This window comes from Balaenoptera acutorostrata, chromosome 3 (assembly GCF_949987535.1).
Source record: "Balaenoptera acutorostrata chromosome 3, mBalAcu1.1, whole genome shotgun sequence".
Taxonomy (NCBI): domain Eukaryota; kingdom Metazoa; phylum Chordata; class Mammalia; order Artiodactyla; family Balaenopteridae; genus Balaenoptera; species Balaenoptera acutorostrata.
The window spans coordinates 5,973,498-6,117,676 of NC_080066.1; the positions used below are offsets into that span (position 1 = coordinate 5,973,498).

Here is a 144,179-nt window from a genome sequence, read left to right on the forward strand (position 1 = left end):
AGTGTGAAATATACGTGTAGTTATGCCCAAGGTAAAGACACATGTTTATAAAAGCACCCCCCTCGAAGAAAAGTTAAAGGTGTGAGAAGTGAGAAGGACTGTGTCCCAGGAGCAGGAGCAGGGCCTGTGTCAGCATCCAGAGAGAGGCAGAATGGAGAGCGGGGAGCCCAGGGCTGGGCTGTGCCTCACAGCCCGACGCCTCAGTGGTGATTCTCCCAGGAAAGACCTGACGAGCTGCTGACATTTCTCTTAGAAGAATCAATGAATCTTTGTTTCCTTCTGCCTCCTCATTTGACCTTATTTTGTTCTGAAACAGAGAAGGAGGAAAGAAAGAACTGAACTGGTGGGATGGGATAAGGGGTAGGCAGAAGGCGGAGAGGAGGAGATGTCCGTCCGTGCTGTGGAGCCCACAGACCAGACCGCAGGCCCCTGATCGGCGCCGGGATGTTACTGTTTGCTTGCTGTGTAGTCTTATTTGTTTCTGCTTCTCATTTCAATTCTCGCCCTGGTGTAATAAGTCGCCGTCTTCCCAGCCATCATCCCCGTATTGACAAGCAAATGTCACCCACATTTGATTGACATCCGTTGCTCCTGAATGCAAAAGTATGATTTACGAATCAATTCTATTTGTTTATTTAAAGCCGTTCTTGTGTGTCTTATATATTTGTTGGTGGGATAACTTGCCTAATAGCTACTCCGGGGGCTTTCCATTAATGTTATAAATCCAGGCTGTTCCTTCTCCTGTTCGCCACGGCAAATGGGAGCCCTTCTTTCTAATATTTTGCTTATGTCCCCCCTCCCCCAAGACACATGCAGGAGATGTGCTCTGAAACTTACAGGACTCTTTCTATATCTTAGGAAAAGATCTTGCTCAGTACTTTTGTGAAAGCTGCTTGCTTTATCTGAAGACTTTTGAGGGCATCTTGACAAGTGCTTATTTCTCGTGCATGTAGTACCTTTAAGTAAATGCAGCTTAGGTCAATGGCTGAATCTCCTGAAAGGTTGCTAGAACTGTAAGCCTGTAAATAAGAGTTCGTACGTACACACTCACCATTTGCAGCGTTAGTAAAAAGAACCACCCCTCCCCCCTCTTATGCGGTGGGCATGTTCATTTAAAATCATAGAGAAACGTTCTTTGTCTCTTCAACACACCTTACTGTTCTCTGGGAAACATCTTATTTCATTTTGGAAGGCTGGTGAGGAAAACCATAAGGTTAAAAAAAAAATCACATCTACCATCTGGAAAATTCTAGAGGGCTCTCCTTATGTTAAAAGTGGCATTTTGAAAAAACACCTGAAACGCTGATTGTGGGTGAGCCATTAGAGAAATACTGTCGACCCAGCCACCCTCCTTTCAACCTTCAACTGCACCCTCCAACTGGGGCTGCAGGCAGTGGGGAAACAGGGGACTTAGGTGTGACTCTGGAGTGCTGAAGGCTACAGCACGTCTGTCTCACTCCCCACCCCCATCTGTCCAGCGAGAGCGCCGCCATCGGCTGGGCTCAGCAAGGGAGTATTCAGAATCTCACTGTTCATCCATGTGCAGAGAGGGGGGGAAGAAAAGAGAGGCCGAGGGGGGGAAAAATCCCACATTGTCAGAGTCATGCCAAACTCCCTTTGAGTGGGATGAGCAGAGCAGATGCCGCAGTGAGATGCCAAAGCGGCTCCCCTTCCTCTGCGCCTTGGGTGCCTATAAATTGCTCCGGCGCGCGTTTGTCAGCCTCCTCTTCTCCTGGCAGGTGGTACCCAGGCAGAATTCTGCGTTCAGCCTCTCTCGCGCTCTGCTCCCGGCGGTGAGGCGCTCGCCGCTGCTCGCCAGCCCCTGCGCTCCAGCCCGGGGCCTCCCCGAGCCGCCGGTGCCCAGCGCCGCCTTTCCACGCCCCCGGGGGGCGCCTGGCCTGAGCTCGCGCGCCCGGCGCGGGGTTTTGGGGATGCGCGTCTATTAGAGTTCTGGTGGTTGCCAAGGAGGAGAAAAAGAAGAAGAAGAAGAAACAAAAACAAAAACAAAAAACAAGGCAGGAGGAGGGCGATCCCAGCGAGCGAAAGAAGAGGAGGCAGAAAAAGGCAACTTCAGACGGAAAGTTGGTGCGAACTGGCGCAGTCGGCGAAACCGGCAAAGTCGATCGCGGGCGGCGGCGGCGGCGGCGGCGGCGGCGGCAGAAAAGTGTGAGCGGCCCCGGCGAGCGCGAGAGGCGGCGGCGGCTCCCTGCCCTCCCGGGGGCCGCGCCGGCGCCGGCGGCAGCCACAGGTGCGAAGGGGCTCGCGGGCGGCGAGGGGGCGCCCCGAGCACCCCGCCCCCTGCTCGGGGACTTGCGCTCAAGTCGCCGGGCGTCCGAGCTCCCTCCCCAGCCGCAGCCTCCGCTGGGGGCAGCGAGAGCGGGCGAGGAGCGGCCGGCGCGCGCCCGCCCAGGGGACTTGGGGTTCGCAGGGGGTTGTTTTCGGCTCTGACGAGGTCCCCGCCCAACCTTCAAAATTTTGTCCAAAAGCAGACAAGAGGATCGCCCCGCGCTGAGCCGGCTGGTGGGCAGCAGGAGGCGCCTGATCGCCGCCGGGGCGCTGGGGGTGGTGATGGTACTTCTGCTGGTCATCCTCATCCCGGTGCTGGTGAGCTCGGCCGGCACGTCGGCGCACTACGAGATGCTGGGCACCTGCCGCATGGTCTGCGACCCGTACGGGGGCACCAAGGCGCCCAGCACGGCCGCCACGCCCGACCGCGGCCTCATGCAGTCCCTGCCCACCTTCATCCAGGGCCCCAAAGGCGAGGCAGGCCGGCCCGGGAAGGCGGGCCCGCGGGGGCCCCCCGGTGAGCCCGGGCCGCCGGGCCCCGCGGGCCCCCCGGGCGAGAAGGGCGAGCCCGGCCGCCAAGGCCTGCCGGGCCCTCCCGGGGCGCCCGGCCTGAACGCGGCCGGGGCCATCAGCGCCGCCACCTACAGCACGGTGCCCAAGATCGCCTTCTACGCCGGCCTCAAGCGGCAGCACGAAGGCTACGAGGTGCTCAAGTTCGACGACGTGGTCACCAACCTCGGTAACCACTACGATCCCACCACGGGCAAGTTCACCTGCTCCATCCCGGGCATCTACTTCTTCACCTACCACGTCCTGATGCGCGGAGGGGATGGTACCAGCATGTGGGCCGATCTCTGCAAAAACAACCAGGTGAGCGCGGGCGGGCGGCGGGGAGGGCGGGGAGGGAGCGCGGGAAGGTGCCGGCGAGCGGGAGGGGACCCCGGGCATGGGCGTGGGAGCCCGCGGAGGAAGGGCGCGGCAGCCGCGCTCCCGGGAGCCGAGAGCCAGGGGCAACGCCGTTCCACTCCGGGAAGGCTGGGGTCGCACGCCAAAGAGCGCCCGGCGGCCTGGAGAGGGTGGTTCCCGAGCCCAGGACCTGCACTTGGTGCGCGCGACCCTCGAGGGGTGGAAGCCGGGATTCGGTCCCCGGGACAGTTTGTGCACCGCGGGGAGTCCCGGAGCAGCGAGCGACCCCCCGGCTGCGGGGTCCTCAGCCGTGCGGGGTCACTGTCAGGTCCTGGCGGGGACGGGAGGGCTGGGGGAGCCAGGAGTGGGCATGCCACGGTGACAAACCCGGGGGAGAAAGACCGGGGCCCAAGGGAGAAGGGAGGGGCGCGAAGGAGTGAGTCCGAGCCGGGCGCGTCCAAGGCCGAGGCAGAACCACGGGGCCGGCGGTCGCAAGGTCCCTGCGGCGTCCCAGACCCGGGGAACTCACAGATAGTCAGATTCGAGATGCCAAAACTCTGCTTTAGATTTCAGCTGAAGAAGGGGGAGAGGTAATGAGTGCTGCTAACAAAAGGAAAAGTTGAGACTCTGGGTTTGTGTCATAAAGCACGCTCGCAGACACAGAACCCAAACTCCACTGGCTGGAGGAGGAGGGCGCACAGGCAGGTGGTCGGGAGGCCGGGCGGAGGAGCCCAGCCCCGGGGCTCTGGGCCTCACTGCCAGCGAGCCCCAGGGCGCCTGCGTGAGGGTCTTTCCAACCGAGCCTTTTGCTCACAGGCGGCAGTGGCCTTGGCCTTGACTGTGGAATAGCCTCAGATCAGCCCTCGGCCAGAGGACCTGCTCTCCTGAGCCGAGACGATCGGCGCTGCCACAAGGGCCACTGGTCTGCAGTGTTATGCTTGGGGCCACTTCCCCGTTTGCTTGAGAAATTCGCGGTCATTGCAAAACCAAAGCGTGTCCCATCTCTTCATCGGGGGAGGAGAATAATTTTTGTAATTACCTCAAAGTGTAATCAGACCCTCTGCAAGCGCTGAATCAGCAGCCGCTGGGGGAGACCTTGCAGCCTGCAGTCTGGGTTGAATGCTTGGGCTTCAACTTTGCTTATTGGGTGGTCCAGGGAGTGGCCCCCCTACCCTGCCGTGGCCAGTTGTGATTTTACAAGGGCTCTCCGGCTTCAGGTCACTTCTCCCTTGAATTCAGACCTTTCTAGCTATAACCCAGGTTTCTATTAAGCAACATTAAAGCAGAATTTATTCCAAAGTCCTAATTCACAGTGTCAGAATTCTTCCAAAGTGAAAGACAAATACCCTAAACGTATAAGACGAGGACAAAATATCCTGTCCCTCCCCCTTCCTACCACCCCTCACTTCTAAAGGAATTCAGAAGTAAATAGCTTAAGGGACCCTAAGGTCGCATAGAACAAAAAGAGGAAAAATGGCCACCAGGAGGCACTGACAGGGTTGTTTATTATTAGTTATTATGCACGAAACTAATATTAAGATAAATAAAAATTATTCACAGAGCAGTGGGATAGTTATAGGTAAATGGCTAAAAAGGCCATGACACATTGTACCAAAATAGAGCTATTGTGTCACCCTAACAAAATGACTTGTGAACAACCTCTCAGCAGGCAGTGATGAGACACCCATTTATTTACAAATTGGCTGTCTTCTGACTCAAAGGTTAGGTCTGGCAAATACTATCAGGCTGGAGAGATTGTTTTTAGAGGGATTAATTCAAATAGAATAAGATCCAAGTTTTATCAATGTATCAAAACACACTTCTTTAAGTATCTGGAAATTGCAACTGCATGAAAAGCTAGGGAACAGTACATTTAAATTAGTTTAAATGTTGATGCTGAGGCCCAGGTAAAGATTCCAAGAAAACCATTCCATATATGTGTTCTACGTGCATTTTGTTTTTTAAATTATTTCATTGTTTGGAGTGTAGCATGCTTCTTTGTACCATCCTAGCATGCACATTCTATGAGGATGGGGTGGGGGGAGGAGGAAAAAAAAAAAAAGGCACAACAGCTGACCTTAAAATGTATAATGCTTTTCATTGGCATTATTAAGCTGCTACTTCTACAAAAGGGGAGCAACAAGTTATTCAGAAAAACAAATATAGTAGCAAACAATATATTTTCGAGTTCAGCACGGACTGTTTTGCAAAATGGTTTTTACAATATTACTGTTAAGGAATTCTATATCTAGAATAGAACTGTTTTGTAAAGTCTGGTCTGCAGGCGTTGCAAATGAGAAATCTTTAAAAATCCTTTTTTAATTAACGTTAAAGAAAGAGTTCATCCTGGATTTTCAGTTTTGCTCTTGTCTGATCACTTCTTAGATGGCAGGCCGTTCCCCCCTCTGAGCCGACCTAATTTGTTTTCATAAAACAGAAACTCAGAGATCCATGTCAGCGTAATGTTCTATGGATTAAGTGGATTTGAGAAGCACAAAGAAATTAAACTAAAAATGCAGTTCGCTCTAGGATAGAGGAATGCCTCTGGACCATAACCATATGAGAACCATTTTATGTATGCTTTGTGTTTGAATGCAGGATCACAGATGGAAACATCAAAGGCCAGTAAATTAACCTGACACGCCACTTAACCTTTTGTTTATGATTCCACAGAAGTACAATGAAAATGAAATTATGAGAGCATCAGTAGCGATTAATTAAATTAGCAAATGTTACCATAAATATTGTCTCTAATGATAAAGCCTCCCTAATAAGATAATGCTAATAAGGCAGCATGACCTATGACATCCTCACAAACACAGCACTAAAAGGACCACGCTTCTCATCTTCCCCATAAAACCATCAACCTAAATTTAATCTTACCATGTCTAAAAAGCCCATGACGGTGCATGTTAAAGGCAAAAGTTGGACTCAAATAACTTTCCGTAGAGACTGGAAATATTTTTTTAAATGTTTGTATACATTTAGCAGGAAACCTGAATAAAAAATATTGCTATTTGAATCCAATCACTGTAACACCACGCTAATAAGCCACTCCAATAAAAACTAAAACTGGCTGAAGGTTAGAACCATACAATAATTAAAGACTAGTTTTTACTCTAAGAATCCATTAGTTGTGGCACCCGTGAACATGAGGTATATTGGAAACCAGACAGTCTGTGGGCTGTCATTCATTGAGTAGCAAGATTAATAAAATGCCAAATGAATTATCTTTTTAGGGGCTGTGAGACGTGCACTAAAGATCAGCAGAATCTAAATAGTTAACTTATAAGATGGAAAGATATTAGAGTACATTTAGGTAGAAATGGGTATATCGGGCTAAGGAAAGGATGCATCATATCGTCAGAGAAAATGCTGAAATCGGTGTACATTTAGCAACCTGAAAATAGCCTCCAGGGTGGATGCATTACTTTCCTCAATAGTCTGATGGCTTAAAGGAAGAATTGTTGGAAGTTACTGGGCTGGATACTACAGCTTGAAATTTCAAGTCCCATTATACCTTTAGAGTATGATCAGGTGAGCAGACATACGAAAATCACGCAAAGTACACTGGAGTATGGCAGGTATTTAATTGGGAGAGTCTTATGGTTAAAATCTTAGAGAGTCCCTTTCATTAAAAAGCAATCACACTGGCTTTATCCAACAAAGGAAGTGAAAACCATAATAAGGGTAACCTTCCAGTCTGTGGGATCATAATAATGCATTTGCAGGTTTTTGTGGTAACACCTACTGAATAAAAATGGTAACAATTTTGTGGGCTTGTGGTTATATCCCATGGAATAAAAATTGCATTATATATATATATATATAAATCAAGTGATTTTAATGAATCCCAGTTCCCAAATGCCCTCATGTAGAAAACAATGTTAAAGCATAATACCCATAGAACTTAATACTAAATACCTAAAGCACTAAATAAAAATGTGTGCTTGGTTATTAATCATAGGTGAGAAGTATATCATAGATTGATAATTAATATATTACTAACATAGCTAATTAGTATTTTATATTTTAATTTTTCTCACCCATTAAAAATCCACACATTAAAAAAAAATCAGGTCCTAAGAGTACTATTCTCCTTGTAGATTTTTTTTCCCTGGGAACTAATGACTAGATGAAATTAATGAATCAAAGCATCCAACTCCTATAAACTAGTGATTAATTCCTAGGAAATATTATGACATTAAATTGTATTATTACTTAATGGTCAAAACAGATCACCTCACTAAATTGGTGTATACATTTAAGTCAGTGCTTGTGAGCATAATTATATTTTGCTTTCATTTTATTAGTGTCAGCACAATGTTAAGCAATTCTGAATCTTTTAAGCCCTTTTCTCCTTTTGCTATATGATATCCAGAAATAAATTTTTAAAATACTACTCAAATTACTTTACAAGTTCAGCAGTGTCAAAGAGTCTTCTCCTTTTTTAACATTTCAGCATTAATGTGAGAACATACCACATGAAAATTTAATTTGAAAACCAATCATTTAAATTTTGAAAGAAAGGCATGGAAATTCTTGACTTATGTCTCATTTCTCTCATTTTGCCAAGTGATAAAATCCCACATATTGCACCCCAAGTCATGCATTATTACATAGTGCAGGTTTACAAAACCACTAAATCACTTGCTGCGTTATTCGGAGAAATATCATTACAGTGGAACAGAAACAAGCCACAAAGTAGATGTTTTACTGAAATAAATCAAGTACAAGTCTGCCTATTGAAAAATTTTTTTCCAAGTCAGAATCAAAATACAGCTAAACGGATATGAAGCCTAATTGGAGTTGAGGATGTGACAGAATGTCCATATTACTTGATATGATGGGCAACTGGACTGTTTGCAAATGTCTGTCAGCTCACTAATGAGATCACAGGCTCAACCTGATAGGATTAGAAGCAAATCTCCATCCTCAAAGCAAACCACACATTTAGAATCACCTCAATATAAAAGGGTATTCAATGAGATCATTCAAAAAAATTTAGAAATTTTAGAGACTTCAAATTTATAGAAATGTAGTTCCTTCTATAACTTTTAGATGTGTTGAAATTAAATAGCTTATTTACGTACACACATCACAATTAAGTGATAAAAAGACACAAATAGAAAAAAGAACTCTGAAGACTTTTAAACCAACGATGTTTCAATGAGTTAAGCTTCGGGTACAGGGGCTTTTCCTTGAATTAGATTTTGAAAGCCCAAAATCAAAAGGTTTTTTTTTTTTTTTCTTTTCTTCCTGTATAGTGGAGTTACAGGAGTGGGATTTCTCTGAGCCTGTACGTACCGTGGATCTCAATTTTCTAATAATCATGGGGACCAACAGAAGTTTGGATTGAACTTCTGTACTCAAACAGCTGGTTAGGACATTGCTGCTTGGCTTAAATTAAAATGCAAAAAATGACCATTTCAAGAAGTGATTGGGCACAGAGTTACAAGGAATTAGAAAAAGGCATGATTTAGGAAGAGAATAGAGTGGTATGCATTGTTTACAACATATAGTAAAAAGAAAAACAAAGACTTAGAATCACCTTCATGAAAGCACTATATTCTCCTTTCCAATAACATAGTTGAAACTGTTACAAAGATATCCTCATAAAGCCCCAAGGCCAAGGTGGACTTGGTTGTGCTAAATTCAGTGCCATGGCAAGCCAGTCAGCTTATGATGCTGTGTGAATGGCAAAAAAAAAAAAAAAGAAAAAAAGAAAAGAAAGCCTGAGAATTCTCTCTTACAAATTCTAATTCTTGTCTGTTTCACGCAGGTGCGTGCTAGCGCGATCGCCCAAGACGCTGATCAGAATTACGACTATGCGAGCAATAGTGTGGTTCTTCATTTGGAACCAGGAGACGAAGTCTACATCAAATTAGATGGTGGGAAAGCCCACGGAGGAAACAACAACAAATACAGCACATTTTCTGGATTTATTATCTATGCTGACTGATCATGCAAAAACTAAGCTTATTACTCTGAGTTTGGACACTGGATTCGTATGGCTAACGTCAGTGAATCGAGGACCCCAGGGGATGCCAGATGCGGGGCACCTCAGCTGTGTGTATGTGGGGGAATTCAAATGCTACCTGACTCACATCTGTATACTCAGAAACATTATGTAAAAAAAAAAATATTAAAAGCAAGATAAGCAGATGTTGATCCACTACCGCCAAAGCAAATACTCCTTAATTGTTGGTGTCTGTGTGAATGAAGTCCTATATAGATCACAAATTTTTATAGAAAAATCTAAGACACTGAATTATTTCTTCAATATATATGATCCTTTGGTGTACTGTGATCTCGCTGCTTTTATCCATACGTCAGCTTTGGTTCTTGTGAGTTTACCTGCTTATTAGGCTACTCGGGGTCCATTCATAGTGTGGGGAAGAATGATTTTTACCCTGCAGGAGGAGGTCTCATTGACATAATCCTGCTTGTCCCCAAAGAAATTGTTTGCCTTGTACTCCTGTTAACTTTAGAGCTAGACCTGGGAATGATTCAACTTTAAGCCTTAACCTGGAATTTTCTGGATTTGAGGGAATTCCCAAGCCTATGATCATGTTTCACATTCTTTTTCTTAGGAATCTTCTTTCCTCTCTTTTCGGGTGATAAGTCTTTAAAAGTAGAGATTGAATTTGTATCATAGGATTACTCTCTAAGTGTGTAAATGTGTAATTACGTGTGGTATTTAGAGAATCCCCCTGTGTCCGGTTTGTCAATTGAATGCATTTAGGTTTACTTGGAAAGTCAGAGAAATTTATTCTTTGGTGTTAAATCAGACTGAGGCTTTTGCCTTCTTTGGAACAAAAGATTATTCATAAGCCAATGCATATAGGTTTAATTTGCACTGGTGCATGCGTCACCAAGGGGACACTAAGTAAGGCCTTCAAATAGTTACTACAAGTCATGGCCTGAGGTTATTTCAAAAGGAACGATTTCACATATAACCAATACGACAAGAAAGTGTATATATTTTATACAAATACCTGCTACATATATATATGTATGTGTACATATATATATGTTAGATGAAATATATATATGGCTTCAGACCGTAGGCACAATGGCTGTATAGCCCCCAAAATTTAAAGAAATGTACGTGTAGGCACACACACAAACGTGCATAAGTTATTTGACTTATTTTGGATTGAAATATATTTTGGAAGACAGAAATATATGGAGTAGCAAAATAGTTTAGACGACTTCTAAGAGTTATCCAGAAAGTTAAATTTTATTAGGTTAAAATGCCCCAGAAATCATGTGTCTGTAAATTAGGTCTGTGGCTTCTTTGTTACCATATGCCAATCAATACTTTCACTGCATTCTGTGGCCAACTGTTACTGTTAGGACTGCAGAGACGAAGTAGCTGTCCTTTGCAGTGTTTATGAATTATATGCATTTGAATGAGCGATTTTTTTCTTTTTTCTCAGGTGGACTGAAGCTGACAGTAAAGTAGATTTTGAGAGTAGTGCAAATCCTTCCTCTCTGGTTAAAGTACACTGCCAAAAGCCATCTCTTTAGTCTAAGAAAAAGATTTAAAATGCATGTTGATACATCCTAACTATCAGACAACTTCCACTATTACAATGAAAAATCTGTTCCACTCTCAGGTGCCTTTGAAGACTCTTTGAGAAGTAGATTTCAAAAACAGATTGAAAAATCTGCCTGTTTTACTGGCGAAGGACATTTGCATTTTTTCATTTAAAGGAATTAGTTTGTTCTGTTTGGCTCATTCCTCTTGGATACTTTCTGTTCTAATACACAGAAAGCTTGATCATCATTGATCCACAGAAATATCTTTTATTTAGCCAACCTCAACTTTCCAAAAGAGTTATGCCTGGTGTTCCCATCTGAATGTGCTGTTTGCTTGGTTTAAATGCCTTGGTCTGAGTAACTCTCATGATTTATATGATTAAAAACATGTAAGCCCATTGATCAAGAACAATGACTAATTCTATTTGGCCTTTCTAATATGTAAGATAACTCATAAAGGAATTGCAGTGGATTTTATTTCCATTTAACCATATGTATTAATCAAAGAGGAATTAGCCGTTAAGGGTTTGGAGATTTTTTCTTTTTAGGTAACAAGTCATAGTAAAGGATTCAACCAAAAGATTAGTTTATAAACAGCAGAACACATCAACTAAGAGTTTTTAAAAGGCTTTATTTACACAAAACATCAGGGCTGGGTATCTTTTAAAGGGTTGGCTCTAGAATCAGACTGTCATTTCTAATAGATCTGACATTTTCTTCGGATAAGTAAGCATTATTTTCTCTGTTCAGGCCCAAGGAAAGACAAATAAAAGATAAAGGAAATAAAGGGAATATTTATAAGGCAAACACTTCTCTTTTTTTTTTTTTTGCATTCTATATTATTAATTAATTAAATTGTGGCCTTTGTTATTATAAATGTAATGATTCATTAAACTATATTATGTAATATATTTTGACTTTTATGACTGAATTTTTATACTTGACTACTATGTTATGTGTTCATGTCCCCTTCTACCAATTTTTCAAAACACAACAAAATTTATAGGAAAGCTGGATACCAGAAAGCCACAGGCAACAAAACTGATTTATTATCAGTATATATATAGATAGGTGAACAGCATATAATTAACCTTCCACAATATTTTTACCATTGTGAATTGGTAATTATATTACAGTATCCTTTGAAAAAAAAGTCTCAAAATTTAACTTCCCTTGCCGCAGAAGCTATTTTGAAGTGTCATATTATTCATTAAGCATTAATTAAAGAACAGCAGGATAATTAGTAGAATTATCATTATTACAAGAAACATTAGATTGCTCCAGAAAGGGGTAATTTAACTAGAAACACTTTAAATTTTTTCATGGAGTGCTGGTGATAGATTAAGAAAACAAAACAAAATGAAGCAAAACTCCACTAAGGGGACATAGACTGTAAATCATTGTTTGGATATGGGTACTTTTGTCTTTATTTTGTTAAGGAAAAACAATAGGGCTTAATTAGGCTCAGTAACTCCCTAAAGGTACAGATGTAATAGCCAGTTTCTGGGAAGGCAAAAGTCTTCTAATTCTCATAAAAAGAAATGCTCTGTCATTAGTCCAATGTAGCTCTGATTAATATCGCACAGTGGGTTTGAAATCACTGTCTGTTCCCTGCAAGCTTTATACTCAAGGTATGAATTCAGAACAACCATCCTATTTGAAAGTTAGCCATTGCTTGGGGTTCTCTATCAGTATCTTATCAAGTGCAGCCTCAGTTATACCTCTAGACAACATTTTAGGAACAATGTTGGTAAGTATATGAGAATAGCCGTGACCTCCGTATTTCGTCAGCCGATGCTTCGTATGTATGTCATGGGCCATCAGAATTCGATCTTCATAGCCCTCATCCACCAGAAGACGTACCCTGTGAAAAAATGTTAACTCATTATATGGTATCGGTCTCACGTTTACAATTTTCAGGGTGCTTTAAACTTTTTCCTCATAAACCTATTGTGTTATCATAAAGATACCGTCTTCCCTTGCGGCACGTGTCCTGGGAGACCCTTAATAAATATTGTGTGGTGATGATAAAGCTATTACCGCGTCCTAGTAGGAACATGATCCTTATTCCCTGCTCACAGAAATCCGTAGCTGGTGATATTTATGACGATGCCTGGCAGTCCTGCATTAAAGACAGCTTCTAATAGGATGTGTCAGTTTGAATAAATGGCCACTTAAGCATTTTATTAAATAACTTTATTCTGGAATTGTACCCAGCTCTCCATTCTAAAATGCCTCGCTTAGTCGACCCATTTTTCAGATTTCATTCTCTCTGTCTCTCCTTTTTCTCCTGGCAAATAAAATCAATGACTGTTCGTGATTAAAATAGGGAAACAAAAGGAATCTTTGTACAAGTAAAACATTCTGAGAGTAAAATCAGTTGGTTTGAAAATGAAGGGCATATGATGAGCTTGATAGTTATTTTTTAAAATTGATTTTATTGAAGTCTAGTTGGTTTACAATGTTGTGTTAATTTCTGCTGTACAGCAAAGTGACCCCATTATACATATATATATTCTTTTTCATATTCTTTTCCATTATGGTTTATCACAGGGTATTGAATATAGTACAGTAGGACCTTGTTGTTTATCCATCCTATACATAATAGTTTGCATCTGCTCACCCCAAACTCCCAATCCTTCCCTCCCCCACCCTGCACCCCCTTGGCAACCACAAGTCTGTCCTCTATGTCTGTGAGTCTGTTTCCGTTTCGTAGATAGGTTCATTTGTGTCATATTTTAGACGCTAGTCATTTTTAAAAGGTCAGTTACGGTCCCTCTGCACTAGTCCTTTTGAAGCCGGTGGGAATTCTGACTTAGTAGTAGTCTGGGAGCATTGGATTAAATTGGCCAATAAAAATTTACTCTTTCTTCCTTCCATTTCATTAAGATTGCTCTAAATAATGAGCTGTTCCTTTAAATTTATAGTCAGTTGACTACAGAATGGCTTCCCGCCTATTGTCTCAACATCTCATCCTCTTGGCTTTGTTAAGTGCTGTCATCTGTAATGCGAGCCGGTCACCTCCTGACAGCCAGCATCTGCACAGGTCTGGACCCTGGGCAGTGTCTGCCGTGACTTCCATGGGTCTCTGATGGCAGGAGGTGCAGCTTGGAGACCGTGGCCGTCCTCTGGCATTTTCTGTCTTGTCCTGTCGATCCCTAGATTTCCAAATGGATCTAGATGGATGGGCAGCGCCTTCCGCCAAGGGCTAATTATCTGAAAGGTATCTTTTTGGTTTCAATAGCATTTCTCGGCATTCTAGTGCATGAGTCATACTTAATAACTACTAGGGCAAGCAAACTGTGGGCCACCACATCAGAAAACTCGAGCACAAAGCCTTGCCCTCTGAGAACATACATTTTGAAAGAAATTATGCTTAAAGATTAGATCTGGTGTTTGCAGGCCAAAGGAATGCCAGAAAAGAGCCATCCTGGGTGTTCTGTCTAGAAATCTGCATTCACCTCACACGTACCTCACGTGTGTCTTAAGAGTACTTAGAATGCTAGCTCTGCCACCATCATTATTTGCTTCTTTCTTTCTTTCTTTCTTTCTTTCTTTCTTTCTTTATTTTTTTGGTGTTTTTGTTTTTATTTATTTATTTATTTATTTATTTATTTATTTATTTATTTTTGGCTGTGTTAGGTCTTCGTTTCTGTGTGAGGGCTTTCTCTAGTTGCGGCAAGCGGGGGCCACTCTTCATCGCGGTGCGCGGGCCTCTCACTATCGCGGCCTCTCTTGTTGCGGAGCACAGGCTCCAGACGCGCAGGCTCAGTAGTTGTGGCTCACGGGCCCAGTTGCTCCGCGGCATGTGGGATCTTCCCAGACCAGGGCTCGAACCCGTGTCCCCTGCATGGGCAGGCAGATTCTCAATCACTGCGCCACCAGGGAAGCCCCTTTCTTTATTTTTATTGAAGTATAGTTGATGTACAATAGTATATGTTACAGATGTACAGTATAGTGATTCACAAGTTTTAAAGGTTATACTCCATTTATAGTTATTATAAAATATTGCCTATATTCCCTATGTCGTACAATATATCCTTGTAGCTTATTTCATACATAATAGTTTATACCTCTTAATCCCCTACCTCTGAATTCCCTATATCCCTACCTACCCTTATATAGGGGTAGGACATTATCTGCCTCTTTAAAATTTGTATAATGTCCAAAAGTCCTGATCTGAAGTTACATTTGGAACGAACTCTCTTTAAGGGAATTATTTAAGGCAGTTATATGATCATTTATGAAAAAAGAGAAAGATTTGACAGATGCATGCACAGTGCTGAAACTTAGTGTGACAAACCTTGATCCGCAACTGAAAAGGAGTATCACCTTACAGGAAATTTTAGGGTACACTTTCCCCTGTATATTTTCTGAGCCTTTCTCAACATTTTTGTCTCTTTTCCTTGTCTGAGAAAAAGAGACATCTTATTACTGCAGAGGCACATTTGTGTAAACAAATTCCTGTAAGAGGCCTGTGTCATATCCTGAAGCACAAGGTCACTGAATGGTGCAGTAGTGAGGAAAGATACTCATTTCAAAATGGGAACCCTTAGAGCTCATTAAGTCAAGAATCTGGAGACTAGTTATCTCATGAGAAAGAATGTTCCGGCTCTAGAAACATAATTATATCCTGACTATCAAGAAAACTGCCTGGTCACTCCTAAAATAAGAGATCGTCTCACATGCTGCGCCATTGTGTGGAAGAACAGTATTTAGAGAGAGACCGCCAGAAGGAAGGAACCACTACAGATGAGAAGACAAAAAATCACAGTAATTATAGAAATACAAATGAGTTAGTGTTTTGCAAACAAATATTAGAGAGAGACTACAAAGTGTGAAAAGGCAGAGATATAATAAGATTGAGAAATGGAGCAGAAGATTGAAAACAGGTGTTAGACACAGAATTTCTGGTGCTGAAAACCAGAGGTAGGCAGAAACGTGCTTCTCTGTTCTTGCACTTCAAAGCTTTACTGAGGCTCACTCAGAGAAGGACTGCTGATGAATGACGAAAATCAGGTGCCCAGGAGGTAGGGACAAGGGGATACACACACAACCCAAAATTCATTTAGTAATTACCATGAGCTGTACTTGAGTCCAGGGACTTAATGCATGGCTTTAATTTACAGAGATTAAGGATGCATACATACACAGATACATAGATATACACACATGCACACATATATATATACTTTTTGATGTATTTCCATACATCTAGAATGTTTACATTTAGCTCAATGAAAGCTCATATCTCCATAGACCTCCCTCTGCAGATTCCCTCTTTTATTCCAGGTCTAGGAGTGTCATGGAAAGCACAGGGGTGGAGAAGATACGGCTCACTGCCATATACGGGCTTAGAGAAACAAAGTAGGTCCTGGGAGCAAACTTCCTATTTCCAAGATGAATTGTAAAATGTATGTTGAGGGCATTCATCAGGAAATCATGGTTTTGAGGTCATGAAAGATGAAAAAGGTCTATACAGCACCCCATTTTAAATTCCAGAGAATATTCACGTCTGAGTATGGTCCAAGCTAGTAGGGCTCTTAGGAAACCTGTTTGCCTGTATTGAATGGTACTCCTGGGCAAGGAAATTAAAATCATAAAACAAAACAAACAAACCAACCAATAAATCTGTTTATCAAAGAACTGGTTTGAGTAGTAGGAAAAAAAAAAAAATGCCCTAGCGATTCTGGTCAGAACAGTCAAAGCAGTTTGCTCATGTAGAGCTGAGCGTCTCCATATTTATATACAAAACTACTGTAACATCAATCAACTCTCTCTGATGATATTAAACTTGAAGCCTATTTTACTGTTAATAAGCTCATCAAGGAGGTGTGCCAGGACACAGGGACAGTAGAAGGCGAACATGTAAAGATCGACTTCCCGGGGGAAAGACCCTAAGGCTGTCTCAACTGTGGCCACTGGCTCAAGACCTCCCCCTCAAACCCAATGTACATGTGTTCAACTCCTGCTACTTGAGCCTCACAGTTTCTGGACATCACTTCTCCGTTCCAGTTTGGCTTACTCCCATTCCAACCAGTTTTCTACAGTCAGGACCCTGTTCTGCTCCTTGTCATCATGGAGAACCAGTTCCACTCAACCTTCCTTTTCCCACTCTGACCAAGAGTTCCATCCTTCTACTTTTTCACTCACCTTCTTCCACTATCTGTATTCACCCACTTGCTTCAAGCATCCAGGGATTTGCCCCTGCTATGTTATTCCTGGACATCTCTCCATCTCTCTCTACACTTTCTTCCCTCCAGCTTGGACCTCGTGACCCTCATCTCAACCCCTCTGTGGTCCCCCCAATATCAACCACGTTTTTCAGACAGAATCCCAACCCTCAAGCTCTCTGTCTCCATCTTCTACTTCTACTCACAAAACTTCTTTGGTCCTACTACCAAAACAAAACATTTTTTAGGAAACTACTCACCAAATCATGCACATTGGTGCCGATAGACAGTCATGCAGTCATGATGTCTGGCCTCCACTGGGTCTTCCACACAACAGTGTCTCTCTCATTCATTCACCATCCACTCCCAGCCTTCATCCTCCTCTACAAGGTCCTGCCCTGAATCCATTCCTTCCTTCTCAGGAGATGACCATGTCTCCTTCACAGGCGCCCTAGAGATCATACGGGACCATCTGTCCTCAGTTTCCTGTTCCTCTCACCAAAACACTGTTCCGCACTCACTCCATTACCTGCCTCACCTGCACTCATTTCCATGGAGAAAGTATACTTCCTTTCAACCAACTTCCTATTTGCTGCCCAGATTCCATCTCTTTGTCTCCTTAGGAGCCTTCCTCTGTATCTCTTACCTGTCCAGATTTTTTTTAGGTTAACATTGACTGACCACTTCCATAGTCTACCCCAGATACTCAGCTAAAAACTGCATATTTATTTCATATAAATTCTATAATAACCCTGTAGATCAGGCATCACTTCCCTGGATTCATTCTCTCTGTCTCCTAACAAAACCTTCCTTTGGTCTTGTCTGCACTTCTAGCTCCAGCCCTCCAGCCCTGCTTCCCTTTACTATCAAGCTTCTTGAAAGAGTAGCCTCTGTCCTCTTCGTCACCTTCTACTTGTTCCTCAAGCCTTTTCTGCCAAGACTGCACTTATTGACTGAAATAAAAACTTCCTGGGCTTCCCTGGTGGCGCAGTGGTTAAGAATCCATCTGCCAATGCAGGGGACACGGGTTCAAGCCCTGGTCTGGGAAGATCCCACATGCCACCAAGCAACTAAGCCCGTGTGCCACAACTACTGAGCCTGTGCTCTAGAGCCCGCGAGCCACAACTACTGAGCCTGCGTGCCTAGAGCCTGAGCTCCGCAACAAGAGAAACCACTGCAATGAGAAGCCCACACACCGCAATTAAGAGTAGCCCCCGCTCGCCGCAACTAGAGAAAGCCCGTGTGCAGCAACAAAGACCCAACGCAGCCAAAAATAAAATTTAAAAAAAACACAAAAACTTCCTGATTGTGAAATCCAATGGATACTTTTCAGTCTTTATCTCACTTGATATCTGCCACCTATTGCAAGTGTTCAAGCCCTTCTGCTTTAAGTATTCTTCTCCAACAACTTTCATAACAATGCATTTCCCTGATATTCTTAACGCTTTGAAAATTTCTCAACCTGTCTCTGAGGGTCTGTTCCTGAGTTCATCCCTTAAATGTTGGTGGTCACCAGGGCTCTGTACTCATTCTCTTCTCTGAGTGATCTCATTCATTCCCGTGCTTCCAACTGTCACATGCAAGCCAACAATGTCTAGATTTATGTCCAAGTCTCTGTCCTGAGCATCCTGAGCCCTTATCCCAGGGCCCCACCAGATAGAAACACTATATTCCCAAGATAAAGTCATCCTGTCAATCCCAAATCTATTTCTCCTCCCAGATTCCCTAACTTGGTGCATTCAGTCTTCATATCACCATGTAACCAAGACAAACCAGGTAGCATCCAGCCTTGACTCCCGAAGTTTTCCACTTGGTTGCTGAGAATGACTTGTACAGTTATTTGCTTTCACCCCCAAAATATTGGACAATTTTGAGAGGTTGGATTTTACATAATGTTTGACCTTTAGACATTATACTTATAGCCTGTAGGTTGCAGTCACCTCTTTAGTGAATATTTTTAGTAAAGCATTTCAAAAATTCATTATAGGAGGTTAGGACCTCAGGTGTGGTCAACCTGAGAAAGAAACAGCTTACTTCGTTAAGAATAAAAAGAGGGAAATGTCTTTTGTTCTTTTATTGTCAGAGCAGAGATTGAGTATTGTCTGTATTTCTTATCAGCTGCCCATCTGCACTGAACTTCTAAGGCTTTGCGAAGCTTTTGCCTACTTAGGCTGATTCATTTTCTCCTCAAAATAATATATAGAGATTTGCCTTCCTGAAACAGCATCGATATATTTTTCTCTGCAAGCCCCTGGTTCCGCCTGCTTACTGTTTTCTGAATCTTTGCTAATACCCACCCAGATAAGAAAATCCAAAAGAGATGGTAAAAGGAAATACCATGAGAGATTTCATCATGTTTACCTTTTAATTCTTTTATTATCATTGGGCATGTCAATATCTGGGTTGAATTGATAATGAAAAAGTTCACTTCCAAAGAGATCATATTCCAAGTAACAGCCAAGTTGAGCAAACTCCAGTAGTTCCCTCTTGTCAAGGAGAGTCCTAGAGACAATAAGACAGACATATTGTTACTCTTAAGAGCATATTTTCCAGGTACTTCCCTGGTGGCCCAGGGGTTAAGACTCCAAGCTTCCAAATGCAGGGACGCAGATTTGATCCCTGGTCGGGGAACTAAGATCCCACATGCCACGTGGTGTGGCCAAAAACAAACAAAAAAACAAGAGCATATTTTTCACATATACAGATTCAAAGTTTTAAGCACACTATGTCCTGGAATGTAGTTGAAATCAAGTAAAATAACTTTTGAGTTGGCTTTTATGATGTGACTATAAAATAGTTCAATTTGTTACCAGAAATTAGGGAAAATTCCCATCCAAAAGGGAGTTTTCCCATCTCAAGGACTTGGGAACTATAGACATTTTAATTATGCTGCCATCTCCAAACCAATTTTGTAATTCTTTTTCAGAATTATCTTCAGGATATGCTCTGTATTCCTTTGAAAATCCTTAGTGGGACTGCTGTGAACTGTGGAAACTATCAGAGGAAATTTGGCATCAGGACTGGAGAATTAGGTGAGTAATACTGATCTGGATAAAACAGGAAGCCAAGGTAAGGTAAGAGGGTGATTTTCTTGTGAAGATCATAAAGTTGTTCTAAAATTAATTCCAAAGCATATGTGAATATCATTGCAATTTTTTTAAAAAAAAAGGAGGGGCAATACTCCTACAGATATTTATGTTCTGGTGTGTTTATTTTTTAAACAGAATTTATTATTTTATGATAATTTTATGGCTATCTTCTCACTAGAGATCATAGTAAAAATATCACTCTTTGTAAGACTATGTAAATGAATGGGAAAAGGAGAAAAGTATAGGATGAGTGCAGGCTCCAGACAGAAGAGTCGAGTCTGGAACAAGAGTAGATTATCTCAAGAAGTTGAGACTCTAACAAGTAAAAAGGATGTCTAAAATTAACCCCCAAAATGCCATCATAGAGATTCAAGCACAGAGAGAAATAGGAAAGAAAGAAGGAAAAAAGTCCTACCAGGAGGCAATATGGAGAAAATGTGAAGGAAAAAATATACCTCATTAAACATTGTGTGAAGGGAGTTAAGGACCTAGAGGAAGGAAGTGATTGTTTGGGATCCAAAATGGGCTTGGAGAAAAGTTGCAACGTCAGATAATCCTTGTCTTATTAGGGTTTTATCCATTCTGATATCCTATTACTTTGGCAATGCCAGGATGCAAGGATTAAAGCACTATTGTATGTCTATAAATCTGCTTCTGAGAGGTCAGAAGTATTTTCAAAGCCTCTCTTCCAAACCCTAGGAGGACCAATTAAGCCTCTGTGTCCGAGTGTGAGAGGATTCTGCTGTCCTGGGCTGCTGCCGGGAAGTTGGCTCTTGACTTTCACTCTGAGCCATCATATCGTAGCTGGCTCCTTTTTATTCTCTTCACCAATTTAGCGTAACTTAGAGTTCACGATGTTGTTTTAGGCAGGGAGGCTAAAAAAATCTTTCCTTTATGCTATAAAATGCACATTAGCTCTGTGCTACCTTCTATTAATACCACTCCTTTTCTATCTTCTTACCATGGAGACCATTTTTGCTTCCAAAATTACTAGGCTAAAAGAATATGTGTTTTACTATAGTAAACATATTCTGTTTTCCCCAAAGAACCATGCTTAAAAATGAAATATACACAATTAAAATAACATAAGGGGGAAGAGATAAGTTTAGTATTTTTTTCCTTTTCTAAAATTTTTTATTATTTTTGTCTGTGTTGGGTCTTCGTTGCTGCGCACGGGCTTTCTCTAGTTGTGGCGAGCGGGGGCTACTCTTCATTGAGGTGCACGGGCTTCTCATTGCGGTGGCTTCTCTTGTTGCGGAGCACGGGCTCTAGGGCGCGCAGGCTTCAGTAGTTGCAGCATGTGGGCTCAGTAGTTGTGGCTCATGGGCTCTAGAGCGCAGGCTCAGTAGTTGTGGTGCACGGGCTTAGTTGCTCCACGGCATGCGGGATCTTCCCAGACCAGGGATCGAACCTCTGTCCCCTGCATTGGCAGGTGATTCTTAACCACTGCACTACTAGGGAAGTCCCACCGCTACATATTTTATCCTCAAAGGACATTTTCCAGAATTACATTGACTTTGTGTGCACATCGTGTTTTTTAATTTTTATTTTGAAATGTAGTTCCCTCCCCGCAGTACCCTCAAAAACTGCACTTGAAAAATGGAAGTTATCCAAAAAAGTAAGAAAGGATTACTTTGTGGAGATCTTCAATCAGTAGCTCAAAGCATAACGACATATAATAGACAGGATTTGACCATTACAGTTATTCTGGATATTTCTAATGATATGGTCAGAGGAGGAGAAGGAACTATATTAATTGTGACCATTGCTTACTTTCTTACTAGGAGCCTGATGTTGCTCTAAGCCTCTTAAAAATACTAAGCATATGGCATATGTTAAGGGTCTTCTATAATGAGGTCCTCTCTCCTGAAGTTCAGACTTGCACGCCTAATTGTCTGCTTGCCATCTCTACTTGGATGTCTAATAGGCAACGCAAGCTTAACATGCCTTGAACTAAACCTCTCATGTCCTGCCCCAAACCATCTGCTCCAACTAAGTTGATGGCAACTCCATCCATCCAGTGCTCAGGCCAAAAATCTTGGCGCTTTCTCCTCTTTCTTCCTCTGAATCACTCTACATCTAGCCCATCAAGATAGACTTCTGGTTTGACTTTCAAAATAGGACCAGAATCCAAATATGTCACCACCTCCCCTGCTACCCTCCTGGTCCAAAACACCATCTTCTCTTGCAGGATCCCTGCAATAGATTCCCAAGTACTCTCCCTACTTCTCTACCTTTGCTCTGTTACAGTCTATTCCAATACAGCAACCAAAATCTATCTACACACCTAAGTCAGATCAGGTCTCTCCTCTGCTCACAACATGCCAATAGCTCCCCATTTCCCTCCGAGAAAAAGCCAGGGCCTTACAGTGGCCCACGAGGCCCTGAGTGATCTTCCTGGATGTGGTCTTCCAGAAACCTCATCTCAGAGAGGGATGGGGAACGTAGGCATCCAGATCTCCAGATGTCAATTATATATAAATCCTGCCTGTACTGGAAATGTTATCTGAAGAAGGGCACCGTAGGCAGAGATCACTTTCTAGAGGAAGACGAACGTGTTCAGTAGGATTCATCTACACATGTTAGTTTCAAATGTAATCCCTGGGAATTCTTACCCTGTAGAAGAGCACGTAGAAAGGAGTGTGTCTTTGAGGGAAATGGTCCCTCTGTAAAACACTCTTAAAAATTTCACAGTCATATGTAGGCGGGAAGATTTCAGGAAAGAAGCAATTAAGCTGATATTTTGACCATCAGGAGAATGCAGTTTAAAAAGGAGGCAGACAAATTTGCTGTCATTAAAAAGCCAGGATTAAAAAAAAAAAAAGCCAGGATAAATATACATATATACACACACGCACATACATATATATATGTATGTACATACATAAATATTATTATTATTAGTGACATTTGATGATGTGACACACCCTAGATAACTGAACATTAGTGTGAAGGCAACAAAGAAATGAGTGCACTTAAATTCTCCCTATTGAAGGAGGAAACATAGTGTAAAATCCATGGGAAAAAGTAGCTCAATGATCAGACATACTTTTCAGAAGACAGCCCCGAAAATAAAATGAGTTTGGTATTAGATATTAATGAGGCGGTAGGATGGAGAAGTAGGTGAAGCAAGAAAATAAAACACTTAATAATCCTCAGGCAATAAAGACAGCCCTATCTCATTTAATCCTTACAAAAACTACATGAGAAAAGTACGATCATCCCCATTTTATAGATGAGGAAACTAAGTCTCAGAAAAGCTTGTAAGTCTCAACTTCCCAAATGAGGAGGTGGTGAGTAAATGCAAATTGCGTTCATCTTCAGAAGCCATGTTCTTAGACCCTGCTGCCCCTTTTGTGATGACAGCATTCACCCGCCTCAGCTGCTCCATTCCTTACGTCAGCTCTTACCTATGGAGAAATACACCGCATCACAAAAGCATCTCACCTTGCACCGTGAATGTCTAACAAGGTGACTTAACTACATTAAACTGACATTCAGCTGGATGACTTCCAGGGACTGTCAAGGTGCTGCTGAAGTTGCATTTATGCATGTGACTTTTTTTCACTTGGAGAAAGGATTGACCCCAGATGTCAAAATGGTACCAGGGGAAAATGTACTCTGCTTGACGTCTGTCAGAAGAGGATTAAACGGAAGTCCTGCCCCTCAGTGATCTCACAGCACTTCTCATAAGAGCGAAGGTGTCAACCGCAGCCAGTTTTCCTCATTCCATATTCTATATCCATGAATAATTATATTCTTTCTTATTCCAGTCTTCCCCAGCCTTTAAGGTATATATCTTTCACCTCTTGCCCTAAATAGTCCGTGAGGTGACTGTGAGATGCAGAAGAGCTACTGCATTTCACACTGGAGAAAGTCCCTTCTTCCAGGTGAATGAAGTTGATTGCAAGGTCATTTGTAAAATATCCTGAGATTTCCCAAGAGGAAGATGAGATGTTTGAATCAAGTATTTGTTCTTGTTATTCATATTATATCATTTCTTCTGTTGCATGTTTGACACTTTTGCTCTTCCACCAGTAAACAGATTCTCTCTATGTAAGGAACAGGCTTATATTTATGACAAATATATTGCTATTAACTAAGAAAATGGTTCTCTGATGCCATTTGGCTCTCTTCATTTTCAGAATATGGTTATCACGTACATACATGTTTTAAGGCCAGTACTAAAACGCAAGACAGTTGATTCTGTTTTTCAAACCTCTTTATATTCTAGATCTGATCCAAGAGCTGAGGGGTGTAGTTTAATGTCAAAATGCAGTCTGAGTGGGAACAAGGAAGTCTGTGTGAAGAGATAATTTAGACAAGGATCTGTGCGCTCTCTGGGAAGCAAGAACTAAGAAGCAGAGGAAAGGATATAACACGTGGTGTAATCAAGAGGATGACATTACCTAACATTTGTCTTGGGTTTTTACAGTTTCAAAATACTCGCAAACACATGATTTCATCTCATACATTCAAGCACACCTTCATGAATTAATTCAGCAAACATTTACTGTCTTGTGCTATCACCTACCCCGTGCTAGCCTTTGTGCTGGGAATACTCCTATGAATAAGAAATTTAAGCTGCTGTCTCAAAGAACTGAAAGTCTAGGGAAGGAGATAGATATTTAAATTAATAATTACAATTAAATGTGTTGAAAGCTTTTTATAGTACAAATACATACAAAGTATTATGAAAGAATAATGAAAGAGGCGACTCCTTTGAGTTGAGTCTTGAAGAAAACTATTCAGATGTAGGTTGGTGGGGTTTAAGTGTCCGGTGAGGGATGGATAATCCAGAAGAACACCTATTGAGAGGTAAAAGAGCTTGTCCTTTCTAGAAGATAAGGCTGTAATTTATCAGAGCTAAAGTGCCTGAGGGGAGACGCATCTATCCATCCATCCATCCACCCACCCACCCATCCATCTAATAAGAAATTGTTGATCATCTACTTACTATGAAGTATGAGCTGGGGAAAAAAAGACAAATTATACAGGGTCTCATCCTTCAAGAAGATCAGTGTCTATTAGGGAAAAGAGACATGGAAACAAATAATGGCTTTTCAGACCTTACCAAGTCTAAGAAAGTACTACTAGGAACTGGGTTGACACAAAGAAGGAGATATCAGACACTGCTTGGCTCACCCAGGAAAAGCTTCATAGAGAAGAAAATCTCTGATGAGTGGTATATTGAAGAAAGACTCTGCCTAGTAGATCAGAGAATAGGGTATTTCCACCAGACGGACTAGGTTGTGTGAGAAGCATGTAAGAACACTCAGCACAGGTTACTCAAAGTCACGGGCAGTGTGGCTTTAGCCCAGATTCTGCCTATGCACTAGAGAGGGTGGGAGATGAGATGGAGAGATGGGTGGGGACCAGATGACCAAGATGTTTGGATTTTGTGCTGAAGGTGACACAGAACCACTGAAGGATAATAAGTCAGGGTGGGGGAATGTAATCAGATTTGTGTTTGCAAAGACCCAAATGATGGCAATTTGGAGGCTAGATTAGGGAGCAAAGCTAAGGGCGTGGTTCCTGTTTGGAGACAGTTACAGTAGTTCAGGTGACAATGAGGACCTGAATTAAGTGAACAACAGAGGAATGGACCAGAGGGGCTGTATTTGGAGGTCTCAGTGTGGTAGACAGGTTTTAACATGGGGGTGCAGAGGGGAGGGGACTTTAGACTAACATCTGGGCGAATAATACTGTCATTGACCAGAATAGGGCAAGAAGGAAGAGTAAGCGATGGGACACGGTCCCCATAGTGACAGAAGTGTAGAAGGAGAATCAAGGGCCCGCCACGGGCAGTTCATTAGATGTTGGCATCATTAAATGCTACCACGAGCATGGAAAGGGCAGGTTCTGAAACTCATAATGAACTGGTGAAATACTGATGCTGCATATTAACATGATTGCAGAAATGAGGAAACTAAAGCCTGGGTCTTTTCAGTGATCAAGAACCCAGGAATTCCAGGAACTCCCAGGCTAGTGCACTTCCCATTATACTGTGCAGTGACTTTGTTGGAATTCATCAGCTACTCCAGTCTGTGAATTCCAGGGCCTGAAGGGTAAGCACTGTGAGTGTTGCTGTATTTTGAGACTGGACTAGTTCAGGGCCTGACACATACAGAAGCACAGAATTATCTTCAGTGCCAAAACTTATGAACTTGACCAAGTAATTAAAAAAATTTTTTTTAACTTAAAAATATGATAATAAGGAGATGCTTACATATAACTGATTTATTTAAAACAATGTTTAATTTCAATGACTGATTATTATAAAAATTGTTTACCACAAAAGAACTCCAAAAAAATCCTGTCTCCCTCTTCACTGCATTTCTTAATTTAAAACCAGTGAGTATTTGTACAGATAGTGTCATGTGGGATTCTTTATAATTTTATGAGAGTTCTTCAGCAACTACTTAAAAGAATTTTTAAACGCACCTAGAATTGTTGCTGTAACAACCTAAAATAATTTTTTAAATATTTCTAATACAATGTTTAAAAGAAGTTAATATATAAATTACTATAACCTAATAAATCCAATGTTAATATAATTTTAAGACACTATTCACGTATATTTCTATACTATTAACTGGCAGTTGCAACTTACAAAATCTGAAAAATTCTTAATCGATGAATTTCAATTAATTTATTTTTTAACGTCAAAAATAGAAACTGAATAGAATGAAGTAAGTTTTTAATATACGGCCTAAACATCGTCTGTGGCTAGAAAGTATAATTTATTACTTCAATTAAATATTTACCAGGAACTCTGGTTTCACACAAACTCAAAACCATCAATTCAGATGGTGCATTCACATTAATATACTAGTTTATTCCCATATGTGTAGGTATTTTAAAGATTCTTTTGTCTTTTTTAGAGGATTTTTTTGTGATAAAGCATTACTTTTATGGTACAGTCTTTTCAACTGTAGAGAGTAACTGGGAATGAAAAGCAATAGAAAAATAATTCAGATTGCAATGTATTTATTTTACATATTCTCATTATCTATATCTGAACAGGCATCTTCCTCCCACGTGATTCAGCTCTCTTCTTGGGTCTTTATCGTACAGAGATGTTTAATGACGTCATAGGAGGGAATGACGTCACCTTTTCAATATTATGACATAAGTGTAGGCTTGAGGAAAAGGAACAGATGGCTGCAAGAGAAAAAAACCCTTGTTTAAATTACACCAAAACCAGAAGTTGGCTCTGAATTGCGAAATGTAATTAAAACCTCATTTTAAAATGGATTTCACAGTTTATCCACCCTAGGAAGAGCTTTTTACCATATGAACTTTCCAGCTACCACAGAGCACAAAAGAGGTTGCGTTTTTCATGCAAGCGATACACAGTTCAAGGAATGATGGTATTGAGGAGAGTGAAGATAAATCTCATAGACATGGCAATCCTATTTGTTATAATGTCACATTTCATGGGAATGTTGTCAGAGTCATGAAAAATGTCTTTAGAAGAAAAAAATTACTTGTGGAAGCTTTTGGTGGGTATAATGTATCAGAGAGAATCCAGGACCAGTGCCTTCGTTTGCTCTTGACATTGGGCTGATTCGCCCAAGTGTCTTTGTTAAAGAGTGCGATTTAGGATACTCAACACATACCAATTACCAGCATAACTTAATTGCATTTTATTCGGCACTTTTAGGTATATTAAGTAGTTTTGCTCCATTTCAGTTTGTCCAATATTTGCCTGGATTTTCTATTTCTTTTTAAATAAGTTTTGCAATGAAAGGCAAACCATGATAAACAATAATCGGGGAAATTTGCCTAACACATTAAGGGTTAAAAAATAATTTTTCTTAATGCCTTTGGACAGATGAGCAAAAGACTGGAGGCTTAAATGACTTGCTGACGGTCACTTAGCAAGTAAGTGCTGGTGTCAGAAATAGAATCAGACACTGTGACCCCAGCACTCCCTCTTTCTCCATTGTCCCAGGCAGACATAGAATAGGCACTGCATTCATGAAAGAATAGCTGTGGCCAATGTCACCACACGACATCACACTGAAATGTGTTCAAGGTTTGTGTTTCTATGTCACTGAGTGCTCTCTACAAACCGATGTAGACTTTTAAAAAAATTTTTTTTATTGGAGTGTAATTGATTTACAATGCTGTGTTAGTTTCTGCAGCACAGCAAAGTGAATCAGTTATACATATACATATATCCACTCTTTTTTAGATTCTTTTCCCATATAGGTCATTATACAGCATTGAGTAGAGTTCCCTGTGCTATACAGTAGGTCCTTATTAGTTATCTATTTTATATATAGTAGTGTGTATATGTCAATCCCAATCTCCCAATTTATCCCTCTCCCCATTCCCCCATAACCACAAGTTTGTTTTTCACATTTGTGACTCTATTTCTGTTTTGTAAATAAGTTCATTTGTACCATTTTTTTAGATTCCACATATAAGTGATATCATATGGTATTTGTCTTTCTCTGTCTGACTTACTTCACTCAGTATGACAGTCTCTAGGTCCATCCATGTTGCTACAAATGGCATTATGTCATTCTTTTTATGGCTGAGTAATATTCCATTGTATATATGTACCACATCTTCTTTATCCATTCTTCTGTCGATGGGCATTTAGGTTGCTTCCATGTCCTGGCTATTGTGAATAGTGCTGCATTGAACATTGGGGTGCATGTATCTTTTCGAATTATGATTTCCTCTGGATATATGCCCAAAAGTGGGATTGCTGGATCATATGGTAGCTCTATTTTTAGTTTTTTAAGGAACCTCCATACTGTTCTGCATAACGGTTGTATCAATTTCCATTCCCACCAACAGTGCAAGAGGGTTCCAATTTCTCCACACCCTCTCCAGCATTTATTGTTTGTAGCTTTTTTGATGATGACCATTCTGACCATTGTGAGGTGATACCTCATTGTACTTTTGATTTGCATTTCTCTAATAATTAGTGATGTTGAGCATCTTTTCATGTGCCTCTTGGCCATCTGTATGTCTTCTTTGAAGAAATGTCTGTTTAGATCTTTTGCCCATTTTTTGATTGGGTTTTTTTGATATTTGATTGGTTTGTTTTATGATATTGATCATGAGCTGTTTGTATATTTTGTAAATTAATCCCTTGTCTGTCGATTCATTTGCAAATATTTTCTCCCATTCTGTGGGTTGCAGTGTAGATTTTTATGTAAAATTTAGCTACAGTCATACCTAATTCTACACCAGTAGCCATGATTGTATGTTTAAAAACATCTAGTTTTTCTTATATTTTCCTGTCTCATGCCATACGGGTAACAGAAGAAATGTCAGTGGATATTAGGAAATGAGAAAAGGGCAGTGTTATTAGTAAACATTTTCTCTTAAAAATTCTCATGTGCTTATCAGGCCCCTACTTTGTTGCCTGAATTAACGTCTTTAATTTCTCACTCCATAGTTGGATCTGAGCTGATATGACTAAGTAAGTTGTCTTTACTGTATATAACATGTACAAAGTACATACTCTACAAGGCATACTCATTCCTCTCACCACATACTGTGCATTTTGCACGTAATGCATGCATACACACAATCCTAACAATAAACTGTTAAGAAATACAGCATTGTATGCAGAGGATTCTAAGTGTTATAAACCATTTCATGTGCAAAACATTCCAATTGTTCTTTTTTTTTTTTTTAAAGTACTTCCATGCTATTTAAATATATAAAAATATTTTGGTCAGTTTTAAGTTTGCCAAACTTTTGCTTGGAATTGTTTTTGGTGGGTTTCACATTAATTCACTAGTATTCATAGGAATTAAAACTGTACAGTTCAAAGGATACCAGATGATTATTTTTTGATGCCTTTACAAAGACACCCTTAAGGTTAAGTCACCATAATTATAATGAAGTAATCATGTTGAAGGCAGAAAATGGGTCTTGTTCCCTGCTACATCCTAGTGTCAGGTATATGGTAATTAGGCACTTAACAAATATTTGTTGAATGAATGAATAAATGAAGTGATTTTCCACTCACTTTATCTAATTAAGAGCATGAAAAAAAATGTATCTAAATTGTATCCTTTAAGGAGGTGGGCGAATTTGGCCTGAATAATCAGGGGTAAAGAGCCCATCCACTGCAATCTGCCTTCTCCTCTTTCAGAAACCCTTGGGTCAAATTCCTCTACCTTCCACAGGGAGAAATTTTCAGAGAGAGAGATGTGCTATGTTCCTGCACTTAATTATCATTGTGCCTCTAATCAAACTCTAGGCCCTGAATTTCCATTAAAGCCCTTTGGTCTGTTAAATCGATAAGTAGAAGAAAGATTGAGGCATAGCACCTGTCTTTGGCCCTCCCAGTGACTCCGAGTTTGATCAGTAAATAGTACCCAAATACCTTCCAGCCATGTTGCTCTACCCAACTTTCCTTGGTGATGACAGAATTTTGCTGTCATAAAAATACCTACAGCTACTCTATAGTACATTGCAGAGAAAATTCCTTGGAGGCGGATGGCAAAAAGACTCTCCATGGGTTATCTTCTTCAATCCCGTATACCCTGTATCAAACCAGGGGCAGAGGCAGTGCTGTGGTTATCTGCCACCTGGAAATGTGGCTAGGGTTTTAACAGGTAGTCAAGTTTTAATACGTGATTAAAAGGCATAAAGCCTTTGTGGATTAAAAGCCCAAACAGGAACACATAAGTGCTGGTGTTCTTTTTCGACAAATGTTGACTTTGGGCGGCTATAACTGTCAAGGGCAGCCCCCTACAATGTTCCCTAGGGTTACATCCACCGCGGTCCACAGGCACTTCCACAGGCCTGTATTTCTTAAAGAGAACAGATGGTTAGGGGAGGGGCCCAGACACAGAAGCAGATTTATCTTGTCAGGCTGTTCTCTCCAGGCAAATGACCTGAAGCAGGTCACAAGTGGTCACATGACAACAGTGTAGTGCAGAGGTGTCCTAAGGTGCTGGCCATTCGTTAACTCTTCCCTCTCAGGGTCTCAACTGCTTCTTTTGGATAGGCATAGAGCAGTTTCGTTGTTGTTGTTTTATGTGTGTGTGCATGTATTTTAAGGTAAAATGCCTTATTATGAATGCTAGTGGAGATTTGTATATCTTTAAAAATATTTAATTGTTGGTACTTCCCTGGTGGCGCAGTGGATAAGACTCCGCGCTCCCAAGGCAGGGGGCCTGGGTTCAATCCCTGGTCAGGAAACCAGACCCCACGTGCACGCTGCAACTGAGAGTTCACATGCCACAACTAAGGAGCCCGCGTGCCGCAACTAAGGAGCCCTGGAGGCGCAACTAAGGAGCCCACCTGCCACAACTAAGACCCGGTGCAATCAAATAAATAAATTTTTTAAAAAAGATTAGAAAAACTTTTAAAAAATTTAATTGCATCAATGGCTTGTGGACACCTGGAGATATTTTATTTTGTATTCTCAAATGATAGAAATCCTACCTTTAGGGGGATGAATGAACAGTTTTACAGGTAGTCAAGGCTGAGCGGCAGTCCAGCTAGAAAGCCCAGTGTCCTAAAAAGAGCTGCAGGACAGAGCCAGCATTTACCTTGCTACCCACAGTCACAGCAGCCTGTGGGTTCAGAACCTTCTCTTTCAAGCCTAAAAATTCCTGTTGCTGTTTTCCTGGAGGCCTTGTTTTCAGGATGCTCTTCTTTTTGTGCGTTGTATGTGCATTCTGTTGCATGAAATACATGTTCTTTTGTGATTTGTCCCCATTATAGAAGCTGAAGTCCTTGCCCTTTCAGCACAGGTCAGATTGTGTGTGCAGCCCAGCAGACCTCAGAGAGTCTGTGAAAGGCTGACCTAGTCAAACGCCAGCCTAGCAACTGTCTTGCTGTGAACACTCACACTAAAAAGCTAAAGTTGCCTGCCTCTGCCTCCCTGAATTTTTTTTTTCTGTTACTTTATTTGGTTTGTTTTTCCAAATGCACTCCTTTTTCGAAGGCCATTTTCCCTAGTTGCCTGTCCTCTGAAATGTTCATACTTCTAGGTATAGTATCTCAGGCCTGGAACCCTGAATAATCCATAATATAGGGACAGAATGGGTGGCTGTTCTAGAATTGGTCTCAGGATTTTCTAGGATGCTCTGAGTTTGTCTGATGTCAGGTCAAGCTCTCCATTCCATCCTGGGCCATTTTAAAAGGAGGCATTGAAATGGCAGCCAATGAATCTCAGATACTGTAGCTTTACTGTTTAAAAGAAAATACATATACTTATGTGTATATACATTTTATGTACCTATACATGTTGTTTGATTTTATGAGGAAGGAGTAAACATATATATGTATATATATACATACACACACACACACACACACACACACACACACACGTAGAGTTTGATTTTATGAACAAGGAAGTCCTACTGTTGTAGAAGTTAATGCTTATTTCACAATTTTCAATGAAAGGTTATGTTCTATTAATGCCAGGCCTCATTTTCTCACTTACCTACATGTCTAAATGTAAACAAATAGTTAGAAAGATTCTTCTTTAAGAATTAGCATGAGCCAGTTCAAGCAGTAGGGCAGGCTAAACGTTCACAGGATACCTTGCCAACATAGTACATGTAAAATAATGAATAAAATGAAAGGGGGGCTTCCCTGGTGGCACAGTGGTTAAGAATCCGCCTGCCAATGCAGGGGACATGGGTTCAAGCCCTGGTCTGGGAGGATCCCACATGCCGCGGAGCAACTGGGTCCGTGAGCCACAACTACTGAGCCTGCGCGTCTGGAGCCTGTGCTCCGCAACAAGAGAGGCCGCGATAGTGACAGGCCTGTGCACCGCGATGAAGAGTGGACTCCGCTCGCCACAACTAGAGAAAGCCCTCGCACAGAAACGAAGAAACAACACAGCCATAAATAAATAAATAAATAAATAAATAAATAAAATATTTTAAAAAACCCAATTGTTAAAAAAAAGAAAAAAAAAATGAAAGGGGACAAAATATCATATTTTTAAATGCCTGGCTAAGCTGGTAGGAAAGTAAAGGACTTGTTCAGGGGGCAGAAACAAAAGAGAGAGCAGAGAAAATAAGGAGTAAGGGGTGACCTAGAGCTGCCGTTTGCCTGTTTATTTTTTTATTGAGGTATAATTGATGTACAATATTATGTAAGTTTCTGGTATACAACATAGTGATTCACAATTTTTAAAGCTTATATTCCATTTGTAGTTATTATAAAATATTGACTATATTCCCTGTGTTGTACAATATATCCTTGTGGCTTATTTATTTTATACATAGTAGTTTGTACCTCTTAAGCCCCTTCTGCTATCTTGCCCCTCCCCCCCCCCCTCCTCACTGGTAACCACTAGTTTGTTCTCTATATCTGTGAGTCTGTTTCCTCTTTTGTTATATTCACTAGTTTGTTGTATTTTTTAGGTTCCACATATAAGTGATATCATACAGTATTTGTCTTTCTCTGTCTATTTCATTAGCATAATACCCTCCAGATCTATCCATGTTGTTGCAAATGGCAAAATTTCATTCTTTTTTACGGTTGAGTAGTATTCCATTGTTTATAGACACCACATCTTCTTTATCCATTTATCTGTTGATGGGCACTTAGGTTGCTTCCGTATCTTGGCAATTGTAAATGCTGCTGCTGTGGACATTGCAGTGCATGTATCTTTTTGAATCAGTGTTTTTGGCTTTTTTGGATATATATCTAGGAGTGAAATTGCTGGGTCATATACTAGTTCTATTTTTAGTTTTTTGAGAAACCTCCATACTGTTTTCCACATGACTGAACCAACTTACACTCCCACCAACAGTGCACAAGGGTTCCCTTTTCTCCACATCCTCACCAACATTTGTTATTTGTGTTCTTTTTGATGGTGGCCATTCTGACAGGTGTGGGGTGATATCTCATTGTGGTTTTAATTTGCATTTTCCTGATGATTAACGATACTGAGCATCTTTTCATGACCATCTGTATGTCTTCTTTGGAAAAATGTCTATTCAGGTCTTCTGCCCATTTTGTAATTGCAGGTCTTCTGCCCATTTTGTAATTGGGTTGTTTGTTTTTTTGATGCCTGGGGGGTTTTAAAGGATGAAGTGAGAAAGAACTGGGGCTGAATAGAAATAAATCAGAGACATAGCCTCTGCCAGCACATGAAGGGAGTACTCCTCTCACTCAAAAACAACACCCATGTGGCTGGACTCAGTGCAAATCTGGCCCACAGAAGGAGTCTTTGGAGATTATATGTCTTCCTCAGTCTTGTCTTCTGGTGGAGGGGAGGCAGTTGGGAAAAAAGTCTTCCATGAGAATCTATAACCACAAACCTGCACTTACTGAGTTTAGGGGCCAGAATTCATAGCACCTGTGTGGTTCTAAAACCCTCAAATGCTTAAACAGTCACAAAAAGATAAATACGGTATGATTCCACTTGTATGAGGTACCTGTAGTCACATTCGTAGAGACAGACAATCGAATGGCGGTTGCCGTGGGCCAGGGGTGGGGGGTTGGGAAGTTGATATTCCGTGGCTATAGAGTTTCAGTTGTGCAAATGAAGAGAGTTCTAGATATCAGTTGCCCAACAATGTGAATATACTGAACACAACCAAACTTGACACTTCAAAGTGGTTAAGATGGTAAATTTTATGTTATGTGTATTTTACCATAGTAAAAATTGTCTTTTAATTTTTAAAAATTTAAAGTAGTCTCAGGTTGGTAATGCCCCCTGACTGCCTATAAGAAACAAACATAGCAAAACAAAAGGCCAGGAAAAAACCCTCCAACCCAGGATTTGTAATAATTTCCAAGGAATCTAAGATCACAGTAATATTTTACAAGGAAATAATGAATGAGGGCCAGAAGAACCAACAAACTATACGCTCAGAATGAAAAGACAGTGGGAATTAGATTTATTAAGTACAAGGTTAACATTGTATGCTTAATTTTTTTTTTAAAGATGAAGCTGAAAGCATGTTGAAGGAAAAAGAAATTATCAAAATTAACCAAGGAGATTTGAAAAGTAACCAAATAGAACTTACAGAAGAAAAAATAAAAACTATAGTTCTTAATATTATAAACCAAATTGATAGACTAAGCAGCAGATTGATTCCACTGGAGAGAGAAGGAGTAAATAGGAAGATGGAACTGAAGAAATTACAGCTCAAAGATGCAAATGGATGGAAGTATGAAGTGCAGGTAGTAAGATCCTACCTATATCAACTTATAGTTTACAATGTGAATAATCTGGAAATATGGATGAAGCAATATTTGAAGAGACAATGGCTGAGGTTTTCCAGAAACAATGAAAAATACCCTTCTACTGAGGAATTCCAAGCATACAAAATAAAAAAGAAATTCACACTGAGACAGATCATAGGGAAAATACAGAATACCAGAGACAAAGATGCTAAAAGTCATCAGAAAAAAAAAGACAGGTTACTTCAAAGGAAGCACAATTACTTTGAGTTGATATAACAGCAATAATACATGTCAGATAAAAATGGAAAGGGCTTGGAAAGAATAACTTTTAAATAGAATTATCTATTCTAAGTCACTATTATAAATTATCTATTATATTAAATGATCTCTTATGAATGAAGGAATAAATGCAGACACATGAAATCTAAGCATTTATTACCAAAACAGACCCTCAGTAAAGGAACTTCAAATGATGTACCTCAGGAAATAAGTGATAATTTAAGGATAAAGATCTGAGATGTGAGAGAAAATGATAAGCAAAGCAAAAAAGCAAAAAAGTTAATCTAAATCTACATTAACCATGTTTTTTAATAATAAAATAATGTCTAATCACTGGGATTAAAAAAAATCAGGTAGGGAATTCCCTGGCAGTCCAGTGGTTAGGACTCCACGCTTTCACTGCCAAGGGCCTGGGTTCAGTCCCCGGTCGGGGAACTAGGATCCCACAAGCCGTGCGGTGTGGCCAAAAACAAAAAAAATCAGGTAGACCCCACATCCTGGAAAATATAGCCTATGACTTAGATGGTGAGTAATTGAGGTTTCTAAAGTTCTTGTATTACTAGGAAGGAAGGAAGGTAAAAATGTTTACTGTATTTTAAAATGTTTAAATTTGATGTGTTAAATATACATGTTAAATTTTCTACTATAACTACTAATAGGATATAAATTGTACACATACCTTCCAAAGAAGTAAAGAGGAAAAATAGAATATGGAGGTGGAAAAAAAACCAATAAAAAGAAATCAAGAAATTTTAACAATAACTATGACAAAAAAAATGAAATAAGCATATCAGTAAACATAGTCAATGTAAATAAACTGAATTTAGCATATAAAAAAAGAGAATGGGTAAAACTCCAAACCCAGCCATATGCTTTTTATACAAGACACATGTAAATTATAAAGACAAACACAAAAAGATTGGTACAGTCACATTAACATCAGATAAAACAGCTTTTAAAACACTAGTACTGGGCTTCCCTGCTGGCGCAGTGCTTAAGAATGCTCCTGCCAATGCAGGGGACACAGGTTCGAGCCCTGGTCCGGGAAGATCCCACATGCCATGGAGCAACTGAGCCCGTGCACCACAACTACTGAGCCTGTGCTCTAGAGCCCGCAAGCCACAACTACTGAGCCTGCGTGCCACAACTACTGAAGCCCGTGTGCCTAGAGCCCATGCTCCACAACAAGAGAAGCCACCACAATGAGAAGCCCGCGCACCTCAACGAAGAGTTGCCCCCGCTCACCTCAACTAGAGAAAGCTCACATGCAGCAATGAAGACCCAACGCAGCCAAAAATAAATAGAATAAATAAATTTATTAAAAAAATAAAAATAAAAAAAATAAAACACTAGTACTTACATTGCGAGATAAAGCAGCTCCATATATGTTGATATAAGTTTCAGTTCATCAGGAAGATATAATAATTTGTATGCATGTGATAACATAGCTTCAAAATATATGAAGCGAAAACTGAAATATGTACAATCAGAAACTAAAAATCCACCATGAGAGATTTTAATATACTTCTCATAGTAACCAATAGATCAAGCAGTCAAAAAATCAGTAGAAATGTAGAATATTTGAACACCATGATTAACAACTGTAGTCTAAGGGGTATATAGAGAGGATTTATATAATAACAGCAGAATGCAATGTTTTCAAGAACTTAATAAATGTTTTTTAATTTTTAAAATATATATTATCTATACTCTTTTGTATGCCTGATATACTTCACACTGTTTAAAAAGAATCAAAAATCATCCTTACTGATTAAATGTGCTACATATATTCCATATCATACAAAAGTATATTATCAAATACATTATTTTACATTCAAATGAAGCTACCCAAGATTTCATAGCAAATGGTAGAGGCAAGATTTAAAAGCACATGTCTCTGGGTCCAAAGATTCTGTTCTTCACACTGCGATGCACTACCTCTGTGACCAGTATCCAGAAACATCCCTCTGTTTTATCAGTACAACCAGAAGATTCCTGAAGATAGCCAAGTATTGATCTCAATAGCAACCCAGCTGCCAGGACAACTGCCTTTACCTTGACGTCCCTCAGGTTCCCCGTTAACACTGGCTTCTCTGTTCTGCCACAATTATAATATGTTTTATTTTTTCTCTGCACAGGATTTTACAGTATTTTTATTAAGATGAAGCATTTTACCAATACGTTCTGTAGGAGCATTAGTTTATTAAATAGCAGACTGTCAGGTCTGATGGTCAGGATTTATCAGTCTGCTAATATGGCTGTCTTCCACTTTGCAAGATAGAAGTTGTAACGTATTATTAGTCTCATCGGTACTGTGTTAATTCTTTCATCAATTCAATGTAAAGGCCGATGTCTAGCCTTGGCAGAATTGTTAGGCTTCTTCATACAAATAACTGCAGCCAACGTCTGTTTACATAGTCAGTTATTTTGCTGAGCCCTACAGGTCTAATACAATATGAGGGGGTTGAGTGGTGGACCTCAGAAAGACATGTCCATGTTTCAGCCCTCTGAATCTCTGAAAGTGACCCTATTTGGAAAAAGGGTCTTTGCAGACATAATCACATTAAGGATCTTGAGATGAGATCATTCTGGATGATCTGGGTGGGCACTAAATCTAATGGCAAGTGTCCTCATAAGAAGCAAAAGAGGAGACACAGACAGGCAGGAGGAGGCCATGTGAAGACAGCAGAAATTGAAGTTAGGCTACAAGCCAAGGAAAGCCTGGAACAAGCAGCCACTGGAAGAGGCAAGGAACGCTCCTCCTGTAGATCCTTGGAGGAAGCGCAGCCCTGCCAACACCTTGATTTCAGACTTCTGGCCTCCAGAGCTGTCAGAGAATACATTTCTATTGTTTGAGGCCTCCCAGTTTCTTATAATTTGTTGCAGAAGCCATAGGAAACTAAGACATAATACCGCCAAACAAATAATATACGTATTACTATTATTTTTTTAGCCGTGCATTTTCCAAAATTAAGATGATTCAAACCACCAGTCACAACAACACACCTCAACATTTCTATGTGTGTGTTTATTCTCAGGGTGAAAGCCATTCAATTCCCCTTCCCTTTATATTTGCAGATAAATTTATCACTCTTAACTTCTGGCAAATACTGAGCATGTGGAATTGGCACCAACTGTGACCTCATACCCTGAGACAAAGTGGTGACACCAACTGTGAAGCATTATGAAGGATTAAGTAAATTAAAAGAAATGCCTTATGCAAAATACCTAGGATACTGACACAGGGTAGGGACACAAAAATGGCATTGGTGATTTTTATTAACGTCTGTGGTAAAACTTTATATATACTATCTTCCAAGTAGTTAGTAGTTTTTTTCTAGTGCTTTACTGATCTGATGATTTTACTTATTTGATCATTCATGAATCTTGTGATGGTTCGCACTAATTGGTAGATGGTCTGCTTACCTATCAAGGTGTGACATAACTGTTTTGGAGATGTCTGCTCCAGCTTCTTGCAGCACTCGGATAATCTGAAATGGTGCACTTCGATTCCTTCCAGGGTGAATAATAACAGGACAGCCAAGCTTAGTCTGAGCATGAGCTGTTGCCTGTAGAACCTTTCTTTCACTCTCAGTCAGAGGCCAGGAGCAACCAATTTCCCCAATAACGCCACACTTGATACTGGTTCCATCAGCTCCATGGAGAATTTCATTAACAAGGACATCAGTAAGCTAAGGAAGAGAATGAAAATTGATAGACTGGATTTTATCAACATAGAGTCACCACAGTATGTGAATGAATTTCGTCATTCAGTCACTCATTCTTTTAAAAATGTATCCAACGTTCATTCAGTTAGTATTGGTCAATGAGAAAGGCATTTTACTGACCAAACCTCAAATTCAACAAGTTACTGTAAAAGAATTTGAAAAAGAATCGATAAATGTATATGTATTACTGAATCACTTTGCTGTACACCTGAAACTAACACAATATTGTTAATCAACTCTACTCCAATATAAAATACAAATTTTTTTAAAAATCAAAAAAACAAGTTAGTCTAAATCAAAGAGTCCATAGTAACTTGCTGTGATTATTTACCAAGAAATTCATGGCTTCAGGAGGCTGCAGGGGGGAAAGTGACTTAATGAGAGTACATTCATTGTACATTCGTTCATTGAGATAAAAATCTGTATTTTAACCTAAGGGGCATCCAGAATGTAAAAAGACTGCCTCTGAATCTGTGTCAACTGTAGCAAGTAATTCTTTAATTTTCTCTTATTCATTCTGTCCTTTATCCTATACAGCAAAGCAGATTCACAGCACACAATACTAAGATGGTATTTGGGGGCTCATATTTATATTGAGTGGTTAGAAGAATGTATAATCCCTGATATCAGGATAGTCTTCAAATAATATAAATGTATAAGAAGGGAAAGACCTGACTGGAAAAAAAAATGCGGATAAAATTTTGAAATATTAAGTATTTTAAAGATTAACTGACTCTTTGCAAAGACTGCAGCTGACATTCTATGCCTATGAAACAGGCAATGGAAGATACATATAAATATATACATATATGTGTAAACACACATCTAAATGTATATTATATGTATGTATAGAAGAAGAGCACACACACATACAAAAAAGCTTTGTGGCTTATCCTTTCTTTCTGTCCCTGAAAGATTTACTTTTCCTCCTGCCCGTTCTTGCTTAAGATCATATTATGACAAAAACAGGAAAATGGATTTTCTTCTACCCCTCCTGGTTTGTAAAAGGAGAAGGAAACATACTCGCAACTGTGCCAAGTCTCTGCCTGCCAGGTTTCACCCGACAGCGAATTTTTATTGCTGGTTATCATAAAATCCAGAAAGGAAACTGAGGTTGCATAACTGAAGCTTCTAATGGAAAACTGAGGTTTACACACAGACTGAGCCACCGCTACCGCGCACCATGATACACATGAATCTAAGTATTAACCCGTTGGGTTTTCCGGTGACCAGTGCATTAAGATCTCCTTCCTGGATGCTTTTTCTTTATGAAATGAAATGTTCCTAATTTAGGTCCCATTGACAGATGCCTTTGCTAGCTAGCAAATTTCTACAGCATGCCTCTGAGCCAGTGACATTTCCAAATTTAGATGACACGTAGGGATAATCCACGTTGTGAAGTTCTGATGATTCTGATTTTACACGCAAATATTGTCCAAGAAATTAGGGCTTTTTACCTGCTCCACTGACATGGCTCTGGTCTCTGAAGAGTGAGTTGCATCCACATAAAACCCAGCTCCGGATATGATGTGGACACCAGTCTCCTCTGCAAGCCGCTTCAAGGTCTGCACATCTCGGCTGATCCCCGTGGTTGTATTTTCCACCAAAGCTCCTCCACCTTTGGCTTTAAAATCCAACAACTCTTCCTTGACGGCTTCCGTCTCCTGATTCAACTGCAGATTCTCTCTATGGGAATAAGGGTTTTTCTGGATCCAAAATAAATTTTTCATTGTAATAGGTTCATTGGAGATCACTTCATGGCACGGAGGCGGTGGGTAGTACGAGCAGTCAAAAGTCATTGTCAGATGCTCGTGGGTCAGGGTGCGGCCCAGTTTGCTTGGCTCCACAAGGCCCAGAACAGTTTGGACTTTCCCACTTAAGGAAGACATTTCTGATGGGACCAGGAGATGCTCTAAAAAAGAGTGTTTTCTGGAAAAAAGAAAAGTGGAATCAGAAAATTTAACACACACATAAATTCTGTCCATAGGGGATGTGAGGCTGTGAACGTATACCAGTATAAGAGAGAGAATCAATGAGACTAGAGATACGACCTCACTTATCATCCTGCCAAAGTCAGAGTCTGCTGCTTGTAAATTGCTTAAGTTCACTGCAGCTCTAAGTGACATGCATGGCGTTAAATGTCCCCCAGCCACTTCCACTGGGACTCCTCTGCCTGATTTAATCCCAAACTCATCTACTGGAAGTATTTCTTGATATTCAGTTCACATCTTTCTTTTGCTTAATTTTACCTCATTAGTCATAGCTATGCTGCCTTGGATAATTCAAAAATAATCTCCATTAAAAAAAAAAACTCTTCATAATCAATAACTTGTCTCAAAAGCAGCCATGTATCAGAACTGTTTCATCTGCCATTTTTCAGTTAAATTAAATATACTGAAGCTAGTAATCATTCCATGACTCATTGACTATCCATGTGAACAAATTTCTGTTGAAGGTCCACCATGTAGAAATTGGATATATAAAGAGAAATACGACAAAATCTCTGACTATGACGATTTCACAGATTATTCCCCAAAAAACAGCTGGAGGGAGTACATCTACGTTTAATAATGAAAAAACAAAAACAAACAAACCTCTCCATTCTAGATGTTTTATTTCGCCTAGGGCACACCTCAGAAATACACTTCAAAAATACTGAAAAGCAAAAATTCTTAGGCGTAATGAGCGACTGTGAGTTACTGAAACTGAAGTCTGTTGTCTCTCAAAAGAGCAAATACCTCTCTGTTTATCCTCTGTTTACTTTCATTTGTGACACAAGTTAAGTGTGCACCAAGTTTCTATCAGCGACAGCAAGGACCCGATTCCAAGGCTTTTCATTTCCTAAATGAAGGAATTTCGCTTGGAAAGAAAAAAGACAATCCTGTAAGTGGTGAAGGTACATAGTCAAGGGCAAAACCACGGCCAGAGACAGTGTCCCATTGAATCACCAACCGGACACACCCAGATGGACGGTGGAAAACAATCTGCTGGGAACTGAGTAAAACAGTGTCTTTCAAAGCTTTCACATTGTTCCTTTTTTTTTTTTTTTTCCTCCTCTCCCCTCTTTTTAATTGTGGTAAGATATATATAGCATGCAATTTGCCATTTTAACAATTTTTAAATGCACAATTCAGTGGCATTAATTACATTCACAAGGTTATGCAACCATCACCAGTATCTGTTTCCAAAACTTTTTTCATCACTCCAGACAGAAACTCTGTAAACATTAAGCAATGATTCTCCATTCTTTCTTTCCCCAAGGCTCTGGTGACTACCAATTTACTTTCTGTCCCTATGAATCTACCTCTTTTAGATATTTCATTAAATATGTGTTCTTTCACATTGTTCCTTTAAAAGACATTCTGAAACCATCTTCCCCCTTTGATGGGGGGGTACATCCCTTTGATGGTCTTCTGTGACTTTCTGAGAATCAGTTTTCCCATCTGTAAATTAGGACAACAATGCACATTTCATAGGCTGCCATAAGAATTAAATTACATAGCACAGGTAAAAAGACCTGTAAAAGTGCCTGGCACCCAGCACACACCTTCAAGAAAATAGTAGCTTTGGTATGCTCGTTCTGGAAACTATTATATATGTCCTGGGTTATTTCTTTCTAGAGGAAGTGGTTGATTAGAGAAGCAATGGGTATAGGACAAGTTCGTAATAATGGGTGTAGCGCATACATCAGACAAGGTGAAAATAAATCAAGGGTGGAGAAAGAGGAATACTGAGTTACGGGGCCACTTTACATCAAGCCACTACAATGATCTGGAATGCAGGTGTTTGATATATACTAGCGTGCAATGCATAAATGATTGACTTAGACTGTTGGACAGAGAACTTTAGGACTTGTGGCTAGCATGGCCATTCATTGTTGTTTGAGGGTGCTTGTCTGCAAGCCAGGCTTCCAAAAGCTAAGTATTTCACGTGGCGGCCATAGCGGAAGAAGATCGTTATCTATTTAGAGAATCACTCTGTAGCTGCCAGTCACTTACAGAGGGCAATATCTTCCATTGATGACGTCTAGGAACTCACTGTTCGATGCCTTATTCCTTGTTACTGTAGCTAGTTCCTTCAGTTGATGAAATCAAAGTACCATTAATAAGAGACTCAATATCCCATACGGGTTCATTTGTTCTTTCCCTCCTTATGGTTGATGGTCTCACCGATGTGTTCCTGGAGAATCACCAGGGGCCAGAAACTTGGATAAACTGACAAAACACTATCACTTTGACTAGAAAAGCACCACACTGCATAGTTAATTGATATAGATTTGAAAGAGCAATGTTGGTAAGTTTCAAGCTCACAAGCTGCGAGTCTTCCTGAAAAAAACATCACCTAGGAAATGTCATCATCTCCTCTGGGAAATTCCTCTAACACTCTCAGGCGGAACTAGTTGTTGCTTCCTGTGATCACATACAATGTAACCCACACTTAAAAGATAAAAGAAGAACAAACTATAGCCAACACCACTCTATGCTAGAATGTATCTTTTAGTGGATTAAAATATGCAGGTAGATTTCCTAGTTCCTCTGCAGTGAGGGAGCCCTTTTGGGTCTATATTCACCCTGGAACTTGTTCTCTTCTCAGTCGGCAGGCAAGGGGCTATTAATGGCCCTCCTCCATAGCGAGAGTACACAGAATACAGAGGACAGTAAGTGGGCAGTAAAAGCTGCAGTGCACAACTGTGCAAACAGGAGTGACCCCCCCCCCCCAGCCCATGCAAAAAGGAGGCTTCAGGCATTTTACAGAGCATCCGTGGCAAGCTTCCACACTGCATACACCTGCACAGAAGGTAGTGGGAAAAGGGTTAGGCAGAGCTATAAACACATTGGCCACAAACTTTGTTGTACTTCAGGTATGAAATCTGAGCAGTCAGAGAGACTGAGGACAATCTACAATTACTATGACAGCCTGATCAGAGGAAACAACTCTTCCAATTCCAATGGGTATAGAATTAAAAAAAAAAAAAATAGGACATAGAAATTTAAAGAAAAAAAAAAAAGAAGAGGAACAGAATCAGAGAACAGCAGTACTGTACCACTGAGCTGGAAAGCAGAGACAATATGTAGGATTGGTCTTCTTTGAAAACATATGCATAAATGAACTTTTATAAAATGTATAGCAAATTGGCTAAATTACTGGAGTTGGGTGGTGAGTAGGTAGTTTGGGAGCAATTTTAGTTTCATTTCACTGAAATTGTGCTACAGCTGTTTCACCCTCGCCATTACTCTTAAGATCTTTTCTGTCTACCTAGGGTGAAGAGCCATTTCAATTATATTTCATATTTCAGAGAGTAGGACTTCTGGACCTCTGAATATTTTACATATGAATGTATGGAATTTCTTTAACAGCAATATACTGCCCAATTTCATAGACATAAGCCCTCTTCCTGCCCCTACATCTGCTGCACCAGGTCCTAGACCAGATTGGAGATACACGATTTATAATTTTAGAAGCAATGGTGAAATTGGCAAGTTGATGTTTGATGAATTGATTTTCAGTTCACTTGTTCAACAACTGTGTAAGTTCTAAGCTCTGTAATAAATCCCTCGGTCCATTTCACTTATAGTTGTTTCCTTTCCCTAATCAAACCCTAACGGATTAAAAAATGGGAAAGCATTTCAGAATTTTATGCAGGAGAAGATATGATCTGAATAACCTGGCAACTGTGTGGAGAATGGACAGGAGCGGGGCCAGTGTGCCTACAGAGACCAGCGGGGTGTTGCTGGAATCTGGACAAAATCCAGTGGTGGCTTAGTCTGAGCTTGATGCCAGTGGAGATGGTGAGACAGCAGAAGCAGAAAGAAGTACAACAGATGGAAGTTTCTCACTGGCCTTGCTGGTGCTATAAAAGTAGTATCCCCCAAATAAATGGGCTCCTTAGAAAAAAGTGCCATCTCATGGAAATGTGTGGGCACTTCTATTTTTTTATGGGTTACATCACACGGAACAGCAGTACTCCATAAACGCTGCACTTAAAGCTGACATTTGATTTGTGACTAAAATATTTTAAACACCGCATAATACTTTTGAAAGCTTGTTTGAATACTTCCGTCATGTGCAGGTTCAAGCCTTTGACATGCCTTCTCTCCAACAGCATCAGTCCGGTGGCTAAAAAACAGTGACACAAGGAATTTCTCCTCACACACGTCCCCACATGTCCACTTGCCCAAATATTTATGGCTAAGTGGTCCTACTGCGTGGAGATTTATAACTTTTCATATTAAACACTGTCCAAAGATCAATAGCCATGTCTGAGTAAGGAGAAAGAAATCCGACCACCTCAGTACACAGAACAATAAGGGGACCCAGCAAGCTCTTCAAACTGTGACATAAATAAAACAAAACTACTCAGAGATACAAATGAGCAACTTGTATCTGGAATTCAGAGCAAAATGGTGGGTTTCATCCCCAAGTTTTTTGGTTTTTGTTTTTTGTTTTCTATTTGACTAAGGAAGTAAGAGAGACAAACTCGGGATATTTCCAAATCTCAAACAACAAATATGAAGATGGTGGCAGAGATGTACACAGGAAGTGACATTCTTAGAAAAATGCGGTCACAGGCAGGTGTGCTTGGGAAAGATGCCCCCCTCCTCTGGCTCAGCTCTGCTCTTCCCCATCCTGTGCTCCTTGATGAGAACGGTTCATCTAAACCGCTAGGTCAAGTCATTCAAGTGATTATTAAACTCAGAAATTATGTCGGGCTCTTGACTGAAGGGACGGAGCTTGTGGCTTCGTTGACTCTTTAATTCAGTCAAACGTGTGCTAACTAGTCAACCCTTCAAGTCACACACACTGTAACTTTGGTAAATCGTACTGCTGGCTTCTTGAATCCGTTACCTGTTTAGTCAACAAACGGTAAATATTTTCTCATCAATAAAAGAAAGGGAGAGAGGAAGGATGTGGGTATAGGGGAGAAAGAGAGGGAAAAAACAACATTTCTTTCTATGGAGGTCAGAATACAATATTGCTTACTACTTATCGTAGTAACATAAGTAATAGTTGTGCAATGTTGGCAAAATGCTGCTGTCTGCAGAACTGAATGGACCTTCGTGTTTTTCTTCGTTTGAAAAGCTAAGATCTTAGCTCATCTTAGCCCTTCTTATTCTCAGAAGAAGGTTCCATACTCAGTGCTTTGAGAATGTTTGAAGAAACTTTTTGATTTTGCTAACATACAGTCCTGGAAGAGAAACATACACCAAGTTACTGGATGCAATAATTAAAACTTCTTTTTCTTCGTAAAGAACTCTCTGAGGTGAAGTTAGTTCTCAGCTTATTATAGAGGGCGTTTTTTTTCTTTCTTTCTTTCTTTCTTTCTTTCTTTCTTTTTTTTTTTTTTTTTCTTCCATGGATTCCTAGCAATAGGTTGTCTCCTGGAAACAACAATATTTTGAGCAAATTGCACAGCTGGTCCTTAACTGTATTTAGTCATTAAGAATCTTCAATTTTGTGCTAATTTTAATTCTTGGCAAATCAAATTAATGTCCTATCCACAAAATATCTATATTCCTCACACAGTTTCATTTGGGAGGCTATTCTTGAGGTGGCTTGGTTTAGTTGGAAGAATGGTCCGGTCAGAGTCAAAGCTCTTGGCTCTTCCTCTAAACAGCTGTGTGACTTTGGGCAAATAACTTAACACTCTGAGGCTGTTTTCCCATCTGTGCAATGAAGGGGTTGACCAGATGACTTCTGGATGACATCCATGCTTCTGTGATAGCCTTTAACTTGAAATGGATATTATTGACTTTCTAGAAATCATTATCAATGAAGGTTGTACTTTAAGAACAGTTTTTAAAATGTGTATTTTATACAGATATGCATATATACATACACATACATATAATAAGAGAGACAGAATGAATTTCATTCATTAAATATCAATTTCATTATTAACTATGAATAAAGGCTGTACTTTAAGAATGGTTTTTAAAATGTGTATTTTAGGGTGTTCCCTGGTGGTCCAGAGGTTAGGACTTGGCACTTTCACTGCTGTGGGCCCAGGTTCAGTCCCTGGTCAGGGAAGTAAGATCCTGCAAACCACGCAGCCAAAAAAAAAAAAAAAAAAGTACATTTTATATACATGTGAATACTTACATACATGGAGAGAGAGACAGAGAGAGAGAGAATGAATGAATGAATGAATGGATGGATGAATTTTAGCTACTTCTAAGCTTAAAAGAGCACTCTCCAAGAGGCTAGGAGGGACGGATGGTTTGAAAGAACCCTGAACTTGAAGTTCTGGCTCCAATGTTTCCTACCTGTGTAATTGTGGAAAATTTTAAAGCTTACAGTGAGTTGAGTTGATTTCCTCACTTGAAAACTGCAGTAGATCTGCCTGATCTACTGCTTTAGATTTGAAACGAAAAGCAAATAAGATGGTACCTAAAAGCATTACCTAAATTATAAAGCCCCAGACAAACGTCCTGAATTATTATTATTTGCCAAACTTTGAATTCTTTTCCAAGTATTTGCTGAGTATCCTTAGGCAAATGAACCTAAACTTGTTCTCTAAAAAAAAAAACTAACAATAAGGGGTTGGAGTTGATGAATCAAACTGAGGCTCTAATTTGCTTAGAAAGGAATTCCTTCACTTGAGGCCCATGATTTTTAGAAGCAGATTGACTGTTTCAATTGACATCACAACTCATTGGGCTTTTGGAAATGACCCACTGAAGTGATTACAGCTACAGGAGGTCCTCATTATCTACGGAGAACTGGTACTGGAAATGCCTTTTTAAATGAAGGGACTTCAAACAGTGCATTAGCTGGTCTTCATAGCTGGCTTTCGGTGAACTGTGCTTTCCAATATTCCTGTCCTGGGGCAGCCTCTTTCCAGACTGAGCTAGCCTGTGACTGGCTTTAACCAATAGAATGTGGCAGTAGTGATGCTTATGTCAGTTGGGGACCCAAGTTTTTGGAAGTAGCTTCTGCTTTTGTGCTTTGGGGAACCTTGAGCTGCAATGTAAGAAGTCTGGCTACCGTCTCGTGTGGAGAAGGAGAGACCCTAAGACGACATAGATAGTGGGAGAGGCTCCCGAGTCACCCCACTGAGCTCAGCCTTGTGGCCATGCCTGGGAAGGTACCAGACAAGTAAGTCATCTTGAACATTTGAACCCAGCCAAGATCCCACATGACTGCAGGCCCAGCTACAGCTAACCTGGCAGAGTCTGGCCAACCCACAGGATTATGATTATGGGAGATAATAAAATGGCTGTTATCTGAAACCTGTGGTTTGGGGGGATGGTTTGTTGCACAGCAATGGGTAATCAAAATGTACAGAGACCAAAGCTGAATAATAAGTCATATATTTTTTTTTTTTTTTTTTTTTTTTATTGATTGATTGATTGATCGCTATGTTGGGTCTTCGTTTCTGTGCTAGGGCTTTCTCCAGTTGTGGCAAGTGGGGGCCACTCTTCATCACGGTGCGCGGGCCTCTCACCATCGCGGCCCCTCTTGTTGCGGAGCGCAGGCTCCAGACACGCAGGCTCAGTAATTGTGGCTCACGGGCCCAGCCGCTCCGCGGCATGTGGGATCTTCCCAGACCAGGGCTCGAACCCGTGTCCCCTGCATTAGCAGGCAGACTCTCAACCACTGCGCCACCAGGGAAGCCCCTATTTTTTTTTTTTTAATAAGGGCAAGGACGTTCAGTTCTGCAGACTCTTTTTTTTTTTTTTTTTTTTTTTAACTTTTGGGTTTATTTTATTTATTTATTTATTTATTTATGGCTGTGTTGGGTCTTCGTTTCTGTGCGAGGGCTTTCTCTAGTTGTGGCAAGTGGGGGCCACTCTTCATCGCGGTGCGCGGACCTCTCACCATCGCGGCCTCTCTTGTTGCGGAGCACAGGCTCCAGACGCGCAGGCTCAGTAGTTGTGGCTCACGGGCCCAGTTGCTCTGCGGCATGTGGGATCTTCCCAGACCAGGGCTCGAACCCGTGTCCCCTGCATTGGCAGGCAGATTCTCAACCACTGCGCCACCAGGGAAGCCCAGTCATATTTAAAGGACTTGATTAAAATTTCAAATTAGAAAAATAAAATATTATAAAATAAGTCAGAATTATCAGTATGCCGTAATTGTTGGAACAAAAAATAAATTGAAGGTTGGATTTTTAAAAATTAATTGAATGTATAATTTTTTGGATGAAATTAGGTGATATGACATCCTTTACTTGACTTTTGCACCCCAGTGATGAAAAAGGTTATTTTTGCCAAAATATTTCTGAAGACTTTATCATTTTTTTTTTACCAAGGTCCTCTATTAACCACTTTTATGCTGCGTATTCTCTTTTGAAGCACTAATCCTGATACTATCCATGTTAATTTCTCCTCTTGGGTTGTTAAAAGTCTAATTCTGTCACATCCTTATTTTGGGTTTGTATGTATTATAGCATTTCTCCAATATCACTTTTCTCAATCATAACAAACTGCATCTTTTTTTTTTTTAATTTTCAATTTTACTTTGCAGTCTATTTGCATCATATCCCTTGATATTGATGACTATTTACAGCAGTCAGCAGAGTTGAAGAAAAAGATACTCAGGAAAACAGGAAACAGGAATGCTTAAATGGGAACTAGTTTTTGAATGGTCAGTTCATTAGTGCATAGATTTGGTTTATCTAAACCTCTTAATGGTGGGGACAGGCACTCATAGTGAGTATATCATAGAGTGAAATTTAAAAGTATATCCCAGCAAATGTCACATTGTACTGAATTGATCTATTAAGGGATTTGTCTCCATTTGACTAGGTGCTCTGTGTGTATGTGTGTGTGTGTGTGTGTGTGTGTGTTTGTATGTTTGTGTGTGTGTGTGTGTATAAGAGGGGAAAGGGGGAAATCTCCCTTTTATCCCCTATACTTACATAGTATCTAGCATTTGGTTTGCACCTGTGAAACTGGACTGAACTAAATAGAGTCATTTGTTTATGCCCTAATGAGTGAAAGAGCAAAAAGTTTTATCCTAAAATGAATAAAGGAAAATTTACTATAACTCTATCATTCCAATAAGATTAAAATCCCCCCCTCTTTTTGTTGAAGTTTGCAAGTGGAAAGGGCGTATAATATGTACAACTATACTCCAAATCCCAATGGATTATCCCACACATAATTACTTTTTCCTTTATATACAAACAAATGTGACAGCCTGGTTTAAATTATGCCTTCTTAGTGAGAAATGAAGACAGAAGTGGCTACGTCCATAAAATTCTCAAGCCTACAAACTAAACCGCAAGCACGATGTATTTTTTAAAAATAATTGCCAGTGGATACAACATAATGGAAAACTGTCCAAATTTCAAATAGCTGTCCAAATATCAAATAAAATACTTCTTTGGAATTGCTGCTGCCAGATAAGCTCCAAAACATGGTGGCAGAGAGGGGAGCTTGATTTCAATTTTGTGTGAACAGTGCTTAATAATAAAAGTACTTAAAACGTATACCACATTTAAGGAACCTAACTTACACTTGAAACACAACTAACCATTTGGAATTTGTCATAGATAGAAATCTAGCTTCACATTAAAAAAAAAAAAAAGCTTTCCATTCTAAATGGCAAGTGAGTCCTAAAAGTTAGCAGAAGTGGGCACATTTTTGGGGATCCAGTAGAAAGTATGAGTTGGGAGATGGTTAAAACACAGATGGCTCCTTCACTGTCTGGCTTGTGAGAGATGAGTGATAGCATAGTGAACTTGGTGACATATGGCTCTCCTATACGTAACCCTAGCAAAGTGCCAACTTGCCCAACTTTTCTGAAAAGCAGTTTAGCAATATGTAGCTAGAGTTTTTAAATGTTACAGTGCTGCTGGGGATCTGTCTTCAGGAAATATTTAGATACCTGTAAAAAATATTTATGCCCAAAGTTTTCTTTTTGGCATTATTTAGAATACTGACCAAAATATCCAATAATATAGGAATGTTTCCCTCTATGATGGAACATTATGCAAACATTCAAGTTATAGTTTCAAAAAATATTTAGGGATAGAAGAAAATGCTCATAACATGTGAAAGAAAATACAAAACTGTAAATTTATGGTGAATGTATATGGCTACGTATGAGTAGAACTTAAAATGTATTGTGTATCTTGGGCAATAGACAGTAAAGATAGATAATTTTTTTCTTCATTACAATTTAATGTTATGTTCCAGTTTTTTAATGTATATCTCTTTCATTTATATCATTAAAAGGGAGTAAAATGAGAAAAGGTCCATCTTACCAGTGTAAACCTATCCTATTGTATGCCTATACTGTTGTCACCTGTAAAATAATAGAGTATAGATTTTGGTTTTTTTATTTATTTATTTTTATTGAAGTATAGTTGATTTACAATGTTGTATTAGTTCCTGGTGTACAGCAAAGTGATTCAGTTATACATATATATGTATATTCTTTTTCATATTTTTTCCATTATGGTTTATTACAGGATATTGAATATAGTTCCCAGTGCTATATAGTAGGACCTTGTTGTTTATCCATTCTATATATAATAGTTTGCATTTGCTGATCCTAAACTCCCAATCCAACCCTCCCCCTTCCCCCCTCCCTCTTGGCAACCACAAGTCTCTATGTCTGTGAGTCTGTTTGTTTTGTAGGTAAGTTCATTTGTTCATTTGTGTCATATTTTAGATTCCACGTATAAGTGATATCATATGGTATTTGTCTTTCTCTGACTTACTTCACTTAGTATGATAATCTCTAGGTCCATCCATGTTGCTGCAAATGGCATTATTTCATAGAATATAGATTTTGAATCCTCAGCTAAGACACACAAAGATTTATTAACTCAAGAGCTATTTCAGATTCTTCTTTATTATCACAGAATTGCTAATTGCCAGTCAAGCCTGAGATTTGATATTGTTCATGTGCAAATACTTCTGATCAAATTACATGCCGTTGCAATGGCTATGGTTCGCTTTGATTACATTCAAGCTCTTTGACCGAGCCCTTCATGGATTGCACTTGACTCTCGTTGAAGTCCTGGAGCCCAATGAGAATTTTGGAAAAGCTTCAGCAGCCTGAATAAATGTTATCACAGTCAAGCCACTCAAGGACCACAATCCCACTATGGAATACACTCCTTTGTGTGGTTAGGGATGCAGATGGGGGGGTAGTCAATGAGTCATTTCATAGGATATGTCAGAAATTATGAAGAATGGGTCATCATTTATTTATAAGTGAAAAAGAGGGATCAAACGATATAAATTTTAAGTAAAGATAAACCATATAAGGGCAAAACCATAAAATAATCTTTTTTCAAGGAAGGTTGACAGCCTTTGACAGGTTAGCAGAAAAACAAAAAGATGAAATAAACATAGTTATCTATCCACTGGGTCCCCCTCCAACTTGTTCTCCATAGACTAGGGATCCTGATAAAACATAGATTTGATCATTTCTGTCCCTCCTTCAAAATCCCCTAGAAGTTTCCCATTGCCCTTGGGATACAGTCCAAAATACTTGGCATAAGCTATAAAGCATGGCATGATCTGGTTCCTTCTCCAATCATTTCACTCCACTCTACCCTTTCTCCCTGACCCCTCTCCTCCCTGGCCTTTCAGTTACTCAAAAATGCCAGCCTCTTCAACTCAAGATCTTCCTACAGACTCTAAAGTTTGTGTTGTTTTCTCCCCCACTGATTTTGTGGCTAAATTCTCAACTCAGTGTCATTTCCTTAGAAGCTTTCTCTATTTTCAAGCTTGTGTGGTCCTGAGGGCATCTGACTTGGTCCTAAGTACATTCTCCTTGCCTGCGCCTGCCCCCTTGTCACAATGCACTTCAGGTACCTTCTCCCATAGCCCCATTCGCCTCTCTGCAGAAACCTCCACAAACTAACCCTTTCACATCCAGCTTCTCCATCCTTTTAAAAAAAGCCAGTTATCATAGATTCCATAAATATTTCTTGAGCATCCCTTAAGTGTAAGATCCTGTGCTTGGCAGGTAGAGCCTATGGGAGATACTCAACATGCTTGCACCTGTCTCAAGGTCTCTGAATGTGTTTCTGCCTCTTTTTTTCTGAGCTAACAAATCCCACCTACTCCCACTCCGCCTCCTCAACCCTTTTCCTATCCTGGCTGATTTGTACTAGGCCTTCAGGATGGGGCTTTGGCATCATTTCTTTCTTTCTTTCTTTCTTTTTAAAGGACCTTGAAATGCTGAAAATGACAACCCTTTTTTTTAAAGTATTTTTTTAATTTTTTAATTTATTTTTGGCTGCCTCGGGTCTTATTTGCGGCACCTTTGTTGAGGCATGCGGGATCTTTCGTTGTGGCGCACGGGCTTCTTTCTAATTGTGGCATGCAGGTGTTCTCTAGTCGTGGCACACAGGCTCCAGGGCACGTGGGCTCTGTAGTTTGCGGCACACGGGCTCTACTTGAGGCGCACGAGCTCAGTAGTTGTGGCGCACGGGCTTAGTTGCCCCGCAGCGTGTGGGACCTTAGTTCCCTGACCAGGGGTTGAACCCGCGTCCCCTGCATTGGAAGGAGGATTCTTTTTTTTTTTTTTTTAATTTTTATTTATTTTTGGCTGTGTTGGGTCTTCGTTTCTGTGCGAGGGCTTTCTCTAGTTGTGGCAAGTGGGGGCCACTCTTCATCACGGTGCGCGGGCCTCTCACTATCGCGGCCTCTCTTGTTGCAGAGCACAGGCTCCAGACGCGCAGGCTCAGTAATTGTGGCTCACGGGCCCAGTTGCTCCGTGGCATGTGGGATCTTCCCAGACCAGGGCTCGAACCCATGTCCCCCGCATTAGCAGGCAGATTCTCAACCACTGCGCCACCAGGGAAGCCCCTGGAAGGAGGATTCTTTACCACTGGACCACCAGGGAAGTTCCTTGGCATCATTTCTAACTGGAAGGTTTTCATGATGTTCCTCCTTGTTGCTCAAGCATTCTGGATAAGATGCCCACTCTAGGTGCTCTCCTAGTTCTGAGTCTACCCTTGAAACTCACATCTTGTGTTAATGTCTGTCCATCAGACTTTGAGCTCCTTGCGGGCAGAGCCCGTGTCCTGGCTCTCAGTCCTCAGCCCCTGGCAGTGCCTGGCACATAGCAGTACTTAATTAAGAGCTATATGCTTGCTGGTTTTAATCCAGCCCTATTCCACGAAGGATTTGAGGTAACTTACACAAAAGACACATAAAGAAAACAAATATTAAAGCCAAAGCAAGGAAATTATAAACGGAAGTAGAATCAGGACCAGAAAAGAAGAACAGGTTCATGGTTGTTAGAAAAGGGCTAAAAATTTTTTCCTGGACTATTTATTAACATGCATCTAACAGTTAATAATTCTAAGATCATAGCATGTCCCATTTATGGTACATCACATTATTTCCCTAAATCAAAACCACTACAACTTATTTAAAAGCATGGAAAACTGTTTTCCCCAAAGTTTTGGGGTTATGGATTTTGAGGCCATGTTTGTTTTTTCAACTTTCCTGTATCTTTGCACTCTAAACTCTCAGAAGATAGTAAACATGCCATCGTAGCTTATCCTTCTGCACCCAACACAGTACTACGTGGGAATACATATGCTCTTTTTTAATAAAAAAACTTTCCCTTACGAAATAAGAGCAAGACTCTTGAGCACATAGAAACAATGTCAAGTGACTTCATCTTCAAGGAAGTTCCTACCTGAATTGGTAGACACCAAATATAAATCCGGAAACTAAAAATACTCAGTAAAATTACTGCAGGTGATTCATAGCAGTAACCATTCCTTTATAAGGAGTAAAACTGGATAATGACTCTTCCAGCTAATTTTTTAAATGTATAGACCATCCCCCCTAATTTCTTTTTAAGAGAGTTTAATTTCAAAATAATTTTCCTGGAATCCCAGAAAGCCTTTCTACTGCACGAGTAGCTATCTGTCTAAAAGGCATTTCCCACAAAATCATCTCAGGTTATTTATTTTGAAGACCACACAGTAGACTGTCTTAGAAAAGTCTTGACTTTCACTATCCTGCTTAGCTGAATTAGCTAAGCTTAAAAAGAATCAGTACCATGTACGTGCTTTTAGATTGTCACATTTAGCCTGTTTGGTGTAAAAAATGGTAGACCTGCCATTTTTCCTGCAGAAAAAGGTCAAGGAGAGCCAGAGGACTCTTCACCTGATTGTAACCCTCCTTGTCTTGTTCTAGAGACTTCCAAAACATGATCTGTTTTCTACCCGGCTGCCTATATGAGAAATGCCACCCATGCTTGAGGAAGAGGAGTTATACATATAACTACTTTTGCTTTGATAACTCCTTCCCACACATGCAGAAGTAGGTACCACCTCTGAGCTATATTAGTTATGGGCAAGAAGCAGATGCTCAAAAAGTGTCTGTTCAACCAATGAACAGCTTGAGTTCTATCCACCCTTCAATTCCACACTGATGGAACGTAATTTCAGCCGGAAACAATCTGATGTTCTCATTGGCATTGTGGCCTCTTTCTCGGCTTGTGACCAGCTACTGTTATTCTTTTTGAAATATTAAGAAAAGTAACTTTGATTTGTAGGTTTGAGGGGATAACTTGGTCCTTGAATTCTCAGAGCATAGGAAGGCAACATAAAGGAGCCTGCTTTCCAGGCATCCACAGATTTCACCTAAGTACATTTCAATTTGATGTTACAAACGTTTGCTGAGGATCTGCTGATCTCCTTTGGAGGAGGATACTATGGTAAACAAAGATGAAAAAGGAGCACTCCTGCCTTAGGAAGCTGAAGCATTCCAACACAAGTGCCTGACATAGGGTGAGCTTCCAATGTCAAACTGATATTTTCTGTGTATTGGTGGGACAGCTATGATATAAAGCAGAGTGCAGTAAATGTTAGAAAAGAAGTACAAAGCAAGTGCTCTGGGGAGTATTGTCTGGACAACATTCATCAGTACTGGAGGGGCTGGGAGGGCTTCCTGGAGGAGGTGACATTTAGGCAATGCTGCAGAACATTAAGAGGATTTTAGCAAGGAGGCATTCGGGTGGCGTGAGCAATGAGCAATGTTTTGGGGTTTGTAAGAACTCCTTAGAGGCTCTTGCATGGATTGCATGGCAGGTCTGTAGTAGAAAATACTGACGCATGGGCTGGCCCCAAAGGATGAGACCTGTATTAGGATGATAATTAAATGGGCAGTGTGCGTATAGGCTGAATGCTGGAGACTGGAGGCTAGGATGAGTTAGGAAAGAAAAGCGAATTTTCCTTGTTCCTCAGGGATTTTGAGAGCAGGCATACGTTTCAGGGGAAAGGAATCCTGGATGAGCATTCTCTTTTTTTCCCCTCTAACTTACAGAAGTGTTAAAACGATAGCTGTGTAAAGTACTTTTCCCAATCATAGTGTGAAAACACAATTGGAAAGTCTTAAATGTTGACTGAACAGAGCATGACTTGAATACTCATTGACCTCTCAAACGTGTTACTTATTGATGGGAAAAATTAAATCAAAATACTTAGAACAGAAAGTTCACAGTAATTGAACTCTCAAACCCCACAATGATGACCACTATGAAAATCACATGGTATGAATGTGTCTTCATAAAACTCTTAACTGCATTGAAGCCCCAGCTTTCTATATTGCTGGTTTCATTACTTTCAAGAGATTATGGAATATCAAAAGTGTGATCTACAATAATAACGTCGTATGTTTCTCTGAAGAGCTCACTCAGGATGCTCTCTACACTTTAATTAAATCTCCTAATGTCCTGGTGAAATAAGCAAGGGACCAGTGAATGTGAGTCACCGAAAAGTACCCAACTAGAAGACTGGACCATAGGACATACTTTTAGATGAAATCTGCTATTACTATTATTGTTCCCATTTCACCAATGAGGAAATGGGGTTTATTCAGACAAGGATGATGAGCTATCTTCCCTTTTCACTGAAGGCAGAATACACTGTCCTAGGCTCTGTAAGCATCCCTTGGGAGGCCTTTAAAAATAGTATAAGATCTCTGAGGTTTCTCCTTTGAGATTCAACCAGTACTTTTTTTTTTCTTTTTTCTTTATTTATTTATGTATTGAAGTAGATTTACAATGTTGTGTTAGTTTCTGCTGTACAGCAAAGTGAGTTGGTTATACCTATACATGTATCCACTCTTTTTTAGATGCTTTTCCCATATAGTCAACCTGCACTTATTAATGAACACCTAAAATGCGCACCAAAGAAAATAGACATCACCCTTTTCTTGCAAAAGAACACAGGATGAGAATCCCAATGTATCATGATATGTAATCTCTTAGCTTTCATTGGCTGGTTTACCAGAAGCTTGGCTGAGTTGTCTCACAGCTGCCTTCCCTGTATCCGTGTCCTTCCCTCAGCAACAGAGAGATGAGTGGGTACCAGTCTTAAGGAGGTTGATTATGTTAAAGACACAGTACAAACAGCAAGAGCTAGGAAAAAAGAAGACTAGAAAACAGTAACTCCTGACTCTTGGTTCTATACTGAGGATAGTGGTATAGATTCTAAAGTGAAACTCTGAAAAAGAAACAGACATGCAGTTATCATACATGATCTAGTTTATAAACCAAATCCACTTCTTAGGAAGGAAATTAAAGGGCCCAAACCACTTTAACCAGACTATGACACCACTGGCTCAATCTTGCCACCTCCTGACATCCTACAAAACACAGGCGTGGCTCCCAGGGAAACAGAGATCCCAGTTTGGGGGAAAAAAAATCAGAAAAAAAGATAGATGCTGTCTTGGTTTTAGGTAATAATTTCTTATCATTGACGTCTGAAAAACAAATGGGGACAAATAATGAAATTTTATGGCAATATTTGGTTGTAAGATGCTTATAATGGTCCAGACTATGCTTACAATGGTTTAGATTATCATAAAAATGAAAACACAAAATCAGACATTTTTGTTAAGAATTTGTGGCTCCTCAAGTTTGAGAAAAATTGCTTTAGAGATAATTTTTACTGATGGGTCTAGGAAAGAAGGCAAGGTAACAAATTTTGCCTCGTCCTAAGAGACTGTGGCACCTGACACAGAAACCTCTTTTGGGGAAAGACAGGGATTTGATGTACTAAAAATAAAGTAACAAACAGCTTATTTCTACTCCTGAAAACTGATTTCTTACAGAGGGACCAAGGGCAAGTCTGTAATAAATACATGTGTCATAGAACAATAATCACTCTCTCCCAGTCTTTGAGATGGCAGAAGAAAAATGCTCTAAAGGAATTCTAAATTCTCAAGATAACAAGCCTCACAAAATTAGGAAAATTCCCTACAGCCAACTAACAAATTTTTAATTAACTAGTCCCTAGTCACATATATGTATTTAAATATAAAGGGAATGTAATGCTTATTTATTTTCCTCATAAAAATAAGGTACCCTAAAAGATTTAGAAAGGTTGTCTAGCATTATATTTTAATTTGATACTTCAGTCACTGCTATTACTTGCTTTGTAAGAATTCACAGAAAGTCGTATATTTGAAATACTATTCAACACACTATTTATCTATGTACTTGTACAATTATGAAAGCAGAAGTTTCCTTTCACTGTAGTTCTAACTGTACTTTAACAAGTATGGGTATACAAAAGCACTATAATTTTAATCTCTTCTTTGGATTAGATTTATATCTGCAACTTTAATAATTTCCATCAATTTCCTAAGTAAAAGAAACATTTTAACTCAAATTACAAGTCTGCTGGAACATGTCAAATTATTAGATACATCTAAATAAAGTATGGTTTTGAATTTAGATTAATGGTTTTGAAGCAGGTAAAATAAATATTTTTATTAATATTAAATATTAAAATGCATAATATTTGTAATTAAAATATGAAAGTTTCAATTAATGTTAAATACTATTTGTTTGCAGATTTTTTTTTTTTTACGAAAATAAAGACCTACTGTATAGCACAGGGAACTCTACTCAATACTCTGTAATGGCCTATATGGGAAAAGAATCTAAAAAAGAATGGATATATGTATATGTATAAATTTTTTTTGAATTTTATTTTATTTATTTTTTTATGCAGCAGGTACTTATTAGTCATCAATTTTATACACATCAGTGTATACATGTCAATCCCAATCTCCCAATTCATCACACCCACCACACCACCATCCCACCGCTTTCCCCCCTTGGTGTCCATACGTTTGTTCTCTACGTCTGTGTCTCAATTTCTGCCCTGCAAACCGGTTCATCTGTACCATTTTTCTAGGTTCCACATATATGCGTTTTGAGCTGGAAGGGACTACAGAGCTCACTTAATACAAAAACTTCATTTTTAGATGCAAAAACTGAATCCTTATTTTTTGAAGGCCAGATAACCTAGACCACAATGCAGTCTCCCAACTTGTTAGTCCAATGCTCACTTTATTTAACCATGTAGATATTTGCTATAAACACCACATTAAGTTATCCTGGTGTCCATTTATATGGGAACACTATTCAGAGGGAACATTACTCATTGGCCTAAGGAAGAAGCTACAATTATCCAGGACCAGAAAATCTAATCCCAACTCCACTGTAGACTGCATGGCATGAAGCAAGCCATTTAAGTGCGCTCTGCTTCCCTGTTCCTAAATATTAAAAAAAGGAGTAATTTAAATGTATCTACCTAAATTGGTTGTCACAAGAAGTGGTCATAAAAATAACGACAGAGCATACAGAATCTCTAAGTGTGAACTAAATACTTAATAACAAAAAACTCATCTTAATTATATTTAAACCAAAGAGTAATAAGCACTTCGAGTCAATATTAGGAGGGAGTGTATATTAGCTATTACATGTCCTTATGCCATCCGAACAAGCTAATGCAGGGGTTTATCTAACAAGTTCAGCAGCTCCTAAATTTTCCTAGTTTTCCATAATCTGTCTTTATGTTGACCTAAGCCATATAGTAATTATCAATCAAGAACAAACTAGCACTCTATGACTTATCAAATGAACTACTCGTTACTAAACAGACATAAGTGTTAATGAAGCATTTGTAGTGTTGCTAACACTGTAGAACCATCCTGTAACATATGCAGAGCACAAACCCTGCCAAATACTATTCCCTAATAACAAAATATAGTTTCCTGGGTGACATGTAAAATCATCCAACTTGAGCTGACCTTTAAAAAACAAAAACTTATCAACTGGATTCTCTTGGATAAGAAATAGATCTTGCGGAGGGGACTTTCAAGATGGCGGAGGGGTAAGACGTGGAGATCACCTTCCTCCCCACAAATACATCAAAAATACATCTACATGTGGAACAACGCCTACAGAACACTGACTGAAGGCTGGCAGAAGACCTCAGACTTCCCAAAAGGCAAGAAACTCCCCACGTACCTGGGTAGGGCAAAAGAAAAAAGAAAAACCAGAGACAAAGAATAGGGACGGGACGCGCACCAGTGGGAGGGAGCCGTGAAGGAGGAAAGGTTTCCACTCACTAGGAGCCCCTTTGCAGGCGGAGACTGCAGGTGGCGGAGGGGGGAAGCTTCGGAGCCACGGAGGAGAGCGCAGCCACGGGGGTGCGGAGGGCAAAGCGGAGAGATTCCCGCACAGAGGCTCAGCGCCGACCAGCACTCACCAGCCCGAGAGGCTTGTCTGCTCCCCCGCTGGGGCAGGCGGGCGGGGCTGGGAGCTGAGGCTCGGGCTTCGGAGGTCGGATCGCAGGGAGAGGACTGGGTTTGGCGACGTGAACACAGCCTGAAGGGGTTAGTGCGCCACGGCTACCCGGGAGGGAGTCCGGGAAAAAGTCTGGAGCTGCGTAAGAGGCAAGAAACCATTGTTTCGGGGTGCGTGAGGAGAGGGGATTCAGAGCGCCGCCTAAAGGAGCTGCAGAGATGGGCGCGAGCCGCGGCGATCAGCGCGGACCCCAGAGACGGGCAGGAGACGCTAAGGCTGCTGCTGCCGCCACCAAGAAGCCTGTGTGCAAGCACAGGTCACTCTCCACACCTCCCCTCCCGGGAGCCGGTGCAGCCCCCCACTGCCAGGCTCCCGTGATCTGGGGACAACTTCCCCAGGAGAACGCACAGCGCGCCTCAGGCTGTTGCAATGTCACACCGGCCTCTGCCACCGCAGGCTCGCCCCGCATCCGTACCCCTCCCTGCCCCCGGCCTGAGTGAGCCAGAGCCCCCGAAGCAGCTGCTCCTTTAACCCCGTCCTGTCTGAGAGGAGAACAGACACCCTCAGGCGACCTACAAGCAGAGGCAGGGCCACATCCAAAGCTGAACCCCGGGAGCTGTGCGAATAAAGAAGAGAAAGGGAAATCTCTCCCAGCAGCCTCAGGAGCAGCGGATTAAATCTCCACAATCAACTTGAGGTACCTGCATCTCTGGAATACCTGAATAGACAACGAATCATCCCAAAATTGAGGAGATGGACTTTGGGAGCAACTGTAGACTTGGGGTTTGCTGTATGCGACTGATTTGTTTCTGATTTATATGTTTATCTTAGTTTCGTTTTTAGCGCTTGTTATCATTGGTGGATTTGTTTATTGGTTTGGTTGCTCCCTTTTTTAAAAAATTACTTCTTAATTTTTTTATTTTAATATTTTTTATTTTAACTATTTTATTTTATTTTTATTATTTATTTATTTATTATTATTTTTTCTTTCTTTTTTTCTCCCTTTTCTTCTCAGCCATTTGGCCATGTGGTTGACAGGGTCTTGGTGTTCTGGCCTGGTGTCAAGCCTGAGCCTCTGAGGTGGGAGAGCCAAGTTCAGGACACTGTACCACCAGAGACCTCCTGGCCCCCTGTAGTATCAATCAGCGAGAGCTCTCCCAGAGATCCCCGTCTCAACACTAAGACCCAGTTCCACCCAGTGGCCAGCAAGCTCAAGTGCTGGAGGCCCCATGCCAAACAACTAGCAAGACAGGGACACAACCCCACCCATTAGCAGAGAGGCTGCCTAAAATCATACTAAGTTCACAGACAGCCCAAAACACACCACTGGACTCAGCTCTGCCCACCAGAAAGACAAGATCCAGCCCCACTCACCAGAACACAGGCACTAGTCCCCTCCATCAGGAAGCCTACACAACCCACTGAACCAACCTTAGCCACTGGGAGCTGACACCAACAACAAAGGGAACTATGAACCTGCAGGCTGCGAAAAGGAGACCCCAAACACATTAAGTTAAGCAAAATGGGAAGACAGAGAAATATGCAGCAGATGAAGGAGCAAAGTAAAAACCCACCAGACCAAACAAATGAGGAGGAAGTAGGCAGCCTAACTGAAAAAGAATTCAGAGTAATGATAGTAAAGATGATCCAAAATCTTGGAAATAAAATGGAGAAAATACAAGAAACGTTTAACAAGGACCTAGAAGAACTAAAGAGCAAACAAACAATGATGAACAACACAATGAATGAAATTTAAAATTCTCTAGAAGGGATCAATAGCAGAATAACTGAGGCAGAAGAATGGATAAGTGACCTGGAAGATAAAATAGTGGAAATTATTACCACAGAGCAGAATAAAGAAAAAAAAATGAAAAGAATTGAGGACAGTCTCAGAGACCTCTGGGACAACAATAGATGCACCAATATTTGAATTATAGGGGTCCCAGAAGAAGAAGAGAAAAAGAAAGGGTCTGAGAAAATATTTGAAGAGATTATAGTTGAAAACTTCCCTAATATGGGAAAGGAAATAGTCAGTCAAGTCCAGGAAGCACAGAGAGTCCCATACAGGTTAAATCCAAGGAGAAACACGCCACGACACATATTAATCAAACTGTCAAAAATTAAATACAGGGGCTTCCCTGGTGGTGCAGTGGTTGCGAATCCACCTGCCAATGCAGAGGATGTGGGTTCCATCCCTGGTCTGGGAAGATCCTACATGCTGTGGAGCAACTAGGCCTGTGCACCACAGCTACTGAGCCTGCACTCTGGAGCCCGTGAGCCACAACTACTGAAGCCCACGCACCTAGAGCTCCTGCTCCACAACAGGAGAAGCCACCGCAATGAGAAGCCTGTGCACCACAACGAAGAGTAGCCCCCACTCACTGTAACTAGAGAAAGCCTGCGCACAGCAACAAAGACCCAACACAGCCAAAAATAAATGAATAAATTTAAAAATACTATTAAAAAAATTACATACAAAGAAAAAATATTAAAAGCAGCAAGGGAAAAACAACAAATAACATACAAGGGAATCCCCATAAGGTTAACAGCTGATCTTTCAGCAGAAATTCTGCAAGCCAGAAGGGAGTGGCAGGACATATTTAAAGTGATGAAAGGGAAAAACCTAAAACCAAGATTACTCTACCCAGCAATGATCTCATTCAGATTTGACAGAGAAATTAAAACCTTTACAGACAAGCAAAAGCTAAGAGAATTGAGCACCACCAAACCAGCTTTACAACAAATGCTAAAGGAACTTCTCTAGGCAGGAAACACAAGAGAAGGAAAAGACCTACAATAACAAATGCAAAACATGAAAATGGTAATAGGAACATACATATCAATAATTACCTTAAATGTAAATGGATTAAATGCTCCAACCAAAAGACATAGACTGGCTGAATGGATACAAAAACAAGACCCATATATATGCTGTCTACAAGAGACCCACTTCAGACATAGGGACACATACAGACTGAAAGTGAGGGGATGGAAAAAGACATTCCATGCAAATGGAAATCAAAAGAAAGCTGAAGTAGCAAATCTCATATGAGACAAAATTAGACTTTAAAATAAAGACTATCACAAGAGACAAAGAAGGACACTACATAATGATCAAGGGATCAATCCAAGAAGAACATATAACAATTGTAAATATCTATGCACCCAACATAGGAGCACCTCGGTACATAAGGCAAATGCTAACAGCCATAAAAGGGGAAATCGACAGTAACACAATGATAGTAGGGGACTTTAACACCCCACTTTCACCAATGGACAGATCATCCAAAATGAAAATAAATAAGGAAACACAAGCTTTAAATGATACATTAAACAAGATGGACTTAATTGATATTTATAGGACATTCCATCCAAAAACAACAGAATACACTTTCTTCTCAAGTGCTCATGGAACATTCTCCAGGATAGATCGTATCTTGGGTCACAAATCAAGCCTTGGTAAATTTAAGAAAATTGAAATCATATCAAGTATCTTTTCCGACCACAACACTATGAGACTAGATATCAATTACAGGGAAAAAACTGTAAAAAATACAAACATGTGGAGGCTAAACAATACACTACTAAATAACCAAGAGATCACTGAAGAAATCAAAGAGGAAATCAAAAAATACCTAGAAATAAATGACAATGAAAACACGATGACCCAAAACCTAGGGGATGCAGCAAAAGCAGTTCTAAGAGGGAAGTTTACAGCAGTACAATCCTACCTCAAGAAACAAGAAAAATCTCAAATAAACAACCTAACCTTACACCTGAAGCAATTAGAGAAAGAAGAACAAAAAAAATCCCAAAGTTAGCAGAAGGAAAGAAATCATAAAGATCAGATCAGAAATAAATGAAAAAGAATGAAGGAAACAATAGCAAAGATCAGTAAAACTAAAAGCTGTTTAAAAATAAAACTAAAAGATGTTAAAAAAAAAAAAAAAGATCTTGCAACTTGGAGGAGGAGAATTAATAAGTAGATTTTACTTATTACTGTATAATATAGTACTTATTACTGTATAATACAAAGTTTTAATGGAAAAAAATGTATACCCTATGCATAGGAAATAGTCTGAAAAAAAGAAAATACCCAGGGATGCTAATAGAGGCCATTTCGAGGGGTACAATTTTTTTTTAGTTGTTTTTTCTTTTTCTCCTCTGTGCTTATCTGTTTTGTTGGATTTTGAACATAGATAATTTTGTCATATATTTTAAAACATTACTTTTAATGGAAGAAAAATTGCTTTAGTCTCTTGTTTTGAGGGAGGTAATGTACTATCATGCCCACTTCAAAAATGAAACAAGAAGGCTTAAAATGCTAAGTGATGGCAGTGATAGAAATGGGAGTTGGGTCCAGGGTTCTTGTGTCCTGATGCAGTTTTTGGTTACCTTAGGGGACCAGCAGAGGGGGAGAAAGTCTGGGGAGGCCACTTTGAGGTGAGCTTTCACCCCAAGTAAGTACCAAAGGGCAGAGTTGTAAATGGTTCTAACCCTTCCTAAGCATGCCTTCTTTCCCACCATTTTCATTTCTGGATTGTGTGTCTCTGTCTTAAATTTAAACAAGCATTGCTTTCAGTGTTTAATTACAAATTAATGGAAACACTACTTGCATTCAGATTAGCTTTTAGTTTTCACATCATTAATGTGCATCCAAGTTATTGTGTCATTATAATCTCACGTTATAATGGCTTCATAATACAAGTCCCTGCAGAGTTGAATTAGTAGTTTCCTATGGTAATCACCCATCACTAGAATATCATAATCACATACGCACAGTCCCCACATGCTTCCACCGCAATCATTTTGACATTGTAAGAGCATTCTAATAGTATTAGCATAGATTCTCCAGAGAAATCATCTCATTGTCACTGCATTACCATATAAGATTAATTGTGATGGAAACATGTTGTTGTAATATGAAAGCTTAAAAAATATTTTTTAAAAAAAGTCATGCTCAGCGATAAAACATTTCACTTCTCAAAAGGTCAGCGCATCGTGCAGTAGCGTTTGCCTTGCGACTCTTCATTGAAGAGACGTCCTCTCACAAGATGTAAGGTTTTTCTTGTGGTTTGTTTTTCTTTTTGTTTGTTTAGGACTCATACAACAGTAATAAAGGAGGTCAGTTCCCTCTCTGTGGTGTAGAAAGGAAAAGCAGACGTGGTCCCTGTCTTTAAGGAGTTTATAATTTAGTCAGGTTTACGACAAATTATATGCAACATGTAGGTAAAACGCGATTAATACTCTTATGCTAAATTTTGAAGTAGCTGGCGTTACATAGCTGTGACAGCAAGCAGACAAGGTGCTCCTGAAAAGAAAATGTTTGCCAGTTAATAAAGGGCCAAACAAAGACTGTATGGCAGGAATGGAGTCCGGGTTATCAGCATTCGTAAGAGTCTGCCTGGCATCTTTGTAGTCACTAACTCTGGGAAGAAGGAAGGCCACCAAAGACACTAGTAGGGGACACAGCCAGAGTCCCACACAGGGATGAAGCAAAAAGAGGTTGTGGGCAGGAAACCTCTCCTCTGCTCGGATCTGAGCAGAGCACGGAAGCTACACCTTGGTCTTTATCACTGAGAGAGGAATGAGCGGAGACGCTCTCTCCAAGCATCAGATCAAGGCTCAGAAGAGCACCGCCCGGCCCCCGACACTCTCCTTGGTTTGAAGCCGTGGTGTAAAGTGAGTATGTTGTGTCAGTGACAAATGGCACGTGCTGCAGAGCCTGGCCAGGCAGTGTGACCACTGGAGAGCCCTCTAATCCTCTGATACTCTCTGGAGACACCGCAGGTGCATTGCAGACGGATTATCCTCTCTCTCAAGGAAGCCTCCTCTCTGCTCAGTGTTAAGTGAGAACCGCGTCACAGCCAGCATTTAGCATCGTGACTGGCCCGTGGCGGGCGTTCTAGAAACGTTTATGGATGAGGAGTCAATTAACGTGACTGGAGAGAAGGCACAGGCTTCAGAGCTGCTGTAGGTCTGAAGCCACAGGGAGCAGATTTGGAATATGGACTCTCCGGTAGCATTAACAGCAGAGGAATTACCAACTGGCAAATGTGTCTTGTATGATTAAGACTTTGCCTGCCTTCTTGGTGATGGCAAATCACAGCATTCAGCGGGGAATGGTCAGTAATTTTCCCTTTCTCGAATTATGTGTGCCTGGGAGATCTCAGAACTACGCCGTGGCTCAGTTTCCAAAAAGAACTGATAACACTTTTTTAATTGGAACACAGTGCAGATACAGATGTGCTTTCTAAGTGCTCAAAGATGCTTTTACCAACAAGCTGTGGAGCAATAGAAAATTATTACATAAACAAAATTAGCTGTCCCTCCTTTAGAAGTGATTTTTAATTTCATAAGTAAATTCTATGGCCCTTGCTACCCTAGTCTTCCGCGAGTTCTTGCTTGGGCATCACATGAAACTAAACTCACTTCTTGGCCCTATTCTTCACAGTAACTCATTTCATACATTTTTCATTATGAAGTCATATCAAAACTTTTATTACATCTGATGATCAGTTTTCTATTATTTTGTTGTTATTAGACATAGATTAAAAATCAAGAACTCAGGGAGGTTTGAATCCAAGAGCACTAACGATAAGAACAGAAGTTTTATTTATTATGGAAAATGTACCTTGACGCTGCTTAAAAAAATATCAGTTTCCCTCTCTTGTTCAAAAGTACTGAAGGCAACAGATATCATTCCTGATAATATGCAATAGGTTAATCTTTTATTTGATACAAACAAAAGTTAGAAGCTATATATCACTTATATGTGGAATCTAAAATATGACAAAAATGAACATTTCTACGAAGCAGAAACAGACGCACAGACATAGAGAACGGACTTGTGGTTGCCAAGGGGGAGGGGTGGGAGGAGGGAAGGATTGGGAGTTTGGGATGAGCAGATGCAAACTAGTATCTATAGGATGGATAAACAGCAAGGTCCTACGGTACAGCACAGGGGACTGTATTCAATATCCTGGGATACACCATCATGGAAAAGAATATGAAAAGGAATGTATCTATCTGTATAACTGAGTCACTTTGCTGTACAGCAGAAATTAACACGACATTGTGAATCAGCTGGACTTCAATTAAAAAAAAAAGCTAGAAGCTATAAAATACCTTAAGTGCCACCAAAAATTAATGTTAAGTTACTGTGTTTTAAAATGGAAGAATGCACACAGATGGGACAACATCCTACTTTATGAAAATATCACTATTTCCCCAAAAGGAGGAAAAGCTACAAGTTTACCAACTACTTAAACGTTACCAAAAAAAAAAAAAGTTGATATGCTCAGAGTGTGTCTTTGGGTAAATCACTTAGTCTGTGGGCCTGTTTTCTCATTAATAAAACAAAGGAATTAATAAGCAAGGTGATTTCTAACGTTCTTTCCAGATACAACTCCTCTGATTCTGTGGGAAGAGGCGTCAAATGACCTCTAAACCGGTTTTGCAGCCACTCCCCAGGAGCTTAGATGTTAAACAAATGGGGATATACGCATAGTAGAAAATCAGGCACAACATTGCTATACAAGGAATGTAAAAACTATTGATATCTTTCTAATTCTATTCTGATCTCCCATCAAGGTAAACCATCCTTAACAAACCACATTACAGTATTTACTATCTTTTTAAAATATTTATTTATTTATTTATTTGGCTGCGGCCGGGTCTTAGTTGCGGCACGCAGGATCTTTTGTTGCGGCATGCAGACTCCTAGTTGCGGCGTGCATGTGGGATCTAGTTCCCTGACCAGGGATCGAACCCCGGCCTCCTGCATTGGGAGCGTGGAGTCTTAACCACTGGACCAGCAGGGAAGTCCCTTACAGTATTTACTATTAACTTCAAATTATTACTAGCAGATGAATGACAAATATTTCACTACCCGGATTATTACTTTTCTATGATCACCCTTTATACTGCTTATGACTAAAAGTAAAATAGAGGCACTAGTATAAAATAATGGTGGTGATTAGCCCTCAAATACATGATGCTGATTGTCTAAGCAACTGAAAACTCTTGGCTCTTTCCTAAATAACAGCTGAAAGGATCCATTACCTATGTACATGTGTACTTAGATACATACACATACATATGTATATACATTTTCTAGTGTTTTTACAGTTTCTAATCATCACAGTACAAGTACAGAAACTATTCTGAAAATGACTCTGTGCCCGCTTTACAACCAAGAACTATTTTATTTTTTTTAGTGGGCAGTGAGATAAGTAGAAAAAGTCAATCTGCTTTTTTTTGGTCAGTGTTTTCAGAAGGTGTGATATATGGTCCACTGGTGTTCACACTGATTTTAGGTGATATATGGGCATTTAAAAATGTTTTAAACAAGTATTTATTTATTTGAACGTGTCTTAGAAAAAAAGTAATAAACATTGCAAGCCTGTGATTTCATGGATATTTTTGCTTAGGATGAGGCTGAAGGAAAACAGTGGGTTGGTTTAAAAAAAAATGTTAAGTCATTAGTAGTGAAGGTAGTACATAGGCATAGCAAACACTCTTAAAGATGATGCGAGAATGAATCAAATTGGACAAATTTGAGGAATACTAATGAATGATAAATTTATTCATTCACTCTCATGACTATTACACTGAGTTTATGAAAACTAAAAGGCATTTAACATCTCTGCAATGTCTTGTAACAATTTATTTTTTCTGGCTTATTAAGGAACTAACTCCTGTTCTGGGGATAACATCCCCCAACTCATCAGAAATATAATCTTGATTTCTAATTAGGCAAAGAAAGCTATTATCCAATTTTAACTCTCAGACCTTTTTACTGACCCTGTAATTGTTGACATTATTTTAAAGGATGTTGATTTAAAAATATAAATATGATATTATATGGTGTAAAAGAATATGGATTGAGACAGTGTGGTCAGACATAGTACAACTACTTAGTAAGCTTTCAAATTTTTATAGAATAAAACTCTAAAGTTTAATACATCTTTCTTTTTAGAGAAACAAAATATAAATAAACTCTCCTTTAGTGCCAATGTTGTAAAATCATCACATTATATAGGAATAACTAATGAAAACTTATTTTAGCCAAGGTATTACTAACACAAAAATAAAAATAAATAAGTGGAAACAGGTTCACAAAAAAACACAGTATCCCTACATAATGCATTATGAAAACTCCACATTAAAAAAAAATCTTTTGCAGTTCTGATTTGGTCTATCAGAAAGCAAAGGAATTTAGAGACTAATGCGTTTTGACCTCACTGTAGCAAGAATAAGTAATAGCAAAGGCCCATGAAGTATCCCTAATGCTAGAAACTATATATATTCTTTTACATATCTTATATCTAACAACCAAATGACATTCAATAGACAAGAATATATAGAACTCTGTAGAATCTTCACAGAGACCATTTTAAACTTGCATCTCTTAGCCTGAAATATTTTAACTTATCTACTGAAATACCCTGATAGACAAAAAGTGAAAAGGCAATGCCTAGGAGGAATGAAGAAAGTCAAAAAGGAGCACTGCAACTGGATTTGCTGGAAACTTCTCTCTCCCTGGACACCTAACAGGTCAAATATAGCTGTAAGGTCAAAGTCTCAGTCTTATTTAAAACAGCAGAATCTTTGCTACTTATGCACTCAGCTGCTCCCAAATATTTAATTCCACAGGAGAACGAGGAACCCTTGGAATTTGTTCTTTTCTGGATGATAAGGGGGCAAGTTCAAAGCAACACAGAAGCAAAGGGGAATCAATGTAAGGCCTTAGATTTGCTTTGGAAGCCAGTGGCCTCTTCTGGAATTCCTGTGTTAAATGGATTTGTGCAGTGGCAAAGGGAACGTCTCTAAAGTTAAAGACTGGGGACTTCCCTGGTGGCGCAGTGGTTAAGAATCCGCCTGCCGATGCAAGGGATACGGGTTCGAGCCCCGGTCCAGGAAGATCCCCCATGCCGCGGAGCAACTAAGCCCGCGTGCCACCACTACGGAGCCCGCGAGCCACAACTACTGAAGCCCGCGCGCCTAGAGCCCGTGCTCCGCACCAAGAGAAGCCACCACAGTGAGAGGCCCGCGCACCGCGATGAAGAGTAGCCCCCGCTCGCCGCCACTAGAGAGAAGCCCGCGCACAGCAACGAAGACCCAACACAGCCACAAATAAATAAATAAAATAAATAAATAAATAAAGACTGAACTTGGAGAAACCGCAGCCTGGGAAACTCTATAACTCGCAGAGAAGCACTGACTCATGAAATGGTAGGCGTGCCACAGACCAGAGAGCAACAAACAAAATCGTGTCAAATAACCTAGGTTAAAACTAGCAAAGACACCCTTGTAGCCTTTCCCGGAGAAAGGTGTCAACAGTACTTTTCTGTGGAGTGACTGGGGGTGAAAAACCACATCCTACTTACATGTGAATTCTCTTACATATGCATGCAAATTTTTTTGTTTTTGTTTTTTTTGTTTTTTGGTTTTTTTGTTGTTTTTTTTTTTGTTTTTTTCAAACATCTTTATTGAAGTATAATTGCCTTACAATAGTGTGTTAGCATCTGCTTGCCTGCAAATTTATTTGCTTATTATTCAAATGTAATCTGTCCCTGAAAATTTGATGGTATCAAATTTTGCATCACAGAAGTATATATATAATTATATATATATAAAGAAGAAATGAATTTTATATAGATGTATATGATTACATTACATAATTATATTTGTCTAATTATATATATAATTCAGTTCTTTTTGTAAAAATCAATTCTTTTATTTAAATTTTTTAATATGGACGTTTTAAAAATGTTCACAAGTGTCGAGAGTAGTATAGTGAACCCCTATGTATCCATCACCCAGCTTCCACGATAATTCCAACTAAAAACAGTTTTTGAAGGGAAAAATGTTTCGCAGCTCATTCCAAGCCATCAGCCAATTATCCCATATATTATGAACATACTCTTATAAACCCATGTAACAATCCTCTAAGGATTTCTGGCTCGCAGTTTACTGCAAAAGACATTTTAAAAAATAATTTTTAAAAAAAGGCTACTTCAGACTGTACTTCAAAGCTACAGTAAGCAAGACAGTATGTACTGGCACAAAAACAGAAATATAGATCAATGGAACAGGATAGAAAGCCCAGAGATAAACCCATGCGCACATGGTCACCTTATCTTTGATAAAGGAGGCAAGAGTATACAATGGAGAAAAGACAGCCTCTTCAATAAGTGGTGCTAGGAAAACTGGACAGCTACATGTAAAAGAATGAAATTAGAACACTCCCTAATGCCATATACAAAAATAAACTCAAAATGGATTAGAGACCTAAATGTAAGGCCAGACACTATAAAACTCTTAGAGGAAAACATAGGCAGAACACTCTATGACATAAATCACAGCAAGATCCTTTTTGACCCACCTCCTACAGAAATGGAAATAAAAACAAAAATAAACAAATGGGACCTAATGAAACTTAAAAGCTTTTGCACAGCAAAGGAAACCATAAACAAGATGAAAAGACAACCCTCAGAATGGGAGAAAATATTTGCAAATGAAGCAACTGACAAAGGATTAATCTCCAAAATATACAAGCAGCTCATGCAGAAGGGTAAGCTGTGACAAAGTGAGAGAGTGTCATGGACATATATACACTACCAAATGTAAAATAGATAGCTAGTGGGAAGCAGCCGCATAGCACACGGAGATCAGCTCGGTGCTTTGTGACCACCTAGAGGGGTGGGATAGGGAGGGTGGGAGGGAGGGAGACGCAAGAGGGAAGAGATACGGGAACATATGTATATGTATAACTGGTTCACTTTGTTATAAAGCAGAAACTAACACACCATTGTAAAGCAATTATACTCCAATAAAGATGTTAAAAAAACAAACAAACAAACAACCCAATCCAAAACTGGGCAGAAGACATAAATAGACATTTCTCCAAAGAAATACAGATTGCCAACAAACACATGAAAGGATACTCAACATCACTAATCATTAGAGAAATGCAAATCAAAACTATAATGAGGTATCACCTCACACCAGTCAGAATGGCCATCATCAAAAAATCTACAAACAACAGATGCTGGAGAGGGTGTGGAGGAAAGGGAACCCTCTTGCACTGTTGGTGGGAATGGAAATTGATACAGCCACTATGGAGAACAGTATGGAGGTTCCTTAAAAAACTAAAAATAGAACTACCATACGACCCAGCAATCCCACTACTGGGCATATACCCTGAGAAAACCAGAATTCAAAAAGAGTCATGTACCACAATGTTCATTGCAGCTCTATTTACAATAGCCAGGACATGGAAGCAACCCAAGTGTCCATCGACAGATGAATGGATAAAGAAGATGTGGCACATTTATACAATGGAATATTATTCAGCCATGAAAAGAAACAAAATTGAGTTATTTGTATTGAGGTGGATATGGGAAGCAGCTGCATAGCACAGGGAGATCAGCTCAGTGCTTTGTGACTGCCTAGAGAGGTGGGATAGGGAGGGGGGGAGGGAGACTCAAGAGGGAAGGGATATGGGGATATATGTATGCATATAGCTGATTCACTTTGTTATACAGCAGAAACTAACACATCATTGTAAAGCAACTATATTCCAATAAAGATGTTAAAAAAAAAAAAAAGACTACGATTCTATTCCAAATATTCTGAATATTGTAAAGTTTTCCAGAATCAATTCTAGTCTGCATGGTAGATACGGGCAGGTCCCACTGAGGTCTTTGAGGCTTTCACGTTCCCAATATTTCTTCAGATTTAAGAGCTTATCTGTCTTCCTCTTGGGCTCATCATCTTTCTTCAGAGACTCTTTGGCTTTCATAGACATTTTCAGTTGATAATATGGAGGCAGGAATTCAGAACACGTCGAACAGCGGGAGCACAAGATATCACCCTCTCAGGAGAAGATGTGCGATAGGACCAGAGTGTATTTTATATCCTGTTGCCCTTTTTGATGGCATAAGTATGCAGACTAGTCATGGCACTTTTTTGATTCAGAGAGGATATTTTAGGTAAGAAACATTTGTGAGTTGTCATCACAAATATTTAGATGATATAGTTCAGACAGCAAGATATACTTGCTTATGTGCATTTTATGGTTAACAGCTTAATAAAGCATATATTTGGGTTGGCCAAAAAGTTCGTTCGGGTTTGTCAATAACAGCAAAACCCAAATGAACTTTTTGGCCAACCCAATTGAATTCATTTAATAATGTTGCTTTGATTTTAATCTAATTAGTTTAATTTTATAAGTCATAAGCATAAAGCTCTCCTCCAAGTAATGTTAAGAAGAAGTTTCTGAACTGAGTAGACCTTCCAAAAGATTTGTAGTTATCACTTGATTGCTCAAATTTGATAAAAAAAAAAAAAAACTCCCAAAATGATAGTTTCTAGAGGCCATTATTATTGTAGGCTAGTATGACGGGCTGAATTGTACCCGCTCCAAACATTCTTATGTTGATGTCCTAACCCTCAGTATCTCAGAATGTGACAGTATTTGGAGATAGGGTCTTTAAAGAGGTAATTATATTAAAATGGGTTTGTTAGGGTAGGTCCTAATGTAACATGACTATTTTGTGTAGTTATAAGAAAAGGTTAGGACACAGAGAGAAGACCACATGAGGATACAGGGAGAAGGAGGTCATCAGCAAGCCAAAAAGAGAGGCTTCAAAAGAAACCAAATCTACCAACACCTTGATCTCGGACTTCTAGCCTCCAGAATGATGAAAAAAATCAATTTCTGTTGTTTAAGTCACCCAGCCTGTGATATTTCATTATGCAGCCCTAGCAAACTACTACAGTCAGTAATAGAGGTTGTGTAGTCCAAGCCACGGAAGTGGCCTTTAATTAAACCAGGGGGCTCTGGGTCTATAAAGTGAGTAGAAAATCTGTTGAAGGGTCTGGCTGGGCAATATGCAATATAATCTAATCCTTTTTGACGAATGTTGATGCCAATGAGGTGACAGCTCAGTGTATGGACTCAGAGTAAATAAATCATTATTGCAGTGATTTGTCAGGGCTTAATAGGAAAGCTTGCTGAAAAGGTAGCAGATACCACACACAACAGATGTGGCAGCTGTATGATGTGAAATACCCCTGAACTGGGGAATCCACTTCATATTTCCTCCAAACTTTTATTAGAGTCAAAGACTAATGACATCTAACTTTTCAGAGACATAAGGAATGTGGTACATAAGACCTAGAAATGTGACAGTATAAACCTGATAACTTTGAGAGTGTATGAAAATACTTTAAATATTTCAAAAATCAATACATATACAGTTTTGAAAATAGTAAGCAATATTAAGAAACACACCTTTGTTGGTACACAATAATACTAAGGATTTTGTGGTTGCAGTGGACTTTCAATTATACAACAGAGCATTAAATTCATAATATTTACCAATAGTCTCTTCAAAGTGCTTTTCAAACACTAAATAATTACCCAATTAAGCCATTGCAAGATAAGCTATTATTACTCTGGATTTAGTGGAAAGGACTAATAATTATTATTTTAACAGTTTCCGTGAAGAAAGACTCAATGTTTACTGAACACAACTGTGAGAATAGCTCAGCCTTTTAGTGACTAGGAACAGGAAAAAACAAAAGGTTGATTAGCTAAGTGAATTCAGGGGAAGACAGAGATGATTAAGAACTAAGAACCATGACCTGTGAAAACAGAGAATTTAATATGCAAAGCAGAGACCAAAATTGGCAGAAAGCTACTTATGAAAACTGCCAACATTCAATGTTGTCGACAGACAATGGAGAGTCTTTGGTTGTGCCCTGAACAACATAATTCATCACACCAGAGCTCGGGGCAGTCATGTCCAAGCAATTTATCATCATCATATCACTCGTCTGAGTAAGAGAGGGGGAGAACTTTGATTGTTAACCTCTAGGGAGAGTGGATTTATAGCCAACAGCCCTAAGAATGCAGCATGGCTCTGCCCTAAGCAAAATGCTCCTGCTTCACTTCTGTTTAAGTCAGAGGAAAAGAGGGAACACATTGCTTCCAGGATGTGGAGAGCAAAACCTAGGTCTGATCCTCTTAGATCCAAAATAAGAAAGCCAAGAAATCATATTTAAAGTACTCTTTGAAGCTGCTTTCAAAAGAAAATTAGATATTAGTCAATGGTAGGTTTGGATGATTCATTTCAAGTGTCCCTTGATGACAAAATAATTTCTGAAATGCATCCACTGATATAACTACATTTGGAAAGAATTGTGTGTCTTAACAATGAATCCATAAACATTCCTTTATATTGGAAAACTTGGAAGGATGCTGAAAATTTTGTTTTATTTTTTAAATTTTACTTATTTTTGGCTGCATTGGGTCTTCATTGCTGCGCGCAGGCTTTCTCTAGTTGCAATGAGCAGGGGCTACTCTTCGTTGTGGTGCACGGGCTTCTCATTGCGGTGGCTTCTCTTGTTGCAGAGCACAAGCTCTAGGCATGCGGGCTTCAGTAGTTGTGGCACATGGGCTCAGCAGTTGTGGCTCACGGGCTCCAGAGCGCAGGCTCAGTAGTTGTGGTGCACGGGCTTAGTTGCTCCATGGCATGTGGGATCTCCCGGGACCAGGACTCGAGCCCATGTCCCCTGCATTGGCAGGCAGATTCTTAACCACTGCACCACCAGGGAAGTTGGAAAATTTTAAATATAGGTAGATAGATAGGTAGACAGACAGACAGACAGATAGTGTTTTTTGAAATGAAAATGAGAGCCTTAATTCCTATCCCTTATGGACATTGAAACTTTATGTACTTTACACTTTAATACTGGCTGCCCTTACAGAATATAATTAAACATCTAAATGCCATTTTTTCCACCTTTGATTAAAACCACGACGTTCCAGAGCATTCTGGAAACAAGTCCACACAGTAAGAGGGACAGTGGTCACAACAGCACACTTCTTATATCATCCTCCCTCTTTTAGGCTCCCAAGGAGACCAGTAATTCTTGGAGACGTGTGGCTCAGACCCTACCTGAGTGTCTTAGTCAGGATAGGCTAGGTTATGTTGCTTTAACAAACAAGTCCCCAAATCCTGGGGTCTAAACACAACAGAGGCTGATTTCTGGCTTAAACTATATGTCTAACACAGAGTGATGGGGGCTCTTCTGATTGTCTTCATTCCATGACCCAGGCCAACAGAACACCACTGTCTAGAAAATTGGTGGTCACCCTGGCAGAGGGAAAGAGAGTGGGGTGCACCTCTCACTAGCTTTTAAAGCTTCCACCTGGAAGTGACACAGGTCACTCCACTTAAATTTCATTGGCCAGAGAAAGTCACATGGCCATGCCTCGTTGGAAGGGGACAGAGGTGGGAGCCAGGTGACTAGGTGGGAGCAGATATTTTATTTTTCTTCTTCCTTTTTTTATTTAAGTGATGGGAGGATGTCTATGAATGAGAAGGCTTTTTTAAATGAAACTCTTTTTTAGAAAAACATGAACCACTGAGTACAGAAGAACGAGGTCATGTTTGGCATATGAAAAACATATTCAACAACCATCTCAGGTTCTCCTATTAACAATGAAGTTCATAGAGCAGAACACAGCTTAAGGACTTCTCTGCAATGTTACTGTATGGTTCACTGGGGTATTTAAGACGTTTGAGAATGATGAAAGATTCCTCAGATAGTAACACTTTAAAGCATATGGAAGCAAGAATGGATATTTTCCATTCTGTTTTCAGGAGCTCCTCCCATTCTCTGTAGTTCATTATTTTGTCTTCAGGCTTAATTCTGAGAGCAACCTCTGCAAGCCTTACATAGGGGCCCTCTACCTACTATAATCCCAGGGATCTCAGGGCCAAGCCCCAACTGAGAAGGCAGCAAGTACACTGACATAGACTATTCAAGACTCTAAATGATCTGTTGTTCTTTGCTCCTGTCTGGGTCAAAATTTAATTATGCACACTGCAAATTGTCTTAAGTTAGTATTAGCATGTACAGAGCTCAGAGAAGACCCCTGGTGATTAGCTTTTACTAACTGTCAAAAAATATAGGCTTGGGCCTTTCTATTATGATTCTAAGATCAAGGAATGGAAATAAAACGTATTTTGCTATTCTCTTCCAAAAATCTACATTGCATACATTTTAGTCACTTTTATAACAATAAAGCAACATCTAGTCTCCACGAATGAATACAGAATTTCACAAAGTAGCACTCTGAGTTCTTTGTTCAAATTATCCTCTTTAAAATTAAGTTGCTATCTTGTTATCAACAGTCAGCAAGTTGTCTGATCGCTTTCTCTTTGCCCTGTGCACTGTTTCTTTTTGAGGGGGGGTTGGTTATTTCTGGAATTATATCAGACCTTCAGGATAACTGCTGTACACCCCTACTGCCCATGTAAAATAAAATGTAACCGGCCAAGTCCTAAGTCTTAGGGCTCTTTTCTTACTGACGTTCATTCTATATGACAGTGAATGTGACAGTCCTTTAGGAAAGGAGTCAACGCTTGTCAGTTTCCTCCACTGGAGAGGTGATTTAAGGACGAATAGACTCGTGTGTCCCCCCAAGGAGTTAGTTCTCTAAACGCACCCCGCGCCCCAGGTGTCACTGCACCTGAGGTGTCTTCACAAATGTCACATCGTGGCTGTAAATACCATGATCATATCCGCACCCAAGTGTATTTGGAATACCTTTACGATAGAAGGACCATGACGGTAAAATCAAGGGGAAAGCTGAGGCCCAAGGCTTAGAGGTATGATTTCAAAGCTTATTAGAGGAGAACAAGCGTGGAGTAGATATCCCCCCCCCCCCCCGCCCCGCGTCATCCCAGCACAGCGGCCCAACGACGACCCCGGAGCATTTCTGTCGAGCAACCCTGAGCTCGAGGCACGCGGGGCCCTCGGGCCTCGCTCCGCGCCGGACTCTGAGCCTCGGGCTTCAAGCCAGCCTTTGCAGGACTTTAAACTTCGGGGCAACCAGCCAGCTGCAAGCCCAGGCCAGCCTCCCAGGCCTCGCAGCCTCACGATCCCCGTCTTTGCAGCTCCCCCCGAGCGCCAGGAGAAAGGCAGCAACAAGCCAAAGCCTTAGGGACTGCTTTAAGACTCCTTCCCAGGGCGGACCTCCGCCGGGGTCCCTGCAGGAGTTAACGCGCCCAGCTCGGCAGCGACCCCATTCTTCCTACCGGGCCCACAGCTCCCGCGCCCGCTCCGGCTCCCGGGCGCCTTCCCTCCACTCGTCGCGCGCCGCCTTCTCCCCGGGGACCCTCCGCAGGAACTGGGCCTTTGACGTCCCCCCAGTCTCCGCCCACTTCACCTTTCGGTCTAGTGTTCTCCCCGCCCTCGGGCCCCAGGGCCGCTTCCCCAGGGCCCCGGCCACGCCCCACCCCTTCCTTAGGCCACGCCCCCACCCGTTCCTTAGACCACGCCCCACCCCTTCCTTAGGCCGCGCCCGCCAGGCGCCAGTCGGATCCCTCTAGACTCGGCCACGCCCAGCAGGTTCCTGCCAGGCCCCGCCTTCGGCCCTAGGCCACGCCCAGCTGGCCCCTGCCCCTGCCCCAGCCACTGCCCCTGCCCCTGCCCCGCCCGTCACCGGGCTGTCTGAGCTCCAGGCTCCGGCGGCCTGGCCCTACCCTTGAGAGGGCAGAAGGCGTGTAGCCTCAGGATCCGCTCAGCGGCTGGGCTGAGAACCCACTTCCCGGGCGCAGGTCTGTTGTAGGCAGCCGCCAAATATCCTGGAAGGAGAGGTTTCTCTTCTCTTTCTAGTGCGGCTGAGTCAAAAGGACTAGGGGCTGGATCCCCCCAGGGAGAAAGGAAGCCGCTGCATTTTCCCCAGATCTCAGTTCTCCACGGAAAAGCCTGCAGCGTGGAGGCTTTAGTAGCTATTTTAGTTTCCTTCGGGGATAACGAGTCAGAGGGTGTGCACTGGCAATTCGGTGGCACGAACAGTATTTACATAACCATCCTGAATACAGGCAACCCTCGGTTTATGCCTTTTTTTTTCCCTCCCAGATGATTTTTTTTTTAAACTGTGGTAAAATACGCATAACGTTTACCATTTTAAAGTGTACAGTTAGGTGGCATTTAGTAAATTCCCAATGTTTGGCGTCAGTTTATTGCTTCATTGTTTCATATTCTTGGGCCTGAGGCTTCTCATCTTTAAAATTAGAATCTCTACTATAAGCACTGGCCCCAGCACTTCATGAGACAAATAGCCTATTTGAACACCTGTGAGTCAGCCTAGGAAACACAGTGCTAGGAACCGTTGCCGCAGGACAGAATTTAAGTGTTTAAGTGTATTTAATTAATTTTATCCTGAATTCTGAGAAAAAGAAGTTGAGTACTCAGATGGGAAGAACCTCCAGGTGTCATTTGAAAGGAAGTCATTTAAGAAGAGTAATAAAAATAATAGAAGATGTTTCCTGAGGCCTCATCTGCTGCTCTAGATATCTGCCTCTGTTATATTAATTTTTAGAACAATCTATACGTGTTAGGATCAATTTCTCCTCTGATTACAGATAAGAAAACAGAGAAGTGCCTTGTGCAAGGCCGGGGTTAGAACCCAGTTTGGTGATGTCATAGCACCTGCCCTCCTAGCAGAGAGCAGGGAACTTCCATAGGATGCCAGGAAATACATTAATATATTTAAGTGAGAAAAAGAGGAGAAAAGGAAATAAGGGGTGGGGGGGGGTTGTTTTTGTTTTACAAGGAGGGTAAAAGTATGAGAAGTTGGTTGGTAAGGGATAGGCAGGGAGAAAATACTGGGAAAGCAGTGGTCCTTAAAGATGATGGCTGCTTTAATCCTAAGAACAGGGAAGGGGATAAAAATAGCGCCCAGGAGTGGGAGAGACAAGAATAAATGTACAGGTTAAGAACTCCAGGGGCATGAGTATTGGGACAGTTGAATATTCCTAAGAATGACTGGGGCTCATACTGAGATTGTATAATGAATAGATGGGTCAAGGGAAGCTTCTAAAGTGATTTCAGTGCTGCCTGCCACTTTGATTGCCTGTATGGCAACCCTGAAGCCGTATAAATGTGTACCTGACGATGGTTGTTAAGGTGAGGCCTAAAAGTCCATTATTTACAATGTTATGTATTTTACTAGTCCATGCTGCCAGACATGAAATTATACACAAGATTCATGTTAAAAAATGACTTCAGTTTTCCTTTGTGGAAGTTACTAAATTCTCCACTGTCCACATTACACCCATTGTGCAAGATTTGTGATGGATTTCACATGCAGGCTCTTCTTTCTAGGGCTTTACACCTTAAAAAGATAGTGTCAAAGAGAAACTACTCTAGATTTTATTTCTCTTTGAAAGAAGTAGCTTCAAGGAAACGTCAAATTAATAGGTAGGAGTTTTATTTCAGGAACTTTATCAAACTATTGTGAATACGTGTGTTCAAACACAGGGAGAGAAATCCATGCAAATTCAAGGTACAACATTGAAAAACCTTGATAGTGTATGGCATTTGAGTATAGACTATAATTCTATTTCACATCATACGTGATGTAAGCACTCCTGTTGGTTAAGCACCAAATGCTATCCTATTTAAAAATAATTAAAATAGGGACTTCCCTGGCGGTCCAGTGGTTAAGACTCCGCACTTCCAATGCAGGGGGCACAGGTTCGATCCCTGGTTGGGGAACTGAGATTCCCACATGCTGGGCAGTGAGGCCAAAATCTTAAAAAAAAAAAAAAAAAATTAAAATAAACATGCTTCAGAACTGGTCCCGAAATCTACTAGCCCTGATAATAGGCAGACAAGAAGGGGTAAGAGACGTCTTTTATGATGTCCTGCCGTCAAATATCATAATCTGCCAACAAACCTTGTACCCAGTGTCATTTTCCAGCCTTTCTTCCTGGAAAAGCTTAACTTGCAGATATTTTTTGAAACCTAGAATATTACCGTACCATCATCTGTCTGTGATGAAATAGTTGAGTTAAAAATCATATTATTAAGGAACCAAAGATTTCCAAATCAATCTCCCTGTTAAGGGTTTAGTTCAAATGCACTCTCATTTCCACAGTACCTGCTTTTCATTTTCATAGTATCTTTGAATTTTGACAGTACCTGTACTCAGAAACACTAAATTGGCAGAGAGGATAAAATCAAATCCAAACATCCAGTACCCCTTGCTGTTCAGGTTAAACTCCTGGAAGGCACTCAGGTTTTCATCACCCTAGTTAATTTTTTAAATACTTATGCCGAAATGAACTATAGAAAAAAATCTGGAGAAGACAAAATATAAAGTTATCCATATAACTTTATCCATATATCCATATAAAGTTGTCAGAGGGGGCAGCAGGGGAAGAGCTCAGCTGATGATATCAAGTCTTAAATGGTGTTGCAGTCAGGTTTTAACTGTTAATTGGAAGTTAAAATTTACAGTGCTACAGAGATTTTTCTCAGATTAATTTTTAGTCATGGTGTGATAGACTAGTCCCATCATTTCTGGGAAATCTATTAGATACCAGTGTCACATTAGAGATAGGACAGAGCTTTCAACACACATTTTGGTATCAAATTCCTATTCTTTATACCTCCCAGAGAATACAACTAACTATTCAATGTATTTTATTACTTAGTGGCAAAAGGAAAAGTGAAATTAAAATATTCTAGTTCTTAAAGAGCTAAATTGAAAACACATAAACCGCCCCCAAATCCAGGGAACTTTTTAATAGGGACTATTCCTTTACAAAGGAGTCATTACAGCCATTTGTAGAAGCCAGTCACAAATTTGTCTTCAAAAACTATTATGACTTTGCAGCCCCTGTGGAAAACAGTAGAGCAGTTCCTCAAAAAAGAGTGTTAGCAAATGATGCAGCAACTCCACTTCTGGGTATAGATCCAGAAGAAGTGAAAGCAAAAAAACGAACAGATATTTGTACACCTATGTTCATAGCAGTCTTATTCACAATAGCCAAAAGGTGGAAACAATCCACATGTTCACTGATGAGTGGATAAACAAAATATGGTCTATACATACAATAGAATATCATTCAACCTTGAAAAGGAATGAAATTCTGACAGTGATACAACTTGGATGAACCTGAAGACATTATGCTAAGTGAAGTAAGCTGGACAGAAAAGGACAAATATTGTATGATTTCACTTATATGAGGCGCCTAGACTAGTGTAATTCATAGAGACAGGAAGTAGAATAGTGGTTACCAGGGGCTGAGGGAAGGGGAATGGGGAGTTAGTGTGCAATGGGTACGGAGTTTCAACTTGGGAAGATGTAAAAACTGTGGAGATGGATACTGGTAGTAGTTGCTCAACAGTGCGAGCAACTACTTAATGCCGCTGAACTGTACACTTAAAAATGGTTCAAATGGTAAATTTTATGTTGTGAATATTTTACCACAATAAAAAAAGACTTGATTTCAGACAGCTGTTTGTAAATAACTTATAAAAGTTGACTTGAATTTAGAACACCTGTTCCTCTCACTAGTTTTGCTAGTATAAAGAAAAGGTCATAATTTTTAATTGTATCATCATTAATTAAAAAAAAAAACTTTTAAAGTGAACAGCCTGGGGGTTTCTTTAGGTTTTTTTTTTTTTTTTTTGGTGGGAGGGAGGTTGTTTTTTTTTTTTTTCTTTTTCCTGGACTAGCAATTTCTTTTGGTATTTGTGACAGAGACTCAGTGATGTTTGGTGGTTAGGTGCTCACTAAACCCATTTCCTTCTAATCTTCTGCCTGCTGGACACATCACTACATTTCCCAAGCTCCCTTGCAGTTAGATGTGGTCCTGCCACTGAGTGCCAGCCAATAGGATGTGGTATGCCTTCTAGAACTGGCCTCTCAAAAAACTCCCACCTACCCAACATCCTCCGCTCTTTCTCCACTCATGGGCAGGATGGAGAGAATTTCTGGAACCTGGAGAGTGGAGCCCCAGGCGAGAAGGGGGCTGTATCTGAATGGCCATGTGAAGCGGAGCCCTCCTACCACCCTTAACTATGAGGAAATGTGAGTGAAAAGTGTCCTTTTGATGTCTTAACCCACTGAGATGGGATTATTTGTTAAGCAGAGAGCCCACCCTGATTAATGTAGTATTTATCCTGGTAAGAGGATGAGATGATGCCATATGCAAATTGAAAACCACCCTCCTTTAGCCAGCCATTAATAACTAATGTGAAATGCCTTCCATGACGGTTTCCAAATCCTTGAGGGAATTATTTGTGTTAGAGGCATCTATCAGCACATGATAATGTGATTATTGCTCTCTAATATTAAATACAGCCTTGAGAGAAACAGAATGATATTAAACCCCACACCCCCCACCAAAAAAAAAAAAAAAAACTCAGCACGGAAGCTCTTCATTAACTCTAAGTCCAGGCATGTGTGTCTGTGAAGAACACCAAATGGTAGTTTTCTCAGTGTTGAAAAACAGAACAATGTGGGTTTGAAGCAAACATTAAAAGGATGACTTGAATGTATAATTCAAATAACTCGACATTTTTTTTTCCCTTTAAGTAATATGAATAATTTCTGTGTTTTTATTTCAGGATCTTTTAAAATTTTGTGTGTCTGTGTGTGTAGTATTTTGCCACAGAGATAGTTAAAATTGCTTTCCAGAAACCTTGTTTAAATACTGATTTTAAATATTTTGTGCTATGTAAGGAACACAGCCTGTGCAACCTTGCGCTAAAGAACTCTTTCCTGTGAGTACTTGGCAAAATTGTGTCTTGCTTAGTAAATATTGTTAAGAGAAGTAACAATATACTAGGGTATATAAAAATCATGTTGTGGCTAAAATAAATGAAGAGAAGAGTTTGCTTCCATCTTCTAGCTAGAATAAGGGGGGGAAATCAGGGCCTTCTGTTGGAACGAATCTCCAGACAGAATGTGCTGGAGGCAGCTCAATTCTCTGTGAACACTGGGAACCAGGTAGAACCAAACAGTACCTTCAGCGGTAGCTCTAGAGTCTGATAAACCTGATTTCAATTCCTGGGACCTCTTCATTTCCCTGAGCCACGGTGTCCTCATATAAAATGAAAACACGATTACCTTCCTTGGGCAGATTGCTGGTTGTCCTTAAGATCCATTCTCCTTTTCTTTCATGCTAATAATTTAGCAGGGTTTATGGTCACCCAATTAAAGATTACACTTCACTGGGCTTCCCTGGTGGCGCAGTGGTTAAGAATCCGCCTGCCAATGCAGGGGACACGGGTTCGAGCCCTGGTCCGGGAAGATCCCTCATGCCGCGGAGCAACTAAGCCCATGCGCCACAAATACTGAGCCTGAGCGTCACAACTACTGAAGCCCACGTGCCTAGAGCCTGTGCTCTGCAACAAGAGAAGCCACCGCAATGAGAAGCCCATGTACCATAACAAAGAGTAGCCCCCGCTCGCTGCAACTAGAGAAAACCCGGGTGCAGCAATGAAGACCCAACGCAGCCAAAAATAAATAAATAAATAAACAAACAAATAAATAAAATTTAAAAAAAAAGATTAGACTTCACCGCCTCTCTTGCAGCTAAGAAAGGCCACGTGAATTAGCAGATTTGATTTGTGCCCCATCCCACTGGGAGAAGATGGGAGTTGAAGAAGCTGTCTTAGGACCAGAGATAGAGTTTATGTGTTGAAGGTTTCAGAGACCTTGTGTCTTCCTAGGGTTTGTATGTGGATTAAGTGATACCCTATATGAAGGTGTCTTACCTGTAGTCTTCAGAATAAGACTGGGAGGTTTGCTAGACAGGAGAGGTAATTATGATTGAAGTATAGAGAAGTAGTGGTGTAGGTCAGTTGGACTTCAAGAACAAACAAACTCAGAAAAAGAGATCAGACTTGGGGTTACCAGAGGTGGGAGCGTGGGGAGGAATTAGATGGAGGGGGTCGAGAGACACAGACTTCCAGCTATAAAATAAATAAGTACCAGGGGTGCAATGTACAACATGATTAACGTAATTAACACTGCTGTATGTTATATGTGAACATCCTCAAGAGAGTAAATCCTAAGAGTTATTTACAAGGAAAAACTATTTTTTAAATTTCTTTAAATTTTGTATCTATGTGAGATGATGCGTGATCACTAAACTTTCTGTGATCATCCTTTCATGATGTATGTAAGTCAAATCATTAAGCTGTACACCTTAAACATCCCCCGTGCTGTATGTCAGTTATATCTCAGTGGAACTGGGAAAAGGGGGGAAAAGAAGAAACAGTAAATAGAATGAAGTAAATAGTGTGTTTTCAGATAAGAGGGTAGGTGGGCCTCAGGGTGCAATACTCTAAGAGACCACCCATGTGAGGAGCAACAGACAGAAGCCCAGGAACCAAAGGGTCAGGAGAAGGGATTCAAAACCCAGGCGGGAGCCAGGAAAATCAAGTATCAGAGCCTTGGACGAGACGCCAAGGAGGAAGAACCTAGAAATAATGGCCAGTGTAGCAGCAGTGTCAGGAAGGCGAATAATAGTTACAGAAATAACTGTCATTTATCCACAATCTGTGTGCCAGTCTCTATTCTAGCAGCGCTTTGTAAACATTTGTAAGATTTTTATTTGCATAATCCCCATTTTGCAGATGTGGAAACTGAGGCTCAGAGATGTGACGTCTTTTTGCTCAAGGTGTCATAGCTAATAAAGGACTAAGCTGAGATTGAAATCTAGGGCTCGCTGACTCCAAAACCCAAAGGCTAAGAACTCACTACCCGGTAATCCAAGTCAGCTTCTTAGCACAAGACATAGCAAAGGGATCAAGGTATGTTAGTTGTTATTATTCAGACAGGGGAATGAGTATGGGGCGCAGATCAGTAGAAGCAGGATTAAATGTGAGCTGGAGAGTCTGTGGGTCCAGGCTCTGTGTATACTGTGTGTGCATGTGTGCATGTGTGTGCGTGTTTGTAGGGGAGTATGTACGGGGCAGGAGGACGTAGGGGGTCTTCTGCTGGTTAGACACACTGGAGAGTAAAGAAGTGAGAAGTCAGGGAGTAAAGTAATTCCTAATTCCAAGCAGTCTTCTTTTTCTTCGATTGTATGGGGAAGGAAGCGATACTTTGAGAGCAGAGAAGCTGGAAAAGAAAGCGAACACTCCTTGAGTGTCACAGAATCAGAGATGTTTAGAGCCAGAAGAAGATCTTAAAAACAACCTGGTATCCACCCCTCTCCTTTTGGAGGGAGGCAAAGGACATTCACTGGGATTTTTTAAAAAATCACCGACTGCTGAGAAAGATGCAAACTCAAAAGGGCTTTTAACTCCAAGAGTTTGAAGTCCCTGAGGGAGGTTTTAACTTGAGAGAAGCAGAGTGAGTCAGAAAGCACTCCATAATCACGGCATGTGTGCGAGATTAAGGTTAGAATATGTGTTAATAGTAACAGATGTAATCGGAAAACTTCTATTTTAGAAGCTGGCATTCTTTTTTCTTAATGTTCCCTAAAATAAAGCATTTCATTATTCTGGTGTTTAGGTGGTAATAGGATGTGAGGATGGTATGGTCATTTTAATAAAGAACTATCTTTTTTAACATAAGGTGCATAGTTGTGTGGAAGCATTAACAGGCAATCTTATTTGAATATCAGGCACATGGTAGTTTTAATTGACACAGAAGAATATATTCAATAAATATTATGGAAGGTAAAAGGCCTAGTAATAAAATAAACATCTGTGAACCCCCCACCCAGCATTACCGATACCATAGATGCCCCTCGCACCCTCTTCTTTGGTCTCTTTACCTCTCACCCCCATCGCAGGACAGCCACTCTCCTGAACTTTATGTTCATTATTCCCTGTCTGTCCTTAGAGACACCCAGTATTTCAGGCACACCCACCGTCACCATCTCCTGGATGTAGGATTCCAAAGAGTAGGAAAAATATTACTGTTAAAAATCAGAGTCGCAAAGTGACAGCAAATGCCATATTTCTTAACACAGTTTTGCCCAAATTTTCCTTGTTTTTAAAGTTAGCTAATGATGGTACTTACTTCTCACAGACAAGGAAAATAACGCAGACGTGACTTTAAAAATGCCCTCAACAGCAGATTTAAACACTTTAGTCTGCTAAATTCCATAACCAATTAATGAGCTTGACTTAGTCTTACAAGAATTATAATTCCCCGAGGAATAATGTCCACAGTAGTTACATATTGAGAAAACTATTTTAACGTTAACACTCAAAATTCTATAACGTTCAGAGCCTGAGCATACAGAGGCCCAGCGGAGTCACAAAACAGGTATTTGCAAGAAGGACTGCTTTGTACTTGGGGGATTTGGGATGAGGGTGACGAGGTACTGGCTTACTCCACTGCTGTTTAAATCAGAGACCCCAAGCTTTTCCTGGTGAATGCGTACATGGTCCTTCTCACAGAGACTCCCTTTGTATAGGTGTGGTGTGGGGTGAGGAAGTTGCGCAGGGAGAATAAGAAGTTGATAAGAGCAATTCTGGCTTCATCGGCTCGCCTGCCAGAATTAGGGCAGGGGGAGCTCTGGAGAGCCTGAGGCTGGAGGGGCACCAGGAGAGACTTCTGATTCATCGCAGGTCACACTGGAACCCAGTTGATACCACGGCACCCGGGGAAGAGCACGGAGGGTCGTTGCTCCATCTTCATACGGCTTGGGCTCTCCCAACGGAACATCCTAACCTAGGTCGTTCAACAGAAAGAAACCTGGTAACCAGAGATTCGGACCCAATGGTGATATGAGATATGAGAAAGTTTGTGACTTTGTCAGGGATGGAGTGGGAATGGGGAAGAGAAGACCCTGGAGGCAAGTGCTAGCTTTGCATTTTGTTTAAAAAAAAAAAAAAAAAAGGCAACGATGTTAATGAACTTGTTTCTTTATTTTGATTGGAGCAGCATTTTGGTATCAGTGACCTGAAAGTAATGTTGGTTGTCTTATTTTGTAACATGTTGGTACATTTCTGTGTGCCTTCGATTGTGTGCTCTGGAAACCATGTTCCAGGGATGCCACTGGCAAAGCTTTCAGAATGGAGATGTTGGTGGTTTCTGTGTGCCTGCCCTAAGACAGTTGTTTATGTCATGCTTTGTGTAAAAGCAGCCAAGTGCTATCGAGAATCAAAAAATTCCTCTGTGCCGTAAAATTCCTCAAAGGTTGCATAGAACTCCTTTGCCTTGTTCTGGAGTTGTTTCTTGCCCACAAATTGCATGAAACCCTAGTCTGGCTCTTCACTGATCACATGTGACCTTGTAGGTGCACCAGCCCTAGCAGTGCCTGTGGTTTTGCAGAGATTTGTGGTCCTAAACCAACCTTATTGGATTATTCTAATCAGTGGGAGATAGGCGAAGAGGAATAAAAGTGGAAAAGACAGGATTTGAGATTAATCAGGGACTTATATAAAAGGACAAGCTACTCTTTGTCACATCATTTATTATAGTAATAGAAAACAACATACTTTTTTTTTTTTAACATCAAGCAAATTCAATATTTTAAAATAAATCGTGTGGGAATAAGATATCACTTAGACCCCTCAGAGATGGGACTATTACTTTCCTTCTGGCCTGGGTGAAGTCATGGAAATGTTCATTTCCCTAACTTTTTTGCCTGCCTTCTTTCCTCTTTTAGATAACAGGACAGCCTGACTTATCAGCATAAAAAAAATGTTTCTGTCAGCATCCAGAGAACCTGTAGTAAGTGTAAAAGGAGAGTAGTTCTGTCAGCCGGCACTTTTAACCTAAGCCGAGACACCCAGAGCTGCACTGAATTAAAAAAAAAAAAAAAAAGTTGCAGGCTGTTATGATAATTAACAGTTGATAAGGTACAAATATCTTAGCACATCATATAACAGGCAGATGGTACCTTTTGACAGGCAGTAGAAAGCTCACATAAAAATATTTCATTGACTGTGAGTGTTAAGGTGGAAAACATGACATTAGGTAGGTGGAAGAAATAATAAACTCTTGCTATGACAAAACAGTTTTCCTTCAGCAGGAAAAGGATCCAGTTCAAAGTAACAGTCCCAACAGATATCATGTGTTTGTTGAATATAATGCTAACGTGATATGCTCATTTCCCAAATGAAACCTCCATCACCACTGCCTTTTGAACTATCTTCAGTTATAATGAGAGGCAATGTAGAAAAGTTGCTTTGAGGCTCAAGCGAATCCCTCATCGTTTCAAATATTTGAGAAATTAAAAATTAGAATGGTGCTCACATGTAAATTCAGAGTCTTGACCAGAACTTCACTTTACAGTAGAAACTAATATCCCACAGGGAATGAAGATAGGTGCTTCCCCTAGGAGGTGAATCTTCGACTCTTTGTTATAAGAGAAAATTCTAAATACAGAATCTAAAATTGTGTGGTTTTGAGGAATGGTTTTAAAATAGTAAGTTAACCCGTTTTCCGTAGAAGGGGGGAGTTCAAATATGGGTGGTGTTAAACTTCAGAGCCTTGGAGAAGTCAAAGTGTATTGAATGTTAGGCATTAACTTTGTATTCCTGAAGGTCTCCACTTTTTTGCACACTGTAGTTATACTCATTTATAGATGAAGGCAGAAAGGATTACATTCGGAGGGCTTACAGGCAGCGAGAGCTCTAATAGCTGGCTGCCTCTGGAAATAAGAAGTAGTGAAATGTTTCTTTCCTGGTAAGGGTAGTCTTAGGCAAAAGATTCCCATGAACTGAAATTGCGTTTAATGCCGCCCACTGTTTTCCCTGTTCACTTTTTAGTCTGTTTGGTGATTCTCTCTCATGCTCTCTGAACTCCACATTATGCGTTCTTTGCTGTCTCTGGGATTTGGAGTAATTCTTACTGGGTAGCTCTGCACCTGAGTTTACCTGCCCACCAGTACCCCTCCCCTGCTTCCAACACCCTCTAGGTATCACCCATTCTTTTTCAGTCACACCAAGATGTAAATCTCTTGTCACTGCAAGTTTCTGTTCTCTGCAGCTAATTATTTTGATAGAAGAAAAAAATCCAGGCTCAAATATTCATGAACGATATGGCTTCATAAGTTGTCCATCTAGTTAGGACATTTGCATGCTATTAGGGGTCATCTGGGAAAGTTGCATTTTCTAATCGGAGACAAAAACGCAGTCTAATAAGATACACTGTAAAAAAAAAACGTGTCCCATGGTCAATCAAGTTTGGGAAACACTACTTATTTATGTCCCATTATTGGAGATTCAGAACACTATGTGGTTTCTCCAAGCTTGGGTAAGTTAGACAGTAAAGACAGCTATTTATTTAAACCTGAGATTTACCCCCATTTATGAATATTAATGAACATATAAGTCTATGTGTATATTTTTTTCTTACTATAACACCTATTAATGCTCCATAGAGAGCACACTTAGAGATACACTTCCTTAACCCAAAGTAGTGATTTTTCTGATGGTGTAAATTTCAGATACCATCATGGCACCTTGGGTAAGTGTTTTGGAATTAGAGTCTTTCAATACTTCTAAAATCACACTGTGTGAATTGCTGTCTTCTCTGCCTATAAGTAGTGGGTTTTCTTACCCAGTTTACTTTAATAGATGACCAATTCTGGTGTTAAGTCTATTCAGACAAATCATTTACATGTCCTTTACATCATCACAGATTTTCAAAGCCCTCTGCAGCAGCACATCCAAGACATGGGAGTGGGTGGAATGTATAGCCACAAAGAAAGGCTTCATCTGGTTTCCCCGTGCCAAACGTTGACCATTTCTGTTCATGTGGATAAAGGAATCTGTGATATCAAGGATCCTTCCTTTGAGCATAGCACTCTCACCAGCTCAGACTCTGTAGGAGCAGCAATCATTGCTGTAATCTAGAAAACTGAGGTATGTAATATATTTTCCTTGCCGCACATTGGCAAGTGTAAGGGGCACTGTGGTAGTGTATACGGTGAGTATGGTAGTGTATAGGGCGAATGTGGTAGTGTCTAGGAATCAAGTTGCCATTTCAAAGCTTAACTGTCCAAGTCTACATGTAGGTGAAATGGCCTGCTTTTGTTTGGAACGGTTTCTCTCATTATTTGGTGTTAAGATGGAGAGGCTGTGTGAAGGAAGTCACATATCTCTCCTGTAGTAACAGAGACATTGTTCACTTAGGATCCATGTTTATTCCCCCATCTGTTTGGAGAACACTCGAACTCTTTACCTAAGGAATTAGTGTTACCTGGTGAATCGGAACCTTGCTTGAGATGGTGTCAGTAATTTTTTTCTTCTGTAAGTTAACTTGGAGAGGAGTTGGAAAGAGAAACATTAATAGAAGCATAAATGCTTTTCAGTTTAAACTATTGTAGGATGTATAATATCTATTGAAAAGTAAGCAGCATGCACTGTCTTATAAAGAGAATAATCCTGTAATAATTTACTGAAGAAAGGTACATTCGCCATCAGATAGTACTTTTCTTGAACATTACTTGAGAATTTGGGGAGAAAGATATTGTCCTTCGAAAGCAAACCAAAAGCAAAACGAATTAAAAACAAACAATTAGAGAAAAAGATATGCATTAGAATCTTAGTATCTGTCCTAAATCAGTGGAAAAGTATATTTGTTTGTATTTCCTTAGCATTTAGCATGATATTTTTTAAAAATATTGCTCAGAAATTTTAAATGTTACAAATAAAAGTAGATTAGAGAAAGAGCTTAATTTTTAAAACGTAGTTTTAAATTTAAAAACTAAATTTAAATTTAAAAATATACCGGACTCAGCTAACTAAAAGCTTTAATGAACTCCACTGATTCTCGCTTTACCCCTCTGTAGATGGGATTTTATTCTGAGCATATAGTAAGCTTTATGGATTATAATGATGTGAAAGTATTCTATAATAGAAAAATACAAAGTAGATCAAGTTGGTATTATTCTAATTCAAGTTGCTTTTAGGGGAAAATTATAAGAGAGCAAGCTATTCTATTTAGAAAAACATAGCCGACCAAAACCATGGCTCCATTCTGGTACACCACCAACTCATCTATGCCTTCTACAGTCATGTTCCAGCATAAGAATTGGAGTTCTGGGAACTCCCTGATGGTCCAGTTAGGTCCAGTGGTTAGATGCTTTCACTGCCAGGGCGTGGGTTCAATCCCTGGTCAGGGAACTAAGATCCCAGAAGACTTGCGGTGTGGCCAAAAAAAAAAAAAAGAACTGGAGTTCTTAAACGCGTGTCCTAAAACACTGAGAGATCCCGGATTAATAAGAACAAACTAAAGAATATTTTGTTTACCTTCTAAGGAAAGAAATTGCTGCATTTTGGAAAGGTGGTCTAATAAGGATTGAAATATAAAGGTTTTCTGCTTAACGTGGAGTTAAACAGAAGTTATTAGTGGTTGATTGTTGTTAAAAATTACCAAACACATTGAAACTGACCACAATGAGTTTTGGTGAACATTCAGTCTAATCCAGGCAAATAGTGACCTTTCAGAAAAGGAGTACGGAGTTTTTAATCCTTTTGTTCGACGATAGAAAGTGAAGGGGTGACAGAGCACAGGCAGACATTGGGGATATTGTGGGTTTGGTTCCAGACTGTCACAATAAAGTCAATATTGCAATAAGTAGGTCACACGAATTTCTTGGTTTCCTACTGCATATAAAAGTTATGTTTACACTATACTGTTGTCTATTAAGTATGCAATAGCATTATGTCTAAAAAAAACAATGTACTTACCTCAGTTAAAAAATAATACTGTTCTGACCAGTGTGAGGTGATACCTCATTGTAGTTTTGATTTACATTTCTCTAATAATTAATGATGTTGAGCATCTTTTCATGTGCTTGTTGGCAATCTGTATATCTTCTTTGGAGAAATGTCTATTTAGGTCTTCTGCCCATTTTTGGATTGGGTTGTTTGTTTTTTTGATATTGAGCTGCATGAGCTGCTTGTATATTTTGGAGATTAATCCCAATGGAATATTACTCAGCCATAAAAAGAAACAAAATTGAGTTATTTTTAGTGAGGTGGATGGACCTAGAGTCTGTTATACAGAGTGAAGTAAGTCAGAAAGAGAAAAACAAATACCATATGCTAACTCATATATATGGAATCTAAAAAAAAAAAACGGTTCTGATGAACCTAGGGGCAGGAGAGCAATAAAGACACAGACACAGAGAATGGACTTGAGGACATGGGGAGGGGGAAGGATAAGCTGGGACAAAGTGAGAGAGTGGCATGGACATATATACACTACCAAATGTAAAATAGATAGCTAGTGGGAAGCAGCTGCATAGCACAGGGAGATCAGCTCGGTGCTTTGTGACCACCTAGAGGGGTGGGATAGGGAGTGTGGGAGGGAGACGCAAGAGGGAGGGGATATGGGGATATATGTATATGTATAGCTGATTCACTTTGTTATAAAGCAGAAACTAACACACCATTGTAAAGCAGTTATACTCTAATAAAGATGTTAAAAAAATAATAATACTGTTGGAAAAATGACACTGATAGACTTTTAGGGTTCCCACAAACTTTCAATTTGTAAAAAATGTAATATCTGTGAAGTGCAATAAAATGCAGTATGCCTGTACCCCACTGGCATTAAACAGTTCTAATCTACAAAGTGTTTCCTCAGTATATTTACGAGTTAAAGGCTCACTGGGTTAAACTAATCTCAGAGTGCAAATGCCTTCTGGATAGGATGAACCTCTAGGTCCTACACAGCTTAGAAGTGTGGTTGTTAAACCTTTATTTGTCTTGGATTCCTTTACGTTCTTAAACCTTATTGAGGATTTTAAAGTGCCTTTATTTATGTTGGTTATCTCTCTCAACATTTATCATATTAGAAATTAAAACTGGGAATTTTTTTAGGACACAAGAGTGCCTAATACACTTTCCGTGAGCTGCCAGAGCAGTGAAGTCATCACACAGCATGTGGTCTGTGAAAAGCTCCCCTGTAGGCCTGTAAGAGAATGAGAGAGAAAAAGTCAAATAGCATCAGAGTATTTTTATCAGAAGAGTGTTGACCTCATGGACTTGCAGAAAGGGACCCAGGGAATTCCAAGTGTCCTAGATCTCAGGTTGAGAGCCATTGTCTTCATATAAACGTTTTCTTAATCTAGTCTCTTTTGCATTTTGGAGGCAAAGGAATCACTGGGCAGGAGGGTGGGTATTGATTGAAATGCAGATTTTAGGGTCCCATACCGAGAGATTCTGATTCAGTTGATTTGGGATAAGGTTCAAGAATGTTCCTGATTAAAAATCATGATGCGCGGAATTCCCTGGCAGTCCAGTGGTTAGGACGCAGCGCTTTCACTGCCAAGGGCCTGGGTTCAATCCCTGGTTGGGGAACTAAGATGCCACAAGCTGCAGGGCACGGCCAAAATAAATAAATCATGACTCCCACTCCTCTTGCCCTTCACCACCAACCCCACTCCTTGTTATTTTCATGTAGGGGTCTGAAAACGCACTTGACCGACCCTGCCTATATCTCATGGTTGTTAATATTCATTGTTATTAAATTTATCCTGAATATGCACGCTGGTATTCTGGATCAGGGAGAGATTTCATATTAAATACCTCATAGTAAATAGTAAGTTCATCCAACCCTCTTGGAACAGTCTTACCTCTGAGGTGATGTGATGAGTGTCAGGTCCCTCGTCCCACTATGGAAATAAATCTCTCCAGAAGCCTGATAGCCTGGGTGTCCCTGCTTTTGTGACCTTGAAAACTCTCTAAGTTCCAGGGGCCATTCCTTTTTTTTTTTTATTGACGTATAGTTGATTTACAATGTTGTATTAATTACTGCTGTACAGCAAAGTGACTCAGTTATACACATGTATACATTATTTTTTTTGTATATTCTTTCCCATTATGGTTTATCATAGGATATTGAATATAGTTCTCTGTGCTATACAGTAGGACCTTGTTGTTTATCCATTCTCTATATAAATGCTTACATCTGCTGACCCCAAACTCCCACTCCACCCCTCCTCCACCTCTCTCCCCTTTGGCAACCACCAGTCTGTGCTCTATGTCCATGGTTCTGTTTCTGTTTCATAGATAGGTTCATTTATGTCATATTTTAGATTCCACATATAAGTGATATCATATGGTATTTGTCTTTCTCTTTCTGACTTACTTAATATGATAATTAGTAGTTGCATCATGTTGCTATAAATGGCTTTATTTCATTCTTTTTTATGGCTGAGTAGTAGTCCATTGTATATATGTACCACATCTTCTTTATCCATTCATCTGTCGATGGACATTTAGGTTGTTTTCATGTCATGGCTATTGTGAATAATGCTGCTATGAACATAGGGGTGCATGTATCTTTTCGAGTTATAGTTTTGTCTGGATATATGCCCAGGAGTGGGATTGCTGGATCATATGGTAATTCTATTTTTAGTTTTTTGAGGAACCTCCATACTGTTTTCCACAGTGGCTGCACCAGCTTAAATTCCCATCAACAGTGTAGGAAGGTTCCCTTTTCTCCTCTCCCTCTCCAGCATTTGTTATTTGCAGACTTTTTAATATGGCGATTCTGACTGGTGGGAGGTGATACCTCATTGTAGTTTTGATTTGCATTTCTCTAATAATTAATGATGTTGAGCATCTTTTCATGTGCCTCTTGGGGGCCATTCCTCTTTGAAATGCAAATATCTAGGGAGCTAGCACTCCTGTCTTCAAGACACCTTCGACTTAGCCTAGGGACCTACTCAAGAGCTGTAACTATTATATTTGGTCCACCTGGGAAGATAAGAAAATATAGTACTCTTTCAAATCAGGGCAATTAACTAGACAAATGGCTACATATCAAAGTCCTCTGAAGAGTCTTAAAAGGCTATGGAAACACAGAAAAATTCCACAGAGATTTTCTTTCTCCACACCTATTTACCTGGAAGGAAAAGGAAAGAGAAACTTTCTAGCTGATCTAGCTGATCTAACCTGCAGTCACTTGGATTTTGTGATCTAGCAAATTCAAAAGTGCCTGTCGTATCAATGGAATATTGAGATGTTACAGAACCTGTGCAAAACCCTGGTGGATTTAGGTAGTAAAGTGTCCACGTGTATGAATGGATATCCAACAACAAGGATTGTCAGGAAGGTGGGGGACAAGCCCATAAATAAGGAGTAAAGGGAGACTAAGCAATGAGCAGGACCACAGAACCAGTCTGGGAAGAATGTCATGGTCACTCTGCTTCTTAGGCAAATGGCCTTTTATATAGCAGCTGCCATCCTCTCAACACTGTCATCAATAGTGCCGCCTATGATCCAAGCCAGAGCAGCCCCTGCACCAGGTCCTGCCCTTTAGAGGGTCCCACTTCCTGCACACACACACACACACACACACGTGCACGCGTGCACACACACACACACACACGTTAAAGATCATCCAGGCATCCCTGACATGTGGGGTCTGGTGCTCAGGGCTAGCTGTGCAGGACCCATACCTGTAAACATCGTTCTTTTTTTTTCTTTTTTTGAAATAATTTTTATTGGAGTATAGTTGATTTACAACGTTGTGTTAGTTTCTGCTGTACAGCAAAGTGAATCAGTTATACATACACATATATCCACTCTTTTTTAGATTCTTTTCCCATATAGGTCATTACATAGTATTGAGTAGAGTTCCCTATGCTCTACAGTAGGTCCTTATTAGTTATCTATTTTATATATAGTAGTGTGTGTATATCAATCCCAATCTCCCAATTTATTGCTCCTCCCTTCCCCCCACCCTGGTAACCATAAGGTTTTTTTTTCTACATCTGTGACTCTATTTCTGTTTTTTAAGTAAGTTCATTTGTACCATTTTTTAAGATTCCACATATAAGTGGTATCATATGATATTTGTCTTTATCTGTCTGACTTCACTCAGTATGACAATCTCTAGGTCCAGCCATGTTGCTGCAAATGGCATTATTTTGTTCTTTTTTACGGCTGAGTAATATTCCATTGTATACATGTACCACATCTTCTTTATCCATTCCTCTGTCAATGGGCATTTAGGTTGCTTCCATGTCCTGGCTATTGTAAATAGTGCTGCAATGAACATTGGGGTGCATGTATCTTTTCGAATTATGATTTTCTCCAGATATATGCCCAGGAATGGGATTGATGGATCATATGGTAGCTCTATTTTTAGTTTTTTAAGGAAACTCCATACTGGTTTCCATAGTGGCTACACCAATTTACATTCCCACCAACAGTGTAGGAGGGTTCCCTTTTCTCCACACCCTCTCCAGCATTTATTGTCTGTAGATTTTTTGATGAAGGCCATTCTAATCGGTGTGAGGTAGTACCTCATTGTAGTTTTTTTAAAAATAAATTTATTTATTTTATTTATTTAATTTTGTCTGTGTTGGGTCTTCGTTGCTGCGCTTGGGCTTTCTCTAGTTGCTGTGAGCGGGGGCTACACATCGTTGTGGTGTGCGGGCTTCTCACAGCAGTGGCTTCTCTTGTTGCAGAGCATGGGCTCTAGGCACGCAGGCTTCAGTAATTGTGGCACGTGGGCTCAGTAGTTGTGGCTTGCAGGCTCTAGAGCGCAGGCTCAGTAGTTGTGGTGCACAGGCTTAGTTACTCCGCAGCATGTGGGATCTTCCCGGACCAGGGCTCAAACCCATGTCCCCTGCATTGGCAGGCAGATTCTTAACCACTGCACTGCCAGGGAAGCCCCTCATTGTAGTTCTGGTTTTCATTTCTCTAATAATTAGTGATGTTGAGCATCTTTTCTTAACATCCGTTCTATCCATTCTTGATGCTAACGCTGTTAGTGTCTTTTCTTGACATCCATTCTTGACACTAACACTGTTCAGGCCCCGGGCAAGCACTTTACATCTCTTGCTCTACATCCCTGAAACAAAAGGCAGCTATTCCTGATGAATGTTTGTGGGTGGCGTCCCTGCCAACACGAGAGACAGACACTGCTTCAGAGCACAGGGACAATTCCGGCAGCCAAAGAACTTAGGTACAAGAAGAGAGAAATTAACATGTCCAAGCCTTCTCAGCTACTATCAGGGCAATATAGTGTTGCATCGGGACATAACATTTCTTAGCAAAGCTGAACATCCTTTTTCCTGCTTCTCTTCTTGTTCTAATTTGTGGCCCTAAAGATACCCATGAATTAATGTGGAACTTGCTGTAGTTGTACATGGCAGCTGAGGAAATTTTTGCAGTATTAACTCATGTTTCTCTTACCTTTGTATATATGTAGCTCTAGTCTGCCATTATTACTTCTGAAAATTAGATGTTGTTGCCACTGAAAACAAAGGATTTAAGTCATTTGCTCCCAATTCAAAGTCAAGAGTTTAGGTATTGACAGATCAAGGACACCTATGTAGCAATGCCTGGCTGCAAGGGAAGTGGTGAAAGTGAATATTTGGTATTTGGGGCTCCTATGGTATCAAGTAGGCTTTGCCTCCTACCGGTTCCCACATGGTGAATATTAGCCAAGTGTAGAAAAATCATCGTATTTTTTCTGAAAATCAGGACCTATGGTCACTTTGAAATGAGTCTAGACACAACCCCTCTTTTAGTATCTTGATGAATTATTCCTGAAGAAAAGAGAAGGTACAAGAGAATGGCAGAGGGTAAGTTCTTTTTTCTTTTGAGGACGTATGAAATATAGGCTGAGGTTAGATGCCCAAAGACCTAAGTGTTCTGTAATCTTGCAAGGGTCCCTTCATCTACCTAGGGTTCAGGCACTTCATACAAAAAGTGAGAGAATTGAGCAAAATAATCTCTAACTTCTCTGTGTGCACTAATAAATAATATATCATTCTTTTTCTCCAGGGGAAGTATAAAGTTGAGTCAAAGGCTGAAATGGAAAGAAAGCTAGAAGTTCTCTCAAACAACAAATACTGAAGATGCATTTTTCTTTTTATGGCCAATTTTCCATCTCATGTGGTTTTTAAAATAATGTAACTGTACTATATATCAGTGAAAAAGAATAAAATATCACTGCATACATCAAGTTGGATGCATTTCAGAAAATAATATTGAGTGAAAAAATCAAGTTGCAGAAGAATTCAGACAGTGATTCCATTTATATCAACTCAGAACATTTGCGACTAAACCACCCGCTGTTTGAGAATATCAACATATGTGCCAAAGCAAGGTAAGGATAAACCAAAATTCAGGGTAGTGGTTTCCTCTAGGGAGGAGCAGTATGACATCATGGAGTGATGCATAGAGGCCCTCAAAGGTGCCGAAAACATTCTATTCCTTATCTTGGGTGGTGGGCACGTGGTGGTCAATGTTATTGTAATTCACTGTACCTTATGCACATATTGTTAATTAAACTTTTGTATCCATTCAGTTTTTAATACGAACAATTAAAACTAAGTTGAGAACATGCATATTTTGATTCAGAGTCAATTTTTCTTCTCTATTGTGTGTGTTTCCATGTTCTTTATTTCTTAACAGACTTTCATGTTTAAATAAATAGATATTTCATGAGAAACATGAAACAGAACCTTGTGCTTTGGGAGTTCTTCATATAAAAACAAAACAGCATCAACAACACAAGGTAAGAAAACATCAACAAATATGTAACAGGTACCTTTGCTAAACAAGAACTGTATAAACGTGGATTGTGTGAGTTATGCATTTCTACAAACAGAGAACTTTGGTGCCAGATTTCTCAAGCATCACCCTCTAGAGATATTATTAGCTCCTTACATTTGAATAACACAAATTCCCTTTATTCACAAATATTGAGAATTAGGGCTTACTCTTCCCCATTTCCTTGATCACGCAATTACTTGTTTTTAAAATATCATTTTCCAGGCACTGCTTTGCGAGAACTATTCTGCAAAAGAACACCAGGTTGTGTGAATGTTGAATCTGGATTTCTTGGCCGCAGTGTTGGACCCAGGAGTCTACTGCTAGTAGATGGGTGACTTTTCAGGCTTTAGAAAATGCTTAATAAGTCATTAGACCCTTACTGCAGTTGATGAGGCTTCTCAGCTCATAGACGATAAAATGTCTAGTGAGGGAGGGAAAACAACAAAACAATAGTGAGGTCTAAGATTTTATTTATTTTTTTCTTAAGATTTCCTTTTTTTTTGATGTGGACCATTTTTAAAGTCTTTATTGAATTTATTACAATATTGCTTCTGTTTTATGTTTTGGTTTTTGACCACGAGGCATGTGGGATCTTAGCTCCCTGACCAGGGATCGAACCTGCACTCCCTGCATTGGAAGGCAAAGTCTTAACCACTGGACTGCCAGGGAAGTCCTGAGGTCTGAGATTTTAGAACTGTGAACTTTCTCCCAAATTTAAACACCATCATCAATGGCCATTATGTTCCCTGACATACACACACTCTATCACACTCCCTCCTTCACCCACCAAATCCCAGCATGATTCAGATCCTGGGGGTCATGTAGGGGTGTGTGTGTGTGTGTGCGCGTGCATGTGCATGTGCGCGTGTGCGCCCATGGGGATGGAGAGGGAGATTGAAAGAGAGATTGAGAGAGAGGGAGAGAGAGTTGAGCTTCCTTAATCATGTTTCATTTCTCTATCTCCCAGATTATATACAAAGAAAATAGTCTCTTATCTCATGTGAGTACCTAGTAAAATAATTTTAATTCCTTGAAATTCAGTCCCTAACACTAGTCATAATTAAAATATAGTTTGAAAATAAAAATAATTGACTCAGTTGATTTAGAGGCACACACAATAAATTTTGGGGTTTGTCCTATCTGTGAATGTTTGCAGGAATGCGTTTCAAAGGCCAAAATCAAAGTAGCTCACAGCCATTTAGCCTAGAAAATGCAAAAGAAAGCCGTATCCTTTCTTATATCTTGTTGCTATGGAAAGTTTCACAGTCGGGATATGCACCCTAAACTGTTTTCAAAAATGGAATAGACAATGCAATAAAAGTGAAATTCATCTTTGTTCTAAACATATAAAACAGAGGCAGCATTTGATAGTAAAATTTATAGGATTTCTTTTCTATTAAGATGGAAAATAAGTTGTCTCCATTTGTAATTTTTATAGAGACAAGATTTCTTTTGCAGTTGTTTGAAAATACAGTGATAAAACTGGATATAACAGAGATAACATACATGACACCTAAAAATGGATACAGAGAGAGTCATACATAGTAACTGAAAAAACATGCCTGAAAAGATGTCCACAGAATAATGACTTGAGAAACCTTGTTATTCGGTGGGTTATTGCCAGATGTGCATTTGTTTAAACTGAAATGAAAGTGGAGAAACATTAAAGTGTGTAGAGAAACAAGATAATACCTGGTAGGAACCCAATCTTATGTGCAAGTCAAATTAAAGGACCCCATGATCAACATGGTCAAAAGCAACTGACGATTCTAACACAAATAAGATCTGAAAATTTTGGTGGAACTGCTTATATTTCTATTCAGACTCCCTGAAACAGACCCTATTAAGTCAAACTAAATTGTACCAAGTGCCTTAAAGAGGTGCCTGTCTGCTTTAATTTTCCTGACACTTCTAGCTGGGGCTTGGTCTAATAGTGATTGTATAGAGCTATTAGGAATGCATCTGACAGAAAAATGCAGTTGTCAGCTACTGCTTTATTATTTTGATCCTATACAATAATTTCTCTCATGACTATTGTTACATAAAATGATATATTGGCTACCAGCTCAGCTTCTAATTAAGCAACAATGAAATTTTATACTAATATTGGATTTAAAGGGAAGATTGTGAATGCATTTATCTTCAAACTTACCTAATTATTGTTAGTGTACTATTCAGGACATAAATAAATCCACTCTACGAATGAGTTTTACAGTGTAATGCATTTTGTTTTAATTTTTTGAAATCTAATTCTTTAAACTAGTTGGGTTTTTAAAACTTACCTTCCCTTTAAAAATATAGTCTAGAATGACTTTATAGGCAAGTAAGACATTTTCAGGCACTTTTTTTTGCATGTATTTGAAAAGTAGGTGCTATAGAAATGTCATATTTCATTAATAATATGTTTTGATTTTGATGTGATGAATCAATCAGAGAAACACTGAGCAGGTAAAAATCTAAAGGAAATAGGGAATTCTTTTACAAATAGGTGACAGCTTCCAAATTAGCTAGAAAATCAATGAGATGAAAATAGTTGGCTAGTGAAACACAAGGAAGCAAAAAAAAAAAAAAAGAAAGTATTGATCACCAATCTATCCTTGGTTCATTTGTGTCTATTTTAGGCACACGTAGTGTTTTCTCTCAACACCAGCTCTTTTCATTTCCATCTTTGTACACCATAATTTGATATTTCCTGGCCCTGACCATCATAATCATTAAGCTGCTTGCAAATGCCCACGTGACCTCTACGCACCTGAGTTTCTGCCTATCATTCTGACCACTCATTCATTTCCAAGACTGCTGATGTTCATTCTTGTGCTAATTGATCAAATACTATTTCAGCTCCAACTGGCCTCCTGTTGTTACCCTCAAATTGTTTCTTTTATTTTTTTTTGTTTGGCTGCTCCAGGTCTTAGTTGCGGCATGTGGGCTCTTAGTTGTGGCATGCGGGCTCTTAGTTGCGGCATGTGGGATCTTAGTTCCCTGACCAGGGATTGAACCCCGGCCCCCTGCATTGGGAGCACGGAGTCTTAACCACTGGACCACCAGGGAAGTCCCTCAAATTGTTTCTTTATGTTTAAGCAATGTATTTCCAACTTTGTAAGCTATCATAAAATAAGTACATCCAGATACTGATGGGGGCCTTGCATATAATGTCATTTAATCAGCAACATTGCTATAGGGTAAATTTAATTTTATTCTGAGTATATATGCATATATATATGGAGAGAGAGAGGGGGAGAGAGAGTGCCAAGCCTCAGAAAAGAAAATGACTTGCCTGAAGTTCTCACAGCTTCCAAGTGGCAGAGGCAGGATTTGAACCCAGGACTCACCAACTTTGCAACAAGTGCCTTTAGAGGCCTTAAAACGGTTTGGTGGAGTTGTCAGCCCAGTGCCTAAGAAAGCAAAGTGGTCTGCTCAAGGACCCTCTAAAGGGAAATAAAGGGTGGTGTGCTAAGGATAGGATAGGTTAGCACATTTTTAAGTGAGGCCTGTGATGTGTGAGAAGTTGGTGATGATGTCAGATGAGTCTTCCGGGGTATCTGAGTGGACAGCAGACTATGGATCAATGAAAAAAAAAAGACTGGGTTTAAGGCTGTGGTTCTCTACTGGAGTGATTTGCCTTGCCTCCCTCCCTTGCCCTGGCGAATGTCTGGAGACACTGGGAAGGGGGTTCCTACTGGCATTTACTGGGTAGAGGCCAGGGATGCAGCTAAACCTCCCACAGGGCACAGGGCAGACTCCACAACAAAGAATTGTCAGGCCCCAAATGTCAGTAGTGAGAAACCTGGGCTGGGGTGATTTGAAGGTATAAGTGCAAGATATTGCTTCACCGTCCTATTTCAGTGCCCTGGTTTTTCTTTGTGGAGCCAACTGTTTTCACTTAATTATTTCCAGTGAGTTTGATTTCAGTTATTTCAAAATGAATGAAGCGCTCTTCAGCTTGTTCATTTCTGCTGGGTTGATAGCTGATTCGCTGTTATGCAATAGTTGCAAGGTCTTTAGTGATCTCTCTCTTCCCTCAAAGTCCTTTGACTCTAATGACTTTGAAGTAACTTCTAACTTAAAAACAGCCCTTGGCTTTGTCTGTGGTGGAGAGAACTTCTTCACTCTTTCCATTGTTTTTAAACCAGAGGTAAAAAAAACACCAAAAAAAAAGGGGGGGCCTTCCGCTACAATCCGCTCCCACCTTTTCTATTTGTGTGAAACCCTGTAGAAATCTGAGATGCTATTATAGCTGGTGGCAGGAGACAACTTCTCAGAATGTGATATCATCAACACTGTCCAGTCTTTAAGTGGAGACACTTCTTCTTCATTCTCTGTACGTTTCTTTTCAGAACGCCACAATGAAATCATTCCTTTTCACTCCAAGATGGAATCTCAGATGCAGCGAAGTATTAGCAGCTTACATATTCATCCAACTTTTTGTCGTTGTTGGAAGATAAGGTTTCTTCTGTGTCGAATATGAAAAGGCATTTTAATGCTATCTCTCTGCCTTATCCTCCCGTGCTTTTCCCTCTACGTGTTCCCATTATTCATAGCAATGCCCTCTCTTCTTTCTTTTTAAATTTTGTGGCTTTGGAGCTGGGCAGACCCTGGTGGAAATAATCAGGGAGGATTTCATAGAAATATTGCTTCTATGGCAGCATTTTCATTCCCTTCCTGACAGACCGGAGGAGAGCAGTGACAATGTTTACTGCTGTTCTTTATCAGAATCCCCTCCGCTGGAGTACTTGAGAGATGAATCAGAAAGAAAGTATTTTTGTCTCCCCGTTTCAGCCATCGATAGGCCATTCACCGCTAAAGGATATTGATGATGATCTTGCATGGAGAATAGAGCAGGACAGAGCGAAGCAGTTCTCGTTGGCGCTGCCCGTTTTCCCTCTGACGAGCTGCTGCCTTCACAAAGCAGACCTCGCACGGAGTTGGGGGGAGCTCAGCGCCCTCACTTTTGCCAGAAAGAATGCCAGCCAACCCTCCAACCACCGCCACCTCCATACAAGGTACTTGAGGCTCTACAGATAACAGTGCGGAACAGCGACAGGACTGATAGCGAGCAGGGCCCTGTGGGGCTCCTGGGCACAAAACCTTTCTGTGTCCCCCATTTCTTTGATTATAGGAAATAACCTTCATTCAGCCTCCATGACCTTCCCTGGGTTCCAACGGGGCAGATTCAAGCGGTTGTTAATTAGGGAAGGGAGGGGATGCGAGACCAGGGAGAAACAGTCAAGAGAAACAATAGTGCAGCCTTGGGGCAGGGTCCTGGTTCCCCAGCAAGGGATACACACGACAACATCTTTGAGCTGTTTTGCAGAGACTGAAACCCCCTCCAGGTGGGAGAAGTTAACGATGATATGCTGCCCACAAGCACGGAGACCCCAGACCAGTTGGAACTTGAAGGTTGATGATGCCGACTCCTACTTACCTCACCGCCAACCAATCAGAAAAATGTCCACGAGCTGATCACGCCCTCTTTGAATCATTTCTATAAAACTCCTCACTACCCTCCCCAAGTTGGGACACATATGGTTTTTCAAGGCAGGAGCCGCTGTGTCCCCCTTTGCCTGGCAAAGTAGTAAAGCTATCCTTTTCTACTTCACCCAAAACTCTGTCTCCGAGATTCAGTTCAGCACCTGTGTACGGAGAAGCTGAGCTTTGGGCATCAAGACTATCAGGAAGATCGGCTCTTCAACAAATAGTTATCAAGTGCTCACTAATAACCAGAGTAATGAGGACTGCATCCAGTGGTTCACATGCAAAGGATGTGGTCTGCTCCAGATTGACGCCCATTGTTACTGCCATCGTAATTAAGTTCAAAAGGCCAGCAGCAGTGCACAATATTTTAAGGCTCAAAGGTCAAGAGGAAGTACAAGGCACTTAAGTCAAAACCTTCTGATTTCCGGGAAACCCCAGGAACTGTAGTCGACATGAAGGAGCCAGAGCCTGCTGGTGAGGTGTCTCATTTGCTCTTCCTTACAACTACTGTAAAAGTCACCTGTCTCTACATCCCCCTCTCCCTGCCTTCCCCACCGAAGACTTGCTCTAATCCAGACAGGTACTCTCTTTCCACATACTGTTTCCCCTTTGCTTGATTTTTCTCTAGTACTGTTTCACCTTTGTTCTTCTAATATTTACTGAGCACTAATTGCATACCTGGCTTAAACATTCTGACATTTCCAGGAAGTAGGTACCATTAGTAGCTCTCATTGCACAGCTAAGAGACTGCGATTTGGACAGTTAGCGACTTGCCCCGGGTCACACAGGGAGTTAAGTGGTGGCACCAAACTTTAACCCCTGTGGTTTAACTTCAGACTCAGTTGTGTCTACTGGCAGACTGGCTTCTTCTACCCAACCAGTGACGTGAGTCAGTGTTTGATGGACATCTTGCCCCCCGAACCATCCTGGTCATTATCGCTATGGGGACCTGGAACTAGTCTGAGCCACGTCCCTACCCTCTGGGATTGTTGAAGATCACTCTACCTGTTAGAGTCCATGCCTAGTTCCTTAGTTTTGAGTAGAAAGAACTGAGCCCTGACTTACAGTAAGGAGTCGTGAAACTGGAATCAAAGTCAAAAGTTAGGGAGAACGCTAGGTTCTTTTCTAAAACAAAGTACACCATTAATAAATTAGGGACAGTTCCATTTATTTACAGATTCACATTTAACATTAGGTAAAAGGGAAACACAGAGGGTCCTAACAGGAGCCTGGCTTCTTTGCTATTCCCATCTTTAAGGAAGAGTATCAGGTAGCTTTCTTCTCTACTTCCTGAGATGCCTTTCCAGTGGTTTCAGCATGTTGTTTTCCGGGAATTTTATTGGAAATGCCTATTCTTTCTCTTACACATGTTTGTTTCCCCATGATGCCTTTAAGGAAGAGTATGAAGGTAGCTTTCTTCTCTACTTCCTGAGATGCCTTTCCAGTGGTTTCAGCATGTTGTTTTCCGGGAATTTTATTGGAAATGCCTATTCTTTCTCTTACACATGTTTGTTTCCCCATGATGCTTAAGTTAAATGACTTTTTTTTTCCTACTTTGGTCCCTGGATAAACCTTCATTGTGTTTAGAGAAAATTGAAGGCCCCTGTTGCTACAAATAAGAGAGATGAATCGATAGTTAAACGTATTAAATAAAAACATTATACTTGGCTGAATGTGAGAATAGCAAAACATAAAAGCTACCATTATAATATATTCCACTTCCCTTAATTTGACACTAAGCTGCTTGCTTTCCTTTATACATGGTCAACATCAGCTTACCAGAAGGATGGTAGTTAAGAAACAAGCTGTTAAATATTAAAGCTGTATCTATGTAATTGAATGTTTTTGGTATAGCTGTGTTCTAAATATATGCTATTAAGATACTGTTCTGCAAAGATATTTAATTACTGACATATAATCATATTACTGCTGTTTCTTTAACCAAGCAAAAATATGAAGTACTGGAAAGAAAACAGTTTCATTTTAAACAACATTTTATTAATCTCAGCAATAAAACCAAACTCAAATCTCCAAATGAAATCACCCCATTTTTAAAGAAAGCACTTCTCAATTTGGTAATCCTTGTGTGATGCTGAGATAAATGGCTATACTTAATGTGTTAAAACGTTCCCACAAACAATGCACACAATAAAAGTTAATTATGCTCGTTTTATTACATCAAAATAAAATCTAAACTATGAAATTCACAAGGAGAAATATTTCATTGTCAACTACGGAGCACTGTTATAGATGTTTATGACCCTAACATTTTTAATACCAGAGACAATTTGGGAAGATGTTAAGGCAATAATCAGATAATAATAATATCTTTCATTTGTATGGAGTTTGTACAAATTCACCAACATTACCTCATTTTATCATAACAGCAGTGCCATGAATTAGGTGAGGAAGATATTGTTATAATGATTTTACATATGGGGAAATTGAGGCCATGGAAATGTATGTGCCTTGTAGTTCACAGGGCAAGTTAATGGCAGAACTGGAATTATGACTCAAGGCTCTTAATTTCAATTCCTGAGAATGAGAAACTAGGTTAAATGTTAGTAGTTTTATAATAGTGGTTACTGATGTTCAATCTTAATTTTTTTTTAATTAAAGGGGTATTATTTAAAGTGATATGGCAAAAATGACCAATAAATATTTTCTCTCAGACCAAATATATGAAAAGTTCTAACTTCATGCGAATACCACAAACAGTGACTTGCTTATTTGTTTGCTTGTTTGTTTAAAACTACAAAGCCATCTTTGTTAAAAGGTAATATTTTAGAAAAAACAATTTTTTTTAACTTCCTGACTTTTCTTCTCATCCTTATTCTATTTTCTCTTACAAACAGGTCGACTTTTATCAAAGAGAATTGGATGGCTATTTCTGCCTATTGCCTATACATGCACTCAAAAGAGGCAAGTAGGGGGTAGAAACGATGCATCTTAAATGTTGAAATAATTTTCTAAGGGTACCATTGTGAAGCATTGGTAAGACAATTTGATCCACATTTATAAGGATGGAGTTAGGAAATTTGAAGTTTGATCACTGGATAAGAAATTGGAGACACTACTGTCTTATCTCGGCTATCATTAACATATTCAAAATATATCAACTGACCAGCTTTATAATTTCATGACTGGATTAGTATGTCAGCCTTCTAATCTAATCAGTCAGAGAGCCTAGCTAAATAGTTGGGCATTCAACTGCCATGGTAGTTGAATAGGTGAATCTGGCTTTCAAAATCCTTACTCCAACCTGCCTGGAACAAAATTCTAATTCAATCTCTCTCATTCTCTAGATCAGAAGTCAGCAAACATTTTATATAAAGGGCCAAACACTAAATATTTTAGGCTTGTAGGGCGTATAGTCTCTGTAGCAACTGCTCAACAGCTGCCATTGACTCACAAAAGCAATGTCAGCCAGTGTGTCAAATGGACACAGCTGCGTTCCAATAAAACTTTATTTACAAAACAGGTGGCCATGAGCTGTAGTTTGCCAGCCCCTGATCTACACCTGTTCGGTTTTGTTGTTCTGTGATTACCTATGAGACCTTATGCCAGAATGCTGAATTGATTGTGTTTTTCCAACCATTTGCTTTGTCATCCTTGTTGATGCAAAAATTCGTTTATTATATTTTTTTGTCAAATAATTGCCTTACAGTTAAATCATCCTCCCCCCCCTCGCCCCCCGAGTTCCTTTTCCACAAACATTGAATTCGATTTATTGACTGCTAAGTAATAAGCAAAATTCTAGGCACTGGAGAAACAACTTAAAGACCCAAAGTACCTTCTGGAAGACTGTTAGGGTGACTTTTATAAACAAAATGCACTGGAATATAATGCAGCTAATGTGGACATTTGGAAGAGCAGAGTGGGGCTTCAAAAGGAGGGGCTGTAGGCAGAATAACTGCCCCCCAAAATATCTATGTCCTAATCCCCAGAACATGTGAATACGTTACTTACATGCAAAAGAGTCTTTGTAGATATGATTAAATTAAGGATCTTTTCCATTATGGTTTATCACAGAATATGGAATATAGTACCTTGTGCTCTACAGTAGGACCTTGTTGTTTATCCATCCTATACATACTAGTTTGCATCTGCTAATGCCATTCTCCCAGGCACAACATTATAAATCAACTATACTTCAATTTAAAAAAAAAAAATTAAGGATCTTGAGCTGGGGAGAGCAACCTGGATTATCCAGGTGGGCCGCATGTAATCAGAAAAGTCCTAATAAGAATCAGGAGTGTTGAGAGTTGGCGAAGGGAGGGAGCTGTGAGGGAAGCAGAGATCAGAGCGTTTGGGGGAGGGGCCACGAGCCGGGAAGTGCAGGCAGCCTCTAGAAGATGGAAAAAGCAAGGAAACGAATTCTCCCCGACGGCCTCCAGAAGGAATACAGTCCTGCTGACACCTTGATTTTTAAGACTTCTGACCTCCAGAACGGTAAGATAATAAGTTTGGGTTGTCATAAGTCACTCCATTTATGGTAATTTGCTTTAGCAACAATCGAAAATCAACAGGAGGGAAGAGTTAATTCCTCTGCGGTTGGAGAGGCTGTAGAGTGGATCCTGGGGAGCTGGATTTAAAGGATAGGTTCGTCTTCTGGAGGCACAAGAGGGCTGGGGAAGGAAAGGCCATGCCAGGCGGAGAGAGCAGCGCAGGAACAGATTCAGAGGCACAAAAGAGCTTGATGCATTTCGCGCAGTTTTGAGAATTTGCTAATCCACTCGCTAATTCAACATGGAGGTTCTGCTGAAACAGGGCTACGGAGAGAACAGGGTGGGATGTGTATGGAGGAGAAGACAATACATTCGTAAGCCACTGTGGTGACTGCAAGAGGGGACTAACCCAGGACCTCTGCTCACTGTCACTGAAATTTGGTAGCTAGAGGCTGCCGCTGTGTCCCTTGGTTTTCCCACCTTGGTCGTCTCTCAAGTGTACCTTGCAGCAGCAGGGATTTGGAGAAGGGTTGCAAAAAAATGTATTCTGATGTTAGTGTTAGTTTATTTACTAAACTCTTTTGGACCAGAAAATAAAGTCTGGGAGCCTTCCCTAAAAGAAAAGACAGCCAGATGCCAGGTGAGGAGGAGATTCATACAGCTGAACGGCTACTATTACTCCAAGCAGAAAAGGCGGAAAGGGATTGGTGTGTTTTTTTTTTTCTTTTGAACATGTTTATTGGAGTATAATTGCTTTAAACTGGTGTGTTAGTTTCTGCTGTATAACAAAGTGAATCGGCTATACATATACATATATCCCCATATCTCTTCCCTCTTGCATCTCCCTCCCACCCTCCCTGTCCTACCCCTCTAGGTGGTCACAAAGCACCGAGCTGATCTCCCTGTGCTATGCGGCTGCTTCCCACTAGCTATCTATTTTACATTTGGTAGTGTGTATATGTCCATGCCGCTCTCTCACTTCATCCCAGCTTACCCTTCCCCCTTCCCGTGTCCTCAAGTCCATTCTCTACCTCTGCATCTTTATTCCTGTCCTGCCCCTAGGTTCTTCAGAGCCTTTTTTTTTTTCAGATTCCATATATATGTGTTAGCATATGGTATTTGTTTTTCTCTTTCTGACTTACTTCACTCTGTATGACAGTCTCTAGTTCTATACACCTCGCTACAAATAACTCAATTTCGTTTCTTTTTATGGCTGAGTAATATTCCATTGTATATACGTACCACATCTCCTTTATGCATTTGTCTGTTGATGGACACTTGGGTTGCTTCCATGTCCTGGTTATTGTAAATAGAGCTGCAGTGAACATTGTGGTACATGACTCTTTTTGAATTCTGGTTTTCTCAGGGTATATGCCCAGTAGTGGGATTGCTGGGTTGTATGGTAGTTCTATTTTTAGTTTTTTGAGGAACCTCCATACTGTTCTCCATAGTGGCTATATCGATTTATATTTCTAGGGACTGGTATTTTTAATCAAGTGCACCATCAGGTATTTACTAAAAATAACTGTGCTCATACATGAGATATATCCCACCAAAAAAAAAGGTAGTCTTGAGTTGCGGTCGTGTGTGTAGAGATTAGTGTGTTTTCAGAGAGATAGGCCTCCCTGATCAGTGGTTTTTTCTGTCAGAAAAAATGTTTTATACAGAGTTTAATTGATCATTTGAGAAATGACTTTGCTCTGAGTATCCTGTTTAGGAAATGAAAGTGGATTTGAACTTTTGCTTTTCAAACCAGGGACCTGGTCCCAGGAGAAAACTTTTCAAGGGGGAGCAGCTCTGAATTAGGCAGATACCATCAAGATAGAAGGATGAAGAAAAAGATAATGTATTAGTGTTTAGCTCGGACATATGCTCACTTCTTCTTTATACAGGTGGAGTTCTGCTTCCCAGGGTTTATTCCAGTATGTTGTATTTGAGTGTAAACTACTTGAAGGTGAGAAGCATATCTATTCTTCATTGTTGCCTCTTCCACAATTCTTAATACAGTATCTTACACACTCTAGGCATTTAAGAAAGTGAATGAATGAATGAAGAAATGAATTAAGAATAAAGGTAAACTTGGAATGAAGAAAAGAATGGAAACAACTATGGCATCTTAGCCTTTTTACTTACTGCCATAGTTTCTTATCTTTCCCAAATCATCTTGTTTTTGTTTTTGTTTTTGTTTTTTTAATTTAATTTAATTTATTTTTGGCTGCACATGGGCTTTTCTCTAGTTGTGGCGAGCAGGGGCTCCTCTTCATTGCGGTGCACAGGCTTCTCATTGTGGTGGCTTCTCTTGTTGCGGAGCACGGGCTCTAGGCGCTTGGGGTTCAGTAGTTGTGGCACGTGGGCTCAGTAGTTGTGGCGCACGGGCTTAGTTGCTCTGCGGCATGTGGGATCTTCCCAGACCAGGGCTCGAACCCGTGTCTCCTGCATTGGCAGGCGGATTCTTAACCACTGTGCCACCAGGGAAGCCCCCAAATCATCTTGTTGAATTGGATTTCTTTTTTCGACTTGCTTACTTCCTTGTTATAAGACTAGCACCCGAATCTGCCTGCCAAGGCAGGGAACACGGGTTCGAGCCCTGGTCCAGGAAGATCGCACATACCACGGAGCAACTAAGGCCTTGAGCCACAACTACTGTAGCCCGTGCACCTAGAGCCCGTGCTCCGCAACAAGAGAAGCCACCGCAATGAGAAGCCTGCGCACCACAACGAAGAGTAGCCCCCACTCGCTGCAACTAGAGAAAGCCCGCATGCAGCAACGAAGACCCAAAGCAGCCAAAAATAAATAAATTTATTTAAAAAAAAAAAAAAAAAGACTAGCACCCTCTTTTCTAGGGACTAGTGAAAAAAAGATCAATCAGGTTCACACCAGGTTCGTAGGGCTTTAAACAAGAATTCAGTGCGACCCTGGCCAACTATTGAAATTCTGATCTCTTTCTCCATCCACGTCTGTGCTGTCTGGGAGGATATCATATTGCTGAACTTGTAATAAGATTCAGTCATTCTGATAAATGTAAATTATTTATCACTTCCCGTTTTATGGCCTTGATGGTATTTAGAATTATATTACTCGGCATCATAATGCTCCCTTTTCCACTGCTCTCAGTATCGAGCCCCTCTGCTAAAGGGACAAGTTGGCAAATGCAGCAAAAGAGTGACAGGCTTTTGAACAGATAGATGATGTGATTATATAATTTAATCCCAGCCACTTACTGCACAGAAGCCTTTAGGAAGGAGAGAATCACATTAGCTATTTTTCCCCCTTCAAGGATATAAGCAAAGAGGCATTCATCTTCTATGATTGAGGTATTGGTTTGATTGGTTGGCAAGGAGGGAGCATTGTTCCCCAGGAGTGGAGCCCATAGCATGAGCTCTGTGGGTTGTTACTCTCCCATAGCAGCTTGATGAGGAGCCCTCAGATAGTTCAAATCAGAGACTGTCTGGGAAGAGGTCCCCTGGCAGATAGCTGAGCATCTAATTCCAGGGAGAGAAATATGAGTGCACTAGGAGACTGGAGATCAATGCATCATGGTTCGCTGAGATTAACTCAAACACCCTCACAGTTGACCTCCAGAGCCCAACATCTGTATTCCTGAAGGTGAGCAGAATTGAGCAGAAACCAGCGATAAAAGCAGAGAGAAAGTAGAGGCTTACCCTGGTCATGTGAGACTCTGAGAGCTAAATTCATTCACTGCCAACGATGCCTGTGGGTCATGAAGAGAGACTCTACCTTAGAAGATACACATGTAAACTGAAGCAGTCTTGGAATTGGGATTTGCAAATGTGTTCAGAGTTCTCCTAAAGCAAGGCAAACAGAGTCAAGGTTCAAGAAGATCACTAAGCCAGAGATAAACAGCAGCTTACAGGAGTTAGGCAGCTGGTGATTCAGGTAGACAGTATAGTCTTGGGAACATCAAAGACGTACACACTGATAGAACCAAGAATACGTTAATTACAAAGGAGGTTCTGGCCAAAAGACAAGCAAAATGAAATAATCAATATGTCAGGGGGAACTCATTTGACATAATGGATGTAACGTCTGGTAGGTGGTGACCTCCTCTAAAGAAGTCAATATTGATAGAGTCAGATGGTCATTTGGGGATCTTTAAAAGGGGAGTAGGGGCAGCAAATGTGCCCTTTTAAATGAATAGACTGCGGTGCTTCAGAGAAGCCAATGAAATCTTAATATGGGATAGATTTCATTGATAAGGAATCTTGGGATTTATTTAGACTGAGAAGTATTCATTCAAGTAATGCCCTCGGGCACAGTCACGCTTCCCTTTCACTCCCCACCGTCCTTTTTACTTTATTCTGTGTTCTCACAGCAGGGGGAAATCACCAAGCCACCTCTCATAGATGTCTCGTAATAGAATATAAGCTCTATGAGGGCAGGGATTGGGGTTGGGATTTTTTTTTCCTTCTGTATCCCCATTGCCGGGAACAGGGTATGGCACTTGGTATGTGCTGCAGACATATTGACTGAATGTCTATGTGCCCTTTTTGGGTTTTGTTTTTTTCTGCTCCTTCTCCAGCTTCAACTTGCAGCCCAAACTCTGAGCTAGCTAAGATAAAGCAAATAATAGAAACTTCTCTATGGAGCCGAAAGCATCTCGGATTTATCCACTTTCCTCTCTGAACAATATCAAGCGAGAGAAAGCATTTTGTAGTAATTCTGGCTGGGTCACTGTTTACTCTGTGCTTGATTACCTTCACAACGGGGAGCTCACTTCCATACTGGATTCTCCATTGCATTTTGGGGAGATATTTAACTGTCTCATTGTATATTCCTGTAGTTAACTTAACATGCCTTCGTACAGCCATCACATAGCCGTGATTTTGCCCAGCAGTAACAGAGTAAGTCTACAGACGATCCATTATTTGAAGAAAGACAAGCCTTTTTTTACCCCTCAAGCTATCATATGGAGTATACATTCGTTTCTAGACTCCTCACATCCGAGCAATCCCCTTTTGGCTGCCTGGTAATTTGAGGATTTCTCCTCTTAAAGTGTTATGCCCAGAAATGAATCTGTTCCAAAAAACATAGTTTGACCAGCACAGAATAGAGTAGAACTATTTTCTTCCAAAAAGTGGAAATATATGCACATATAAGAGTAGCAGCAACAGCATTAAACTCACAGCATTTTACTGTGGACTCAAACAAAACTTGTATCAATAATACCCTCCTGAGACAGTCCTGGTTTTCTTTTCTTTTCACTCATGCTTGCATCAATTCCATGGTCGTATTTGTTTTTGGTTCTAATTCCAGCCTGTTTGGATTGCTTTGTCGCTTGATCATTATCCTTTTCCAGGCATATATTCCTTCCTTATTTTGCACTACCTGCATATTTGTAAGCATGCTTCTTAGGTTTCCATCTGTTATTGATAACAAGGTTGAAACAGGACAAAGCCAGAGAGCAAACATTCTGTCCTTCCACTAGAAACTTTGTTTCAGGCTTTTGTGGCTGTTAATCCACCGTCTTCAGGAGGATTCTGTTCCTCTGGGCAGTAGATCTGTATTTCAGCTAACATTAAACCGTCTTATCCCCAAGTATATAAAGAGATCCCTGATCCTGCTGCAATCGCGATATATGTCTGAATGGCATGCTCTTTATCGGCAATTGTGGTAAACCCATCAAGAGAGAAAATGTACAAACCACTCGCCTCTTGCTGTGGAAGAGAAGGGCCATACTGTCGGTAGAAAATTGGTTTTCTTCTGAGCCAGGCAGGAACATATACGGAATCCTGAAAAGTATCTAATCAGTTGTTTATTTCATGTTTAATCAGTAAGCAAGTGTTGTCAAACTAACTGGACTTCAGAATCGCCTGGGTGGGGTAGCTTGTCAAAAAGGCAGAAGCCTGATGAAGAAGTCATGCTTGCTGCAACATGAGTGAGCCTCCAAAACATCAGGTCCCCACAGTCTGCATTACGAGCCCTCCCCCTAGAACCCTGGGCATCATTTGCTCGAGGCTTTTACATTTGCTTCTTCAACATTTAAGTCGACCTATCCTGTGATGAATTAACTTGAAGCCTTACTTCCTAATGTACCCAAGTACGGTTACACATTTAATATTAATGTTGAATCCAAATGTGTTGCTAGAGCTTGGTTCCAGCATCTCACCAAGCTTGGTGTGGCATATTTTAGGATGAGTTAAACTTTTTTTTTTTTTAGTTTTATTTTTTATTTGCTTTTATTGTACCAAAGCCTGGTACACAGTAAATGTGTGGTAAATGACTCTTGAATCAGTGAATGTTCTTTAAAATTTATTGATTCTTTTTTTTTAATTTTTATTTTATATTGGAGTCCAGTTGATTAACAGTGCTGTGTTAGTTTCAGATGTACAGCAAAGTGATTCAGTTATACATATACGTATATCTGTTCTTTTTCAAATTCTTTTCCCTTTTAGGTTATTAGAGTTAAACTTTGTGTAATCCGTAAGCAATACCATTAGGTGGTAGCCTTCTCTGCATCAGCTTAATACCAGATCTAATCATTTGGCCTGTTAGTCTGATGACAATAATGCCATTTGTTGGACAGTTGCTATGGACCAATACCTTAAGTTTGTTTTCCTGTTTAATCATCATGCAAGGGTAGGTCCAGGATTTGCGGCACCTGATGTTTACACACGTTGAGAAGCTCTGTTTAAGAAAAGGAATAAAAAGTAGAAATACAGTATTAGGTAGAGGGCCTTGAAGACACTCATGCAAGTGAACAGTCCTGGAAGTTAAGCTTCACTAGCTCCACTGCAAATCCACCTGGGTCTTTGATAACACTTAGAGGTGATGGATATCACCCATAGCACAACTGAGAAAACTGAGACTTAGCAAGTTTGGACACCTGGCCGGCGATCAAACAGCCAAATATGGTAGAACTGGGATTTGAACCCAGCTCTGCCTCACTCCAAAGTTTATACTCCCCTAAGTAACGGCAGACCTCTTCAAATGAAATGCACCCGTGGCTCCCAGCTTCTCTTGGTTTTGGTGACATCTTGTTTCAGGATGTCTTTGCACACCCTGGTTTGAGGACAATAGAAGAATGAAGACATTTGAAGTGAGAAAGGACATTTAGTTGGTGTGGAAGAGAGAGATATCTGTGATGAGGTTTACAGATGGGAATGTTCTGCCTCACTCCCTCTAATCAATTTCCCAAAGATTCACTAAATTATGGGTCTGAGGATTTAAAATCTACTCTTTTTTGCATTTTGTTTTCATGAAATAGCAAATAGAATGAAAGTGGAACTTTATTATTTAAGGATATTTAACATAAGGTCTTTTTTTTTTTTTTTTTTTTTTTGGCCACACTGCATGGTATGTGGGATCTTAGTTCCCCGACCAGGGATCGAACCCATGCCCCCTGCAGTGGAAGTGCGGAGTCTTAACCACTGGACCACCAGGGAAGTCCCATAACATAAAGTCTTGACAAAAAGATGGTTCATAAATGGGAGAGATGGGTAACTTATTTTTTGAGAAAATATTACATGCCAAGTATATAATCGTCACCACGAATCCATGGGATAAGACACACAAATCTCAACTTCTTCACTGATTGAGGAAAGAGACTCAGAGATTAATAAGTTAAATCTTTACTACTATCACAGCAAAGAAGAGGCTGCTATTTACTTTAAATGGCAGCAGTTTAAAGAAACTTTGTACAAAATGCCGTGTCAAATCCACATTTATTTTAACACAAATTAGTTTAACACAAGATAGTGGTTTCTTGAAAAAGAAAAGATGAGTTTTCACAGATCTGAAATATGATTTATCCTATGTGGTATAGCATCATTGAAATTCTTTAATTGCAGTCTATTTAAGGGGTTAGTTAGAAAGAGTTTGAAGGACCTATTAACACCCAGTACAAAAATGTGACAGAAAAGTAAGAGACTAGACAATCCCAACTTCTAATTGTGAAGTCATTCTGTGTTTGGGTTCAGTGCGATTTTCAGCAAGCTCATTAAAGTCCTGTAAGGGCCTATCTTTCTACCGAGAAGTGACTGCAGGCAGCGCCCCTGAGAAGCAGTCTGACTACTAGCCCACATCTTTCCTGTCATATGGGGCTGGATGTCAGCCTCTGACCTTACAAGGGTGGGAACTTTGCACGAGGGCTTAGAAGATATTTCCCTCCCTTGATCATATACAGTGAACTGTCCCTAGATTGTTCTCAACACTAAAGGAAAGTAAGGGTTGTGAATGCATGCTTCGAAGGCCTTCGAATGCACAGAGTAATAAGGAAAAGTATGTATGTGCCTTTACAATAGGTAGTAATGAGAATGCATACGTTAACTTCTCCCTGGATCAATTTCACCCTAGCTTTGTGCAGTGCGAACATGCCAACTTCACACAAGTGTAGGAAACTAGATTTTTGGTCTTGTTTGGCCCACTGGGCATTTGTAACTATAGAGGTTACACAATACAAGTATGTATTTTCTTTTACACATCTCTCGTCTGTATTTTAATGACATTCTTTTCAGAGGATGTCTCCAACAGAAGATGCAAATCTAGCTGAAAGCAATATAGCAGAAAAAAATATCGAAATTAGATCTAGTTCCTCCTTTAATAGTTGTAGGCGCTCCAAAAGAATTGTAAAATCAAACAGTTTATAATTATCATAGGGTTTTGGTGCAGGCTCACGTTACTTTCTCAAATGTTGTCATGGGATCACGTTTCCTGAATTTTTCTCCTCGTACTGTATTGCTGGTGAAGTGGTTTCCGGATTCAGTCCAGTTGTATTTCTGCAAGTATCCATCAGTGCTATTTACTGGGGCTGAGCGGGTCCTATTCACAGAGAGCTGACCCAGACCACCTGAGCAGAGGCAGCTGGGCTGCATCAGAAGTTGGCGTGTTTCCCCCACTCAGTTTCCAGCCATATGCCTGCTTCCACATTCTGGCACTAGCTGTGTGTGTGTGTGTGTGTGTGTGTGTGTGTGTGTGTGTGCAGTTTAATCGGCGGTAGCAGCCTACTCCAAGGAGGCAGCCCTTCTGAGATAATCAGATATGCTTCCTCCATGGCGCTGTGGATATTACTTTGCCCCTCTTTAGGGTGAGAGCTTCTGATTATTGCCATGGTGATCAATTTGTCCCCCGGGAACCGGCCAGAGACCATCCAACTGCTTCTATGCAGGCCATTAGGTAATGCTGAGAATCTGGGAGCGAATTGCATTTCTGTATGAAAGGAATCCCTGTGGACAACCAGCGCTAGGTTTAATTGGACTGTATAGTTAATGCTGACTGAGAGGGGACAAAGGGTCTGCAGAAATAGTCACAGAAGTGGCCTGACGGATGGGTTAGTCACATTCTGCTCCATTGTCCTTTTCCTGCCTTTTGAGATATTCAGCAGGAAGGAGGTGAATCTCAGTGTTTTAGGCCAAAAGCTAGAAGCTCTTTGCAAGTAATGGATTTGCAGATAACGAATAGTTGGGAAATTTTGAGAGTGCAGCATGTATTTAGGCTTCATTGAGAGGACACCTGAAAAGTAATTGTTGCTTCTTAGAGACCAATTACTGGACATCAGCCCAGCTGGAGAGCCTATTCCCTCCCTCCTTCAGTTCTGGCTGAGATTCTGCTGTAGGGAATGAACCATACATAAGGATCATTCTGGACCTTAGGAATCTGGCCCTTATCTTTGCAGACATTACCTCATGTCTAGGTATGTGTTCTGATACCAGAAAGACCACTGTGGGTTTGAGCGCCAGGGCCCTCTGTGAGCTCCTACAACAATCTTCAAACAGTGATATCAGGGAGGATACTTAAGCTGTTGATGAGAGTTTAGGTGGATTCAGAGGCTTGATTGGTTGATTAATTCCTCTGCTGTTAGGTGCATGCTGTCCTGTGCTGTACATAGGGGCCCTGAAGGAAAAGTTGTCAGTGACTTGCCCTGAGTGGTCATATAAGAGGAGGGGGTGAAACTAATATTAAATTCTTTTGGCTTCAACCAAATGCCCTCATTGGTTAACATTGGTTGCTGTCTTTTCTGTTCAGATTTTCCAAATGCCATGTGGATTGGGCTAGTCTTACGTAGTTCTAACCATGCTGACTTTTATGTTCAAATGTTTCCCCCCACCCCTGACCTGCCCCCACACTGGGATTTCGATGCACAAGAAAATAAGATTGTCAGCAAGGAAGAAGAGCACCACATTCCAGACTATTCTAACCTACCATGCCAAAGCATTCTTTCTCCTCAATGTGCATTTTTGCAGTCATCTCAGTCTTACCTCCATCTTCCCTGATATCTTTCTATACCTCGGACCATGCATGGCTTTCACTTATTTCAGGCACAGGCATACATAGTGGGTCAGTCATTCACACACCTACTTAAGCTGGCTGAGGCTCTGCCTAGAGCCCCTCCTCCCTCCTTGGTCCCCCTCCCCCAGACACTGAGCTGTGTCTTTCATTTGTCACTAGAAATGTTCTTGAATATCCTCCTTCTCTCTTCAGGCCTCCCAGAGATGAGAACTGAGCTCACCCTTTCACCTTAAACTCAGTGGCTGCTTGATGCCATCTTGATTATATATGGCCTAAATTCATGTGACCAAGATGCATTCATTTGAATAACTACTCAGTGACATATTTTGGACCATTTCTAATATTTTTCCTATTCTGTATTCTTATACATGATCCTGTTTGCCAGCCTAACCCAACAACTAGCAAACTATTGTGCACTTAATGTGCACCAAAGTGACATACTAGGTAAAAACTAAGAGTGTGAAATTTTCTTGCAAAAAACCCCAAACAGGACCTCCCTGGTCATGCATGATTGACATTTACTAGATGCTTCTGGAAGGTGATGGTGATGGTTTAAGACATTTGTGATTAACGAATCACACCTGCTCGAATGTGATTGAAAAATCACCTAATTTTAGTTGATGGCCTAAAAACTCTTTGAGTTGTAGATTCTCTTGCTATTACTTACTCCATGTTACCCAGAAATTTTTCTCATTTTGTCTCATGTCTGTAAAGTTTTAGTCTTCCTCCTAAAGGTCCAGCTTTCTTGAGTTTTCCCTCTCCTTTATTCTGTATTTATTTTTTCCTTCCCAAGACTTCATTTCTGTTTCATATTCATTTTACCATAGCTTCAGTACTTCCTGCAAAATGCTTTTGTCATCACTCGGCAACATCCTTCCATCACTTCTCTATATTCTGGTTGCCATAGCATTCTCTCTTGGTGCAGACACTATAAGTAGCAGAGGAAAAAACATTCTTCACTCATTAATCATTTGCTCAGTCTCCAAGTCAACTGAGCCCATAGCAGAGGTTAATAATCATGAAGCAGGTGTCCGTCCATATAGGAAGTGCTCGTGGACAGTGGACACCAGTGAGTCATCTCTGAATCAAGAACTTTTGTAGATGATTATTTACTTTTCAAGTAAAGGTCAACCATTTGGTCTGGGTTAAACCACTGGTTGTGTCACACTGCAGAAAATAATATACACATCAAAAAATGGATCAACAATTTAGTAAAATTAGTTTACTGTGGTCTTGGACCCTTCTACTCCTCAGAAAGATTTTTTTCTTTCAATGTACTTTTCTATTTATTTGCAAAGGATTCTTTGGACTAAGGGCAGTTTTAGATAGCCCTGAAGTTTCACTTCTAATAATTCATTAAATCATATTTAAGTTTGTTTTATACCTAATGAGAATGTCCACTTTATGAAAATTTCATCGCTTTTTAAAGTTAATTCCATTAATCTTTCAAGTCATTCCTTGGCCCTCTTAGGATATGAACTATTGTTATGAGTTCTTCTCTGTTTATACCTCTGTTTAAATTCCTTGTTAATTTCCATTGATGTACGCTGAAAACGTTAGAATGTAGAAAGTGTTCATTATCTTTTTTTTTAAAAGCAATCTATATCAGAGATGACGCTATATTAGTTTTAACATATAGGTTTAAACATTGTAGTCAAATTAAAAATTACAAAAAAATAATCTGAATGGATAAAGAGTTGAAATAGAAATGGAGTTAATGGAGGGAAACTTTGAATAAAAAATGGGAGGCTCAGGTATGTCCAGCAAGCAAAAAAGAAAAAAAAGAAAAAAAAAATGGGGTAGGGGGCAAGATGGGAAGATTGAGCTGTGAAATGGACTGGAGTCTTGGTTAAGCCACTTACTAGCTGTGTGACCTTGGGCAGTTGAGTTAACTACTCCGGTCTTCTCTTGTGAAATAGAGGTGGTAATAGCAATACTCATAGGCTCTGCAGTGTGGTTCTGGGAAATAAATAAGGAGGGCATTTTAGCAGTATGCTTGGCGCCTAGCATCACTAAATATTTCATTTTGGGGGCTGGTTATTATTCACTCCCTGCTTTTGCTGATGTGTAAAACCTAGATAAAAGCCTCTTGATTGTGTAGAATGCTCATTGGGGTATGACTCAAGATCTTCCCACAGGTAGAGGAGAAACAATAGGTACAACTCAGTCCTGAGCTGTAGGAGAAGCGCCGTTTTCATCAACTGTAAGTGAAATTTAACCTAAGCTAAATCTTGGTCAGCCTTGAATAAAGAAGTTTTAAAATAAATTAGAAAAGGAATTTTCCCCCCACGTCTGGAAATATAAGCAGAACTTGGTAACAGTCCAAAAACATATTTTTTAACTTAAATTTTTGCCTAAATAATAAATCATATTAATAGTGCATTCTACTATGTAAGCTAAACTGTAGGGTAGTTGAAATTCAAACATATCTTATATTTGCTCTGTTGAGCTGTTTGGAATATGGGGTCATAAGCTGAGCATTGTCGCCCACCTGATAGGAACCTTCCTGAATTTTAGGGGCAGTGACTAAAAGAAGTAGTAGCCTCTGGGTAATACCCTTGAAAACTCAAATATACCAAATGACTGAAAACATCCACTGTTTTTTTTTTCCCTCTGGAATTAATTATATATATACAATTTATAAATTTACATGTATATATAATTAATTCCAGAAAAAAGTGAGAGTGTGTGTGTGTGTGTGTGTGTGTGTGTGTGTGTGTGTGATACATAGAAGAGATCTGTTGAATTAGAGACGAAAACACTGATCTCAGAATTCAAGCCTCAAGGTTTGCTTGAATTGCGTTTTTCGGTTGGGACTGGGAGTTATTTCCTGAGTAGCACCTATAAGCATTGCATCTGTAACATACATGTTTGTTGTTGTACAACAAATTATTTTGTATAATTCGGTAAAAGTCTCATAGGATGGGTCACAGTGGTTTCAAGCCTGGCCCAATTTGGCCAGGAGTTTTGTTTTTCTAGCTTTATTGAGGTATGATTGACAGATAAAAAGTATATATATTTAGGATGTACAATGTGATTTTTTTAAGATGCACAATGTGATGATTTAAAAATGTATACATTGTGAAATGCTTACCACAATAAGTTAATTACACATCTATCACCTCACATCGTTGCGATGTGTGTGCGTGTGTGTGCGCGTGCGTGTGTGTGTGTGTATTGAGTACACCTTACAATAAATCTTTTTTTTTTAAATTTTATTTATTTATTTATTATTTATTTTTGGCTGTGTTGGGTCTTCGTTTCTGCGCGAGGGCTTTCTCTAGTTGCGGCAAGTGGGGGCCACTCTTCATCGCGGTGCGTGGGCCTCTCACTTTCGTGGCCTCTCTTGTTGCGGAGCACAGGCTCCAGACGCGCAGGCTCAGTAATTGTGGCTCACGGGCCCAGCCGCTACGCGGCATGTGGGATCTTCCCAGACCAGGGCTCGAACCCGTGTCCCCTGCATTAGCAGGCAGACTCTCAACCACTAAGCCACCAGGGAAGCCCTACAATAAATCTTAAGTGTTTACAAATTACTTTTGAATTTGAATGCCTTTAGGTAGTCCTGACCTTTCTAGTTTCTCACAGGCTCCACCCTTCCTGCTGGGTTAGCCTTGGCCCAGCTCGCATGTATCTCCAACCTCTGATCTATTCATACAAAAATAAGTTGTGAATTTAATGAAACAAATCAGTTTAAACTTTTTTAGTGGGGGTGGGGTCCTCTAGTCTAAGTCCCAGCCCTGAGCTTTAGGGGGCCCCAGATAACCACAAAGACCTGCCACAGGTAAATGCTGGTGCTCGGCATCACACAGCTACACACAGAACCCTAAACATCCGCAGTGGTGACCAGCACCCTTCAGGTCCCAGGGAAGCTTTATCCAGGTTTCCTGCTCTCCCTTTGAAGCACAAGTGATTGTACTTGAATGCCTTGAAGGTTTGCAGACTCTGGAGTGGGTGGGAGAAAGAGCTGGGGGCTAGGAATGGGCTTTGAATAGTGGAGGCATTTAATTAAGGGGAAGACAGATTAACAGATCTTTCCTCTAAGAGGGCTTGAGGGCTTCCCTGGCAGCACAGTGGTTAGGAGTCCGCCTGCCAATGCAGGGGACACGGTAGGAGCCCTGGTGCGGGAAAATCCCACAGGCGGCGGAGCAACTAAGCCCGTGCGCCACAACTACTGAGCCTGCGCTCTAGAGCCCGCGAGCCACAACTACTGAAGCCCGTGTGCCTAGAGCCCGTGCTCCGCAACAAGAGAAGCCACCGCAATGAGAAGCACGCGCGCAACAACGAAGACCCAACGCAGCCAAAAATAAAAATAAGTAAAATCAATTAAGATGGCTTGAATCCAATAGATTTTTGTATAACAAGTGAATTTCCCAGTAGAACCTACAGTCCAGTTTTGATGCCGAAAACTCGGCCTCTGTGCTCCGGTTCTGAATCACATCTCGGAGACAGAGTTTGGGGTGAAGTAGAAAAGAACAGCTTTATTGATTTGCCAGGCAAAGGGGGCCGCAGTGGGCTCGTGCCCTGAAAAACTGTGTCCCAACCCGGGAGGTTATGGTGAGGAGTTTTATAACAGTGGTTCAAGGGCAGGTTGCTGAAGGATCAGGGTGTGTGCAGGGCCTGCACTCCTTTAATCTGGCCTCAGGTGGTGGTCTGATGAGCTTTGAGGTTATCAAACTGTGACCTTCTCTCTGGAACATCTTCCATTTGGTGTGGGTTTTAGTTCTGCAGAAGAGCTTAAAGATATTGTGGTGTGTGTCCCTTGAGGTGGGATCAGGACCCTGCCCCAAGGCTGCACTGTTGTTTCTTGGCTGCTGCCCCCTTGTCCCTGCATCCCCTCCCTTCCCTGATGAGCAACTGTTTGAAAGACTTCCATGCCCAGGAGCCCCACAGGGTCCTGCTTGGTTTCAGTTTTCCCCTTCCTTTGCCAATCCGTGGTTATGGAAGTGCTCACAGTTTTGCAGTATTGACAATAGCTGCAGGAGTTGTCAGAGAACATTTTGTGGCATTAAATAGTTCATACCACTCTTAAATTTGTCACTATATAGGTCTAGGTGTGTGACGCACGGTATCAATGCTTTACATCGGCAATTAGATGAACATTGAACCCTAGAATTACAAATAGTTTTCTTTCTATAAGTATATTTGATGATATTTAATTAAATTTTCAAAAAATGAACGAATGTTTAATTTTGCTTTAAAATTTTAGTGATATGAAGCAACTGAAATTGATCAAATAAAAATTTTGATAAACATTAAATGTAATTTGTATTATCCCTTTAATAACTCTGTTATAGAAAAATATCTTTTAAAAAGTATATAAAATGGTTGGGAATTTTGTACATATACATTAATTTACATTTTGGATGAAAATATAGTCAAAATTTGTCACTTAAAATCACTACTGTAAATACTTCTTTAGGTGGTTACTGACAATTGAATAAAAATTATATACATATCTTCATTATAACAACATAATTATTGATTTTTGTGGAAAGAAAAATATGAAAAATAAACTTCATGAAATTATTTATAATTTATGAGTTACATGTCTTTATCTTATGACTTACTGGTGCATCAACAAAATATCCTGACTTATTAAAAAAAATAATTAAATTTAGTCATTTGCTGTTTTACTGATTTGCAGTGTTATAAAAGCCACAGCTTTATATACATTTTTCTATTCTGTCATTATGAAGGTATATTTGTTAAGGTGGTAGAACATATGTTTTTCAGTTTTTAGCCTGTTTTTAACATGTAAATGTTTCAACAAATATATGTATTTGTCATCTTAACCTTCTGTCTTACAAATGTTAAGGGCAGGTCTACACTGAATCAGAGGGGAACATCCACAGGGAAATGATTACTTTCATTCCCTACCTGAGTTCTAGAGATGACTTCATGGAAACATCCTTTATGGTCACATGACAGAAATTGCTTTCTCTATACTGACCTTGTAGAAGCTGACCCATGCATCTGTCTATGTCAGTTAATTATGGTCCCATATTTAGGTTCCTTGATCTCAGAAACTTCCATAGCTGCCCTCTCTGTCTTGCAGCCCTTGACTATAGAAACAGATCCTTTTTAGTAGAACTGTGTCAAATACTGATCTAGAGAACAAAGAGGAATTAGAGGGTGGAATTAATAACACCCACTCTTCTAAAAAAAAAAGTGGAATTGATGTCTTATTGTGGGAAAAATTAGAAACATTTAAACGTCATTTTACCCAAAATCATGCTTACATTTTGTGTCATTTTGGGGATGAACGTATTTATGTACTATTCCTATACAGAAACGTTATGCACCTACTTACTGTGGTATTTAAACGAGAAAGGAAGCATTGTAGAAGCATTAGTAACTGTCTTCTCATATGAGGTATGCATCATACGGTTATTACGTGATGTCAGGATAAAAATACATTCAAAGTGCATTCTTTACAGAATTTATATTATAATTTTCTTTTAAGTACTTTAAAACTAAAAACACAGCTTTTTGTACTACAAAAAATATATACATCTGTGAAAGTGTGACTGTGTCTGTGTTGATGTTGAAGTTTGCTAAATTTTTCTCATCTTACTCTATTTTGTCACTGAAATTAATCTGGAGAGTCCTGGTGCAGGCCCTGTGACTCGCCACTAGGGAAAAGTCTTGAGCTTTTTAGCCTAGCACCTGAGAGCAAGTACCTTTCTCTCCTCCTCCTTCAATTCTCTCCTTCTATGAAAAGGCTCCAGATAAAGAAGGGAGCAATTGCACAACTCTGAAAAGTGAGTTGTTTATTCTCTTATTTATTCCTAGACCCCCCCTTCCTTCTGCAAAAATAAGATAAAGTATCATTGAGATTAACCGATCCCTTCAACCCAACAGCTGCTCCCTTTATGGGAAGATGCCCCTGCCCATGACTGATGACTGTCATCTTATTTGTTAAACGGTTGGGTTCCTTGACCTTGCTGATTTCTTGTGACCGTCAGGGCTCCTCTCTGGGAATCTTCAAGGGTAAAGACTAAGGTAGTAAGTTCCTTAACTCCCAGATAGGGGGAAGCCCAATTCCACTGTTCCAGGTGTCATAGGGGCAATACTTAGTTTCCTAATAGTCACTGAAGTACCTTTTGCCTGTGGTATTGGCTTCCTTAGACTCCCAGAAATCATGTATTATAAATATTCAATGCTTTTTTACATTCTTAGGAGAATGGAACCTACATATAAGTATTAAAAAGTAATTACAAATAGCATCTCATAAAATTTGTGTTTGTGTCCGTATTAAAATTTTTACCTGTTGATGATCAGCACAGAGAGGTAGTTTCATACGGTGATCCAATCACTTACTGGTCATCAGGATTACCTGTACAGATTTTAAAAATTCAGATTCCTGGGCCCACTGTTGACCTACCAAATAAAAAGTGGGGGGCAGTGAGAGGATTGGGGGAGTTGCAAGTTATGCTATATTCCACTTGCCTCTCCACATTTATACTTCAGTCTATTCCACTCTGCTTTATATCCAAGAGACTGATGCATACAAACAACATTACTGAGCATCCTTGCCTTCTGGCTTCCAGGTGTGTTCAGCAAAGGGGCCCCTAGCAGGAGACAGAGGGAAGGATGATGGTGAGTCTGGGTATTTGTTCCCCCTCGCCCTTCCCTGCAGGTTGTTTCTAGCTGGAGACCTCCTTCCTGAAGGTCCTATCAAAGCCTAACTCTGCATAGGATTGTCTCTTATATACTGATAACCACTCCGTTCCTTGTCCCTTTAGTTCTTAAGGTGATAACCTTCTGGGTTACTGCACTTTCTCTTGTAGTTTTTTCTATACTCTGCCCATGTCTTTTCAATAAATTATTTTATTTAATAAAAAATAAAATTTAAATTAAGCTTTTCTTAAATTATCTAATTTGAGTGTGTCATCCCTTTTCTTGCTGTAATCCTGATAGGGAGTTTAAAATAGCCATCTAAAATTTCCAGGATCTCTTTGTTCCTGGAGATAGCACATTGCTATATATCTTATGAATACACTGAGTTTATTTAGAATGAGTTTTCATTCTGTTTATCCTCGTAGCTAGTGATTTTCTTTTTTAAATCTTGACTTTTGAAATTTATTGCACCCATTTTAAGTGTACAGTTTGAGTTTTGTAATATATATATATAACTGTGTAATCACCCTAACAATCAAGTTAAAGTTCTCAGCGTCTCTTTCTAGTCTGTCTCTTCTTTACCCCAGCCTCAGGCAAAAACTAATCTGCTTTCTACCACTACAAATTTGTTTTGCATGTTCTAGAGTTTTATATAAATAGCAATATGCAATATGTACTCTCTTGTGTCTGTTTCTCCAGTTATCATAATGTTTTTGAAATGCATCCACATTGTTGTGTCTGTCAGTGGTCTGTTCTCTTTTTATTGCTAAGCAGTATTCCAACATATAAGCATGCCACAATTTGTTAATCCATTCTGGATATCCATAGCCATTAAATATCCATTAATGTGCATTTGAGTTATTTCCAGTTTTTGACTCTTATGAATAAAGTTGGTATGAACATTATTGGATATCTTTTTGTGGATATTTGGTTTCATTTCTTTTGAGTAAATAAGACTGGAATTGCTGGATCATAGGGCAGATATATGTCTATCTTTATTAATGACATCTTTATAATATTGATTTTATAATTCATAAATATATGTATCCATCTATTTAAATCTTGTTAACTTTCTTCCTATGATGTCTTGTAGTCTATGCAAGTAGAAATCTCACATAGCCTTTCTTAGGTTCATCTCCAACTTATGTTTGCTAGTGGTATTGTAAGTGGTATAATTTTTTAAATTCGATATTTTATTTGTTGCTGGTCTTTAGAAACACAATTGACTTTTATATACTGGCCTTGGAACCAATTATCTTGCTAAACTTACTTATTAATTCTAATAGTTTTATCTTCATTTGCACTTTGTATGTGAAGATATCAGCTTCAAATAACAAACACTTATTTCTTGCTTTCTAATTCTTAGGCTTTATTTTATTGTTTTTTTTTATAAATTTAGTTATTTATTTATTTATTGTTGCATTGGGTCTTCATTGCTGAGTGCAGGCTTTCTCTAGTTGCGGCGAGTGGGTGCTACTCTTCATTGTGGTGCACGGGCTTCTCATTGAGGTGGCTTCTCTTGTTGTGGAGCATGGGCTCTAGGCGCGTGGGCTTCAGTAGTTGTGGCTCGCGGGCTCTAGAGCACAGGCTCAGTAGTTGTGATGCACGGGCTTTGTTGCTCTGCGGCATGTGGAATCTTCCTGGGCGAGGGCTCGAACCCATGTCCCCTGCATTGGCAGGGGGATTCTTAACCACTGCACCAACAGGGAAGCCCTGAGGCTTTATTTTTTTCTTGTCTTATTACACTGGCTAAAACTATATGATTTTCAATAGTATTATTAACAGGCCACCTTGTCTTTTTCTCAATTTGGGGAAAGCTTTGAATATTTCACAATTAAATATGGATTTTTGGGAGACATTCTTTATCAGATCAGAGAAGTCCCTTCTATTCTTACTTTTAAAGTGTTTCTTTGTTGTCATGAATGGGTACTGAATTTTCACAAATGCTTTTTTAGAACTTATTTAGGTAATTACCTCTCAATCACTTTTTACAAATTTGTTATTTGCAGATCATTAATTTTTTTAAAAACCTACTTTTGTTTTCTGTCTTGGATAATTTAATTTGATACTTTCTCATGTTTATTTGCATATTTCCTGCAAACTTCAAGAAAACTCTTATTATGGTGTCCTGAGTAAAAGCAAACAAACAAAAATATTTATTCAATTCACATTTTATAACATTTATAAGCTGATTAAAACCACTTTCAGTTTTCATGCTTTTTTTTTATGAGTAATGCCCTAAAACTTATGTCTAAACTGTCAGTCTCTTACAATCCATATGAGTTGTTTTATTTCCTGTGAACCTCCAACTCAGGTAATGATTGCACCTAATTTTAGAACAAATAAAATAAGTGTGAACTCTATGTGACCAAAATAGGGAGTAAGAATTGGTAAAAAATGATCTTCAGAAAACCTATATCTCCATAGTTAGTTCTTACGTGCTCAAAATGTGAAATTCTTTATGACTTTTGGGATCAATCTGATATTTATTGTCAGAGGTCACATTCCCTAGTAAACAGGCTCTGAGATGGAGTTGAGATTGCAAAAGTTTTATTAAGAGCCATACCTGTAAGGGAGTGAGAGAAGTCAAATTGGAACAATGGGAAAGTCAGATTATCAATACAATGCAGTTATGACAGAGACCTGAGTGATTCCCACAGGGACTTCTAAAACTGAGATGGTCTTCAGAGTCATCTTACCTTGAGGCAAGGGGTTAAGATTTTATACTCCTCCCAGTCAGATGGTATTGGCTGCCGTCTGGAAGGACATGTGACCTTGGACTAATGGCTCCTGGAGAGGGGCTGAGCTAAGAACTCAGTCACTGAGATTTCAGGCAACCAGGGAATGAGGGTCTCCACTCTGAAGGGGAGATCTGGACAGCATGCCATGGCAACTATTATACTTCTGCGTTTAAGAAGATAGGCTATGGAACCAAATGATCTAGAATTGGGTTAATCCAACTTTCCTGATAATGTTTTGATTTTGTTTATATAGTGCCCTACAACACAGTTTCAACTTGCAGATAGAAGGCTGTTTTTGAGTTTCAGTTCTGCCATTTTACAGCTCTTTGTATACTTCTAAGTAGGGTCACAACTAATTTGCATCTCAGTTTCCTATTCAGAGAAAATAATAGTATATTGTAAAGTTTAAAGGCATAAGAAATTAGTTGGTACGCTGTTACCTTATACATTCCTTTTGTGTTTTTGCTGAAGAACTTTCTGTATTCACTTGCCGATTTACTTCAGCTATTCACAAACTGAATCCCATGGAGATTGATTGATTGATTGATTGATTGATTGATTTTTGGCTGCATTGGGTCTTTGTTGCTGTGTGCAGGCTTTCTCTAGTTGCGGCGAGCGGGGGCTACTCTTTGTTGCGGTGTGCAGGCTTCTCATTGTGGTGGCTTCTCTTGTTGCGGAGCACAGGCTCTAGGCGCATGGGCTTCAGTAGTTGTGGCACGTGGGCTCAGTAGTTGTGGCTTGCAGGCTCTAGAGCGCAGGCTCAGTAGTTGCGGTGCATGGGCTTAGTTGCTCCGCGGCATGTGGGATCTTCCTGGACCAGGGATCGAACCTGTGTCCCCTGCATTGGCAGGCGGATTCTTAACCACTGCACCACCAGGGAAGCCATTGATTGCACTACTTTAGAAACAGGGTAAAATGGCTGATTCTAAAGACCACTGAATAAATTAATTAGTCTCATATAGACTTTCACTTTCCCTAAAATAGATAGAGCAATGGCCATTTCAGTAGGACCCCATAAAGAGCTTGAACTGAAACCGCACAAAGAGCTCTGCCCTTATGATTAACATTACATTTAGTTTGAAAGGAAAATTATGTCTTGACTAGAAGACCAAGTAGACTCTGAAAACTGATATTATTACTATTCAGTCAGGGACCCAGACCCAAATGTTAATATAAACAAGGAGAAAAATGGAAAATACAAGCTAGTGAGTTACTAATTTCCAGAAAACAATGCCCTCTAAATTTCCCTGTTGAAGATTTCAGTGTGTCTCTTCTTTGAGTCATCTTTTCCTGACATGTAGATGCAGTGATTGCTCTTTTCCGATAGGACATATATGGTCTTCTTTCTCTCTCTGTGGCATAGGTGATCAATTCATGAGCAGTGGCTATTTGGTGCTGCACTTTTATTTCCCCTGGACTAAGTTGGATATTTTTCCTGTGGCTCACCCTTAATGAAGACACTGAACGTGGAGTGCGTAGGTGGGTTCAGAGCGGGGAGTGCCGTGGGGGACACCTACCCGGCATTAAATAACGGCTAGTAGTCCATTGTGACCTTTGTTATTCTACAGGAGTGTGAGATGCGTTGTCTCCTAAAAACTTCACTATGCTGCATTTTTCTCCTCTCCTCTCCCTGCCCCTGAAATGACATTATGTGATTTCCTCTTGTATGCAAGTTAGTTAATAGCTGAATTCAGTCAAAATCAATTTGTGAATAAGTAAACACCTCGTAATAAATAACACACTTTCAAAGTGCATGTTTTTGGATTGATCTAATATCATCCAATGAGATCTGCCAGTATCATTTTACATTAACTTCTGTCATGTTTAAATGCTTTTATAGGCTAATGGGGCGGTTTGTAATTTTGCTATACCTAGGCCGTTTCTCAGATACATGGCACGTAACAGATAAATAAGATGTCTGCAAAGGCATTTGTATCGAATGTTCACTGAGGGTTTCCTCTCTTACTGCCCTCACATGTGGAAGCCACCCTGGGAAATGAATGTGCCAGGATAAGTTATCTGGGCCTCATAAAATCTTTTTCAGAAGATTGAAATAAAGTCAGTGCTTGCAGAAGACAAATCAATTGTGACATTTCTGAATAGAGTGCGATGCATTTAATTAGCACAAGACATACTGGCAAATGCTGAATTACCCAATAAATCACTGGATGCTGGAACCCATACAGAGTGGGGAATCAGCTGTCTGGTGAGATGTACAGCGAGTGATAATAGGGAGGTCTGGCCATTTGTATTGTCACTTCGCCCCATTTTCTGCTACATTTTTTTCTATTTTGACATTTGCACATGGAACCCCTTTAATTATTCTAAACTATCAGCGAACTGTGTGCCCACCCACTCTGAGAATATTTTACAAATATTTGTATTTGCAGAGGACATCCACAGTGGTTGATGTGATCTGGCCAATGTGGCTTATAAGGACCTCTGTGGAGGAGCATAAGTGCATATAAAAATCCTCAGCACAGACATTCTGAAAGATCACCTAACAGGGTCATTGTTTTTCAGTTCACTGAAAATATTGAAGGTGTTACTTCAGTCATTTATAAGTCTCACAGAGATACCTACCAGTTTAGGCAGAAAAAAAGGGCTTACTTTAATGTTTGACACCCTGGGTTAGATTTTTTTTTTTTTAACCTGTAACTTAGAAGTTACTTCAGTCTATCTTTGAAATGCTGCAGCTAAAGAGCATTGAAGCTTAAATCCAATGTTTTGGCTATTGACACTCTGAGGAAAAAAAAATAGAAAATGAATCTGAAATGAGTCTTGTTGGCTCTGGAACAGAAGGCAGAACATTCTTTCGAATTGAGGGATATTTTATACATAAATTGGTCGTTCTACTAGTCAGCCTTTTATTGACTAGCTTTCTGTGATACAAACAGCAAGGTAGCTTCCCAAATGAACACTAGATCATGTGAAAGACCCCTATTCCACCCCCCACCCACATTGCTCCTCCTCCTCAGACACCATGTTAAGGGTGACATTTCCAGCCCTTGATGGTAGATAGGTGCAATGTAAGGAAACAAACGGGTTTTTATTTGTAAAGAATCTCAGGTCTGCACAGCTGGAGTCGGAGTTTCCTGGAGAGTAGGAACTCTAGAAATACTAGCACCACTTGTCTGAAGTCATGGAAATCTAGCTTGTATTGCTGTGGCTTTCAATCACAGTGCAGAGAGGAGAGAAGGACTCTCCATCACCTGGGAAGGTCCCACTGCTTCCCTCCCCCAACATCCTAAAATGTGGATGGGGAAGAGATCCCCTTTTCCCCAAGGAATCTATAGGAGCAGAGAAGCAAGCATACATTACAAAATAAAACCCACAGGCATCCAACAATGTCTGCTACACAGACACTACCCAATCCATCAGCACCCGGTACCTTTCTTCCTTGGTCTCCTCATGACTGCGCTTAGGGAGGACGACTTCCCAGCCCCAAGTGGCTGAATCTAGTTTAGGTTAAGCCTGTCATGCCAATTCCATTTCCTTCACCAGTGACTGGTTGGGGAAAGGGGGTGTCATACAGTCCTGACTGATGGGATGTTGGGGAAGTCTGTTGGCAGGTTCTAAGACAGTTTATTTGCTCTGATATAGAGGCACAGAAAGAGTAATAACCAGTTCTGTCTCTGAAGGTGTTTGAGTGAGGAGAACCTGAGCTGATGGAATCATTTTTAGCAACAAGAGCACAGCCTGAGGGCTGAAGCTAACACTCTAAGCATGGAAGGCTTAATAGGTGACCAGTCATTCCCAGTTGTCCGGACCAAGGGCGTTTCCATGACTTTGGACTTGAAATCCCAAAACCAGGAATGTGCCAGTCACGTCAGGGCAAGGTGGTTACCCTAGCAAAGAAAAGACTGGGTGTTTGACAATATCGTCAAGCTGCTGAGTTAACCAACTCTGCGAAAGGTCTCTGGACTTTAATCATTGTGATAAATGTCCTTATTGTTCATGCCATTCTGAGTTGTGCTTTGTCTCGTGTGGCTGAAAGTACCTGAATGACCAATATGGAGGAAATTTTATTCTAAATAAAACCCAACAAAAATGAGTGGTGCTATGGTCATAGGAAGATATTGTCTTTTTTAATGTGCACTTCTTAATTTGAAACCTTTCACTTATAGTTGTTAACTAACTCATGGACACATTAAAATTCATTTAATAGGAAGTAATAATCCGCTCATGACAAGCCATACATTTTGACTTATCACTTTACATGGCCACTCTCTGTTCTTGCAGTGAAGTGAACTCTTAGAAATATAAATAACTGGAAAGCAGACCAGCTGTGGACTATTGTTGAAACCTCTTTTACTTCAGTGGCAATAAAAGTCAAATGAGCAGATAAGAATTCAACAAATGAAATAAAGTTTTGATTAGCAGCTTCAAATGATCCAAATGGCGAATACCAAAAACCAACAAAAAAAGAGGCCTTGATATTATCTATTTTAATTATTTATTTATTTATTTTTAGCTAAATGTAGATTCACCACCATTTTCATTGTCTGGGGCTATATTTGTCATTCTGTGCTTCTGGGGAGAAGAGTTACATTAGAAATCTGTCTCAAAGTGTAAGCAAAGCGTTAGACAAACAGAGACTTCTTCAGTTTGCTCCTTACTTGGCTTCATCACAAACACCATTGAGTGTTTGTGGAGTGATTGGTGAGTACTGACCTTACCCATGACCTCAGACAATCAGTTCTGTCATCTATTTAAACACAAAAAGAATGGTAGGACTTCGTGCCACTAGCAATTGCTTAATTGCCTAAGCGTCACAGCAATAGCAACTCTGGAGAAAGTGCCAGAGATAATTGGACATCATAACACTTGGCAGTGGAAATGCTGGTCTGGAGGGCTCATTCTCAGTGAGTGCCTTGGGGATCCGTTTCCAGCCATCTCTCCTGTTAAATGTGCTGTGATACCACTCAAGAAATGAGGAAATGTTGGCAACGGAATCATCAGCTTACTGACTACACTCGGCTATTTATCTCCCTTTGTCAGAGCTGGATGGTGGCAGATTTCAATGTCTGGTCGATTGAGGCTCTGAATCAGTGAACTGGCAATACTTGTGATGTACCATCAGGGATGATAGCCATCTGGGGGAAATCCTCAGCAGACTTAAGGGGGCCTCACACTCAGTGGAAGGAAATATAATTGCACTTTGTCATTTGTACAACTTTAATGGGCATTTCTCCTTTGAAAAAGACAAGAGTTTTTAAAGGAATCCAAATAAGCCCTTCTTCTAGCTCCACTTTTTTTTTTTTCCTTCTTTTCAGGCCAAATAAGAAAATCTGCTAGTGAGAATATCTGATTTCCAAAATAATGTGTTTTCAAAAATTGCTGCTTCACAACTAAGAGTTTTAATTAGTCTTTCCTTGCCTTGCAGTATTGCAGTTTTTTCTCACAAAAATTTTTCTCTGATGAAAAGATATGAGTATAAATGTTTGATTTTATCACTTTATCATTACTCACTTAACTTGCCCAAAGAAGCTTCACTCTACTTCTCTATCGGTAAGAATGTACCCACCAAGCGCTCTGGGTATGCTTCATAATAAGTAAAGTTTCCTATTTCTATAAGAGAACTAGAAGTTAAAAAGCAAGTATCAAGTCAAATATTGCTTCAGGAAAGAATTAGGGAAGAATCATATAAGTCATTTATAATTTTCTCCAAACAAAATTAGAGGAATCCTAAATTTCCATCTAAACCAATGCTCTAGATTTCTTTTTTCTCCCCTTGAAATGAAATAGTGGAGCATAGAAGCTTTGAACTAGAACTTGGAGCAGAGATTTTTCGATTCTATGGACTTGGCATTCAAATGTTTGTTTTGCCACTTGCCTGTGTGACATGCATAGTGTTAAACTTTCAGAGCTTCAGTTTTTCTCATTTGAATATTGGGATCATAATGTCTATTGCATAGGGTTGTTTTTATTAAATAATGTCAAGCAATTAGCAGAGTGCTGTACAGTTCTTAATAAATGGTATCATTGTAATTAGTAGTAATTTAGATTCATATTACTTCTAACTACACGCACAATTTCTTCACTTCACGTTGCTCTCTCAAGTTTGATGCATTCACCAACCTGCTAATCTCCCTGTCAAACCAATCTCCTTTACCTAATATTTTGGAACATTTACTTTTTTCTTTTTCTCTCTCTTTTTTTATTCTTGGCTGCGTTGGGTCTTCGTTGCTGTGTGCGGGCTTTCTCCAGTTGCGGCGAGCGGGGGCTACTCTTTGTTGTGGTGCGCGGGCTTCTCATTGCGGTGGCTTCTCTTGTTGCGGAGCACGGGCTCTAGGTGCACGGGCTTCAGTAGTTGTGGCTTGTGGGCTCTAGAGCACAGGCTCAGTAGTTGTGGCGCACGGGCTTAGCTGCTCCACGGCATGTGAGATCTTCTCAGACCAGGACTTGAACCCGTGTCCCCTGGATTGGCAGGCAGATTCTTAACCACTGAGCCACCAGGGAAGCCCCTGGAACATTTTCTTGTTGTTACCATTCTTTCAGCCGAAACACTTTGGTATCACCTTTGACTTTTTATTATTTATGTGTTCACAGTTAGAAATTATTCTTTACAGATACATGTGATAAATACACAAACAAAAAATCTTTTCTCCATACTGTAAGTCATTATCAATATCAGAGAGAAAAAGAAAAGAACAGAGACAAATTTTCTTGCTTTTCTTCCATTGGGTTGTGTTAAAGGAGAGAATTAAATACTGTATTAGTTTCCTGGGGCTACCTTAACAAATTATGAAGAACTAGGTGGCTTAAAACAACAGTAATGTATTCTCTTACAGTTCTAGAGGCCAGAAGACCAAAATCAAGGTGTTGGCAGGGTTAGTGCCTTCTGGGGCCGCTGAGGGAGAATCTGTTCCATGTCTCTGTTCTAGCTTCTGGGGCTTCCTGAACTTAGCTGGTGTCCCTTGGCTTGTATGTGCATCACTCCAATCTCTGCCTTCTTTACATAGCTTTCTTCCCTATGTTCTCCTCTGCATCTCTGAGTATCTTCAAATCTATACTTGTCACTGGATTTAGAGCTCACCCTAATCCAGTATGACTTCATCTTAACTTGGTTACATCTAGAAAGAATCTCTTTCTTAAAAAGGTCACATTCTGAGCTTCCTGATGGACATGAATTTTGGGGGGGGGGGGACACTATTCAACTAAGTGCAACTATAAACAAAAATTAATTAAAAAAACAAAGAGGAAATAAAGTGAGTTTTCACTCTCCTAAAAAATTCTGCCACAAAAGCAAGCTTTTGTATTTGCTCTCCTTTTAAAAAAATCCTCATTGTTACTACCCTAGATAAGGTTCTAGTGCAGAGCTAATAATTTAAAAATACGTAATCTAGTCTATATTGCTTTCTCAAGTCCATGAACTTGGCCCTAATTGGTTAGGAACATCCCTCCTGTGGGTGGCGGTGGAGAGAAGAATTAGGGTTTTTACCTGTACAGAAATAATGTCAGCTTTTGACATTCAAAATAGGTCTTTACAGCCAAGAAAATTCCCTGGTAAGCCTATCTATTTAGTTGAAAAGGAATTTAACAAATTCTTTTGGCACAAGTCTCCCTACATTTTGACATATTAATTGCTAAACCAGGGATTTAGGTCATAGAGGACCCTCAAAATATATAGTAAATGCCAATAATTGTGATTAATACTTAGCTAGTTATTTGCAATTTGAAAGGAGGAGGTGTATAAAAAGACCCCTTGTTTCCTGGGTTTGGGGAAGGAAATAGGAAGAGAAAGGGAAAAGAGTTAAATAAGAAGATATGGGTGCTTCTCTGGTGGTGCAGTGGTTAAGAATCCGTCTGCCAATGCAGGGGACACAGGTTCAAGCCCTGGCCTGGGAAGATCCCACATGCTGCAGAGCAACTAAGCCCGTGCGCCACAATTACTGAGCCTGCAAGCCACAACTACAGAAGCCAGCACGCCTAGAGCCTGTGCTCCACAACAAGAGAAGCCACCGCAGTGAAAAGCCCGCTCATTGCAACAAAGAGTAGCCCCTGCTCACCGCAACTAAAGAAAGCCTGCACACAGCAACGAAGACTGATGTAGCCAAAAATAAAAAACAAAAACAAAAACAAAAACCCCCACAAGCATCTTAAAAAAGAAAAAAGAAAAGATATGGGTCAAAAATTTATCTTCTAGCTGGGATGAAAAAGTTCATGACAGACCATCACTCCTGCCCTAATAAAATGAATAACCATAAAATCTACATATATTTTAAAGCTAGTATAGTGCTATGGAAAAACAGAAATATAAAGGAACTACATTCCAGAGAAGGGCAAGCCTTTCCTAAGTGAGCAAAGACTGGTAGCCAGTTTCATCCCAGGGGCAAATTGTCCTGTCTGAACATGGTTAGGACAATTATTAGGTCTGCCATAGGAAGAAAGATTTCCTAGGGTAAAGAGATACCAGCAGAACTTGAAACCATCTGGTGATAGATTGGAATGTGGAGCAGCCTCAAATTCATTCCTGTTTATCCTTCCATAATTGCCCTAGAATTTTGCTGAGTACAAGGAGATAGGGTAAGCTGAAGGTGGAGCTGGAAAGCAGAGAGATCAGTATACACAGAGCAGATCTTGCCTTCAAGCATTTTGAAATCAAGAAGTGACCAAAACTAACTGATGGGGCAGCCCAGCCTCAACCTGGTGCAGTTCCTGATTGGATGATAGTAATTAGTCACCTGCCCTAGTTGCCAGAAGAAAAGGGTATGTCCTCTCCCTGGGGGAAAATACTACTTACTCCAATGTCTACAGTTCTTTAATCAGAGTATCTGACATACAGTAAACACAGTATGAAACATGCAAACAATCATGAAAAAATAACCAACAGGAAGGATAGTTCAAAGAAACTGACCCATAGATGACCTAGATGTTGGAATGAGCAGATTAAAGACTTCAGCAATTCTAATTATTTTCAGGAAGATACAGGAAAAGTTGGGAAACTCAATGAAAAGCTGGAGAATTTTAAAAGAACAATGGAAATGCTATTAAAGGAGCAAATTGACATTCTAGGATTGAAAAATACAATATCTGAAGTTAGAAATTCATTGAATAGGCTTAATGGCAGATTGGACACAGCAAAAGAAAGGACCAATAAACTTGTAGATAAATAGAAATGACCTAAACTGAAACAGACGGTGAAAAAGGAATGGAGAAAAAAATAGCATTGGAGACGTGAGGGATAATAAAAGATTGTCTAATACTTGAGGGAGAAGAGAGAGAGAATGACGCAGAATAAACATTTAGAGAGAGAATGGCTGAAAATGTTCTAAAATTGATGATAAATGTCAACCCACAGATTCAAGAAGCTCATCAAACTCCAGTCTGCGTAAGTACAAGGAAAGCTGCCCACTGGCACATCTTAGTCAAATTGCTGAAAAGCAAAGAAAAAGAGAAAATCTTAAAATCAGCCAGAGGAGAAAAGACACATTATATTCAGAGGTACGAGAATGAGATCGACTTGTCAAAAACAGTAGAAGTCAGAACACAATGGCATGACATCTTTAGATTACTTGGTAAAAAATATGACTACCTAGAATTCTATACCCAGCAAAAGTAATCTTCAAAATGAAGCTGACATAAAGATGTTTTCAGATGAACATAAGCTGAGAGAGTTTTTTGCCAGATGATCTAATACTATAAGAAATAAGACAGGAAAAAAACAAATTCAAGCTAATGGAGAAATATTCCCAAATTGAAGCTTAGACCTATAAGAATGAATGAAAAATATCATAAGCAGTAATTTTATAATATTTTGTTTATTTTCTTTTTACTGTTTATATACTTTATAACATACCGAAAAGTAAAATATATGATAAAAGTAGCACAAAGGGCAGGAGGGGTTAGTGAAATTATAGTTTGTAAGGTTCTTGTACATGAAGTAACAAAATAATAATTCATGGTAAACTGAAAAAGTTAAGTATGCATGTAATGTCAAGAGAAACCATTGAACAAAATACAGAAATATATAGCTAAGAAGAAAAAATAAAATCAAAAAATAAAATTTTTGTTTAATCTAAAAGAAGGCAGACACTCTTGAACAAAGGAACAATTAGAGAACAAATAGCAAGGTAGTAGACCTAAAACAAACTATATCAGTAATTACAGTAAGTGCAAAAGGAATAAATACTCCTTTGTCCGATTCTGTTAGTCTGAATAATAAAACAAGATCCAAATATGTGTTGTTGATAAGAGACTCACTCTAAATACAAGGACACTGATAGAGTGAAAGTAAAAGGATTTAAAAAGTTATGCCGTGCAAACACTTATTATAAAAGAGCTGTTGTGGCTGTATTAATATCAGACAGTGTATTTCAAGACAAGGAGTCTTATCAAAAATAAAGGACATTTCAAAACGATAAAGTGGTAATTTCATAAAAAATAACAACCTTAAGTGGGTTTGCATTTAATAATGTAGATCCAAAAATCTGTCTTCTTATGTGAGATATCAACAGGATTTTACAGAAATTATCACACATTCCTCCTGGATATCTTTTCTTCGTATAGCTTCCAGGGCAGATACTCTCATGGTTTTCCACTGGTTAATACTCCTCCTCACTGGTTAATATTCTTCAGTACCTTTTTGGGAACATCTGTCATGCTACTTAATGTGGACATGTCCCAGGGCTCAGTCCATGTCCCTCTTTTTTTCTGCATCTATATTTACTTCACTGATGTTCTCATCCTGCATAACAGTTTTGTATCTCACTTCACTAACAACTTTCAAATCTTTGATCTGCCGCCCAAATTTCTTTCTCAAATTCTAGACTTGTATACCCAAATGTCTATTCAAATCTCTACTCAGTTATCTTATAATCCTCTTAAACTCAACCTGACCCAAACTAAACGAATTATTCAGCCTGTGCTTCAGCCTTTCCGTACTATTGAAGGCAACAATATTCTTGCAGTCGCTAAGTCCAAAATTCGTGGAGTTATTAGTGATTCCATTCTCTTTTTCACACCTCACATACGAGCCCTAATGATTTCCTGTGGCTCGGCCATCAAAATACATTCAGAATCCAACTACTTCTTACCACCTCCGTTGCTACCACCCTGGTCCAATAAACCAGGAGCTTGAACTGGCTTTGTGCAGTAGAGTTCTAACTGAATTCTACACTTATACCCACTCCACCGAATTCTTTCCATATAGCAGCAGGAATTGTCCGCTCCCTTTTTTTTTCAAGAATGAGAGGCTTACTGATGTATATATATTTTTAATTGGGATGAAATTAACATAATCATTTTTATGTGTATAATTCAGTACTATTTAGTACATTCACAGTATTCTGTAACTGCCACCTCTATTAAGTTCCAAAACATTTTTACCATCCCAAAAGAAAACCCCATACCAATTAAGCAGTCACTCTCTATTCCCCATTCCCTTCACCCCCTGGAAACCATCAACTGCTTTCTGTTTGTTTTTTTTTTATGGATTTACTTATTCTGGATATTTCATATAAGTGACATCATATAATATGTGACCTTTAGTGACTGTTTCTTTCACTTATCCTAATGTTTACAAGGTTCATCCACATTGTAGCATCTGTCAGTACTTCATTCCTTTTTATGACTGAATAATATCCCACTGTTTGTATATACCACATTTATTTACCCATTTTTCTATTGACGGCATTTGGTTTGTTTCCAACTTTCGGCTATTGTAAGTAGTGCTGTGTGAACATTTGTGTATAAGTATTTGTTTGAATCCTTGGTTTGAATTCTTATTTTCATTAATTTTTAAATTTTGAAACAATTACAAACTCACAGAAAAGTTTAAGAGCAGTGCAAAGGACATTTATTTTCCTGAATCATTTGAGAGAATGTTGCTGTCCTTATGTCCCAGTTTTCCCTAGTACCTTAGCAAGTATTTCCTACAAACAAGGACACTCCTAGGTAACCATAACACCACCACTAGAGTTAATATATTACTACCATCCAGTCCTCAGACCTCATTCAGGTTTTGTCAATTATCCTAATAATGTTCTTTATAGCCAAAGGATTCTGTGCAGAATCAAATGTTGTGTTTAGTTGTCAGGTCTTTTTTAGGTTCCTTCAGTGTAAAAAATTTCTCTGTCTTTGACTCATATAGTGTTGACACGCTTGAAGATTACGGGCAGTGATTTTCTAGAATGTCCCCTGATTTGGAGTGTCTGATGGTTCCTCATGATTAGATTCAGATTATACATCTCAGTCGAGGATGTCATAGAAATGGTGCTGTGTGCTCTCAGATGATACATGATACCAGCCACTGGAAGTGTGCACTCTTTTTCCATTTGTAATTAATAAGAATTTTGCAGGGGGGAGTAATTTAAACTGTGTCAGTATCTCATTTATCATCAAACTTTCCATTTATTCATATATTTATATCTGTATGGACCTATAATTTTCTACTTTATGAATGAGTTATAATTGGTTCCTATTATTACTCATTGTAATGCTCAAATGGCCCATATTCGGTTAGCGAGAACCCCTTCAAGTTAGCTTCTGTGTCCTTTTAACATGTCATGTCATTCTTTTAATCCTTCTGTGCTTTCTAGTAGAAGAAGATATTTTAGATTCATCTTATACATTCCCTGTACCAACTTTGGAATCAGTCATTTATCCAAAGAGCCCTAGTTCCTTATAATGAAATATAATATTTAGAAGACATGATCTGGGGCCTAGGAGTGCTCATTGCTATTGGAGTGTCACTGTTCCCAGCCCTCTCAGTTGGCAGAGTTAGGGAGTGTGTGTGTGTGTGTGTATACACACGCAAATCCACATTTAGATTATAGGCATACCTCAGAGATATTGCAGGTTCAGTTCCAGATTACTCCAGTAAAGTGAATATTGCAAGAAAGTGAGTCACATGAATTTTTTTGGTTTCCCAGTACATTTAAAAGTTAGGTTTACACTATACTGCAGTCTATTAAATGTCCAATAGCATTGTGTCTAAAAAAAGCAATGTATGTAACAATTAAAAATACTTTATTGCTAAGAAATGCTAACCATCCCCTGAGCCTTCAGCGAGTTGTAATTTTTTTTGCAGTAGTAACATCAGAGATCACTGATCACACATCATCATAACAAATGTAAAAATAATGGGGAAGTTTGAAATATTGTGAGAATTACCAAAATGTGACACAGAGACACAAAGTGAACAAATGCTGTTGGAAAAATGGTGCTGATAGGCTTGTTCCATGCAGGGTTGCCACAAACCTTCAATATATTTAAAAAAAGAAAAAAAAAATGGAGTATCTGTGAAGCACAATAAAGCAAGACACAGTAAAATGAGGTGTGCCTTTATTTTTATAACTATGTATATTGGAAACCAAGTGTTTTTACCAACTGGCTTCCAACACCACAGGGTTTGTTCTAATTTTCTCCCTTTCATAACTCCCTTCTGGAACCATGAGAAACATGGCTACAGTTATCTCTAATACAGTTCACTATTTGTAACCACTTTTCCATCTGTACCACCAGCCACTCCCTTGCATGGCCACCCTCCTCTCCCAACTTGGGCTGTAATAGCACTTTCCGGGCTGTACTAGGTGCCTTCCACACCCAGATGCTCTACTCACCCAGCATGGGCTCTGGTTCCTCACAGTGGACCACCCCTCTGTAGAGGTGCCTCCTACAGACCCTCAGACTTCGATTCTTCGTA

At 40.0% G+C, this 144,179-nt stretch overlaps 2 protein-coding genes and 1 long non-coding RNA gene across 3 annotated transcripts; 2 read left to right on the forward strand and 1 right to left on the reverse strand.

Annotated features, from left to right (window-relative positions):
* Positions 1-1,928: 1,928 nt before the first annotated feature.
* C1QL3 (complement C1q like 3) lies at positions 1,929-11,357 on the forward strand. Its single transcript, XM_007196523.2, has 2 exons — positions 1,929-3,156; positions 8,975-11,357. The coding sequence occupies exons 1-2, from the start codon at positions 2,569-2,571 to the stop codon at positions 9,152-9,154; spliced, it is 768 nt and encodes a 255-aa protein (XP_007196585.2). The 5' UTR covers positions 1,929-2,568; the 3' UTR covers positions 9,155-11,357.
* PTER (phosphotriesterase related) lies at positions 11,349-78,912 on the reverse strand. Its single transcript, XM_007196416.2, has 5 exons — positions 78,798-78,912; positions 40,605-41,076; positions 38,846-39,111; positions 19,272-19,412; positions 11,349-12,601 (listed from the first exon to the last, which is right to left on the reverse strand). Exons 2-5 carry the CDS (start codon positions 41,034-41,036, stop codon positions 12,391-12,393), a joined length of 1,050 nt encoding a protein of 349 aa, XP_007196478.2. The 5' UTR covers positions 41,037-41,076; positions 78,798-78,912; the 3' UTR covers positions 11,349-12,390.
* On the forward strand, positions 19,843-99,966 carry LOC130707686 (uncharacterized). The gene is made up of 3 exons (XR_009007700.1): positions 19,843-19,942; positions 99,229-99,553; positions 99,862-99,966. It is a non-coding gene; the product is annotated as an uncharacterized LOC130707686 (long non-coding RNA).
* The last annotated feature ends 44,213 nt before the right edge of the window (positions 99,967-144,179 follow it).

Bases quoted from the DNA above. Each gene is read 5' to 3' on its own strand.
- C1QL3 (XM_007196523.2), top strand. From the start codon at position 2,569: ATGGTACTTCTGCTGGTCATCCTCATCCCGGTGCTGGTGAGCTCGGCC. The intron at 3,157-8,974 runs GTGAGCGCGGGC...TGTTTCACGCAG, and splicing joins ATCTCTGCAAAAACAACCAG to GTGCGTGCTAGCGCGATCGC.
- PTER (XM_007196416.2), bottom strand. From the start codon at position 41,036: ATGTCTTCCTTAAGTGGGAAAGTCCAAACTGTTCTGGGCCTTGTGGAG. The intron at 39,112-40,604 runs GTAAAAAGCCCT...TCTCTTCCTTAG, and splicing joins GAGCCATGTCAGTGGAGCAG to CTTACTGATGTCCTTGTTAA. The intron at 19,413-38,845 runs GTAAGCAGACCA...TATTGTCTCTAG, and splicing joins GTTATGTCACACCTTGATAG to GACTCTCCTTGACAAGAGGG.